Raw genomic sequence first — 127,541 nt, 5'->3', positions numbered from 1 at the left:
TGAAACATATTTGCTGCGTTGTTGTAACCGACTTCAAAAAAAAGGAGCGGGTTCTCAAGTCACTAGTTATTTTCTTTGTTACTCGCTACCTCGAAGACGCTTGGACCGAAATGATTTTTTTTTCTTTCTACTCGCAGTTTTGTCCCATAGCTAACAGGTTATTCGTGATATGACTATGAAGGTTTGGATCTTACTTGATGATGGAGGCGACAGAAAATCAAGGGAACTCCGTATCGGTATATAGCAACTGCCAAGTGTTTGGGATCATTGGCTTCGTATTAACGAGATCTTTACACCGAAATATGTTATGAGTACCATATCAGACCTGACAATGAAGACAAAGTGCGTTAAGGGAACTCCTTAACGGTTGATAGCAGCTACCTTGTGTTAGGCCATATTTTATTTATTTTGGTAAAGAGTTTCCACAACTGCCACTAAGGGTACTTAAAATACACTTTTTTGCAAAAAAAGCGGGCACCTATGTTAAATCTTGGTTTTAAGAACTTTATGTTTCAAAAGGTTTTAATGACTAGAATATATTAAATAATGTCGGGACATAAATAATGTCGGGACACCTTTTTCACACACGGTCGGTTAGCCCCATGGTAAGTTATTTATTAACTTGTGTTATGGGTGCTAACACAACTGATAAACTACATATAGCTACATATATACATATTTATAAATACATATCATAACACCCAGACCACGGCCAACAAGCATGCTTATCACACAAATGTCGACCGAACCGGGAATCGAACCCGGGACCTCAGGTTCGGCGGTCCAGCATGATGACCATTGCGCCATCGAGGTCGTCAAAATATTACTAGCATCAAAAGGTTTTGCCAAGCATGTGTATCTATTCTTAATTTTAATTTTGGAGAATTGCTAAGTAAGTTGTTAAAACCTTGTTCTTAATTTCTAGTAGAAATTTTTTCGGTGTTTTGAATAGCAAGTTTTCCAAGTGATGTTCAGGAAATTGATACTGCAGTTTTAATAACTGATTGATGAACATTTTTGTTACATCAAAACATTTTAGAAAAATCATGCACATTTAGTAAAATTGACAGCTGTACTAAATGAGAATAAGATCATACAGCACGACGATTGACGACAAATTATTAGAGATAAAAAATAATAAAGAATATAAAAAAAATTGGCGGCAAAGCTTCTTCTTCTTTTGTGTCGATGACATGTCATATATTGAGACTACACTATGTCAGCCCCTCGTTTTTGGGGACTTCAATGCAAAGTCTACCGCATGGGGCTCCCCGACTACTAATGTGCGGGGCGAGTTAGTGGAGGAGTGGGCGGTCGAACAAGGCCTACTACTCCTGAACCGGGGCTGCGTGCAGACGTGCGTGCGACAGTTAGGTGGGTCAATAGTGGACCTTACTTTCGCAAGTCCTGTGCTCGCATGCCGTGTCCAGGGCTGGCACGTATTGGAGGGGGTGGAGACGCTGTCGGACCATAGGTACATTCGTTTCAGTATGTCCACTCATACCTCGAACGGGCTGGTTCAAGCGGACCCGGTAGGCGTTGGAGAGGGCCCGCGCTGGGCGCTTAAACGTATGGACCGAGACGCTCTCGTGGAAGCCGCTATCGTACAGGCCTGGCGGGATCACCCGGACAGGCCTGCTAACATCGAAGAGGAAGCGGAGTGGCTTAAGGAGAGTATGTCGCAAATTTGCGATAGTGCCATGCCCCGAGTTCAGCCGATACCACCCAGACGCCAGGTGTACTGGTGGTCACAGGAGATCGCACAGCTGCGCATCACGTGCGTGGAAGTGAGACGCCAGTATGCCAGGTACCGAAGAAGACGCCGTCGCCCCTTTACAGCGACGGCCGAAGAGGCGGAACTCTACGAGGCCTACAGGGAGGCAAAGAGCGCTCTCCAGCTGGCCATCGGGAAGGCCAAAACAGAGGCCCAAAGGGAACTGCTGGCGACACTAGACCGCGACCCGTGGGGTCGCCCCTACCGTATGGTAAGGGGTAAGTTGCGCCAGTGGGCTCCCCCTCTGTCCCAGACTCTGCAGCCACAACTTTTGGAGGAGGTGGTTGGCGCTCTTTTCCCCCTAAGGCCAGAGCACAACCCACCGGCTATGGTTCCGCCTTGGATAATGCGCAACGCAGAGATCGACGACGACAACGTCCCTGAGGTTACCCGGGTAGAGATGAGAGTGGCGGTCGCTCGCATCAAAAACACCGCCCCAGGGCCCGACGGCATTCCAGGCCGAGTATGGGCTCTGGCCATAAAGGCTCTTGGGCCCCGACTTGCAGGACTCTTGAGCGCATGTCTGGAGCAGGGTCAGTTTCCCCGCCTGTGGAAGATCGGAAAGCTGATCCTGCTCAAGAAGGAGGGACGCCCCGCAGACTCACCATCTGCCTACAGGCCCATTGTGTTGCTGAATGAGGTGGGCAAAATCTTTGAGCGAATCATCGCCGACCGCCTTATTCAGCACTTGACCGGAGAGGGGCCGGATCTGGCGGAGAACCAGTATGGTTTCCGAAAGGGGCGTTCAACGGTTGACGCTATCATGCGCGTGAGGGTCCTGGCGGAGGAAGCAGTCGCCCGGGGCGAGGTGGTCTTGGCCGTGTCGCTCGACATCGCCAACGCGTTTAACACCCTGCCCTGGAATACCATCATAGAGGCGCTCCGGTATCATGGAGTGCCAGGGTACCTCCTTCGCATCATCGGGGCCTATTTATCGGATAGAGCTGTCATATACCCAGGTCGAGAAGGTTGGGGGCGGCGAGAGATGACGTGCGGTGTTCCTCAGGGGTCGGTTCTTGGCCCTCTCCTGTGGAACATTGGTTACGATTGGGTCCTGCGCGGTGCGCTTCTCCACGGCGTCAGCGTGACATGCTACGCTGACGACACGCTAGTTACAGCACGTGGGAAGACGTACCGACAGGCGGCCATTCGGGCCACAGCCAGTGTCGCGCAGGTCGTGGGTAGGATCCGGCGTCTTGGCCTCGAGGTGGCCTTGCACAAGTCTGAGGCCCTCTGCTTCCATGGGCCGAGGAAGAAGCCACCTCCGGGGTCCAACATCGTGGTAGGAGGGTTCACCATCACTGTAGAGTCGACGATGAAATACCTCGGACTCGTTCTCGACAGTCGATGGGACTTCGGGGCGCACTTCCAGCGGCTAGCTCCTCGGTTGTTGGCCGCGGCTTCGGCGCTCTCACGCTTGCTGCCCAACCTAAGGGGGCCCAACTCCTCCTGCCGGAGGCTCTATATGGGGGTCGTGCGGGCGATGGCGCTGTACGCCGCGCCAGTGTGGGCGAACACCCTGACGGCCCGCAACCTTGCAGTGCTAAGAAGACCTCAGCGAGCGATGGCCATCAGAGCCATAAGGGGATACCGCACGATCTCCTTCGAAGCGGCTTGCCTCCTAGCCGGATCCCCACCATGGGACCTGGACGGGAAAGCCCTCGCGTCACTCTATACATGGCGCGAGGAAGCGGTGGGGCGGGGTGAGCGCCTCGCGCCTCGGCAAGTTGAGGCGCGCAGGGCAGAGCTCCGGCAAGAGGTAATTGCGGAATGGGAGCAGCGACTTGCGCAACCCACGGCAGGGCACGCCACTATCGCAGCGGTAAGGCCCATCCTAAAGGAGTGGCTGGAGAGACGCCACGGCGCCCTCAGCTTCCGGCTGACGCAGGTTCTTACCGGACACGGGTGTTTCGGAAAGTTCCTGTGTCGCATAGGCCGGGAGCCTACGCCCGAATGCCACCACTGTGGCATCTGCAGCGAGGACTCCTCGCTGCACACGTTGGTGGAGTGCCCAGCATGGGCAACGCAGCGCCGTGACCTGGCAGCAGCAGTAGATGCTGCGGGTAGTCTTTCGCTGCCGGCTGTCGTGTCCTGCATGGTCGGCAGCGAAGAAGGGTGGAACGCCGTCGCCTCCTTTTGCGAGGATGTGATGGTCGCAAAGGAGACGGCGGAAAGGGAGAGGGAAACTAGTACCACTCTCCCCGCCCGCAGTAGACGTAGTGGGCGTCGCAGGGTGGCCGATCTCCGGCCACCATAGGGCGCGGCCTGCGGGCGACAGACTAGGGGCGTCTGTCGTCCGAACAGAAACAGGCCTCGAGACGGTGGCGTAGTGTTGCGCGCGCCTCTCCTAGTTGAGTTCACTGTGGCCGCTGGCTGATGGCCACTTACGGTGACGGGGCCCGCCTTCAAACATCTGGCGGGCCAATACCTGTCGGGGGTGCGGAAGAATGCTTAGGCGATACCCGTGCCCTCGACACAAGGTAATTGGTGGCAACACTGGGTGGGTTTTTAGCCGGTAAGAGTCCGGCACACCCCCTCCACCGACCCCAGGTGGAGGGTAGTCCATGAGGATTTTCCCCCTGTTAAAAAAAAAAAAAAAAAAAAAAAAAAAAAAAAAAAAAAAAAAAAAAAAAAAAAACTATGTCAGCCCAATATGCCGCCACAGCGAGAGCACGGCGGCAAAGCTGAGAACTACCTATTTATCCTGATTTTTATTCATGTTACATGGTCACCCTTAATGGCGACGTCCTAAGGAATATGGAAAAGATGATTTTTTATCAGATATTGAATACATACAATTTTCATTTGTGCATGTATATTTAGTAGAAATTTATACTAAATGTTAGTGTCTTTATTTTTTTTATTCCATTCCGATTTCAGGTAACTCAAGCATTTTCTCATTTCAGAAACGTCAGGATTGAGGAGCCACTTAAAATACGTTTTTTTACAAAATTCACTCAGTTTTGCTACTTTGTTTATGTACTACAAATTCAGGTACACTTACTACTAAATGTTTATGGGGTGTAATTTGAATTTGCCACTTACGATTCATGGGAATTCACACTTTCATTGTATGGGTTAAGGTGCCACATTAAAAGTATTGTATCTTCTTAAATATTAAAGGTAGTGGAATTAAATTTTTAGTACTCATTGCGCTCAATTACTACTAAATCATACAAAATTTTCAAGAATGTACATCGTATACTTTCTGTGTTCCAACGTGGCTCCTCAGTCCAAATATTTAGATTGAGGAGCCACCTTTGTGTTCATATAACTTTTGAACTATTATACTACAAATTCCAAGATTGAGCCTACAATACTTTTTAACTTACTACTAAATAAGTACAAAATTTCATTAAGATACAAAAAGTGGCTCCTCAATCCTGATGGACATTCGTCAACACTGTGAACGAACGAAACTTTTTTCCCGATCGTCAACAGTGTTGACTATTATAAAGGGTGTTATCGAGCGGGAATAACTCCTAAACAGTAAGTTTAATATATGTTTAAAGAGGGTGTACTATGCCAAATCGAATGACAAATAATCAAATATCAATTGATCGACCACTATAAATCGAAATTCTAAATACTCAAACATTCATAATATGGAATGGGTATTAAATCCAACATTCAATACATCGCGCAGTCAATACATCGAGTGTTCATTTGATCGAGCGTTAAATGCATCGCATATTTATCCTATCGAAAAAACAATATTTTTTATGAATACAAAAAAAACTCAACTTATAAATCACATTTTAATCTTTAATGCTTATCTTTTAAATGTACATTTTAAAATAATATCTCAATTGAAAAGGCAAACGCGGGATTGGGAAGATCTACTTTAACAAAAAAGAGGCAAAAGGGATGATAATGCGATTGAAAAAATGATAAATAATAAAAACTACATTAAAATTTATAAATTGATCATAAATTTTTAGTTTTTCCTGTATTCATAAAAAATATAGATTTTTCGACAGGATGAATATGTGATGCATTTAACGCTCGATTAAATGAACATTCAATATTTTGAACACTCGATGTATTGACTGCGCGATGTATTGAATGTTCGATTTAATAACCATTAGATATTTTGAATGTTCGAGTATTTAGAATTTCGATTTATAGTGTTTGTCATTCGATTTGGTGTAGTACACCCGTTTAAAGAAGTTTGCAATAGAATACATGTATGGGTTGGTGTATCTCATCACAGCTGTACAGTTATCCTGTTGGGTATCCAACTGGGTGTCAATGACCAACTTGTTTATTAGAAAAACATACCAAATAGAAACTTGCAGAACATTTGATTTAAGAATTTATTTGGAGATTTTCTTATTAAGTATATATAATGGAGTACAAATGAATTATCCTATGAAATTAATGACAACAATGTGCAACACAAGATGTGCAAATATGAAGTCTGCAAAGCCTCGCTCTGCACTCAGGCCCTGGAACTCACTCTTGTTCTCGGGGTTAACTTGCAGGCGTAGACATACTGCAATCAAAAAGATGCTATTACTATTCATAATTACATGGGGAAAAAATATCTAGTGAACACTGAAATTTTTATTGTTGAATTAGGTTAGTTCTTTTCATACACAATGAAAAGAACTAACCTAATTGTGATAGCTGCGAAGATTGGTCTCAAAACATTCTGTTTAATAAAAAAATTACCTCCAAGAACGAAGGAACTGACAGTTGAAATAAAACCACTCAAAAACGAATTAAAGGGAAAAGTGCCGACAAGGCAGCAATACACAAACTGAATCACCGCTGTCAGAAATATATACAATAAGTATGCATCGATGATCTTAAGCTTTTTGGGTGTTTTAGTTGAGTATTCCTGGTATAATTTGGGTATAACTGTCGTTAAAGAAGACATTTTGCAGTACAAATGCTTTAAGAAAATGTTTTATTCACACAAATGAGCGAACGAGAAGTGTCAAAGATTCCTATTAACTGACAATCCTTTATTGTCAAAAAGATTTTGACACGTAAAGTACACGTCATGTCTTAAACGCTCAGACAAGGATTTTTGAGTTTTAAAATCTGAAATCTTTCTTAGTCAGTTAGTTTCAGAAAGATCCAAATTAAGCTTCTAAAATAAAAATAAAACGTAGGTATACAAAGAACATCAATGAGAGATTTTCTTTTTCATCTTGTCCTAGCTGATGCCTAGATGGCGCTGATCTTGGTACGTTACTGGAAGGGATAGGGAGCGCATAGGGAGCATCATGCTCATATCTTATCAACGGCAACGTCTTAATAATATAATTTTGAGGTCGTAGGTATAACGAAACGTACTTGTCGTCAACAATTTAAAATATTGAATAAAAATGGAATAATAGAAGAAAATAAGTTAGTCAGATTATTATCCGAATGTCCCGAGAGATTCTGAAAAGAATTTGTCCAGGGATCTGACATTCTTGAATCAAGTTGCATAAGACGCACGATGACAACAGCTGAATTAGCATGCATCATCCTCTGAGCCTTTTTCCCAACCATGTTGGCGTCGGCTTCCAGTCTAACCGGATTCAGCTGAGTACCAGTGCTTTACACGAAGCAACTGCCCAGTTACCCGGGCACCCCAATACCCCTCAGTTAGACTGGTGTCTGACTTACTGGCTTCTGAGTACCCGTAACGACTGCCAAGGATGTTCAATGGCAGCCGGGACCTACAGTTTAACGTGCCATCTGAAACACAGTCAATGGTGTCTAAGACATGCTTAGAAAGTACATACAAACTTAGAAAAGTTGCATTGGTACTTGCCTGACCTGGGATCGAGCCTGCGCCCTCAAGCTTGAAAGCTTGGTCCATTACCCACTAGGCCACCACGACTTCCCCTGAATTAGCTTTTTTTTCCAAATACATATAGACAGTTTTTGACGGCGAAAAAAATATTTCAAAACACGATTCAATTCAATTTATTTGCCATTGAATTGAATTGTGTTTTGAAAAGTTCTTGAAAAGTTTTCTACATACAAAAAAAATATAAACTAACTTGTTAAAATGATGTTCAAACAAAAATATATGTATTGCTTATCAACGTACATTGAACAGATGTATAAAATTAACTTATCCGTGTGTAAATACAGAACTTAGTTGATTTTTATTTTTGTATACTCAACTTATTTAACAGTTATTAATTCACTAGCTTCTGCCAGCGGTTTCACCCGCATCCCGTGGGAACTACTTTCCGTACCGGGATAAAAAGTAGCCTATAGCCTTCCTCGATAAATGGGCTATCTAACACCAAAAGAATTGTTCAAATCGGACCAGTAGTTCCTGAGATTAGCGCGTTCAAACAAACAAACAAACTCTTCAGCTTTATAATATTATAACTTCGGCCGTTCAGAGAATGCGTTCCTGACACCTATCAGTTAGTCACGACTAGTGATGGGCACAACATAACACTGAGTTCGTTACCGTTCCTTCAAAATGAACCGCCGCATTATTTTAAGATTATTTTCGTTTTAAATTGGCGGAATCATTTGTTTTATATTTTAGTTATTTAAGTGGAAACCAAAAAAAGGTAATATTCATATAATAAAATTGTTTTATTTATTCTTTGTTACAAGTACATTGAATTGAATGTGCGAACAGAATATTAATCAGACTCCGATTTGCTTGAGGAGGTGGTGTCTTCATCATCATCTTCGCCTACATGTATAATTATATTATTATCAATAACAGAATCAATCCTGATATCTCGGTCTAACAAAAGCCGGGTAATCAAATAAAAACAGATCGAAAACACTTGAAAAACGTGGTCTATGCGCACGAAACGACAACGGACGACTGTTTTAGCGTCACAAAATGGCGGCCCATAACGCCATTTGGGGTTACCATTTTTAATCTAAGTATAAAAATGCGGTTTGGTCATAGTTTTATTTTTATATTTCATAAACGTTATAATTAAGTCTTATAGTCCATTATTTTCCAATTCTTAAAAAGAAAATCAAAACGTATTATTTTATATTATAACTGTATAAGAACAGATTACGATACTTGCCTGTTATTTTTAGCACAGCACTACAAAATATAAACCGCTGACATAACCTTGTAATAGCGCAGTATAGATTTAGAAAAATATTGTTTACCAAGTTATTTGACACTCAGTTTGGCACAAAATTATAACATTCATTGATTATTGATATAATAATGTTGTTTTAATGCTCCTCAATTGTTAAAACGGTAAACAACCAGCAAAAATATTTTTATCGTAACTGCAACGCCATTGCAAAGTTACGTCGTCAGTTCAATCGCGACGTGTCAGGAACGCATTCTCTGAATGGCCGAACTTTATAGTATAGATACCTATTATGGTTTGTAAAACGGTACGAACGTCACGGACGAGGCTTCTCTTTTTTACGTATTTTGTTTTGGCTGTTGTTCAATGGGAGTTTTAATTTAAAAAACGTTCCTAAGAAAAATTATATATAGGTAGCTCGATTTCTGGATTACAATCTGACTCTTTTCTCCTTATTCGACCTCAAAATTATATGACGTTCATAAGATATAACGCTCAGTTCCTTCCAGTAATATACCAAGATCAGGGCCAGCTAGGCATCAACTAGGAAAAGTTGAAAAAGAAAAACCCTCATTCGCAAAAAGAAAACCTCCTATTGGGCGTCGAAGTATTTCCCCACATCACTACCCAACTTAACTGTGCCTAGAAGTCTGGCTGTATTGCCATGTTGTATGGCAATGCAAATTTTTTGCCCCGTGAAGCGCCAACAAGTCTTTTTGCTATTTCCTTGGATCTCGAGCCCCATGATCCGAGCGTCTCGACCTCAAACGGCACAAAACTATTATTTCCTACAAGGTTATTCTATTCATCTACCATGGAAACAACGTCATACCATCTGGCCAACAGATTATCGTTAATGCTGGCATGCCGTGCAATGCGTCCAGCACGAGATACCATGGTGCCCGAGGCTGTGGACAGCTTCACCGCGAAGACAGATGCGCTATGCATAGCAACACAGGGAACGCTCAATCGAAGACATAATATTGCAATGCATGATGGCATGGAGCGATCCGACAGCATTTTCATTTTTTTAAGTGATAACACTAGTTTACAAAAAATGGCAATGTGTTTCAGTCTATCCCTATTGGTTATTAAGCATTTAAACATAAATCTTCTCTCTTTTTGCCAAGGGACCGAAAAGGACACCATACTGTCAACAGTGTCAGCTATCTGCTATACCTATTAAAAATGACAGCTTGATTGTGTTGCACAAATCTGATTCTGAATTTGTGCATGTCATTCGTCGGACGCTGACTGGCTGTTTATTGTAAATTATTTCATAAAGTTGTTTAAAATCATTATTGACAAATATCAAAATGCTGAGTGTTGGCGGAAATTTTCCTGAATATGCTGTTCCTGGCGCTAAACAAGTTCGCTTCGAGCCGTACGCTGACAACGGAGGAAGCATCGTTGCTATTGCCGGTGATGATTTTGCAGTAATTGGTGCTGATACACGTCTTAGTACGGGATTCTCGATCTACACAAGGGAACAAAAGAAATTGTTTAAGCTGTCCGACAAAACTGTATTGGGCGCGACCGGCTGCTGGTGCGACACGCTGACTCTCACCAGACTGCTCTCTGCCAGAATGCAGATGTATGAACACGAGCATAACAAGTCTATGTCGACTCCTGCCGTGGCTCAGATGCTTTCCACGATGCTCTACTATAAGCGGTTCTTCCCATATTATGTGTCTAATGTGTTGGCTGGTCTGGATGCTGACGGAAAAGGCTGCGTGTACAGCTACGACCCTATCGGCCATTGTGAACGCTCCAACTACCGCGCTGGTGGCTCAGCGGGTGCTCAGCTGCAGCCCCTGCTTGACAACCAGATAGGGCTTAAGAACATGCAGAACGTTACAGAAGCCCCCATACCTAAAGAGAAGGCTTTAGCCTTACTGAAGGATGTGTTCATCAGCGCTGCTGAGCGTGACATTTATACTGGAGACTGCATTTACATATTGATTATTACTGCAAGTGGCATCCAAGAGGAGAAATTTGAATTGCGTAAAGATTAATAGTGAAATAAATATAATTTCAAGATATTTGTGTTTCTGTACAGTAGGGAATCACTCCAATATTTTAATTCGAAATCACTCTGCCATCATCCAAAAATCGAATTTACCCAAAAATTGCCCCAAATGAAATATTCCAATTATCAAAAGATTCAACACATTTTAAAGATGCTAGCTTCTGATGATCAATGAAAACCTTTATTAAAGGTTATGGTTGCAGATAAATCTGGTGTATGCTTTGTTGGTTGTCCTTAAATAAATAAATAAATCTAGCTTTTTCTTTACGAAAATTAATAACAAAAGAAACAAGTAACTGAATTTATTATTTAAATATAATATTACAAGGTAACTACATAACTTAAACATTTTGTTCATTAATATTTACAATTTGAATTAAAACTGAGGGAATAACATTATATTCATTTATTGTACTTAGGCATAACAAATATATTTTGTGGAAAGATTTTATCAAACATTTCACTCACAACTTCCTGATTTGCTGCATCACCGATAATGGTAGCTTTTAACCTTGGAGGGGTGGTGTTGCCAGCTACTAAAGGATGGATATTATATGACAATTCTACTCGTCCCTTTGGTGGGATCGTAACTGATATTTTCTTATAACCTGAGAACATGTAAGCATCCGTCCCTTCTACAGTTACACTGAGTCTGATGGGAGTGGCGCACTTCCCAAACAAAGTGCATTTCAAAGGAACCGAAGTAAGCAACTCCACAACCTGTGGATAATTCACTTCAATTGCTATAGGGCATTCATCAATGGGAAGACATGATAAAGCGGTGCTGCTCATCACACAGTGACTAGTATTTGTTTTTCGTCGCCAAGTTATGTTATACAGACCAACCCTAGTGGGATTGTCTTTTGGTTTGTACTTTGCCTGAACACATACAGCATCACTGGCTACATTTTTTTCAGCAACTTCTAAGTTACTAATAGAAGACGCCGGCTTAACGGCGTCACTGTTCCTGAAGCACTCCACCACCTCCAGCTCTGTATCCACTATCAGCAAGTCCCACGGACTAAGTATCTTTATTTGTGGCATAACTATGAATGGGTCATCCACAAAACATTTTGCAATAGGTTTGAAGTTCATAGCCACAAAATTTGTAGAAACCTCAAATGGTTTAATAACTGTAATTTTTGTACTGAAATCTTTAGTACATTCCAATTTAGTTATTTCAGGAAGATCAATGATGTAAGTTACTTTTATTTGAACAGTAGTGGTTGCAGTTCTGTTTGTTTTTAAATAAAATGTATTTACATGGCTACCAGACACGTCAATAGTTCCAACTTGTATGTTCAGAGGTTGGCTTTGTGGCTCTCCTTCTTTGAGACTTAGTTCTGTTACTGAATCAGGGTTGGGATTGTCTGGAGAACTTAATAAGGATAGTATTATTCTAACATCATAGACTGCACTATCTTCATTGTTTGTTATTGTGAATGTAGATGGAAACCACTCTCCCTGGAGTGCTGGACTTGAATTAGTAACCAGTAATGACAACTTACATTCTCTTGATGTGATAGATGCTACTGTCAAAGGCACAATGCAATCAAATTCGTAGTCAGCCTTGGGGCTCCTAATGAAGTGCAATAATTCTGGATGAATAGTAGACTCTGTTACTTTATTACCTTCTATTTTGAAGTTTAAGACTATCTTGCGCCTCCTGTCTGTGTCAAGCACAAAAGACACATTTTTAATGTGAAGATCAGATCCACTATCATGAGGATTTGGTTTAAACTGACATAAAAATCTTTTTACTTTCCCTCCTTGCAAGGAAACAGTTGTGTTGCCTTCATCTGTGATTGGAATTTCGATAGTTTCAGTGTGACTAGATATGGCTACAAAGGCATTTCTTGCTTCAAGGACTGTGCTGTACAAGAGTCTGACATATATTTCTAAATCAATTATTTCATCCATTCTATACCTTGGCTGCTTAAACTTGGGTTTCACTTCTAAAAAGCTAGATATATTGGCCATGTCAACAGGAACTGTGAGGGGATCTTTCTCAATGGCAGCCTGCCACAGTTCCAGAGCCTTGTGTTGAGAAGCAGCAGGCAGATCAGGTTCTGCAGCAGGTATATTCAAATTAAGAACAGACATTATATTTCTAAATATTCTATCCTTATCATTGTTTGGCACCTGTATATGCTTAGATAGTGCCTCTATTGACAGCTGAAGATAGTCTTGTATTTTTCCAGACAGGTAAGCACATTGTAATGCTCGGTTCAGAACATGTGAAGCTAAGAACCACCACTTTTCTCTTCTATAGTCCCACAGCATGTGAGTTAACAGAGTGAGTGCCTTGCCATAGTCAGCAGAGTAGAAGTATTCATTAGCCATCTCCACCACTAGCTGCTTCCTCATGCGAGGGGAGTGGAATGTTTTGAACTGTGAGATAGCACAACCCAAGAAACTGATGATCATTGTTGAATGATTAAAGATTCTTTCATTAAATTGTAGGGCCAGGACAGCTGCTTGCTCCTTCTGTGGGTCATGAGGGTCTGCACTAAGACGACCTGGTCGCCATGGCCGTTGACCATAAAATTCAACAATGCCTTCCAGTGGATCAGGGGGTGGAGGGTAAGCAGTGGCCTCAGTACAAACAGACCTCATAGCTTGCCTCCTCTTCACAGTAAATTGAGCTGCATGTTGATAGTAGAAGCCTGGATGCTGAGACTGTATTGCTGGAAGTCCTGCACGGATTGCTTCATCAAACAACTCTCCAAAAGCACTATACTGTCTAGCTATCCAAGCATAATGCTCAAATAACAGTTCTGTTGACCCTACTCGGTTCTTGTATCTATCTATGTGTGATTTGAGCTGGGCTATAGCATCTCTTGGCAAATTGAGAGCAAACAATAACTTGCAAAGTTTATAATTGATGTAGCCAGCAACAGTTCTGACTTCATGAGTATTGGTATCTACAATCCTTGTCTCCAACAAATTGTTATAAGCATGCATGTAGTGCTTGTGTGCTGTGCTCAAGTCTTGCTTCAGCTCATTGAGGTAGCCCAGTTTAAACTGATGGCGCACAAACAGGTACTGATGAGTAGTTTTATTAAGATGATCTCTATGCTGCTTTATATTTTTTGTTTCATGATGGTAGTAGTTTTGAGCAATATCATAGAAGGCATTCTCCAGGCGAACAATGTATCCCATGAGGTGATCACTATGTGGGAGCACAAACAAGGACTTGGACTGTATGTCACAGGCGGCGCAGAGGGCCTGTGCTCGCTCAGCGCCCAGCATGTACTCAGAGGGAGGTGGCGACAGCCGGCTCTGAATCACGACGACGGCTACGCGAGTCGCGTGCCCTTCCACTGCAGCGCGGATGGATTGCACTTTAGACGCACATTCAATGATTTTTTCATTCCACTGTGGATCATTCCAGTCCATATCATAGAATATGACCACAACTGCGGGGATCAGGGATACTCGCTTGGGTATCCAGTTCTTCTTTAAGACACCTTTTGGAATATACCATTCATACGAATTCCGTTTTGGTTTTACAACCGGGAATTCGAACGTATTATTAAGTAATTTGAAGCGCACTGGAGTTCGGTCGGCGCGACGGTTATTGGAGAATGCATCCCATATCTCTTTATGCACGGCGTTGTTCACAGCATCGAGCCCAGATAACCCGATCAGTGCGAGGGGCTTCAGAATGATCTCGGGCGGAAACTCCGTGTAGTCACTAGGCTGCGTCGCCATGTCGACACTTCTCTGGCTTTGCTTCCAACAAAATTATAATTGGAGCTCACTGTTTCATTTCCCACTTTATATTTTGAGTATACGTCAAGTGACTATTTTCACAATCTCCAACACAACTCCCCCATATTCATTTACCAAAATTGCCACTTTAATCCAACCAATCCAATCCCCATTCGTTAGTTAAACGTCAAACTGTATAGACAAATTGACAGATTCAGCTTCAAATGACATCTGACATTATTATACTACTTCAATGAGCTTTCGTGTTTTAATATTTATAACTATATTAAGGAAATCCAACACAAATCCAGAGAAGACTGCCTGTACCTCTGGATAAGATTAGTAAAAATGAAATTTAGTACAAAACTTCATCGATGTCGATATAATACAACTCTAATACACCAGCTGTACTTTAGCTGCGCGTGCGTAATATATCTGAGGTAGGTATGCACAGCACCATTGATAGAGGTCAGCAAAGAGTATATAGGTCAGTGCACAGCACAGTTATCTCTGTTAGGAATTTATAGTCTATGACATTTAAAAAATGTAGGGTTGTTAGTCTATGAAAAAGAATGACTGTGGTGTGAATTGTCATGATGTAAAAACTAGTGAGAACAATGTTATAATTCCTAACAAAATGTGATTGTATTTCTTTAACTATTAATAAAGGCTTTCAAGAATACCAGAAGTTTGAATACCTACAATAGGTTATGGGCCCAGAACGCCCGAGAAGAAAAAATTAAAAACCGGGATTGGGTAATGAAAAACCCAACATAAAAAACAAGTGAAAAAAAAAAACTAAAAAACAGTAATAACAAGGAAGAAAATAAAAAACGGTGAAAAACTAAAAAATGGAAAAACCTGAGATAATACAGATAGAAAAATTAAAAGATGCGGAAACATTTTTATTGTGGAAATTTGAATTCAATATACACTTAAAAGCGGCAAATCTTGCAAAAACAATTGCACAAACAAAAGAAGATGACAAGAAAAGTGACTTCAGTATCAAAGATGCTCAGGTGCAAAGAATTATCATAAGCAGTATTGATAAGAAACTAAAAGGTCACATAATTAATTGTAACAGTGCACGTGAAATGTACGTAAAATTATGTGAAATATTCGAAGGTTCTGAGCAAAGAAACAAAGATGCATTATTACAAGAGTTTTTCACATATAAGAAACAAGAGAGTCAATCGCTTTCCCAATTAATAAGTGAAATAGAAAATTTACAATTTCGTATAAGTCAGCTAGGAACAAAAATAGATGATGAAATGGTCATATCCAAAATACTAAGCTGTTTACCAAATAATTTAAACTATTTTATAACTTCTTGGGAATGCATGGCAGACGATAAGAAAACCCTTCAAAATTTAACAAACAGACTTCTGGCTGAAGAAAATCGAATGTTGAAAGCAAAAGAAAGTGACAAGCAGCTAGCATTTCAAGCTACATCTTCATCTACATCAAAGAAAAAGTTTAATGCAATAAAATGTTTCAAATGTAACAAAACAGGGCACATGAAGAAAGACTGTAGAGCCTGTAGTATCTGCAAAAGGGACAACCATGAAGATAAAGACTGTAAGTTTAAAAATAAACAGTGCTCAATCTGTAAAAAAATTAATCACAGAGAAGAAAATTGTTTTTTCAAAAATAAGAATAAGAATGAGAATGAAGAAAAAAATAACAAAAGAATAGAAAAGGCATTTTTTACAAACGGTGAAATTCAAGAACCAAAACTGAAAGAATTTGTTGTAGACTCTGGGTGTACTGCACACATGACCAAAAATGTAGACATACTAAAATTTTTTGAATGCAAACCATCATCTGTTTTGACTGCAAATGAAGAAACAATAGAGGTGAAAGGGACTGGTAAAGTCATTGGAAAAAAATGTACTCTTAATAATACCCTGCTTGTTCCTGACTTATCACAAAATTTATTATCGGTTAATGCAGTTACAAACAATCAAGGAGTGGTTATATTTACCAAAGATAATGTAAAAATATATAAGGAGTCAGAATTAATATTAACAGGAAAAAAAGAAAACGGTTTATATAAAATTAATTTGGATGATAATAATATGCAAGAAAAAACACTGTTAATGAAAGAAAATGGCACTGCCTTAGAATGGCATCAAAGACTTGGACATCCAGGAAAGAAAATACTAGATATATTACCAGATGTGGCAGATGGAATAAAAATAAATGGATTAAGGCAAATAGACGAATGTGAAATCTGTACACAAGCTAAACAAACAAGACTTCCATTTAACACAGTAAGAAACAGAGCCAGTAGACCACTTCAATTATTACATACTGATGTATGTGGACCGTTCGAAAACAAAACGTATGATGGCTATAGTTATGTTTTAACCGTCATGGATGATTATACTCATTTTACAAAAATATACTTGCTTAAATATAAAAATGAAGTTAAAGAAAATTTAAAACATTATATAGAAGAAACAGAAAGAGAGAGAACAGAAAAGGTATCTACCATAAGATGCGATAATGGAGGTGAATACACAAGCAATGATTTTAAAAAATGGTGTACTGAAAAGGGAATAAAACTAGATTATACAGTACCATACTCACCACAACTAAATGGTAAAGCAGAAAGACTAAATCGAACATTATTAGATAAAACCAGAGCATTACTATTTGATTCAGGGTTAGATAAAGAAATGTGGGGTGAAGCTGTATACTGTTCTACTTATATTATAAATAGATTACCAAGTGAATCTTTGAAGAATAAGACACCTTATGAGATGTGGCATGGTAAAAGGCCTAATATATCTAATATATGCAAGTTTGGTTCAATAGTATATGCTAAACAATTACATTCGAATATTAAGAAACTAGATCCAAGAAGCAAAAAGTTAATCATGATTGGATATACTAATAATGGATATAGATTGTGGAATAAAGAAGAAAGAAGAATTGAAATAGCAAGGGATATTGTTATAATTAATAATAATAAGAAAATTGGAGAAAAATATGAAGAAACAGGAAGTTCGGTGATAACAGAAATAATACCAGGTAATAATGAAGAAGAAATAAATCAAGAAGAAGAAAGTGATGACAGTTATTATGAAATAGAAGAGTTAGAACAACAAAGTAATGTAATAGAAGATAACATCCCAGATATTATTGATGAAGTAGAAAATGATGAAAATAAAGAAAGTAATACTGCAGAGATAGAAACTATAGAAACTATAAATACAAAACGACAACGGAAAAAACCAGCTTACCTGCAAGATTATGTATTACTTACGTATGATGAAGTCATGAAGTCTGCTGAAAAGAATAATTGGGAGAAGGCCATAAATTCGGAGAAGGAATCATTGGAAAGTAACAATACATGGGAAATAGTTGATGTAGGAAGAGCAAAAGGACACAAGATATTGTCAAGTAAATGGGTATTTTGTATAAAAGAAAATGGTACTTACAAAGCAAGACTTGTAGCAAGAGGCTTCGAACAGCAAAGCATTGACTATCAAGAAATATATAGTCCAGTAGTAAGTCAATCAGCAATAAAATCATTAATAGCAATTGCTGCTTCAAAGGAATATGAAATGATAACTTTTGATGTGAAAACAGCATTTTTGTATGGCGAGTTAAAGGAAGACATATTTATGTATATTCCTGAAGGATATGAAAGACAGCCTAATAAAATTTGTCATTTAAAGAAAGGACTATATGGGCTAAAACAGGCACCAATGACATGGAATAAAAGATTTACAGAAACTTTAAGGAAACTTGGACTGAGAGCTTCAAAGTCGGATCAGTGTGTGTTTTTTAATGAAGACAAAACTATAATATTGGCTATATATGTTGATGACGGTTTGGCCATATCAAAAGACAAGGAAAAGTTATTACAGATCTTGCATCAATTGGAAAAAGAATTTATCTTAAAAACATATGAACAACCTCAAAACTATATAGGTTTTGAAATAAAAAGATCAGAACAAGGCATCTTGTTGCATCAGCAGAATTATACAGAAAAATTACTTAGAAAATATAATATGTATGATTCCAAAGCTGCAGATACTCCATGCATTGTGGGAAAGGAAAATGAATCTAAGATGGCTACGTCAAATTTTCCATACAGAGAACTAGTTGGTGGATTATTGTATTTGTCAACCAGGTCAAGACCAGATATCAGTCAAGCTGTGAATGAAGCAAGTAAAAAGGTAGAAAATCCATCAAGGCAAGACATATTAGCAGTAAAGAAGGTGTTGAAGTACTTGAATGGAACGAGAGATAAAGGGATTTTGTATAATGCTGGGAAAGATATTACAAGATTGCATGCATATTGTGACTCAGATTATGCAGGTTGTACAGAGACCAGACGAAGTACAACAGGGTTCATAATAATGTTGGCAGGTGGACCTATAGCTTGGTGCTCCAAAAGACAGCCGATAGTAAGTCTATCGTCAACTGAAGCGGAATATATAGCAGCAGCAGATTGCGTTAAAGAGTGTTTATACTTAAAGACTTTTATAAGTGAATTAATTGGTAGCAGTATTAAGATTAGTTTGAATATTGATAACCAGAGTGCTATCCAATTGATTAAAACAGGTTCATTCAGCAAGAGATCTAAACATATAGATGTGAGATTTTATTTTATACACGAAAATTATAAGAAAGGATATTTAGATGTTATATATTGTCCTACAAATTATCAGATAGCGGATATGTTGACGAAACCACTATATAAAGAAAAATTTAAATTTCATTGCGATAAAGTTGTTGTGTAAATTGAGAGTTATAATTAGAAGTGTTTAAGTTAATGTTTTGAAAACTTGTTTAAGTTAATGTTTTGAAAACTGATGTGTTTCTGAAGTAATTATAAGGTATTTTTAATTTATGTTCATATATTAAAAATAGGAGAAGGTGTTAGGAATTTATAGTCTATGACATTTAAAAAATGTAGGGTTGTTAGTCTATGAAAAAGAATGACTGTGGTGTGAATTGTCATGATGTAAAAACTAGTGAGAACAATGTTATAATTCCTAACAAAATGTGATTGTATTTCTTTAACTATTAATAAAGGCTTTCAAGAATACCAGAAGTTTGAATACCTACAATAATCTCCAGGGTATGCACGTTGTTCGTAGATATGGCAGTTTCATCATCATATTTCTTTTTCAGAGGCCTGCTGTGCAGATATTCCTTGTACCATAAGAATTAAAATATGTATAAGCTTTTAGTTACGTACCACTGCGTACCACTTTGTGATTCAAACTTAATGGCTGATTTACATTGAGTCAGTAACTGACGTCAGTCCACTGACAAGTCAGTGCTGACCCGGCACTGCCATCGTGTAAATTGATTTGAAGTCAGTACAGTACTACTGACGAGACGCTGACACTATACTGACTTCGTGTAAATAGCACGCGTCAGTTTTCGGCACCTACACTGACGTCAGTTACTGACTCAATGTAAATCAGCCTTAATGGGAGGTTTTCTTTTTGAGATATAAAAAAAATGTTCCCAACAATGGTCACAGATGGCGTTGTACCTACTTCGTAAGTGTGCCTTTGCCAAGTTAAAAAAAGCATTGCAGCGAGCCCTTTCAAATTAAGATTCGATTCCCCACTATTCTTATCCAGGGCAAATATAAAAGTTGTGTTTCCTTAAATCAGAACGCTGTCGTAAATTCAGTTGACTGTGAATTTTCAACTTTGACAATCAATTTGACATTAGGAAGTCGAAGCCCAGTGTATGTGTCTGTCACACAATATTTTGAGATTGTATGTGGTTCGGTGATTTGGTGTGGTATAATTAGAGTTTATTTGTATGTTATTTCGCATTAAGGGTTAACAATGGCTTCCCAAGCTTTAGCATCGTTAACTGCAACCTATACCGATTCAGAAGGTGAAGAAGATATGGAAGATCAGACACCTGAAAAGGAAGAACTAAAGGAAACTCATTCAGAGCCAACTAGCCCTAAAAAAATTGAAGATAATAACAAACCAGCATCTGCACCTGTTAGTCCAAAAAGAAGATTAGTTTCATACGTGGACGACACGGTGGTATCTGACGAGGAGCCGCTGTCGCCCGCGCCCGAGACGCAGGACGACATGCGGCGCCTGTCCATGGAGACGGACACGGACGAGGCCGTGCCGCGCTCCGAGCCCGAGGAGAGCGAGGACGGCGTCGCCATCCCGCCCGAGCCGCCCGGCAAGTGTCCCAAGGAGCTCCAAGATACCATCGCTAAGTATTACAGCCGCATGTTAAATGAAGGCTTGGACATGAATAAGATCATACAAGACAAAAAAAACTTTAGGAACCCAAGCATTTACGAAAAGCTAATACAGTTCTGTGATATCAATGAACTAGATACAAATTACCCACCGGAGATCTATGACCCATTAAAGTGGGGAAAAGAATCCTATTATGATGAATTATCCAGAGTACAGAAGTTAGAGATGGACAGAAGGGAGAAGGAGAAAAAAGAGAAACTAGCTAAAATAGATTTCATCACAGGAGTTGCTAAGAAATCGGAGAGTGATGATGAAAAAAAGAGAAAGTCTAAATGGGATCAAGCAGCCCCTAATGTATCAAACAAGCCCACGATCAAACAGCCCGGCCTGGTGCAGCAGCCACTCACCAGCAATGTCACAGGAACTAAGGGAACCATTATATCTGCCTTCGGCTCCTTGCCCAAGAAACCCAAAATATGACTGCAGACAAGTGCTTATCATTAAAATTATGATGACTCTTACCACAAGTGTATGACAGACAGAGCTGTGAAGCCTTATATTGTACTGACAAGTTGTAGTCTCTCTGAATTTAGCTATTTTGTTAACAGTGGCAATTGAGGCCAAATACTAACTGCAAAAGGAAATGACTGACTTCACTTGGGCCAAGACTTGTTGGCCAATCTGTATTTGACTATGTGCATAAACAAGGTTGTTAATAATGAAAAATATATTCTTAACAGATAATACAATGTTCTAACTTCTTTTGATTATAAAACCTAAGGCTCTAGACAGACAGACAGAGCATTTCAACTACAATCCAAATGAAATGCGGTCCGTCTGTCTAAAGTCTAAAGCCTAAACTGTAATTATATTCAGGATAGTTCTAGGTTTGGGATTGCAGTTGAAATAAACTCCTAACCCAGGTAGTGTAGCATGTTATTTTGGAACTAGAAGATAATTCTAGAAAATATGACTGTTGTCTACTACTCACTCAGATAAAGTTGCCCCTACTACCGCTACAAATCTACCAATAACCTCAATTTCTGGGTGTTTTTCAGAAAACTTGACCCTAGCAAAATGGGCCTGTCCCACACATTCAAACATTTTTATTTTGATTTTTTTATATGGCACGTGTGAAAGTGAGTTTTTGATTAATTTACGTATATATTTTAATGTACAATTAAATCGATATGTAGCATAAAAAGTGGATAGTTATTTTTATATTTAAAATAAACCTGAAGAGGACGTATAAATATCGTGTGTCCCATGGCGCTCTTGGAGATTTCAAATACATCTAACTTCTAAAATATTCGTTTTTAAGGTATGTTTAAGTTTTTGAACTTAGTCTCTGTATTTCTAAAAACGTATTTTTAATTTTTATGATATAAATTTATTGTTATTTTAAGAAATATCATTATTTTAATGTTGTCCTACGAAAATCATTGTTCCGGAAAATCCGGTTTCGTCACGGTGAATTTGATATCGTACTGAAGACAAAATCTACTAATTTGTGTTTTTTCTACCTTCTTGACAACTTTATGATCGTATTAGGATTCCGCCATTGCCGTTTTAAAGTCAGTTAAGGCGAAAACTGTGACGACAATGTTGGTGTCATCGGCGCGCAAAATTTTTGGTCCGGATAGTGGCAGTATTTAAAAGGTTAATAAATTGTTTTTTTAACTCTATAACACTGTATATAACATAAACAACTCATCATTATTAGATTAGTAAGGCTAAAAACAAGGTAGTTTAAATAAATATTAGTTATTTTCAATTTTAAAAGTCTCGTGAGATGAAAACGTCACCTCCTGTGCGTCACGTTACATACTACCGGAACAAAATCGTAACGATCTTGAATTGTAAAGCTTAGTGTACAATTAAATAATTTATGGGAGCGTCCTGTCCGTGCGTGTGGTAGGTATCAAACGAAAAGGCTTACATTTAATCGGTTTTGTTTATACATGTGTGTGTAAAGGTTTATATCTAAAATAATTGTGAGTTAATACTTTATTCTTTGTAATTGTGTTTTGAAAACGGCAGTGTGAACATTGCTCAAATTATTCTTATCCATCACGAAATTTTCATAATAGTCACTGTCCCATATTCTGGATGTTACAAAAATGGTTTTAAAATATATATTTTTAATTTTATAGCGTTTATTTTGGCATCATAGTATTTTGTTAGTATCTAAAATTTCTCACTAGGCTTGATTTTGGAAATTGTAGCGGGTATCATTAGTAATAACAACTTTTCTAGTGAGATGTGTCCAAGAAGTGACGAAAGTGAAATTATTTAGCTGATTATTTAATAATCTTATAGAATTATGCTATCGTTTTGTTTGTTTTTAAAAGATTTTAAGTATATCTTTATGCTAACATAAGTTGATTTCGTTTTAATACTTGTTTGTTTTATTTTTAATTAATTATATTTTGTGACGTTCAGGAATACTATGCATCATACGCTGACAGAAAAACTTTAATATTTCTTAAAATCATCTTATAATTTTAATTTAAAATGCAGATTTAGCTAGTTAACAATATATTCTTTAATATTAGAGTAAATGTAATAGAATTCACGAAATAAAAAAAAAATATTTCCTGTGCGTCACAGGGTATTCTTTTCTGAAAAACACCCTTCTATACTTGGCAACTCAACTATTATATTTGTCTAGTGTTGTACAAAGTAGGCTTAGTAGATTTAGGATTTTGTCGTTTTGTTCTGTATCTACATTAATATAATAAAGAGGATTTTTTTTGTTTCCCGAGCAGAACACGGCCTCCTAGGCTGAACGAGATGCCAAATACATATAAAAAAAGTTGTGTGCATCGATTTGAAAAATTCTTTCACTGTGTTGGAAAGCTGCACTCTTCCCGTATATCTATCTACATTTTATCTTGGTACGGGCAGAGGCTCCCAAGGGACGCGGAAAATATATTTTCAGTTACGTGCACATGTGTACCTATAGCTCATACACGCACTATCGATTCATTCTCGATGGTTTCGACATTTAAGAACAACACTAAAAAGGTTTCGGGTTGCGGGAGGGTGGGCATCTATATAAACAACAAACCTTTGTTTGTAGCGAAGTTCGTCGATACTCGTTTAGCGTCATTTGATTTAGCGTCCATCTGACGCAGTAGCGCGCAGTTTGTGTCGTAGTATTGTTGTTATTTACATTGTGTAATGGCCGAAGCGCCTGAGAGCGAGCCCATGCCGTCTTCTAGCGAAGGCGGGGTCGGGCCCGACGTGAAAGATGCCGATGAGCCATTGACTAAAAAACGTAAAATAACTGAGAAAGAGGGGAGCGACAAGCTCGAGCACAGGCTGGGGGGCATCCTGTGCTGCGCAGTTTGCTTGGACCTGCCGCAGGCGGCCGTGTATCAGGTATTCTAAAACAGCTGATGGTGTTGATGCTTGCATCAGCTGTTTTACAAAACTTTTCCTTTGTTACGTAAGCTGAGAGCCTTCAGCTCAATTTTTACCTTCGCGTCGTGGCGACGCCTACACGACGTCGCTCTATCACTTCTCACTTTGAGAGTATCAGATTAATGGCGTCAATGTAATGTATTTTATCATTTCGTTATGAATGTAGAGTTGGCACCAGCTAAGTATCTTCCTATGACAGCCCTCTGTTAAGGCTGTCCTTACCTTAGTGTTATGAATTGTGTTCAGTTATTTTATTCAATTATTAGTCAATGTATGTGTGATCCGTGACCTGTTTGTATGTATTGTGTACATATTTTGAACAAGTTACCTATGTTATGAGTGTCAGTTCAACTAGGAGTTAAGTATCTATGATGTTGTATGCAATAACTAGTATGTATGGTCATACTGTAGTTCGTAAACTTAGCCTGTATACACTCTTGTAACATTTCACTTTAATAAAGAAATGTTTAAGAGATTTACATCTTTCTTTATTGAGAAATCCCCTTTACAACCCTGATCCCAGATTTAAATATCCTTTCTGATTTTCCAAACTATAAGCAGAATAATCACTAACATTTTACTGCAAAAATATAATTTTTTAATTTGATTATTATAACATTATTGTTTAATACCAATATGGAATTCTTGCCAGTTTGCAAAAAAAGCTTTTAAGTTTTAGTAATTGCCCCTTTGCCATTATCACTATATTTTACTACAATTCATATATTAATATCAAAACGTTTTTTTATTGTTGTCCCTATTTAACATTTTTTTTTCTGTTACAGCAGTATTTATATTCTGTGTAGTTTGATTACAGGTGGCACACGCAATCACGACCAGAGGTAGACCATGTAGAACACACATACATTTATAGTTTCTTTAGAAGTCCCACATAAATTCAATACATCAGGCATAATAAAGGCCTAGCTTCTGTATAAATTTATTATAATAAAACCTTGGACTCTTTCCATATCCATAAGTTTTATACTTAAATACTGTTGCAGCAATACAAGTAAGACAGCAGCGAGTACTGGATACTGACAGTGGTGTTATATTGCAGTGTAGCAATGGACACCTGATGTGTGCTCCATGCTTCACGCATTTGCTCGCGGACGCGCGGCTGCGCGACGAGGCGGCCACGTGCCCCAACTGTCGCGTGGAGATCTCCAAGACGTCGGCGTCGCGCAACCTGGCCGTGGAGAAGACGGTGTCGGAGCTGCCGTCCGAGTGCAAGTACTGCACGTGCGTGTTCCCGCGCCACTCGCTGCAGCACCACGAGGAGAACACGTGCGAGGAGAGGTGACCTACACATCGCGCTTATCGCCGCTACAAAATATCACTACATTACGATGCATTATTACTTTTTAATTGGCAATGGATACAGCGCACGTGTAACGTACTAATGCAATTTTTAGTACCTTCTAAGATTCATTGAAATATAATTCCAAAATTCTATTTAAGAACAAGCATTTTTTATAGAATATAAAATGAATTGATGCTCTGTTAGTTTGCCTGAAAATATGTTTGCGACAAATATAATATAATGTAATGAATTGATAGCCTTAAGGTTAAGGTATTTACTCAATGCGAGTAAGGTGCTTACATACAATTCGTGATGGACCTAGTTCAGATAGGTATTATGGTAGATGTAATACTCAATGCACAGGTAGTTACTCTATGTACCTGTGCTCGAAAAGGGTGACGAAGTACTGAAAGATGCAGGTTGTCACGAGATTAAGTGACTAGAAAGAAAGTCGTAGATAGTTACAGTAGTTAGTAGCGTAACGCGTGCTATACAAGGGCACACATTTCTTCCGGCAGGCAGTACAAGTTCTCGCAAATGGTAGTCGATACGGCACAGAGCAGACGCTACCTCGATAGTTTGGTTCGCATAGTGTCCAGCTTGGTGGTGGTGGTGGCGCGCAGGCGGGCGGGCAGGTGCGTAGCGCCCGGCGCCGGCCGCGCCGGCCGCAGTCGTACAGGGGCCGTGTCCGCAGGCTGACGGGCTGCCGCTTCGCGTGCATCGGCTGCCCGTGGCTGGGCCCGGCGCACGAGGCGCGGGCGCACGAGGCGGCCTGCGCGCACCCCGGCAAGTCGGCGGCCGACGTGGTGGCCACGCTGGCGGAGCGCGAGCGCCGCGCCCGCGACGCGCACGCCGTCTACAGCCAGGTGCTCGACCTGCTCTCCTACGAGAAGATTACCTTCAATGGTGAGTTCTTTCTGCCCTCGGCCTCAGACTTAGTCTTCGTGCTCGTCCTTAGATATAGAGATTTGAAGTGTCGACGAACCGCAGCGACTGATACGATGAAAGAGGCGTCACGGGAGTTGTAATAAGACACAATATTTGTGAGCAGACCTGCAGCTGAAGCCGTACCGCACGGAGGAGTTCGTGCACAAGCTGTACTACGAGACGTCGCGGTTCTCCGCGTTCGGCCACCAGTGGGTGGTGAAGGCGTTCGTGAACAAGAACCAGCGCGACCCGACGCAGAGCTCGCAGCGGGAGATCACGTACCAGGTGAGGCTCGACGAGCGGCGCGGTGCGGCGCGGTGGGCGCGGGTGTGTAACGGGAGCTTGCGCAGCTGATCCTGAAGAGCAAGGCGGCGTGCGCGCTGGCGGTGCAGTGGGTGGCGCTGCGCGGCCCGTACGGCGAGGCGCGCGTGCGGCCCGAGCTGGCGGCGCACAGCTTCCACGACGACGCGCCCGACGCGCCGCCGCTGCCGCTGCCGCTGGCCGACGACAACGACACCAACCGCCTGCTCTCCAACAAGGCCATACACTTCAGGTACCCGCTGCACTGCTCATATCCACTCTACTCAATGTGGACAATAATCCACTTTTAAATACTTCTAAAAAAGGTGAAATACCTCAACGATTGCTTGAAAGGTTAGGGACTTTTTCCAATGATAAACACAGGGCTGTCTTTATATAACATAATCTTAATCTTCCTTTCAAAAGCGCTATTTGTCAACCTAGTTTGAACAAAAAATGTTTTGTACATATGGTGTTATCGGTAGGCTCATAATGTTCCTGTCGTCCAAGTGATGGGCTGCGGCGCGGGCGCCGGGCGGCGAGTGACGTCACGCCGTCACACTCCGCGTTACCAAAGAACAATGCAACCACATACACACACCCTCACACACACACGCGCGCGCGCGCGACATCCTCACACTCCCACCACACATCCTACACATCGACTTCATAACTCAAAATCATTTATTTCTCGAATAAAGCAATACCGAGATTTTTATGTATTTGTGATATAGCTAGCTACTATTTAATTATGAGATGTCTTGTTAGAATTGATCTGTACAAGCATTCATAGCATTCTGTCCGCTTTTTATAACATTACTTAATTCATATTTTTGCGTTACAAATCGTAGTGGAACGGAAATTCAAAAGCAGAGGTTCGAGATTATAATTGAGTACAAATTTCTATTTATTGGTGATTATTTGTTGAGTCGTTAGTGATGTAAGTATTGATAGATGTTATTAGGTGTAAGCTTTTCGCTTAAACACATTCAGTGCGGCTACTCTGGTAATGGCGTCATATCCGATACAATGCGTCAACCTAGTATGTTACAAGCCACGCACCACACACCATATCTAAATCGGCAGCTTTTACGATGTAGCTATGTAGGTACGATTATAACTCAAACAAGGACTTACCAGAGTGACTGTATTGAATAAAACGAACATTTTAACTTGGTATTCATTTATTTGGTAACAATAATGGCCATAAAATTTGTATACGTATTTAAAAAAATATTTTGAAGAGTTGTGTTTATATAAATCTTATGTATTTTGCATGCATGTGTTTTACTGAACGGCTCCGACCGCTAACTTTATGTATTGAGTAATCAAATTAATTATTATATTTTAAAGTAACACCTGGAGCCGTGTTACAATCATTATTTTATAGTGAATTACTTTAGATATAACTTTGGGTTTTGATTAAAGTGCTAAGTTATTGAAGTGTGTTGTTTTATATAACCCATAATCCCAGCTTTTAATACATTAGTAACGTTTGCTGTTATCTAAGTCACAATATACGACACACCTTGTCGTTCGAGTTCTAACACTGCATATTGATTAAGGGATGCCAATAAAACCTATTTGTGTTGTACGCAACATCAAATTCAGATCGCTATATATATGCTGTCAGCATTGTGGAAGCAGTGCCGGCGGGGGGAGGGCGGGCGCCGGTTGTGACAGCTCGGGGCCAGTCCGTGCTGCCCGCGCTGTCAGTCGGCTCGTACATTTCAATCCCCACAATAGCTAAAACAATTTGCCTTCATTCGTTCTTCGTCATTTTGAACAATTTTTTTCGGTGATTGGCAACTTTTACAATCTTCATGAGTTTTTTCAGTGTTACCTACCTACCAAAAAAGTTAGCGTATCTCATCAAAACGAATGAACTAATAAGTCAAAACATAACATTACCAACAGTTGACCTTTTTTGGTAGTCGGTTGGAAAAGGCGCGAAGAAAAGCAGTCGGCCGGGGCTGCCGGCAGTGTGTAGGTACTGATAGAGCAGGAACATGAAGTGAGTGGCATCGTACTTACAAAGCTAGTTAATGCATAGTAGCAGCAGAGATCAGTAGGGCTTGTGCCGGTGCGCGTGCAGGCGGTGCTGCTGCGCGAGGCGCCCGCCCCCCGCGCCCGCCGCCTCGCCCCCGCCCGCGCCCGCGCCGCGCCACACGACCACCGCGCCCGCCTCGCCGCCCGACACCAGCACGTCGCGCTGACACACACAACATTACCACTGCACTAACTACCCAGCGAATGCGTCTCAACTAACTTATCATATCATATCATTTATTGCATTCCATAATGTACAGTTGGTGGAAAATATAAAATGATAGAGGTAGTCACAATTATGGACCCTGATGGGCACAGCAAAATAGTTAGAAGAGAGGAAGGCGTTTAATGTAATATAGTAGTATCACAGATTATATAATAGTTAGTAGTATGAAGTATAATATTTAAGTATTTATTTATATTATAATATTACGTATATTTTTGTGTAGCATAACTTCGTTTTATAGTTATTTTTATTTATACGTTGCTTTTATTTAATTTTAGGTTATTTTTTTATCGGTGATATACTCGTTGATTGAATAGTATGCTTTTTTTATTAAAATTTGTTTTAGTATGTTCGTGAACTTTGTGTCACTTGTTTCGTCCTTAATTTTGTTGGGCAATTTATTATATATTTTGATGCACATCACGTAGGGGCTGTTGGAGTGTAGTGTCATGTTGGAGGTAGGTAGCATCAGCATATTTTTGTGTCTCAGTGATCTATTGGTGTGTTTGTCTCCGCGTTTGGTAAAGAACTTTGAGTATCTCCTAACGAATTTACATATTTCTAATATGTAGATGCATGGTAATGTGAGTATTTTGTGTTTTTGGAAATAGGGTTTGCAGCTGTCTGTTTGTTCTATGTTTGTTAGTATGCGGATTAGTTTTTTTTGTAGAATGAAGAGTGATGGTGCGTCGGTGCTGTTTCCCCACATGATGATACCGTAGCTGAACCAGGAGTGCGCATACGCGTAGTACGTACTTAGAGCAGTTGGTAGGTCCGTGGTTACCTTTACTTCGCGAAAAGCGTAAATAAATTTGGAGATCTTGGATTTAATATTTTGTATATGCGTCTTCCAGTTAATATGAGTGTCTATGGTAAGTCCGAGTAGTGTGAAGGTGTCGACAACATCTATTTTTGTATTGTTAGTTGAGAAGTTAATTGTTATTGGGAGTTTTTGATAGGGGTAAAAGGTCATTATTTTAGTTTTTTTATAATTTATTTGTAGGTTATGTTGGTCCATCCATTCTGTAGTTTTATTAAGTATGGTGTGAAGCTTTGCGTTTATTTCTGTTTCGTTATTGCATGAGGTAAGAAGGGAAACGTCGTCCGCGAATAGTACACTGGGCTCATTCATGATTTTCGGAAGGTCGTTTATGTAGATGAGAAATAGCAAACATCCAATTACGCTGCCTTGTGGAATTGAGGAGTTTAAAATTTGCTTTTCTGATCTTACATTTAATATTTCATTAGTATCCTGGTTAAAGTAGTCAATTTCTACATATTGTTCTCTGTCCTTAAGATAAGACTCGAACCATTGGTGGGTAACACCGCGAATTCCTATTTTGTATAGTTTGTCTAACAATATACTAAATTGAACTCTATCGTATGCCTTAGTCATATCAAGTAATATGCCTACTGCGTATTTTTTATTATTTAAAATGTTAATCACTTCTTGAATGTATTTATAAACTGCAAGTGTGGTTGACCTATGTTTGCGAAATCCGTTTTGTCCCTCATCAAAAATGTTGAATCTCTCGCAGAAGTTATATACCCGATTACACATAGCTTTTTCAAATAATTTTGAGGCCGTAGGCAAGAGTGCTATAGGGCGGTAGTTGTTGGGATCAATTTTCGAGTTTTTTTTGTGTATCGGTTTTATGATAGCCTTTTTTAGAAGATCAGGGAATGTACCTTCTTCGAACGATTGGTTTATTAATGCGCAAAGTGGTGGAGTGAGTTCGTCGGCGCAGTGTTTGAATAGGGAAGGAGGTAGTTCGTCTATTCCATGGCTATTTTTGTTTTTCAGGTTTTTTTTAAATTTATTGGTTTCGCGGTAATCTATTGGTCTAAGGAAGAATGTATTCTCTAACTGTTGAGTTACAGGCAGATTGCGTGGTTGATGACCAGCTGGGTTCGTTTGGTCGTTACCAATTGAGGCAAAGAAATTATTAAATATGTTTACTATTTGTTTAGGTTCGGTAATAGAGACATTATTTAATTTTAATTGTATATTTTGCTTTTCTGCGGTACGATTTTTATTTGTGCGTTCTTTTATTATAGACCACATAGTTTTTACTTTATTTTCAGACGTTTTTATTCTATTTATGTATTGTATTTTTTTAGCTGTAATTATTGATCGTTTTAATATTTTTTCGTATTTTTTATAGTATTTTTTAATAACTAGATTGCACGATTTTAAGCATAGTATTTTAACTTAATCAGTGTTAATAAACTGCTAACAAAAACATCAACTACTGGGTATCCTCTTTATTATACATATTGAACATGTACCTCTCTAAAAAGAAGAGGGAGAGTTCGCAGGATGCCGTCGGTATATTCTGTGATCTCTCCAAGGCGTTTGATTGTGTGGACCACGATACACTAATTTCTAAGCTGAGACACTACGGCATTCGTGGAAAATCTCTGGAACTTGTCCAGTCTTATTTATCCAACAGACAGCAAAAAGTGGATGTCCTCGGCTCAACATCTTCGGGGACAGTTGTAAAAATGGGCGTGCCTCAAGGCTCTATACTGGGTCCATTTCTGTTCCTATAGTTCGGCCATTCAGAGAATGCGTTCCTGACACGTCGCGATTGAACTGACGACGTAACTACATTCATTGATTATTGATATAATAATGTTGTTTTAATGCTCCTCAATTGTTAAAACGGTAAACAACCAGCAAAAATATTTTTATCGTAACTGCAACGCCATTGCAAAGTTACGTCGTCAGTTCAATCGCGACGTGTCAGGAACGCATTCTCTGAATGGCCGAACTATAGCTTATATAAATGACCTTCCATTTGTGTTGTCTGATATTTCGGATGTTATTTTGTTTGCGGATGACCCTTCCCTTGTTTTTAAAGTTAAGCGTAAGAACCCCAATGTAACGCGGTGTCCTGCGTGAGCGACGAACGCGACGCGACGCGACGCAACACGACGCGACGTAATGCGACGCGATGCTATACGCGACAGATGTCCTACGTGATTTTGGTCATTACTTCTCAAATCATGGAGAAGTTGTGTTACAATTTTGCTTGAAAGTTCATATTTAAAGTACAGACAGCAACAATCTTCCAACTTGTTTGTACTAATAAACGATTTCTTTAATATTTATGTTTTTTTTGTCCCACAACAATCAACGCTTCTGAATAGTTCGCGGTGTCGCGTCTGGTCGCCCTCAAAACAAGTACGCGTTACGTCGCGTCTCGCCGCAGACTGTCACATAGGCCGCATGTAGGGAATTCCTTTGAGTTGATCGCGTTCGTCGCGTTCGCAGCGTCGCGTCGCGTCGCGTTCGTCGCTCACGCAGGACACCGCGTTAGTCACATTAATGAAAGCCTAGAAATTCTCTCCAAATGGTTCGCAGCCAACAATCTATTATTAAACGCTTCCAAGACTAAATGTCTTAAGTTCTGTTTGCCTAACGTCACTGCGGTTGAAACAAATATAATGCTCGATAAGAGCAAATTAGAGTTAATTAACAGTACAGTATTTCTGGGCATTACCATTGACAGTAAATTGCAACGGGGTCCCCATATATCCTCCCTATCAGGGCGACTTGGATCTGCTGCTTTTGCAGTCAGAAAAATCAGACAACTGACCGATATAGCTACGGCCAGGCTTGTATACTTCGCCTATTTCCATTGCGTGATGTCATATGGCATTATGCTATGGGGGGCAGCGGCTGATGTCCAATCAATTTTTGTTTTGCAAAAAAGGGCGATCCGAGCGATCTATGGCATGGGCTCTCGCGAATCTCTTAGAGAATTCTTTAAGGAAATTAATATACTTACATTACCTTCCTTGTATATTTTTGAAAATATTATGTTTGTTCGCAAAAACATCCATAAATTCACAGTTAAAAGTGACATTCACCAGCTAAATACACGTAACAAACATAAATTAGTGGTTCCCAAGTTTAGGCTAACAAAAACAAATAAGTCGTTCTTAGGGAATTGTGTACGTTTTTATAACAAGCTACCTAAATGTATCCTTGATCTCACTGATAAAAAGTTTAAGAATGTAGTTAAAAACATTTTGATTAAAAAGGCGTATTATAAAATTCAGGATTACATTAATGACAGTGATGCCTGGCGTTAAATTAATATTGTTTTTTCTTTTTCTCTGCACATGTGGCTTCCCCGGCGACCACGGGCACGGGAGTGCCTCCGCCCAGACCAAGCCAGCAAGACCCCAAATTGCATTATATACGAACTTGGTTACCCAATATATTTTTTCTTTGAATTGTATAAATTATTTTTCCAGTAACGATTGCACTAAAATTATTTTGTATAATTTGTTAATACATTTTTAGCTCAATTTTGATTGTATAACATTCTCAGGACTAGATAGAAAACTGTATGTTTGTAATTATTTTTATTTTCTTTTAAAAAGAGTGTCCATGGAGTTTCTTGCCGGTTCTTCTCCATGAGACCAACTCTTTGGAACCGTGCACCTAACTTTGACGTTTCGAAAGAGCTTTCATAGGCCTATTTGAAATAAAAAATTTTGAGTTTGAGTTTGAGTTTGAGAAAGTGAAAAATTAACAGCTAGATTTCAATTACGTACTTGCTGTTTATTTAACGGCGATAGACAACTGTTGCTCTCTAAAAAAAATTACTTCTAAAAACTTTACAATAAAAAAACAAAACTTTTAGGTGCATCTGTCCAGAAGACGATATCCAGTGGATGCAGCTATGTTTATTTCGTAATCCAATATATATCTTGTTTAGAAGTCCATCAATTATTTGTCAAATAGGCGTAGTTTTTGAGTGAAAGAGGAAGTACTTACTTGTGCATCGTACCAGCAGCAGCGGACGGTCTGCTTGTTCTCCGCGAAGTTGGAGCTCGGCTGCAGCCGCTTGTCCGCCACCGTCACCGAGCGCAGCACGTGCCTACCACGTTCATTCATATACATTTACTTGTATTCATTGCAAAATTGTTCATTACATCGGCATTTTTGCGTTAAGCGTGATAACACACTAGCCTAAAACTAACATAATATAAAGTATTCTATCTTACCCATCACCTTCATAGGAGCCAGCCAGAACCACCGGCGTGTCGTCTATCGACGTGTATGTGTCCACCAAGTAACAGTCGTCAGCTTTACTTCTCTGCAAACATGAGTTTAGCAATTTTAAAGGCTGCCCACCGATACAGGCTTATTGCTTCACAGTTTTAGTTCAACACATAGTTTACCAAAAATGAAGCCTTACAGCAAATTTCTGGCTCCTAAGTCACAGGCATTCCTAGTTAAGAGGCCAGGGTCTCAACATTTGTGTGCCATTATTAAATTGTAAACCTGCTAGAATATTAAGTAAAATTGTAAGGATTTGCAAAAATAAAGCATTTATTTATATTTATTTAATCATGACACATTGCTTACCCTTATACTTCTAGAAAGTTTATCTCTGGTGAAACTCGTAAGCATGTCTCCAGTGCTGGTATCCCACAGCTGCAGGTCATTGGACTGTGTAATGCACGCCACCTGCTTCTCGTCCAGCCAGCTTAACTTCTCCACAGAGTTCTCTATGTTCAGGGAGTACATGAGAGCATCATCTTCACTCAGCTCCATCACGTTGAACACATTCAGAAGGCCATCCAGTGAGCCTGTTGCTAGTATCTCTGTCTTTGTTTTGTGGAATTTCACCTGGAATTAATGGTGATTAATTAGTGGATGAAATGACACAAGGAATTTGCAATGATAATATATAAAATATAATATTTTTCTTGCAGTAGCAGATATTTTATAATTGCATGAATGAATGAAAACTCATGAACCTGATAAAATATCACAAAAACATATATTACCTGTGTGATGTCATCAGTGTGTGAGTTCCAGTAGCCACCCAGTGGGTTGGGCTGCCGGTTGTCCCAGAACACCAAGTAAGCATCGTCCTCCACCAGCTGACTACCGGCACACAGCACTCTCCCATTGCAAGAGATGTCCATACACTCAAAAGGCTTGATTAGCTCTTCGTCCTTATCTATGAATTCAAATAAAACACAGTTGTAATACACTTATCCGAACCAAGTCTTGGTTCAAAACTAACTAGCAAGAGTTTAGACAGTTACAACGGGAATATTTTTTCTGAAATGGTTGATCTTTGTTTTGAATGAGAAATCCCATATGTTACCCTTATACTCCTGCACACAGGTGCCGCTGGTCCGCGTGTCCCACAGTTTGACGAGCCCGTCCTGCCCGGCCGAGTACACGAGGTGGTCCTCGTTGGGGTCGCACACCACCTCCGTCAGCGCCTTCTCGTGGCCGCTCAGGCGACACACCTTGCTCAGAGACGTGCTGTCTAGCTGGTATACCTCTATGCTGTTGTCTGATAAACTTACTGCTATTTTCAACGATCTGCAGTCATTAAATAATTGTTTATATTTTCAATGTTAAAAGATTTCTATAGCTCAAAAACTCGCCATTTGTAAGAGAGATTTAGTAAGTCCTGAGTTCTTTGCACACCGTACGATATGCCCTGAATACTTACTTGGTTGCATGTAATTTATTAATATAAGATCTCTTAAGTGATACAGTTGTTTCTGTGAGTAATTTGTATTTCTTTTGGAACTGTTGTTCTAACACATCAGGTTCTACAGTGTCTCTGTCAACTTCCTCAGTATCCACAATATCAGCCATATTGGTCTGTATTTTTATATTTCAGCAGATACACGAGTACAGTTTATAAATAAATGGTTTTAAAGTTTAGAGTAAGGTTATAATCACAGATCGTAGCATTCGTAGCAGGCACAGCGGTTATTGACATTTGAATGATTTGATTGATTTGACTTTGACAGTCGAATATCAATGCGTTGCCATGTGCTCTGTGGTCATCTGTAGCGTTGCCATTCTTCATTCATTCTTGGGGACTGGGCATCGAGCTTAGAATAATGGGACTGGGGCTCTAGGGCTAGGGCTGTATGAGTAAATAATCACCAAAAACCGAAATAAAAAAAAATACGATTACTTTTAATTTCATTTTTTTTTCTTATTGTGAACCTTTCTGCACTTGGAAATTAACACCTCCTGTAGATTAAGTTTGCCATGTAGTCAACAATTCTTTGATATCTTCAGATGAATCCAATAATGTATTACTTGTATATTCTGCGATGAGTACCTCTATATCGGGGCCCAACACGTTCTATGTCACCAGCGGCAAGCCTTGTAGTTAGGGTTTTTAGAGGTATTGGGGGAATTATATTAAGTTCTGTGGATGGATCGGAAAAGGCCCAACGAATGTAGCGCTCCATGCGAATATGATCTAGGGAAATAAGTAATTTAATAATTAGAATTATCTATAACTACCTACATACATGAACATTACACTCAAACAAACGACAACTTATGAAAACCACCTATAGCTGGATCGACGATGGCAAAGGCTCGCTTCACGTTCTCCACAGAGACAGTCTTGTTAGCGGCGTGCTTACCACCGAGCTCAGTCACCACCTCCCGGATGTACTTGTCTTGGGCAAGCTGCCGTTGTCGGAATAACTCACGAGCAAACTCCACGCGATCGAAGCCCTCTTCATTCTAAAGAGAAAACAAATGTTTCAAGGAGAACTTATTAGCTTAGCGTACAAAGAAAATCGTGGTGGCCTATTGGGCAGAGCAACCTCACAAGTACCTATGAGGGTGTGGGTTCGGTTCCAGATCAGGCAAGTAGGTACCAATGTAGGTAACTCTTCTAAGTTTGTATTTAAGCATATTTTCGACAAAATAGGTAGGTGTGTATTTAAGCATATTTTCGACAAAATAGGTAGCTGTAGGTACCTACTTCTGAAATTACTATTCCACATAAAGGCAGAAGACCCGAAGTAGGCAAGACGGCGCCAGTGCAGAGACCCGTTTTTTTTAGTTTGTAGTTAAGGTAGAAAAAAACATAAGCGAAGAACAAAAATGCGAATTTTGATAAATGTTGATTGATTGTGATAAATGTGTCCACAGCCTTTTTTGAGTGCTGGATGCGATGCACCCCTGACCTCTGTGGGCAAGCGTCGTGTCGTGATCAACGCTCAATCCATCTCTGTGTGAGAGCCTGTGTCCATCAATGGGATAATAAAAAGGCTCATGACGATTAACTCAGGGGCCCGATTCTCCTAATTTTACTTAAGCGACATACGATTCACGTTCGACTCGGTTCGAATGAGATCCAATCCCGACTCGATTACGATTGAAACGTATGTGGCTAATGTGGCATTCCGCTATTTTTTCTTTGAAATAAACGTTTTTAACCGACTTCCCAAAAAGGAGGAGGTTCTCAATTCGTCGGGATCTTTTTTTTTTTTTTTTCTTTTTTTTTTTTTTTTATGTATGTTCACCGATTACTCAGAGACGCCTCGACCGATTTGCAATTTTTTTTTTTGTTTGATAGGGTTTACCTCCCAGGTGGTCCCATAGTCACCAGGTCAGGATCTGATGATGGAAACCCTGAGAAATCGAGGGCAACTTTCGAAAATCGTAGGCATACGTAGGGTAAAAACTTGACACTAAGGCGCATGTCTGATAACACTATGCAATGGTGAAGGCTTGGAGCTGACCTGATGATGAAGACCAGAGAAGGTCAAGGGAACTTGAACAATGAATGTGTAAAAAACTACCTCGTGTTTGGGCTTATTTTGTTCGTATTGACGAGACCTTTGCAACAGTGAAGGTTTGAAGCTGACCTGATGATGGAGACCAGCGAAGGTCGAGGGAACTCGACAATTGAATATGTAAACTACCTCGTGCTTGGGCTTATATTGTTCGTATTGATGAGAACTTTCCACACGGATAGTGACAACTATGCTTGTCACTGAAAAGCTAAAAATAAAAAACTTTTTACAAAAAATTAAAACCGACTCCCAAAAACTCTCTCTCTAATGGATGTAACTAAGTTTATAACGCCACCGACTTCTAGGCCGATGCACCTAAGAATAGTTTTTTTTTGCTTTTCAGTGTTTTTGGGAGTCGGTTTTATTTTTTTGTAAAAAGTTTTTTATTATCCTTTTCTGTCATTCAATAATGAATCATTTTGACTGCAAGTGATTAACTATTGCAATATGATTGTAGAGCAAACTACCGTATAGACCAAAATCACCAAAATAGCAGACCAATCGCAAACCAATCGAATGTCGTTGGAATACGATTGGTCTTAAATTAGTAGCAGAATGCCCGATATTGTTAAAACTGCTATTGCGATCATATTGCAATTCGATTTCTTTTCGATTTTGACATTATTAACTTAGGAGAATCGAGCCCCAGGAATGCAATGCAATGCAGCGTTGACACAAATGCAAAAGTGCAATTACGTAACCAACCAACCGTTTGAAACAGTTTATCCAAGTTGACTTCGTTGCTATTGATCTTCAGTTTAAGCTGCTTACGTACGACGTCCATCAGGTTCTTGATGTCTACTTCACTCTTAAGCGGGAACGTTGCTTTCGAAATCTTCTCAAAGTCTTCTATTGATATCGTCTGTAAACGAACAAGAAGTAACAGCAGTACCTATGAGATTAGACTACTAGTGATCCCAAAGGGCAGTCGATCGGGCGCGGGCACACAAGCTAGCACCTCGTTGTCCCTGGCGTGCCGGTAGAGCGCGTCCCGCAGCGCCAGCCAGTCGGCGCGCAGCCCCCAGTAGATGCGCTCGCTGAGGTGGCCGTGCAGCACACCCCAGAACACCTTCACCTGCGGCTCGTCCAGCATCTGCTCCGCGCCCGCGCACAAGTTGTACGCCCACTCCGCGCGCACTGACGGCTGCTGGTACCTGACAGATACATACATTACGCATGCTAATATGTGCTCTACAACATTCTACAGAAGAGAGAATCTACAGAAATATGGTTGCATGACCAATGAGTTTTTGGTATAGGTACTTATAAAATACACAAAACCTACGTACAGTCTGTGATAAAGGGCCCGATTCTCCTAAGTAAATAATGTCAAAATTGAATAGAAATCGAATCGCAATATGATCGCAATAGCAATTTTAACCATATCGGGTATTCTGCTACTAATATAAGACCAATTATTGTATTCAAACGACATTCGATTGGTTTGCGATTGGTCTGCTATTTTGGTAATTTTGGTCTATACGGTAGTTTGCTCTACAATCATATTGCAATCGTAAATCATTTGCAGACAAAATGATTCATTATTGAATGACAGAAAAAGATAAAAACGTTTATTTCAAAGAAAAAATAGTGGAATGCCACATACGCTTTAATCGTAATCGTAAAAGTCGCTTAAGTAAAATTAGGAGAATCGGGCCCCAGTTGTATGGTCGAGATGAAATAAGGTAGGCACTATATTAAGGACATGGTTAGCGAAAAAAACTAACAGCTATAAACTAATAGTGTGAAGTAGTACCTATCTTCAAAATACTTGGTAACATAATCCTGCATGGACATGTCGGTGCTGTCCATCTTTCCGAGCCAGATGTCGTTGATAATAACGCTTATCTCCCGGCGCGACAGCCGCAGATTGCGCACCTTCCCCTCATAACGAAGATATGGTGGTATCACGGGATCCATACCCTAATAAATAAAAATAACAAGAAATTGTGATTGAAAAGAAAACCATAACTAGGCTGATCCAAACTTTTGTTGTTCTTTCTTACAAGTCCATCGAAATGTTCCAAATGATCACTTTCAGCAGCGGGCCCCAGTTCTTTTAGCAACACTCTGAGTGTATCTCGTGAAGATAGACCCCTGGCTAACTGCCACCACCTGGATGGATATAAATCAAATGGACATTTAACACAAATATCAAAAGAATACCATTCAATCATAATAATTTGAATGAACTGTACAGTGCGGAAGATAAGATTTAGTTAGATAGAGTAACATATTGACCTATCGCGGCCGCCGCCAATAAAGTCAGCGCACAGCTCCCACTGCGGGCGCGGAGTGCCAGCGCGCTCGAGTTCGCTGCATCGCTCCTTTGTCTCAAACAATTCTTCTTCGATCGATGACTTTAACGCTGCAATAGTAAGGCAACAATGAAGCAACCACTAAACGTATTACTAACTTTAAATAAAATTTGAATCTAACTGACTTAAAAGTCGTTTATTGTTATCACGTAAAGATTTGTATTCTTGTTCCAGCTTGTCCAAGGCCTTGGACAGATGGTAGTACTTGGCCTCCAAGGTGTCGTACTCCCGCCGGGGTACGGTGTCCGCGTACTCGTCCGTCATCTTCTTGAGGTCTGTCTGCGTTATAGATAATTGTTCCCTAGAGAAACACCAAAGGTTCTTTAATTAGGTACTCCGCTGATGGGCCAGAGATAGAATGCGTTTGACTTTGAAATAGGTGAGTAGAACGCAGGTACTTAACGTTTCTGAAGGATTTTATTAATGGAACAGCAGGTAGGTATTAAGCCCCCACATTACTCATTGGCCTGTGTTGGGCCAAGCTTTGCAATGCACAATTGTAGGCCACGATCAAATGGTGTTTACACATTGGCGCATGGCTCATTGCTGCCTGGCAAACCACTTGCGAAGGATGTCGAAGTAATTCTAGCTGCGGCTATTTATTTGTATATATATATTTGTCGGAGATGGTCATTAGTACGGACACTAAACGAGACGCAAGCGCGCCATCTGGTGGCGTTTCCGGTGAAACAACATTTTGGCGCGCTTGGCAGAGTCGTGGTGGTCAGCGTGGCGTCGACGGAGCTCAGTCTTCGTTGAGTCGTCGTGTTGCATACATCTCGAAACTGCCCTACGTCACGTCTAGTGTTGTAGTACCGTTGTAGATCCATATTGTAAAGTGTGTAAAGTGTCTTTTGTAAAATTAAAGTGTAAAGGTTCTTCTAACCTAACAGACAGACATGTGTTGCTGGGGAGTTTGTTCCGCCACTTCTTCTCCCCAGCCGAAACACATAGGTGGCGAAGGGCGGGCGTTTTGGGGGTTGTCTTTTGTTCTGACCGATTTGAATAAACGTTTGAGTTTTGAGTTTGTTTAAGTTTCTTTGAGTTATCTCTTTGTACGATTACCCTAACTGATGTCGGACGATAGTGCCATCCTGATGTTTCGGCGCCCTCCGACATCAGAAGTGGGATGCAATCCGAATGCCCACATGTGTTAAGGATTGCCATGTCATTGTTCAAAAAGTGAAAAAGTGATGTGCTCGTTTGGAGTAATGTGTGGCGGCCGATGGTGGATTAGTTTCGAGAGAATTCGCCACGTGAAGACAAACTTTCTGGATTTCTGAGTGCACGATAGGCACATGCTGAATACCATGTTTTCCAGTAGGCAGAAAACAAAATACGAAAACATCAGAATTTTGATATTGACGTTATAGTAGAAAAATGATTAAAGAATTTCAGCGAAGGTACAAGTATGGTAACCACGGTTATGGTAACTGTATCGATTTCCATTGTGACATGTCAAACTAGTTATTGAAGGTACGCTAGAAAATTAACCGATTTACCTTCTCATTTTCATGTTTCAACAATGACGGTGATTATTGTGCAATATGGCGACAAAATGGAGCATCCCAGCTGAAATCGGAGCATGACGTGCGATCGTGAGGTCGGAGTGTTGGTGTTCCTGCATCTCCGTGGTGTCTTTGAACGTGAAGTCTTGCTGTACTGCGCGCCATAGCGGTGTGCGTATAGTCATGCGCGTTGAGTGGAAACCTGGTGAGACCGATCCATTTTTGCTTTATTTTGAGGTTATTTCTCTTACGACATTTATAAACTTGAGAGGCAGTTTCAGTCTCGTTGATTGCGCTCCCACTGCGCTTATTAATTAGTGGAAATCGTAGATAATCAGAATCAGAAACCGTGAACCTAGGTTTTATCCCAGAGTTGAAAATTATTAGTTACCTGATCTTATCAATATCCTAAAGTTAGAATAATTCAGTTTCTGCGTCATTGATTGATTTAATTGTGCGTCAGACTAAATTAGATCCTAAGTTTAAAGGTTCGTTTAAGATTATTGATGTGTTAGACGGGGATAGACGCTTACTAAAGGCACTTGACGCTAAACAAACATGAAAAATACCCCCATGATTGTGTAGGAAAGATAACCGATCACCAAGTACCCAAGAATTAGAGTCATAGTTGATGACGGTGGTAGTGAAACCAATTTCGATTAAGAATGGCATGTGTACTCATACTCGAACCTAGAGACCGCATCACATGTGGTGTAACATGGGACGATGGGTCAGAACTAGAGACCGCACCTCATGTGGTGTAACATGTGGCGATGGGTCTGAGAAATCGTTGGTGCGATTTGTAATCTGTGTTGGTGCACAGGTTGGACGAGTTGAGTATGCATTGCCCTTGAAAACCAGCTCAGATTTGTGATGATGATTTTGCTTTGTTTAACTTGTTGATCGGGCCTCTTTCTAATGTTGTAAAAAACCCTCACAACAGGGAATTGATTATTGATGATAACCGTAGTTATAATGGTCATGTTTACCAGTTGAAAGTCTGACTAGCAATTGGATTTTTCTTTGATTTCGCGCTTAGCAACTAACGTATCTAGTTTCTTCATTCAAATGGTGATTGCTATTCTTAAATCGAGATGGTTTATTACTGACACATACGTTGTCAATATTTAATCGGTTGCCTAAGCACTTTCTAGTCTGGTTAAAGGAAGCCTCTGGTAAAGAGAAGCCTCTGTTTAGAGAAGCCCCTGGTTTAAGGGAAGCCTATGTTTAAGGGAAGCCTCAGGTAAAGAGAAGTCCCTAGTGAAGGGAATCCTAGTTAAGGGAACCTGGTTGAGGGAACCCCCTATTTATGAAATGTCCTTGGTTAAGGGAGCATCCTAGTCTTAACAAATGTTTTAACAAAGTTTCAAAATAGCTGAGCTTGATGATATGGTCAGGAGTGGCCGAGGCAAAAGTACTGTGCTGTGGTTGTGTTGTTGCAGATTAAACCCACGAGGACGTGTTCTACGCAGGATGGCCGTGTCGGAGATGGTCATTAGTACGGACACTAAACGAGACGCAAGCGCGCCATCTGGTGGCGTTTCCGGTGAAACAACATTTTGGCGCGCTTGGCAGAGTCGTGGTGGTCAGCGTGGCGTCGACGGAGCTCAGTCTTCGTTGAGTCGTCGTGTTGCACACATCTCGAAACTGCCCTACGTCACGTCTAGTGTTGTAGTACCGTTGTAGATCCATATTGTAAAGTGTCTTTTGTAAAATTAAAGTGTAAAGGTTCTTCTAACCTAACAGACAGACATGTGTTGCTGGGGAGTTTGTTCCGCCACTTCTTCTCCCCAGCCAAAACACATAGGAAGTGGCGAAGGGCGGGCTTTTTGGGGGCTGTCTTATGTTCTGACTAATTTGAATAAACGTTTTTGAGTTTTGAGTTCTTTTTGAGTTATCTCTTTGTGCGATTACCCTAGCTGATGTCGGACAATAGTGCCATCCTGATGATTTGTCGCCCCAATCCGACATATTTATATTATATATTTATATTATGCTACACTACTATATTTACTACTATATTTATTTTTACACGCAACACAAAAATGTACTATCCTCAGCGGCAGGTGACGAACTAAACATTGGCCGAATGTGTAAACACCACTCGCCACGCTGGGCCACGATTCCTTTGATGTGTGCCCAAAAAACCGACAACTCGCCGAATGCACGCCAACATTGACAAATGTCCGCCAACATACACCAATACCCCGTGTACACATTGGTGATGGCGTGTATTGGCCACGCTCTTAGGCCAATGTATACTGGCTTTAAACTTGTATAGCACGTTCTAAAACGTTCTCAGGACCTTTATAGTACCAAATTTTGTTTCTTGGGTATAACTCTTCACTTCAATTTGTGTAGTGTGTATGGCCGGCATTTAGTCGGACTCAGTTACCTGCATCTGTCGAGAGCTATCCGCAGCACGACGGGGTCTCCGTAGGCGTCGTCCACCGGGTACGAGCTGCCGTCCAACTCTTTGAGCTTCATCTGCAGCGCCAGATTCTCAAAGTAAAGCGTGTAGCGAGCGTCTCGCTCCTTCATCAGCGTCAGGTAGTCGGAAAACTTGTCGTCGTTCAGCTGGCCAACCAATATATTACTTAGGCAACTTTGTGTGTTTTCACTACAAGGTTTTTGATATCTAGATGGTAGAAGGATACATAGGAACTTTTCTTTTTAACGACGTCAAAAGTCATCAAATGACCTCTTCCGCTGTGGGTTAGCAGCGGTGAGGGAATGTCAGAACTGTCAGGCTTTACTGACTAAAAACCGTCGTGGTCCGTCATAGGCCTTTTATGTAGGTACCAGGGCCGCGGTAACTCTTTCGAACAATCCCGCAGCCCCGGCAGGCCTTGGCCCTGCTGGCCCCCCTGGGGCTGCTGACATCTCTAGGATACATAGGATCTTATTCTTTGTTTGCAAAATATTTTTGCCCCTTAATATGCAGCCTTTTGTAGTCTTAACAGAAACCGAGTGCCCCGACGGCGACGGTCCAGTAGTGGCAGAGTGCGACTTCCGTCAGTGCTGTGCATGAGGCCTCCGGTTACAGTGCTTCGAGTCCCGAGCTGTGAGTCTAGGACCTTAGTGATGACATACACTCCTCGAAGGGCAAGTTTAGTCTGGCGAGAACTATGCCTATCATATAACGTAATGTGCTCGAGGTCTCGGGTTCGATTCCCGGGTCGGGCCGAAATCGCTTTGTGGGTTTTCTTAAACGTTTACAAAGCATGCCGTAGTCTGGAAGTTGGTGATTGATTCACCCGTGCTACGGAGAGCACGTAAATGTCGGTCCTGCGCCTGGGGAACATACGATTCACGTTCGACTGCGATCCAATCCCGACTCGATTACGATTGAAACGAATGTGGCATTCCGCTATTTTTTCTTTGAAATAAATGTTTTTATCCTTTTCTGTCATTCAATAATGAATCATTTTGTCTGCAAATGATTAACTATTGCAATATGATTGCAGAGCAAACTACCGTATAGACCAAAATAGCAGACCAATCGCAAGCCAATCGAATGTCGTTGGAATACGATTGTTCCTATATTAGTAGCAGAATGCCCGATATTGTTAAAACTGCTATTGCGATCATATTGCGATTCGATTTTGACATTATTAACTTAGGCGACATACGATTCACGTTCGACTCGATTCGACTGAGATCCAATCCCGACTCGATTACGATTCAAGCGTATGTGGCATTCCGCTATTTTTTCTTTGAAATAAACGTTTTTATCCTTTTCTGTCATGCAATAATGAATCATTTTGTCTGCAAATGATTTACGATTGCAAAATGATTGTACAGCAAACTACCGTATAGACAAAATCACCAAAATAGCAGACCAATCGCACACCAATCAAATGTCAATCGAATACGATTGGTCTTTTATTAGTAGCAGGATGCCCGACAGCCCCGGATCTAGAGGGGGGCAAGCCGGGGCCCATGCCCCGGGCGGCAAATTCAGGGGGCGGCAAAATCAGGCGGCTGCCTGATTTTAAATCCTACATCACAGATTACCATAATAGTTAAATACAGGGCCGTCTCAACCTATGGTGCAGGGTGTGCGAATAACCCGGGCGTCTCGGTCTCAGGGGCGCCGCGGGACGCCCCACCACCAGGAAATTTCGATGAAATTACACCCGTTTGATAAGGAAGTTCCATTGTATCATGATACTGACAAGCAAAGTTTCTAAAAAAGTTGCATTCGCTTTGTTTAATTGATCATTTAGATTATTTTTCACATTTAACATCCTCCAACTAAATGAAAAAATTCTCGCTCGCTACGCTCGCGGCTAAATGACAATATATGTCCTGTTTTTCTGATGGTTTATTATTTTTATTGACGCACCGAATCAACGACCACAAATGGCACTCGCTCTAATCAGGGTTTCTTTTTATTTGTACATAATTCCTAGTTTAATTTGTGAGTCTTCAAACAAATATCTTAAAAAAGTTCGCGCTCGCTACGCTCGCGCTACTTATTGCTTTACAATCTACTTAGCCAGGTACTTTTGTGTCGAAGGCTCAAAAAATTTCGCGCTCGCTTCGCTCGCGCAATCATATACCTACAAACATTTCCTTGTTATCTTAATAAGTCAAATCCACGCTGTCTTATCTTTTACAAGTCAAATGTAGCAAAAAAAAACATTTATGGAGTCCTCAAAAACAAAAACGTTTGCGCTTCCGACTGTTTGTTACTTTACAGCGCTTTTTAAAACTTATTAACTTTTTGTGTACCTATATTAATCTGTTTCGACTTTCATAACTTAAACCTGGCCAACAGTTTGAGCCTACAATGATTTGGACATATTTTTTTTAGTCCTTTACCTACCAAAAAAGTGTCTTTCGTTGGTGAAAATAATCATAAGTAGGTAGGTGGGGCGGCATTTTTCAGTTTTTGCCCCGCCTAAAAAAAATTGAAGATCCGGGGCTGATGCCCGATATGGTTATAACTGCTATTGCGATCATATTGCGATTCGATTTTGACATTATTAACTTAGGAGAATCGAATGTCAAAATGATTCATTATTGAATGACAGAAAAGGATAAAAACGTTTATTTCAAAGAAAAAATAGCGGAATGCCACATACGCTTCAATCGTAATCGAGTCGGGATTGGATCTCAGTCGAATCGAGTCGAACGTCAATCGAAGGGCGCTTAAGTAAAATTAGGAGAATCGGGCCCCTGATCTCTTTCCGGTCGCGTCGGATTGCCGATTGCGGGTTATGAGAGTGAAGGAATAGGGAGTGCACCTGTGTCTGCGCAAAATGCTCGAGCACTATAATATGTCCTGCTGCGCAGCTGGCTCTCCTTAAAATGAGAACAGCCGCCGTGGCCGAAATCGGCCGTGGACGCCATTCATTAGTATTTGTGTAGGATAAGTACAGAAATTAGGAAAAACAAACCCATTGTACCCCTAAGCAGCAAACCCAAAGTTATACAAAAAAGACAACGGGTGGACATAAAAACAGTATATTTAAAAATATATAACAAAATATATGAACACCCACAACTATGTGTAATTGGCATATGCGCCCACAACAAGCGGCTGGCGAGTGCGTGAGCTACGACATAATAAAGCAGAAAGATAACGTTAATATAAACACTGGGCAAGAGCGACGCACACATACTTACAGTTAATATTTACAATGAAGGAAACATCACTATCCTGAGAACATTTACAGAAACCATAGGGTACACACCTTCCCCATATCTTTCTTCAGTTTGCTGGTCTCAAAAGTCAGTTTTAAGTTTTGTTCTCTGAGATCTTCATTTTCCTTCAGTAACTTTTTAATTTTATCATCTCTCTGTTTCTTTGTCACAGATATACCAAAAACTCTCTGTGAATTGAGTTCAGTCTTTATTCTTCAAGTCTCAAGTTTCCTTATTGAATAACATTTTAAAATATCAGATGCAACAACAATTTAATTTATATTTCTTAAAAACAAATTCAATGTAAAGTATCTTCAATACGTAGATATATATATCACCGAAAAATAACTAGACTCGTAAGTTGATCAATTTTCTAGGTAGTTGATCAACTCTCGGAAAATAATGAACGGCAGTTAAAATGTACTATTTAACGCATTACATTTTATATAGCTAATTGGTCAACTTACGGTACCTAGCCGTAATTTAAGAATTAACTATATTGCTACAAGTAAAATCATCCACAAATGGGCCAATCGTTGCCCAGTGTACTATTTGACGGTACATTATTATCCGCCACTTAATATACTTTCTCTGATTGCATTAGTTATAAGCATATAAGCATGAGTCTTTTAACCAATCAACGTACACCTCGCCTTTGTCGGATGATTTCACGGCAAGGCGCCGTAAATTAATCAACTTACTAAAATACATACGTTAAATAGTCCATTTCAACTGCCGTTTGATATTTTCCGAGAGTTGATCAACTACCTATTAGAAAATTGATCAACTTACGAGTTTTGTTATTTTCCGGTGACATATATAATGAGATTGATGAGAATACCCTATAGAGTGCAGACAAAACTTGAACTATAATCATAGAGCATGACTGATGTGAACTTAAATAATTTATACTAAAACAGCAGTAAAATGTTTCTTAGGCCCAATGTAATAGCACTTATTTTCAGTAGATATATTGATTTGATACATTATATATTTAATATGTAAACAATTGATAAAATGTAGAGATAACATTAATCTTAAGTTTCTACTATTGCTGATGATTATGTTCTATAATTATTTCTAATTAATAAACACATAAATCATTTTGCAATATTTTAATGTTTGTTTGAAGCAGCTTTAGTGTGACTATCCATCCAGATCTGCACTTGGTTCTTAATGAGAGAGATATCTGCACCATATGTCCTGCAGCAGCCACCCACATACCTAACTCCAACATCCAGCCAATCGGGCACAAAGTGAGCGAGAGCCTCGCACTTGTCCCGGTCGATCCAGCCTATTTGTGGGTTGTACTTCTCTCCAGAGTTAGGATAAGTAATGAATGGAATGGGTGAGTGCTGCCTATCATCATTGATGCCCTTGAATAACTTTGCGACTATTTTAGGTGAGCAGCAGTTCACACCAACAGCTACCAGTTGATTTGGGTTCATATCCCAGCATTTTTTAGCAGCTGTCTTGAAATCTTCTCCATGAGCCAATGAGTTCTCATCTTTACAACTAAAACTGAGCCAGCCCCTCATTTGAGGGTACTCTTTTAGTATCCTTACCAGCATCTCAGCTTCCTTAAGGCATGGAATAGTCTCAAAAGCTAAAAAATCTACTCCAGCTTCAACAAGTGCCCTGATTCTAGGCATGTGCCACTCCCGCATGGTGTCCACTGGCGTCACGTCTGCGTAGTTGCCGCTGTACTCGGAGCCGTCATGCAGGTGTGCGCCATACGGTCCGATGGAGCCGGCGATCAGTGGAGCCTGAGGGACATGCCCGCTCTCGCGACATTCTTCTATGTACGTGTCTCGGGCACGCTTCGCGAGTCCCACTGCATGCTTGATAAGTGCATACCCGTCCTCAGGAGTAACGCCAAGGTGTTTGACAAAGCCGCCAACTGATGCCTGATAAGTATTGGTCATGATGACGTCGGAGCCTGCTCTCAGGAAATCCAGATGTGTGTTGACGACATCGTCGGGGTGTGTTTGTAGGAATCGAGCACTCCATAAAGGGTCTCCATCTGCAGTGGTGCCGACATGGCACGACAGCTGCGTTGAAAACCCTCCGTCAAGAACTAACACCTTCGGAGCTACATCGCCGGTCGCCGACATTGTGCTTTATATAGAATTTATCAAATAAATTTTTGTTGTGCTATGAAATTAGGTTTTGACTTTGAAATTTACCAAAATACGTATTCACGAGTTATCTATTCTAATCGGAATTGAAAATGTGAATAAATTGCCGCTGCCGTGATTTGTTTGTTGTGATTTTGTGACGTTTTGATACGTAATGAGCGAAAAATGTCAGTGTCAAAAATTTTCTTTAGGGATGTATACTATATAATCTGGGTCGCCGGTTTTAAGGGCTTATTACATTTGACTAAATTCAGTCGTCTAAACAGGTTTGTCTAATTAGATTTCTAAATGATTTAATGAAAAGTACCTTCCTAAATGCGATTACATTTGACTGAATTTAATGACTGAATCATTTAGACGACTGAATTTAGTCAAGTGTAATAAGCCCTTTAGCATTTAGCTTTTTTACGATTTTGTGTTGGAGACAGAATTTAAGCACGTGTAACATGTGATAAGAATATACAGCTTGGCAAAAAAGAGTCTGACGCGGTGACAGTTGGAACTAAAAATCAAAATCAAATAGAAATTGTTAACATCGTTAATACTGGACATTGAAGTGTCCAAGGGACATCGCCTACTTAGGATTGAATATCTTCAAAAATAACAATTATCAAAATCTGTGAGTCGTAGTACTCCGGGTTGCCACAGGTGCGATAGTGCTGACCTCATTTATTCCACACTCTTTTTTGCCAAGCTGTACACTTTTAGACAAATCTAAAATGTCGACTTCTTAAGGCTTTTTTTTGTTTCTTTTTCTGTCAAAGTTATATAGGTTTATGTGCAAATTATAGTACATACAGTGTTCTTTTTTAAGTGACGAGGCACTTGGATATAAGTTCAAATGTATAATTATATATGTAACAGTGTCTCATTGTTGACCCAAATAAAATAAAAAAACAAAAATTATTATTTTGTACTTACATATTGAGTAATAAATTGTGAAATGCGTTTATCACGTATTAGTATCGCGCAATCATATGCTTGTTTTATCTCACTAAGGATTCTGGAATATGTAATTGTTCCATTTATTAACTTTTCAAAAGCTTCTCTATAAATCTGCAAAAATAGCACACAATAATAAGAGACGCTACAACGTGGACAAACAGGTATTCAGGCAACAGAGGATTCTGCTAAGTTAGCATTGAAACTTACTGCCAAAATTTCATCACGATGTGCTTGTTCTACTTCAAATAATTCGCTATCTAACTTTTTAACGTTTTCTAATCTTCCTGCTATTTCAGTTTCTATAACTTTGACGTATTTCGGGATACTGCTCATAATAGATGTTAAACAAAATAATCGAATTTCCAACTTGTATACTATACCACCATCGATCACTATAATCTCTGAAGTGGTTTGTTGTGGTTGTGGTGGCGATTATCTTGTTATCTCCTTGTAGGTTTTATTTGAAAATCCAAAAGAATTGACTTGTTATCGCAGTGTTTATTGGCATTTGCAGAGGTCCTGACCCAATGAATTACATGTTTATACCCCATGTTTATGATTTTGATAGAGTTACGGTTTTTACTTTAATTGCATTTATAATATTAAATTGCATTATAACCATAAACTAAACCGTAAATAGCGATAACCGTACAAATCTTATTGCACACAGTCTATATTTGGGTCTTGTGCTGCCATCTTTCGAAAGCTTTGAAAAGACTATCGTTTCGTGACGTCACTGACATGACATGAAATTACGGAAATTAGAAATGGCTGCGATGGGTAGTGGACGGGGAATGATGGATTCCCAAAATCAAGTGCAAAGTGATACTGTAGATCGTTTAAAATTGCTATATCCAAATGTGAACGAAGAGGAAACCCCATTACCAAGATCATGGAGTACTAAAGACAAATTCAGCTACATCGGGTTGTCGCAAAATAATCTACGAGTCCATTACAAAGGTAAGAACTTTCAAGGTTTGTTTATGGATTTGTAGATCGCAAAACTACTCGTCAAAACATTTTAAAGCAATGCTCAACTTATTGACAAGAGTTTTGTTTAGTTAAATATTACATTTAAGGCGTCTGACGTGTCATAACAGCTTGTAGTGCGGTGACTATCGTTGCAGTAGTCAAACAAAGAAATCAGCTGATCGTGTATTTTGTAACAACATGCTAGGAATGAAAGATAGCTGAAGAAGTGGTTTTTGTAGAAATAGGTTAAAATGCATCGAGCAACACGTAAAAGTCGTTATTCTTTGTCTCAGGCGACAAATCCATGATAGAGTTTACAAGGTCTCCTCCTCTAAAATGGCAGACAAAAAATATGTATATACATGTTCATGACTACTTGTTTGTGGCATTCTTTTATTTAGTTAATATGTAATCTGTTACAAATACTGGAAAGCAATACAATACTTATATTTACTAGTTCTTCGTGGTTTATTTCAATTTCAATATGGTAAGAGACAAATAATGATTGAAGTTTTTCTTCCTAGTTTATTCTATACTGATCCCACTAATATTGATCTTGGTTATTCTACAACTAAGTATACATAGAGGCTACAACTTTCAATTGTGTTATAAATCACATTGTATAACAAAGGAATTTATGTTTTACTTTTTTCTACTACTGATAAATTAATTTTTTGTAACTTTCTAACAAAGCCTTATTTTTTACTAATATAACACTAAAGAAATAAGCTCTTGCAGTAAATACTAAGTTCTGTGGGTTCCCCATACTACTAAAGCTCAATAACTACTATAACTAGAATCTACAAATCAGGTCTTTATTCTGCTGACTCTAGTTATCAAAACTGTTGTGCAAATCTATCAAGTTCATACAGTTGCATAAATCTGTAATGTTATGTAAATGTATTCACCTGTCTGTTGGACCACGGCAGCTCAAGGTCTACACTAAAGAGGTTATCACTTCTATCATAGTCAAACATGCGTAAAAGCCATAACGTTCAATTACTTGTAATATCATACATCACTTTTCGGTTGAGGAACTTGTAGCTAAGTAACACCAGCATGGATCAATCAATCATAAGGTTAAGCACTGCTTTTGCTTGGTCAGTTCACGGATGGGTGACCATATTGTTCCATTGTTAAAGGTAGTCAAAAGTTTGGTTCTCAGCTACAGTTAGACTAGAAGCTGAACCTAACACAGTTGGGAAAGGCTATTCAGATAATTATCATACATCATTTCTTTAAACCTGTTCTTGTTTCTTGATTGATAAAAGAAATCGTTTGTGGCTGTGGTTAAGATATTAAGCATTCCAGTGGCGGTAAGGAGCCAACCTCTTAAGTATGAGTGTGTGGATTAAATTCCAGGTCAGGAAAATATCACTGCGACTTTTCTTAGTTTCTACCAATTACTGTGAATATTTGGAGGGCACATTTAACTGTAGGTCTCAGCTGCCATTTAACATCCTAATGTGTGAAATGACAGGAGATATATATCATTAGTAGGTTTGAGATTGGTCTACTTTAGAAAAAAAACAGCAGACATTATGATAAAAATGCTTCACATAAATAACAAAACACAAATTAAATTGTACTTTACTCACTTTAGCTGCACTTGCTATCAACGACTCAACAAGTTCTATTTGCTAGTATATTGTTTACATTTAAAACAGTGTTAAAGTTAGGAAAGCTAGGTGTACAATAATAATTAAAATATCCAGTGCCCATCTTATCTTACTGCAAGCAATGCTTAGATTTTATCAAATGATTTTGGTCTGTTCTAAAATAGGGCGAAAGCTTTCTGCCCCATGCTTGCCTACTCCCAATGTTTATTTATTTACTTATCAGATTCAGGACCTGATAAAATGCAGTTTACTGCTATTTTTAATGTGCATAGTTGGATTGTTTGTTTAGCTCTCTTGAACTTTGATTATTCCAAGGTTCAAGAGACGAGACATACAGAAATGATTGAGCCAAGTTACAATAATACACTAATAGTGGTATATTACTCGCAAAACTGCGTGTAATGTATGGATCGCGACGTAGCTTGCAGGTAAACCGTGATAAGTGTAAGTCGAACGCGCCCCTTATCTCACTACACTATTATTATTATACTGCCTTTACATTAAAAATTATGAGCAGTGATTATAAACAATGCTTACGTTTACCAAGCTTTCAGACTAAATATGGTCTATGAGAACCAGTCAGTTACCGAAGTTATCAAATAGACTTGTCATGATCAATATGCCTTTTTCATTATCGTTTCTCAACTTTTTCATCATTCATTCTTTAATGATTTTGATTTCTTGATGATGAGGAACGTGATAGTTGGTCCCGCTTCTAGAGTCGTATCGGTACAGCGAGCGTCCTCTTTTCCTTTTCCTCTCATACAGAGTATACATGTTGGCGTTATATCTTTGGCGTAGTGTTATTGAAGCAGTTGTGAGCGTTGTCGAGAGGTACAAACATAAGCTGATGTGACGGTAGACTGCCAATGTATGGTGATGATTTATGTACTCCTGAGAGGCCAGTGATGCGATGATGTATTAGATTGAAGTGTTCATAGCATTGCCTGGTCGTATGTAATGGTAACATGAAGATAATTTTTGCCCACTTATGTTAAAACAAAAAAAAATTCCCTACCATTTTACAAAATAGTAGAAGGTTTTTTGTGCTACCGGTCACAGTCCCTTCTTTAGGGAACTTTCAGCGTTTCCCCCTTCTCCTCGTCGTGAAATTGTTATGCGATAGGTGAAACATTCAACAAAATTATTATGGCTTTAATTAATAGACTATATTTTCCTACAAATCATTTGGAATTTAATATGGAAAGCAAACTTAAGTTTTATGAAACTACTTTTGGACAACGTTTAAGAATTTTAGTCTATGTGTGTTTTCGAAATCTTTTAAAAATAGTCTGAAGTAACAATAAATTTACATTATTGTTAAAAATTATATAGGTCTGCGTTTCTATTTTGTATGAACGATTGCTTCAAACAAAAAATTGCTTTAAGAATTGAAGCATGTCCCAAGTGGAAACAGTAGAGCTAATAAAGTTTTATGATTTACAGTATTGAGGAACACGTTTGTCGAAGTGCATGTCGAGTTGCAGAAATTCGTGGTGTAAGGGGATTGGCGCTCGGGTACGCTCGGGGCCCTTTATCGACCGGGGTCTGACGCGCCGGTTGTTGACCGACTACTGCGCTTGCAGTGTGCCCGGCCCCGGTTCACGCCGGTGCACTCCGCCTAATTCCGCGTCTAGACTTGGGGCAAGGACCCCGGGGGTGCTGACAATGCAATTTGTACCACCTTTTGTTGTCTGCTGGCATTAATAATCTCGCGTAGCTTCGCTAATGCTCCTCCTCCCACTTGAGTTCGTTTACGTGCTATTTGTACACAAGTGAGCGCTGGCAATTTGATTTTTGGCAGCACTTTTGGATGTTTGTAGTTCATGTTTTAATAATTTAATATTTGCAATCGGCAGCGCGTTATACCGTTACGCATTAAGAAGAGCCCACTCTGACGTTGCATGTACTTAAGGTAGACCTAACTTTAGTTAAGACACAAGCGAACTGGTCAACTGAAACAAATCAGATTTCATAGCCGTGAAGCAATAACGAGTTGATGATGTCGGGCTTGTTCTTCAATAAAACTGATTTGTAATTACTTCGAATCATGTGGGCGTGTGTACTTAGTAACTTTTTTATAATACTCACTACGCGTTTATATTGCTCTTCTGTGTGAACTTGTAGGTCACATGAAGGTGTTCTGTCTGACATTCGCTAATTCTGCGTATTTCAAGCTATTTTTCGGGGATGTCGGAAAAATTGGAGCGAAGGACCCGACGGTCAATAGGGCACCAGGTCACCGCTAGCTCAATAAACTTAAGCGCATCACACTTAATAAATTGTATTATTATTGTATTAAAATGTAACGAGCGATATGTGGTACGCCTGCGCGCTCCAAGATCAAGACTTAAGCACTAAGCTCGCATGTAACTATCTCGCGAATCATGGCTTTGACTGAGAAATATTTCAGTGTTTCACTGTCAAAAAATAAAGATAGTTTGGTATATCCAGTCCTGATGCGAGAAGCTGGCAGGTCCTCGTCCCCGGCACAATGCGCGAGGCTAACGACCCACCAAACCTGTTAACCAACTAGTTGCTCTAGGCTGATCGCTCATGTTGTCCACATTGCTTTTTGTTTGTTTCCGAACTCATTCTACTCTCGCATTGAAACTTTGGCCTGTCAACAAGCTTTATGCTTCTCCACAATGTTTTGGTCAAATTCTGCTAGACCTATTTATATTGTTTCATGGGACTGACTTCAATATGGATTAGGTAATTACAAGCTTAGATAATAAAGTAGTTCCACGCATAAGGGTCTTAGTACATAAAACAAATGAGGGTTTTCAATTAAGTTGTGAAAACAAAGTGACAAATTGTTATGAAACGAGCTGTGTGCTGTTTCTATGCGAAGCTTCGCAAACTTTATGAGGATTTAGTGTGCACAGTTAGTTCATATGGCCGAGTGTATTGGTAAGGTAATGTGTTTATTGAAGACATTTTAAACAACTTTGTATAAACCTGATTTGATAAGTTTGCTTTTACTGAATATAAAGTTAGGTAGCTGTCTCTTCACAGTTACAAAGTTGCTGAAACTTTGAACCAAATCTAACTCGTCTTTGAATCTTTTAGATCATATGAGATTCAATACACCATTGAATAGGAATGTATATAAAAGATATTTTCAAAAAGGTTGGTTTCAATTATGCTGCCTTATTGGTACTGAATCCTGAGCGAATAGTGTTTGCAACAGATCATTACAGTGCATAATAATATAGAATTTCTTAATTTATTTTCTTTTTCCGCAAACAAAGACTAACACAACTTTTAACTCATTAACAAGAGTAGTTTCAAAAACGGTTTAAAAAAATTCCCATTTGATATTAATTTCTGATACTGAGTTGACTCCTGTTTGGTAGCCCTTATTTTCAACAATGTTTGTGGTAGGAGGAGAATTCGCAGCCCAGGGACATATGGATAAAATAACAACAACAATAACAACACAATAACATTCGCAATAGAGCCGAGTATTATATTATGTGAGTGAATACCGTGATTGCACTTATTGAGGGGTTCCCACAGCATTCGCTTTGTGTCAGATGGAGCAGAGAATTCAAGATAAATTCGCTTCAGTTAATTCAAGATACGTTACTTATTCTTATAGCATCTGATGTTATAAGAATGACAGGAATATGAAATACAATATGTTATTGGTCCATGTTGTTTTTTTATTGCGACGGGAAACATGGTTGACAATCCCTACTATAGTACTGTGATTCGTAAAGCCTTGGTTGTGAGCAGAGCGTGCCGCGCCGGTCTTGTATAGAGATACCGTATTATGACGCGCTCACTGCCGACCAGTTTCCGACCTAACTGTACAATGCACATTACGCAAAAACTCCAGCCTTTACTCGTAAAGTACCAAGTAATCCATTAAAATAGTTCGAATCGAAACAATACAATTGATAAATTGTTAACGAATAATGAATGAATGAAACTGTTAACATGTGCAAGTCGACTAAAACCGATGGCATAAATAAATACATTTGAATAAGTTAATGAAACACGTTTTGACGAGGCAACTGGTCAGGTAGTTAACAATATTTACTCGTGCGACAAAAAACAAGCTACAACCAAGGTTCCTGATACGCGGCGAATATATAATTACATATATTATTGAAGTTTCGCATTCTGAATAATCATAATTAATTCTAAATTATAATTAATTTAATTCCACTTCCACATTTAAATATGCACTTTGCTCAACGAAGGTTTGCTTACTTTTGACAAAAAATAATAGCAGTACAATTTGCAAATGCATCCTCTTCACCCTCCCTCGTATGTGAGAGCGCTGCATACCCTGTGGAGGTTGCTTAGTTCTTGTGGGGAGTCCCTCTTGAGCCGAGGAGTCGGCTTGACGAGAGCTCGTGAGTGAAAGCAACATGTACCGATCTCCCCTGGTGCTTGTGTCGAGGATCCGACTTTGTGTTACAATACTGTGGGTACTTAAAGTAACGTTAAAAAATGTAAGGTAGCTAATGCTGTGCTATGCTGTAGTAGTGTATTTTGTATTTCTGAAGCTTTCTCTTAAAATAAAAAGGTCATAGTATAGTAAAGAGGAGCGTCCTGGTGCAGTGGCCAGCGCCCCCCACAGGCGGCTGCTGGGCTCGCTTTGTGTTCGTGCGGTGCACCGAGCGTTGGGGGCGAGTCGACGCCAATAGGGTATTACATGCATTTTTGAAATATATCTTAAATAAATTCTTTAGTCTTAATATATCTCTAAAAAATTAAAAATATTTTAGTTCTCACGTTATGTACGAATATAAATTAATTGTTTTATCATAATTTCAAATTTCGCGCGTATTTCGCGAAAACGCGGCACACAACGGACGCCATGATTGTTTTTTGGTCATGACGTCATTACGTTAGTAAACAAACTACAGCTGTCAGTAATACATATTTTGATATGTATTGAAAATTTTAATAATGAGTAATTATGCTCCGTATCGTTGGTGTGTTGTTTCTGAATGTGAGAACACTAGTGTAAAAACACCAGACAAATTATGGATTCAAGTACCAGTGGATATAAATATGAGAAACACTTGGTTAAAAGTTGCGAGACGAGATCCCGGACTGTTATCAGATAAATCTCGTTTATACTTTTGTGAAGATCACTTTGATGTAAGTAACTGTATTAACATTACCTATCTAATGAAATATACTCTTTAATGATAGGTTAACTACTTCAAGAATCAATACTTTGGGAAATGTGGATAATATTTAGAGGTTATACACTTTTGTTTACTACCGTAATGACGTCATTAGCATGGCGGCGACATTTCGTAGTGTTCAAAGACAGATAAAAAAACCTAAAAACTTTAAACTGCAATAAAAAATATATTTATGTACCTTACGAAGTGAAACTAACATTTCCCGATTGCTTTTCCTCAGAACAATCATTGTAATACACTTTTAATTTTTTTCTCATCTAGACTAAAATACCCTATTCAATTGTTGGCAATGCTCACTATTATCATGTTTCCTAGTTCGAGTGGGTAATCACAGGAGGATTACACGATAAATATGCGATGTAAATACCGTGATGCATTCTTCACATTCAGCTTTATCTGCCCAACACTAACTGAACTGGAGGTGTTCAGCTGACAAGTTTATAAGGTTCATTTTATTTTGGACTGCTAACTTTCCTACATTATGTTAGAAGAAACTCTTTGAGGTTTAATATTCAGAGATAAAAAAAAAAGTAAAATCATGCTTGCAGGAGTTAAATGATACCAAATAAAAAAATCGGTCTTGAAAACATGCAGGCATGGCTTTGAATAATACATAACCTTCCATATTGTAATATTTGTAATGAGTTTGAGAAGCCTCAATTTAAACTGAATGTGATCAAAAGCTCATGGTGACCCGGCCACTCTCTATCTCGAGGCTCTCCAGGGAAATCGCAAGTTGTCTCTCAAGCCACAACAAAGTTTAAAACTCAAGTGTGATAAAGCGGTTACATCAAACTTTTGTTTAAAAGCATTTTCATATTCTTCAGCACGAAAGTGATTTGCTGACATTTGTCTATTATTGTGTTTTACACGTGCAATCTCTTCAAATCCATTGTTACCAGTAACCAATTTACCTCATACTGATTCAAATACACTCACGTAATTTAGTTTTATACTGTTAATTGATGATGTTACAAATTATAATAATGTTTATAATAGTTGCGGATGACTGATGACGCCGGACCAAGTGCACAACATCTATACATATAATAAATCTGTAAAAAAACTGTGTCTGTACATTGAATATATTAAAAAAATAATAATTGAGTGGGGTTTAGAAACAGTGATGGAGCACAAATCCAAAAAAAAAAATTCTGTCTGTATGTCTGTATGTCTGTTTGTTTGTACACGCTAATCTTCGGAACTACTGGACGGATTTCAATGATTTTTTCTTTGTTGTATCAGTATTAAGCCTGGTCAACATATAGGCTATAATTTATCTTCGAAACTTGAAGACCTGATGCAGAACACCAACAGACCAACAAAACTATAAGAGATACAAAAATGGTGCCATGGCAAAAATTGTTTCATGTGATGAGCATTTTCAGTTGAGATAATAAATTTTAAGATCTGGAACACCTGATGTGGAACCCCAAGAGCCCAGCTTTTCTGTACCATATACAGGCATGACGTTTTAGCAAAAGTTGTTCAATTTGATAAGCACTTTCTATTGACTTATATAAATTGAAGATCTAAAACACCTGATGTGGAACTCCAGGGGCCCAGCTAGACTATAGCATATAGAGGTATGACGTTTTAGCAAAAGTTGTTCAATCTGATAAGCACTCTCTAAAACACCTGATGTGGAACTCCAGGAGCCCAGCTAGACTATAGCATATGAAGATATGACGTTTTAGCAAAAGTGGTTCAATCTGATAAGCACTCTCTATTGACGTACATATAAACATCGAAGATCTGGAACACCTGATGTGGAACTTCAAGAGCAATACTACACTTGAAATGTATAGAAATTAATGTTATGAAATAGGTATGGTGAATCAAAAAAAGTAATTAGTCCGTCTTTAAGATAACCCTAAAATAATGGACACGTATTTTTTTCTCTCTCTCACAAACAAAATAATAACGAAGATACAACAACATTATTATATCTCATTATTATTTTGTATGTCTCTTCCAGACCTCGGGACTACAAAGTTCCGAATTTTTGGGAGGCAAACGTGGGGCCGAAGCCAACACGCTGAAGCCCTAAACAAATGACAAAACCGACGATTATCCCTTTAAACACTATAAAAATGAACCCAAGGACAATCCCCGGTGGACGTCGTTAAAAAAAAAGACAATCCCCGGTACTGTGCTAAACTATTGCTAACTATGGAGGAAAACTACTTGGGCTATTGTGATGGGATATTAGTGGATGACAATGTATTAGGTACATGTAAAAATGGCAGGTGGAGACTCGCCACCTCACTTACTGGGCCCCCGGGAACCAGTCACTGAATAGCAACAAGAGGGCAACAGGGACATGAGCGGCTGAAGGGTGAGGACACCTCGGCGGACTTTAAACGCAGATTACGCGCTCCCTGTGCTTACCATGAGGCACCTACCCTCCGAGCAGGGCTACTAATCCTGCTCTAGCGACTCCACTCTGGACGGCCAAGCCAAGCCAGAGGCGTGAGACCTACCCCCGTCATAGTTCACTCCGACCGGCCGGAGATGGGGGACAGTATACTCTCCCTGGAGAACTCAGTATATATAGCCCCGCGGGGTCGCTACTCCCCGTCATCAGCCTCAGATGTCCTGCAGTGCCTATATCTCATTATTATTGTCGTTATTATCTCAAGAGCCTTTGTCCCAATTATGTTAGGGTCGACTTCCAGTCACGATGCAACTGAGTACCAGTATTTACAAGGAGCGACTGCCTATCTGACGTCCACAAACCGGTTACCCGCTCAACCCAACACCCCTTGGTAAGACTTACTGGCTTCTGACTACCCATAACGACTGCCAAGAATGTTCAATGACAGCCGGAACCTACAGTTTAACATCCCCTCCAAATAACGGTCATTGGTATCCAAAATATACGTAGAAAGTACATACGAACTTAGAAAAGTTACATTGGCAGGCACTTGCCAGACCTGGAATCAAAGACGCACGCTCATACTTGAGAGATTGGTTCTCTACCCACTAAACCACCACGACTTTGTCATCTATTTAATGTTTTTTTACGCGGACTAATTAGAATCACTACTTTTATCCCTATGGTCACGTCTATTGCGGTTCAGTTCTCAGCGTTTTGTTTAGTCTGCTGTGCTTTTGCCGTTAAAGTACAAAAATTAAATATATGGAACGTTTCTAATGGTTATGCGTATTCCGTTGTTTTCAAGTCAACGGGCCCTTAAAATTCAATATCAGACTATTCAGATCTTTGATTTTGCTGACCCCGTAGTCGCTGGCATAAGGGACAGGATCCGCGTACGAAGTCGCGGGCAGAAGCTAGTGCCAAATAAATATTAAATTTCAAACCTGGCACTGAAGTGGAGATGATTTCAGCTGTAGTATTCATGAGTTACTGTTTGATGCGGCAATCTGTGATCATAAGGCCAAAGATCGCTATGTGTTGGCAATTGTACACTAGTAACCTTTTTCGAGAGGGAAACTGCTGATCCCTACATACTTAACTTAAAATACGTTTATTAAATAATACAAAGATTCATTCCACAAATCCTACAAGGCCTAGATAGGCGTATTATTTACTTATCATAGTTTTAAGGATTTATGGACCCCCATTTATATTGAAAGTGACAAATCAACTATTTTGATTCACCCTCTAAATATTTAACTTTTGTCTTCCGAGCGTAGAGCGCATTTAGCGTCTTCAGTAGCTAAAGCCCATCTTGGTTTTCAATCTGCCTTTTACGATTTTCTTTTATGGTGGTCGAATAATTTATATTCCTTCGTTTTCCTAAGCTATGCCCAGCATATTTCAGTTTTCTTAAACTGAGTTACGAGTTACGATATTAACTTACCTACTATTGTTTTACCAGTTCTCGTTCATCTCTGGTTTAGCAATATGGTTTTACCTTCGTGAATAATAATTTTAATAGCAGTGAACATTGGCAGGAACACGGGTCGACTTTGCTCGGTATTGTCTTCACTTATCACACCGCATGTGGGCTACCAACTATTAAAATAGAATTTATTACAATAGAATTTTCTTTGTGTTCGAACGAAGAAACCACTTCGACTTTCTGTTCTTCTTCAATTTCAATTAATTCAAATTATTATCTATTACATATACATACAAGCTGTTGATTTGCATCCGTGCCATATTCAAGGAGGTAATTATGCTAATGATTCTCGATCCAAATCAATAAAAAAATTGGTACGTAATTTTTTTTCTTTAATTTTTTTTTCGGAATTCCGTAAATGTCATCTAGCCTTATTGAAACTTGGCGCGTATGTTACTGGCGTTAAAACCGTGCTGCACCCTCACACAAACGCAAACATAAAGCATACGCAACGATCACTCATAAATTTCATTCATAAAATTGGATTACTTCGGAAATACCACGACATTACAATGACAAAAAAAGCAGTGCATATTAGTTATTTCCCATCTACTGTAATTCCAATCGATTATTTACGTATTGTATGTCCTCCTCCTGAACTATGGCACAAATGCAAATCAACACCTTGTATAATAAATCTGTAAAAAAACTGTGTCTGTACATTGAATATATTAAAAAAATTGTAATTGGGTGGGGTTTAGAATCAGTAATGGAGCACAAATCCAAAAAAAAAATCTGTCTGTTTGTCTGTATGTCTGTATGTCTGTTTGTTTGTACACGCTAATCTTCGGAACTACTGGACGGATTTCAATGATTTTTTCTTTGTTGTATCAGTATTAAGCCTGGTCAACATATAGGCTATAATTTATCTTCGAAACTTGAAGACCTGGTGCAGAACTCGCAACAGACCAATAAAACTATAAGAGATACTAATATGGTGCCTTGGCAAAAATTGTTTCATTTGATGAGTATTTTCAGCTGAGATAATAAATTTTAAGTAGGAATACCTGATGTGGAACCCCAAGAGCCCAGCTTCTCTGTACCATATACAGGTATGACGTTTTAGCAAAAGTTGTTCAATTTGATAAGCACTTTCTATTGACTTATACAAATTGAAGATCTAAAACACCTGATGTGGAACTCCAGGGGCCCAGCTGGACTATAGCATATAGAGGTATGACGTTTTAGCAAAAGTTGTTCAATCTGATAAGCATTCTCTGTTGACTTATAAAAATTGAAGATGTTAATATACCTGAAGTGGAACTCCAGGAGCCCTGCTAGACTATATGAAGCATATGAAGATATGACGTTTTAGCAAACGTGGGGCCGAAGCCAACACGCTGAAGCCCTTTTGAGACAACTTTAATGAAATGGTGACACAAAACCGACGATTATCCCTTTATACACTATAGAAATGAACCCAAGGACAATCCCCGGTGGACGTCGTTAAAAAAAAGACAATCCCCGGTTCTGTGCTAAACTATTGCTAACTATGGACGAAAACTACTTGGGCTATTGTGATGGGATGTTAGTGGATGACAATGTATTAGGTACATGTAAAAACGGCAGGTGGAGACTCGCCACCTCACTTACTGGGCCCCCGGGAACCATGAGCGGCTGAAGGGTGAGGATACCTCGGCGGACTTTAAACGCAGATTACGCGCTCCCTGTGCTTACCATGAGGCACCTACCCTCCGAGCAGGGCTACTAATCCTGCTCTAGCGACTCCACTCTGGACGGCCAAGCCAAGCCAGAGGCGTGAGACCTACCCCCGTCATGGTCCACTCCGACCGGCCGGAGATGGGGGACAGTATGCACTCCCTGGAGAACTCAGTATATATTATAGCCCCGCGGGGTCGCTACTCCCCGTCATCAGCTTCAGATGTTCTGCGGTGCCTATATCTCATTATTATTGTCGTTATTATCTCAAGAGCCTTTGTCCCAATTATGTTAGGGTCGACATCCAGTCACGATGCAACTGAGTACCAGTGTTTTACAAGGAGCGACTGCTTATCTGACCTCCACAACCCGGTTACCCGCTCAACCCAACACCCCTTGGTAAGACTTACTGGCTTCTGACTACCCATAACGACTGCCAAGAATGTTCAATGACAGTCGGAACCTACAGTTTAACATCCCCTCTAAATAACGGTCATTGGTATCCAAAATACACGTAGAAAGTACATACGAACTTAGAAAAGTTGCATTGGCAGGCACTTGCCAGACCTGGAATCAAAGACGCACGCTCATACTTGAGAGATTGGTTCTCTACCCACTAAACCACAACGAATTCCACTAAGTCACCACGACTTTGTCATCTATTTCATGTTTTTTTACGTAATAATACGTGTAATATTTTTGCCTCACACAACTTAAATGCGGACTAATTAGAATCTCAACTTTTATCCCTATGGTCACGTCTATTGCGACTATTCAGATCTTTGATTTTGCTGACCCCGTAGTCGCTGGCATAAGGGACAGGATCCGCGTACGAAGTCGCGGGCAGAAGCTAGTTTAGAACAAAGATAATGAGTTTATTTAATTCACTTCTTGTTATTAACGCCTGTGCATCTTACAATAATACGTAATCAAAAGTTGAATGCACTTGATTCATACTGCAGTTAAATATGTACTCGAGCATTTTAATAAACAGACCTTATGCAAATGTATATTCAAATTACGCATCATAGATATATTTTACTGCTGATACCCTCTAGTATGACAAGTGATAGAGCTCAAGGGACGAGGGTGTATCGGTAATGAGGTCATGTTGGTTGGAGGGCATCCTGTACAACGTGCATAGCTCAGAGGGGTGACGCGACTTACATAGCTATGAATCAATGTTTGCAGATACTTATTAATTCGCGACAGTCATAATGACCTGGTGATATCTGTGATAATGTCGCCATACTCAATGCTATTGACAAAGTTCTTTTTCTGTAAAGAAACATTCTCACGGTTTCTCCTCTAGTTAACTGCACTTCATCATTTATTATGACTTTTTGCCTTTTCGCTTGTAAGGTTGTGTTCCCTGTTCTTAAACTCATCTGTTTTCTTATCTTAGACTCGGGAGTGTTTATCTTTTTACTGCAGTAGTAACTATTTAGTCATCTGTGCTTTAGTGTACCGTCGATAATTCTGTTACTCGTGCTGAGGTGCTACAGTTTTTTTTGTATCGCAATGCCTTGTAATCATTGCATTGACTGTAGATTGAACGTTGAATATAATATTCATAGAGAGTAGAGTCGCTATGATCGCTTCTGGTTTAGGTCAGTTTCTAATAATATCATCTGGAGTGAGCTCGTGTTATTTCAGCATTTCCTGGTACCTATGTTTGTTTGATATTGAAATGCGCGCCAGATCAAAGTGTCGTGTGTCGCTATCACGGCGTGTCGCCTATTGTCTGCCACTCGATGAACCATGCCTTGAATATAATTTACGAGTGCCGCCAGCCTGCGCTGATCAGCGAGCAACGCTACAGCGCATTGTTCTCCACTCTTTGTTCCCGGACCGCGCGCAACTGAGCGCTGTTTTACTTTTATATACTTAAATCTTTCATATTTTATTTACCTACCTACTTATCTATCGGGGGATCTTCGGTAATTTTGCCTTGCATACTACTTGCGATAACTACGCAATAATCTAAAACCAGTAACCTAATGTTGTGTAAAATAAAAGATATCAGCTGTTTAAGATGGTAAATATAGTAATCATACGGATTAATATTTTATAAGAGCTGTAGACTATAGTGTGTTGGAGAAGCGACACCGAGTTCATGTCACGGCACCTTGCCAAATGTTACAAGTTTAGATCCATAGCTACCGTTAATCTAGTGCCGGTGTTACTGATGTTTATACTAGACGGGTATTTAACAATCTCTTAGCGATTTCCTTAAACAACTCACATCGGATGTCGACGCAATCACGTTGGCGTCAGAAGGCACGTCAAAATAAGACGCAGTAAGTCAGCGTTGAACGAACAAAGGAGTGTTGGGAAGAGGCACACAGGCTCCAGTCATAGCAACGTCGGCAAAGGGCCGCCCTTGCTTTCAAAACGGGACCGAAATGGTGCATCTAGTAACTGGGTCAAGCTCGCCTGCGTCGGGTCGCCCGCCACGTGCTCCCCCCACTGCCACTCCCCCTGCTGATGCTCTTCATTCACAAATACACCCAAACTTGACGTGTTACCGTCTATTTTTCCTTGTATCTATTTGTAGTACTGGCCTCGTCGAAGCCCCGACGTACGACTCTATTTAACTCAATTTCATTTGAAACTCAGGCCCTTTGTGATACAGATACATTTTGTTAACACGTAGTTCTGTTTTGTAATTATAACAATAACTTGTTCACAATGGCGGGTTATTTTTTCGAGGAGCGTATTTTAATACTAATTTAATACTCCTGCGGTCAGGAAGTAGCGTTCAAAGTCAGGTTTTCTGGCGCACAGCTAAATTACACTGCAAAATTACATCACAGTCAGATCTATCAAAAATAAGCTGATTATCAATTCAAAAGAAGAGAGCCCGGTGTATTCACGGTAGAATTGAGATTTTATCTGATTCTGCTCGTACCTAGTGAAATTAGTTCATACTGAGTTATGAAACGAAATGTATGCTATTCAACTATTTACTAAAGAAAACTATAGATTAACTGAATAATTAGCTGCGCTTATACATATACGTAGAAAATGTCAGCTTATACAAGTGCGTGAGGTCTGTCTAAAGGTGAATTATAATTGGATTGTAAGTCGGCTAAGCATAATTATGCAACCCCGGTAGCTGATGGTAGTGAAAGTTTGTCGGTTCGTGACATACTTTTGAATTGCTTACTGTTATTGAAAGTCCCCGTATTTCTTGTGCAGTCAGTTAATACGGAGGGTCACACGGAACGCCAACCTCCCATTTCAATAACTAAAGGGAGGACGTTTAAACTCCTCTCTTGCCTACGGTTTCCGCTTCCGCATCAAACTGCTGGTTGGCGTTTAGAGGCGCTGATCATGTGTCTTCACCTATTCTTTAAATATGTTTCAATGTACTCAAGATCTGCTTACATAGAATTCAGTACGATAAGTATAAAGAATTTGCAATTATTGTGTGTTCTGGTAGTTTGCTGATTTTGCACGTGTTATGCCAACAGGGTTTTCGATTCCGACGAAGTATTACATGATTTTGTATTTAAAGAGGCGCCTCTAATAAATCATTAATGAGCTATTGCTTCCTTTCTTAACAAAAACTGGTTTCGCCGTATAATTAATTGTTTATCAGAAATGTCTGAGTGAAAGAGGTCAAAGAGTGCTTATCGTGTTGTTTTATCGCTGCCAAATAAATGTATGGAGGCCAAACACAGCCAATGGCAGGTCAAGTTCACCTCGGTTGCTTTGTTTGATTTTTCATACAATCCTAATAATTACTTTATATTGTTGTTTTAATTTTTATCTTATTCCCTATACAATATGGATACAAAAGATGAAATAAAAATAAATCTCACCGGTAAAAACAAAGTAAAAACTTGAATAGTAACGTTGCCGTTGAATGTGCATATCATCCTACACGTAGAATAAAGAGGAAGGATTTGATTGTGTTTTTGCTTGACATAAATAGGCTCCGAAACAACTTGACTTTTTCACTCGCACGCCTAAGCAGTTTTCACTTCAAAAATACTTACTACGAATAGTAAGAAACTCTTTCCTTCATCTGTTTTTCTGTTCGTGAAATTTGGTGCATAACATGAACTGTCCAGTTCATGAACTGTCCAGCTCATGTTATCCAGTTGTCCAGTCCAGTCCAGTCCAGTAGTTGTCCAGTTCATGAACTGTCCAGTTCATGGTATCCCCAAGAGCCATGGTAATTTTCCAGATCAATTTGATTAGCCGAAACACAATCCCAGTCATAAATAAAGTTAAATAAGGTTTTGAAAACCGCTCGTCATTGACAAAGACATTTCTAGTAAATATCAGTTCTTCTTGTATTCAAGTCTTTTTATTATGTGTTATGTTTATCAATACATAATGTGACATGTTTTGATCAATAAAGTGTTGGTCGAGTTGTCGTCGGATAATAATTGTGTTGAGTGCGAGACCCTGTACGTGTTCATTCCAGGAAGCCTTAGTTATTTGCCATATTAGTGGTGTATCGCCTAATGGGAATCTATTTCAGTCGTATACATACAATGGAATAAAATCATTGGTATCTCTATCTAAGCTCTATTTAAGCTAAAAAGTCGTGGTGGCCTAGTGGGTAAAGGACCAACCTCTCAAGTATGAGATGAGTATGCGCGGGTTCGATCCCAGGTCAGGCAAGTACCAATGCAACTTTTCTTAATTTGTATGTACTTTCTAAGTATATCTTAGACACCATTGGCTGTGTTTCGGATGGCACGTTAAACTGTAGGTCCCGTCTGTCATTGAACATCCTTGGCAGTCGTTACGGGTAGTCAGAAGCCAGTAAGTCTGACACCAGTCTAACCAAGGGGTATCGGGTTGCCCGGGTAACTGGGTTGAGGAGGTCAGATAGGCAGTCTTCTTGTAAAGCACTGGTACTCAGCTGAATCCGTTTAGACTGGAAGCCGACCCCAACATAGTTGGGAAAAAGGCTCGGAGGATGATGATGATCTAAGCTTTTCTGAACACTGTGTAGTTGTTGAAACTGATTCTTACTAAAAACAGCTGTTTTTACAAACACATCTGACAGAGACTACTACAGAACGAATAGTATAAAAAAAACATTTACGTAATTACATCTTTTCAAATCAGCCTCAGAAACTCAGTGGCTTCTTTTTCCCCTATCGTAGCGAAAGCGCAGACGCTAACAAAAGACTGCACATTTCCAAGTCACATTGAAGTAGCGAATCATATTGCTTTAATAAGTGATAGTATGCAGCGTAATTATGACATACATCATTTAATACGATCGCACTGTAACCCGAGCGTTCTCCTTGAGTGAGGTTGCGTATTGCGACACCGACATTGATTCTAATATTATATCGTAACGTGTTACCACGCGAGATGCACATTGCACACACCCATACCTCGGCAAATTGTATTTGCTTTTGTAGTTAGTTGCTAGTTCGAATTAGCAACATTTCACTTGATTAGAAATGGTTCAATTAAATCCATCCAAAGGCTCTGTTAAAGCCTCTTCTTTATGACTAGCTGGTCCCCATACGGCGACAATGACAAGAAAATAAACTAATTGACCCCGTAACGTTACATATAATTCAGAAGTTGTTACATTGCTTTTTCCTTGGAAAAAATTATACAGTTTCTCAAGACGAAAATAAACCTTTGACATTTCGAAACATTTAGCATTTTCTTAAAAATATGTTTGTACGCTTTCTTTATCGTCTTCTAAAAATAGATATTTTTACTTCAGGCAGTTTTTTCGTTTCAACTGCTGAAGGCTGAGTTGTTCGTATTGCATATTAAATTGGTTTGAATGGTGCCTGTAGTAACAAACTTATGATTAGCGAGGCAGTAGTCGGAAAGCAATCAATGGGTGGCACGCGAGACGCCAGCCGCGGACTCCGCCATGTCTTGCTATAACTTGACGTCGACAAGTTTGTCTCTGAGGTTTGTGCACGCACCGCACTTCGTTTTACTAACTCGTTATTGTTTCCATTACACAGTATACACGATTATTGTCCGGTAGTTATCTACGTAGCTGTTAAATCAGTATTGTTTTAATTAACAGCGTTGCAATTATGTACGCTGTACACACGCATCGTAATGTGGTTTCTGTGATTAAATTAAGCGGTTGCCTTCATTCTCCTTTACCAAAAGTGACAAATGTTTTCACGAACAGAGAACAGTCGTTTTGAAATGATTGCCAAAATTCTTGCTAAGAAAGACAGAAGACAACCTTTTAAAATATTTACTGAGAATTCAGTAGTCAGTACAGTTCAAATAAGAGTTAATGCCAAGGAAACACAGAAGGTTACATTAAGAGAAACATGCAACAATAATGGAAAGCGACATTAACTGGCGTCTTTAACTTGAACGGTTATGACTCCAGTGAATGTCAACGAAAGTTTTGCATCAAAACTAAATGATTCCTAAGGAGCGAAAAGATTAAACTTAGCAACGTCTAATTACAATCGAATGCTTTGTGCAACTTGAACGGGAGATTCTGGTGCAACAGCTACGCTTGGCAGCCCAGCGGGTGATTGCAACGTTATTATAATGCTAAAGTGAATACTATCCACTACGTGCTTCGATAATATACAAATGTTATATAAGTATCTAGTTTTTTCAGTGTATTTTCTGTGGAGCTAAGAAACCTGGTTCTCAATTAGCCATGGCATTTTAACGCTAAATTATCTTAAAAAAGTACTTAATCTGTGAAAACGTTGCGCTTCAAGTTGTTAGAACTAGTCGACAGCAGTTTATACAAATCGCCAGCTCTAAAGTATTGGCAAACATCCATTTTTGGGGTCCTTAACAAGAAACATTAAATATGAACAATTGAACAAAAACCGCAATGCGATTGCTTGTTTAGTGAAATGTTGTGAACAGTTTGGTTGGCTCGTTGTATCTAATAGCAGTATGATAGGGGAGCTCGGAGGTATCTACTGCTTATCTGCAGCGACGCTGTGAGATCAATTGAGGGAATTGGGTTACTGGGTCGCTATGGTGCTAGTGCTAGGCTTGGTGCGGGCCTCGGAATAAATTTATATACATATTTTGTCACTAAATCTTTTTTATATTAATATATTGTAGTAGTGCCGTTTGTAACGCAGCATCATTGAAGCTTGATGGTACTTTGAGTGGTGTCCTTTAACAGTGTTTGCATGCGAGGCCTCAACCCTTACTTGTAGAGAAGTATCGCAGTATTACATCACAGATTCCTACGAGAACACTGTACTTCATTGTTAATTCAGCATCGGTCCGATACGATTGCTTTCATTGCGGTTTCGAAACATGCTGTGCGAATATTTGATTTTCTTTTCCAGTAATATCGTAATTTTGTTAGCAAAAACTTAGCAGTTCTGTAGATGTATTACTTGTACGTTTTATAAGCAGGTTTATTGCTATGAAATATTATTGATTGGCGCAATGAAACCAGTCTTTCTGGTCTCATTAAACTTGATAAGTTATTATTGCGATGTGCCATTATACATATGTATTACTAGCTTCCGCCCGCGGCTTCGCCCGCGTAGATTTCGGTTATATCGCGTTTCCAAAAGGTTCAAAAGTCCGGGATGAAAACTATCCTATGTTCTTTCTCAAGCAACTCTATCTCTGTACCAAATTTTATTCAAATCAGTTCAGTGGTTTAGACGTGAAAGCGTAATAGACAGACAGACAGAGTTACTTTCGCATTTATAATATTAATAGGGATTGATGACAGGTACCGATTCGGGTACAAAATTACGATATTGACATCGCATTTGAATGTTTGCTCTTACTTTCTCATCATAGTTTATTGCAAAATTTGATGTTTTTCATATTAACAAAAAAACATGTATCCTTATTGGATCGACTACTACATAGACGTATTCCCTCGAAGTAGGTCTTTACAGACATTAAATTTTAGGTGGGTTTCAACTCCACCCTTACCAAGTTATCGAAATTAATTCAGTCACGAAAATCCCTTTCCTAACCGTTCAAGGCCCAGGTGAGGCAACAACACATGATTCTTAGATTTGAATCGTGAGTTATAGTCGAGCACAGTTTGACGTTAGCGGCAGCATGCAAAGGTGATTTGTGTCGAAACATGTATCGGAGTTAATTTAATTGTAAGTAATCGCTGGGATGCGAGGCCGCGGCGCATGGCAACCGCGCTAATTGTTTCCACGCGCACGCCGCGCTTACCTTTGCCATGTTCTATGCACAATGTTGCAGTTTTTTTTCGTCTGCAGTTATTGACATTTATAGCTGTGCGCTTGGTCCTGGTTTCACCCTCGCCTTTCTCGGTGGCTCTCTCCATTTTCATGGTCTTTGTTTTATTTTCATTTCATTTGCATTTGACGTTTATGGCAACAAAGGGTGTTTTCCTTTTTTACAACCAGTTATTTTAACTTCGGCTGCTAGTTCATCGGGGTTTTCATCAGTTTCAATTGCAATGTTACTGTTACTGTTACAGCCTTTTTATAGTCCCACTGCTGGGCACAGGCCTCCTCTCACACGGAGAAGGATTGAGCATTAATCACCACGCTTGCTCAATGCGGGTTGGTGATTTCAGACTATAATAGTCCAGGTTTCCTCAAGATGTTTTCCTTCGCCTTTTTATCAGCCATTGGTGTCCCAAGATTGCTTAGAAAGTACATACAAACTTAGAAAACTTACTTGCCTGAACTGGAATCGAACCCACACCCTCATACTCGTGAGGTTGGTTCTTTACCCACTGGGCCACCACGACTTTTTTTTTCAATTGCAATGCATCAGTTTCAATTATTTAATTTTCCGTGCCTTCTCTCGTTGAACTTTTCATACTTTCCTTAAGGTTAAGCTTCTTTGTTTGCAGCAATTCTTGTTTCGATTTACGAGCCATGTAGGTAAATATATTTTTAAAAGAAATCAATTCTGCATAATTAATTGTTTTTCGTTACTTCTCATCTTTGTAAGTTTGTGAAGCACAATCATGTACATTACACCAGTTTTGTATATACCATGATATATAGTTTTCATCTACATATTTATGTAGCGTGATTGAGATAAAATTATAAATAAAAAACATCAATTTGAATAAGGTTATCTACTTATATTAGTCAACTAACATACGTGAGGAGGGGGGGACCTGCACCATAATGTCGAGCCATGTATTTCCCGCCAGCTTACATAATACGTAGGTAGGTACACAAGTTCTGAGATATAGGGAGTTCTGCCAAGCTCTCTACATAAGTATAGACTGTGAGGTTCGGATGTTCTGAAATGAGATTCGTTGTTAAGCTTAGAATAATCATAGTATTAACTCTAGAGTAATTAGTAGCTTAGATATTTTCGGCTCCATAGCACCACTATGCTCTAAACGCTCGTGTGCCGGTAGTCAGGACATTGCATGGCGTGTTGACGCAAGCGCATGCGACCATTGCTGCCGCGGCTTACCTGTCAAGGAAGCTTCTCTGGCGTTTGCGTGCAATGTATAGCTAAGCGGGATCATCGTAGCGGGCGCGTTGTTGCCTCGGCTCACATAGCGCCATGTCGTTGGTCGTCTCGCCGAGCAGCCAGAAGCGTAAGTGGTGTGTATGGGGTCCGACTGTGGATCGTTTTAATGGACATGGATGTTTTCTCTATTTGTTGTAAGGTGGGACGCAGGGCCCGGGCCGCCGACCCCACCTGCCCTACCTCCACTTACGCCTCTGGATGTATCGTACGTCAATATACATACAACTATATCTGTGGCCACGCATCTTGCTAATAAACAGTGCTAATTCATAGTACGTGCATAAATAAGATTAATGAATGTTGAATCCGCTATTGACATGGTGTGTTCGCCGCTGGGACGTGCGCGTTCTGCCGCCGCGCGCGCTCCCGACTGTTTGCTAGCAGCTGCGTGACGCGCCATTGTGTGTTCTGTAACATTCTCGGGAAACCACTCGAGTGCTCTAATCTCTGTATGCTTTTCTTCTACTCTCGTCGACATGTGCTTGCGCTTTCTCCAACCTGCCATATAAGGCAAGCAGCTCGCTTTCAGCTACCCCTGAAATTATTATTTACGTCAGTCTCCCTTTAGCAAGCACATTTCGACTTCATTTATTGTATTCACTCTGCTAAAATAAATCTAGTTCGAGAACATAACGCACCTTTATAATATACTAGCCGTTTTCCCGCGGTTTCACCCGCGTCCCGTGGGAGCTACTGCTCGCACCGGGATAAAATATAACCTATGTTACTGGCAGATAATATAGCTTTCTAATGGTGAAAGAATATTTAAAATCGGTCCAGTAGTTTTTGAGCTTATCCATTACAACCAAACAAACAAAGTTTTCCTCTTTATAATATTAGTATAGAAAATGTTGTATCTGTGTTCTTGACTTTCCCTACCCTGCGACTTATAACTTCTCGTTACACTTAACATTAGTTGATCTTTCAGATCTTTTTTCTGCTATTATGTACCTATTTAACTTTTGAGAATTATACTTAATTAACTAAACTTCTCGATGCATGAATGTGAATTAGCAAATTGTGTAAATTAGTGAATTATGATTCGTGGTCGAACTTGTTGCTTGTGTTTAAGGAGCAGTTGTTTAATCATATAACTATGTAAATATGTTGTTATTGTTTACTACATAATGTTGTTTCATATGTCAGCGATATTTACTGTTTCCTGCTTCTGGTATTTGCGTGTTGACTAACGTGTGTTTCATGCAGCTAATAATTTAAAAGTATTGCCATTGCAGCAAATAACTTAGAGACGATAACAACTATGTAGCTAAAGGTTAGCGAGTCACGTATGTACTTAATTTTCAAGATAGTAATACTACCCTGGCTGTAAGCTCAGTATGCACTCTGCTAATGTTTTGGCCCACAAACATTCAGATAAGGCAGACGACGTTGAACAGTCCCTGCGCTCTAGTGCGCAACGCTCCGGGAAGGGAATGTCTTCATCTAAATCAGTGGTTCTTAACCGGTGGTCCGCGGACCACTGGTGGTCCCTGGAGGCATTCCAAGTGGTTCGCGAAGTTTTGTTTGACGTTGTTATCCATCTTACTTGTCCAACAGAAAAAAATTAAGGTTTGAAATTTAGCCCTTTTATGTAATTTTGGTTCTGAGTCTTAAAAAGTAAGTCAAGTACCAATGGAGCTTTTCTAAGTTTGTATGTACTTTCTAAGTATATCTTAGACACTAATGACTGTGTTTCGGATGGCACGTTAAACTGTAGGTCCCGGCTGTCATTGAACATCCTTGACAGTCGTTACGGGTAGTCAGAAGCCAGTAAGTCTGACGCCAGTCTAACCAAGGGGTATTGGGTTGCCCGGGTAACTGGGTTGAGGAGGTCAGATAGGCAGTCGCTTCTTGTAAAGCACTGGTACTCAGCTGAATCCGGTTAGACTGGAAGCCGACCTCAACATAGTTGGGAATAAGGCTCGGAGGATGATGATGGTTCTGAGTCTTAAAAAATAGTTAAAATTTACCAAAAAAATATCAAATTTCCCGCTCGCTTCGCTCACGATTACAGCAACTATGTGCCCTCGTTTTGGCATTTGTCAACAAACAAAAAGTTAAGTACGTTTGGGCTACATTTTAGTCCGTACGAGTCCGAAAAAAATTTTGCGCTCGCTTCGTTCGCGCATTTGTAACTACTCTTTTTTTTTACCTAGTGGACCCCCCCCCCCCCTTGTCAAAGCTATAAATTCGTCCGTGGGTGTTCAACGCTTCTGATTGTTAAAAACAAGCATAGAAATCTGTTGGATGGCATGGCACTGCTGACATGCGTTTAGCTTTGAGTAGTACTGAACCAAGAATTCAGAAGTTAGTAAAGAGAATGCAGTCACATAAATCTCATGAAATTAAAATCGGTAGCTTTGAGTTTTTTGCTAAATAATAAGGAAATGAGTGCTAATAAATTATTATAAAGTGTGCTTGTATTCTTTATCAAAGAACCCTCAACTTTGGCAAACCAATGGGGTGGTCCCCGGCAAGACAAACTTTTGCTAAAGTGGTCCCTCATGACAAAAAGGTTAAGAACCACTGATTTAGGCAAACCAATGGGGTGGTCCCCGGCAAGACAAACTTTTGCTAAAGTGGTCCCTCATGACAAAAAGGTTAAGAACCACTGATCTAAATGTATGACTCACCGGCCGGGTAGTCCGACACCGTGCAGATACTACACACTACTCACGGCAGCCGCACAGCGCACGCACACAAACGCAATGATGAACATTGCGGGATTCCTCTTTTATCTGCGATAGCTTCCCCATAAAGGAATGGTGCGTAAGTCGGTGTGTGCTTGAATCAATTTAGTGAGCGGTGTTGCGGTGTCGGTACGGACATTATCTGCGAGTAGGGCATGCAATACCAGTTAACCGGTTTCGGTTTTTACCGGTAAACCGCCTATTTTCGTGATTTTTAAATTACCGGTAAAAATATAATAAGTAACCGGTAAATTACCGGTTTTTACGTTTTTCTGATAAAATATAGCAATTGTTCACTAAACGTCAAATCTTCTTTATGTAGCCTGAACATAATGTAATATTGCATACATTACATATTGTAAGAGTGTTAAAGTTGCTGTTTTTTAGGAAAGTAAACTTATTTGGCTCCCTAGCTATCTCTAGGTTAGATACAAATCTTCTTTCTCATCTTAATTTATAATATCTAAACAAATTTTATTCATTCGGTTATTCTGATTTTCCTGATAGCTGTCAGCTCATATAAGCTAAAATGTAGCTTATGCTTATTTTACCTACTCTATGACCTTACTGAGCAAGGGCTTTTACTTCACCACCATGCGGACAGCTCTGAGAACACGGTGGAGCACACAGTGCAGGTGTGCACTGCCTGGGAAGGGTACCGCCGTATCGTCGTCGAGGCAATAGGCAGCAGCGACCTCTCGCGTCCGGCCCTGGTTCAAGCCATGGTCGGGAGCGAGAAGGAATGGGAAGCCGTGCGAAGCAGTCATGCTCGAGAACGAGACGGCGGAGCGACTGCGAGTTCCCACCTCTGATCCCAGCCGCTGTAGTGGACCAGGAAGACACCACGTGCGCCGAGTGTCGAGAGACGACTCCTGGCCACCGTAGGCGTCGGTCTGTGGGTGGTGAGTTCGGGTGGCTCATCGTTCCTCAGTCCGCATAGACAATAGACCCGTGTCGGCGGCGCGCGTTGTTCTAAGCGTTCTTCAAGATGTCAGCAAACCCAGTGGGGCCCAAAAGGGCCAAGGCCTGCCTGGGCTGTGGGATTGTTCGAAAGAGTTACCGCGACCCTGGTCCATAAAATGCCCACGAAGGAACATGGGTTTTAGACAGAAAGAGTCTATTATTTGATGATTTACCATGAAAAAGGGCTTCAATTACTACTTTCACGGTAATGCTTAGTCTTGTGACGGGGTCCGCTTTCCGTATCTTCTTCTTCCACTTCGCTCTATCCAGGACATCTTCCTCTCCGAGTTCGCAGATTTTAATGTCATTCATTACGACACTCAACCACCACAGTTTCGGCCTGCTTTTGCGCCTTTGACCGGGTATATCGAGATTGAGAACATCACATTGCCGATGTACTCAGGTGGTGGCCTTTTTACATGACCGTACCATCGCAGCCGTTTCTCTTGCATTTTGTCGGCGACATCGCGTACGGGTGGTACTGATATGTTTTTTTGTTACGGCCCACGTCACAAAAAAATTTTAACACCTTATACCTTGTATATTTACTTATTTTTTTCTTCAAGACTACCCAATCTTATTGTTATAATATCACATTAAAAAAAAAAACAAAAATTACCGTTTTACCGGTTTACCGGTAAAAATATTTTCGTTACCGAATTTTTACCGGTAATTTTTATTTTACCGAAATTGCATGCCCTACTGGCGAGGCGTGAGTCAGTGCGTGGTGCAGCTAGCCACCTGCAGCCGGGGGCAACGGTCCGCTAACGATTGTAGCTAATTTTGTCCATACAGCGCTGCGCGGACTGCCGCTGTTTTCCCTAGTCTCTTCATTGTACTTGCCAAGTGACGGAGCAAAACGTTGCCTTGCTCGTTTCGTCTGATTTACAATTAGGTGTGCCCTACATTACTAAATAGAACGAGACAATTATGTGACAGAAATCTAAGATTGCAGCAATTGTTGCGTAAAGGTGCCCACATTGACTAGTTATAATTATGGAATTAAAACACTGGCCCCCTTACTTATAAAATCTCTAATCACCTTCTAAGCAACGTTTTAACTAATCACTACTTAAAGTCTTAAGTAGTGATTAAATGTTAGTTAAGACGTGCTTAAGCAACGTTTATATGTAAGAATTTTCTTAAACAGCCCTTAAGTATTACATATTATTAATTCACGTTTATAAGTAAGGCTGTGGATGACTACTTCTAATTTGGAAGCAGAATATTGTAAAGTTTTGAAAGAAAGAAAATAAGTTTTATTGCGCAAAATATATTTTCTATGTGGAAAGGAAAACAGAACCGACTGAGGTTGCAGTTCACCGTTTGTATGCACTCCAGCCTATCATTATCTCATATATTATTGATGCACAAGGCTGTACAACGACGGTGGACCGTGCATTCATATTACGCTATCATCATCATCATCATCTCAGCCATAGGACGTCCACTGCTGAACATAGGCCTCCCCCTTTGATCTCCACAGATACCTAGCTATATAGCTTCTCCAGAAATATCGCTAGCAAAATTACATATATTTACGACATTTAGCTTTACATGATCGCGTAAACACGCCTTCGATTAATATGTTGGCTGCGCGACTCATTGGTACGTTGTTTTAAATGCATGGCATTATAATGGGTCGGCCGTACTGAGCTCGGATTCATTGTTTGTAGGAACCGCAAGTGAGTCGACCTCGCGAACACGCGCCTTGACATTTGTAGATTTATGTACGGACCATAGTCGGGCCAACGCCAACGCACCAACGCTTGTTACCAACAGGGTTAAGTAGTCGTGAGGCCTTGTCGGCGCCCTTTCGTGGTGCCCTGTCATTCGTAACTAATTCGATAGCTATGTTGAAAATATGGCGCTCACTATACCCATTAGCGATAGTGCTTGAGTCAACTGTTCCTAAGTTATCGAAGGTCAAGATTGCGAGTGTTGGTAGCCGGCCGACGAACTGATCGTGTTCTCAGCACTTGTTCCTTGAGCTGCATATGTTTGCTTAGATGTTGACTTCATGCCACGATTATGCCTGCACATGAAATGTTGGAGATGTAATTGAGGAGCACAGTTACAAAAACATTCCACGACAAATCTACTTTTATCTTTCCTAGAGAACTTTCGTAACATCGTCTCATAATAAAAATAACTCTGACATATGTGTTGGATAAAGACAGAATGAACAGGATTATAGATTTCATGCGCTCGTTTTCTATGGTCTTTGTAAGTGGTTGCAGGTAATGAGTCAGTCATTATGCTGTTTGATTTCATTGAAGCTTTGAAGGTAATGCTCTATTGATTCCTCGAACGCTTTGTGCATTTGTTTGTACAGCTATGTATGTGAATATTTTGACTTGTTTAATTCTTTCTTTGTTCTAAATAAGTTGAGTGTTTTTGTAAATAAACAAGTAGTCGTTGTAGGAATGAACCGTTACTACAGCTGTTATATTTGCTTACCTGATGTTGGTATACAATACAGCCATTTAGCACATACATATTATTCGGCCAAACACCTCAACCAGTATCATCAAAATCCTGAGTCCGAAGCTTTGTCTCGTGAGTTTTGATAAAATGCGTGTTTTCCCTAAACTGCGTAGTAGAACGGCCATGTATCGTGAGCGAGTGTATCGGCCCACACAATCCAGTGGTTTAATCTACGCGTTGTTGTGTAAACACGTGGCGAGGCGGTTCGTTAACCTGTGTTGTTGTTCTCATGCGTACGCGCAACTTGTGTGTGTGCGTGCGCGTGCTGTAATCCGCAAGCCCATTGGCCGAGCGCGATCTAGCAGAGAAGCGAGGCATCATGAAGGGATTCTTGGAGCACGATAATAAAACTTCAAATTGCTCGTGTTAGGCTATTATTTAGCTAATGACGAGCACGGGCAGCCCATTCTACCACTTAATGTTTCCGTATTGTAATTGGGTTTTCTATTTCGAGACAAATTTGGCCCATTTGTTGTTTATTATAGGTTCGTAATGTATTGCGACCTTTTACGATAAGATACAACCTAGATTACTAAACTATCTCTAGGGTCCGCAATAATTGCGGCTGTGCGTTCGCTATCGTGTTCGTTTCGCTGATAATAGGCAGTACAGATATTGCGTTCAGGTCTGTTTACCGCTTTAACATTTGTCTTATAATTCCATTGGACGTGGTCATTAGCATGAATCGCAGGCGTGATACGAAACGGCTCAGTCATCAACACTAGCGAGCGCCCGTTGGCCATTGTTCCACGTGTTGGTTTGCAAACGTTGGCGTGTTTGTAGCCAACTTTATGATACAGCGTAGTATCGTTTCAAGTGTTTGGCCTTGTGATAGACTAATCGTTTTTCACAATGTTAATCGTTTATTCAAATATGAGTCGTAGTTTTTTCGTAGTTAGCGTTGTATTTGTTTGTTGGGTATAAATAGTTTGCTCTGCATTGTTGTTGCTGTGACTGCGGCTCACAGTTTGTGCGTCCCATAATTTATGCTGTTGAATTCAAACCGAAAAAAATGTTTACTTTTTACTTGGAGGTCGTTAGCATTCCCTGGCCTCGTATTAAAATTCGTCTACATTTCGTATTTATCTAACGTTCACGATGTTTGTTCGTAGAATGAACAGCCAATCACGAGCGTCGGCTGTCGTAATTCACGCTTTGAATAACGTGGCATTTGAGAGTTTTGCCGAATAGGAACGACACAGATATTATGTTCAAATAAAGACTCTCACACCAATGTCTGTTTGCTCAATCAATTAGCAAATTACAATGCCCAGAGATGTATTTTCTGTTATAGTTATCGGCACGAATATTGAGCCCTGACCCTTACCTGCGCAGAAGCGATTTATTGTTTTATTGCCTTATGTGTACAGTGCGCAAAGCGATCCCCGCTCTTCCGCCGAGAGCTCAATATATCTTCCATACTTTTCCAAAGCTTGTGAATTTATTCCAAACTGTCCCAGCAAAGTTAATTAAATATGTATCCGTTACGTTAGTTTAGAAGCGCGTGTCACTTTAGATTGTGGCTCATAAATAAACGGTCTTCGTTCGATGCTGTATAGGCTTTCCACTGGAAACTGGTCTACTAGAGTGGATTTTAATTAATGCGTGAAAATGCTCGTGCCAGTGGCACTCTCCAAGGACAGTCTATCTCCGACCTCTTGATGCGAAAATTATTGTTTTCACAGATTTACTTGTTCTTGTAGATAAAGGCAATACAAAATTCAGTCATGATTTTACCATGGCACGTTAGGTTTTCTCACTTTTGGAACCGGTTGTTTTACAAAGACTTTCACTCTTTGATTTAGGTAGTTCGTTCCGTTTTAAGACTTTTTTCATCAGGTTCACATAATGTTATTATTATGTATTCTTCACCTTCATTATATGTATATTCTTTTAGCATTTAGGTAAGTTAGTTAATCTCGCTTTCATCTGACTAACGCAACCCTCTAGCTAGAGTAATCTATTAAAATGAACTTGTAGACATACGCATAGTGTGATAAATGAACATCCCTGTAGTAAGGTGGAGGCAGGGAGTGGCAAGCGTGGGTATGACGGAGGTTGATGTGGTGTGCAGGTCACGGCAAGACGCACAAGGACGCGGCCAGCGTGCGCGCCACGCACCCCATCCCCGCGGCGTGCGGCCTCTACTACTTCGAGGTGCGCATCGTGTCCAAGGGCCGCGACGGGTACATGGGCATCGGACTCTCGGCACATGGCGTTAACATGAACAGATTACCTGGTAAGTTGCACCTCGCCTTCAACAATCACTGATCTTCGCCTCACTCAGATACAAACTGACAGATGTCACCTGCGGGATCGCACTCAAGCCATCGGATTCGCTACTATTAATATGATAATGCAAAATTGTCAATGACTTACCTGCATTGTCAATGCCGGCACGTAGGGGTACAAAACAATTCTCTTCTTTGCAAATTATTTAACAAGTTACCCATCAAATGAAGCCACGTTAAAACATCTTAATCTTTTTGAATCGTTTGTTTAGGTTGTTAAATAAATTTGAAGCTTTAACGTTTTGAATAAGTTTATTGAAAACGCTTTGTAAGTTCGTCTAGTTTTAAAAGTTTACAAACAGGATTACGCCTAAGATGAAACCACAAACAATTAATTTACTTCCGGACACAAAACTCTGGGATGTCTGCTCTTTATGAGTAATTTTTTTGCTTTTTTGAACTGTCTTATATTTTAAGTGCTTGTATTGGCATTCCATGGAGTGTTCAATATTGCAATTCATGGTACAAATGAATGTCCTAAGTGAACCCTAAGTAGGAATAGAAGTGAACAGGTAGTGTGGTGGCTATATTCCAGGCTGGGACAAGCACTCGTACGGGTACCACGGCGACGACGGGCACTCGTTCTGCTCGTCGGGCACGGGGCAGCCGTACGGGCCCACGTTCACCACGGGCGACGTCATCGGCTGCGGCGTCAACCTCGTCGACAACACATGCTTCTACACCAAGAACGGACACCATCTCGGCATCGCCTTCAGAGGACTGCCGGTATGTTCTCACTATACTACGCGCGGCGAATGATGATCCCTATGACAGTTCGTTAGCGCTTAACATTGTAGTGACGTCCTGTCACAACAAATCCTTTACAGGCCCATTAAAAATTCGAAAAAATCATAATTGTGTACATTTTTAAATTATAAAAATGAATATAAAGAAATTATTATGTAATGTTCGGAAATAATGGAAAAAAACTCAATGCAAATGTGCATGGTACGTGCTGCAAAAGTTACGTCGCCAAGCTGTTGTCGAAAAAAAGGGACACATCAATAAACAAAATATCGATAATTTGTAGGAAAAAATTTACAAATGCTTTGAGTAAAAAAAAACACAGTATATTTGTATTTTATTTAATCAATCTGAATCTGACATGACTGAATTAAAAAAAATACGGTAGGTCTGTGGCCTCCTTTTAAATATGTTTCCATTAAGCTGGAAATTATGAATTCTTTAAAATTAAATTCTAAAAGAATTCTAAACTCTTTAAATTATGAAATTTTAACAAAAATTAATGTATAGTAAAATAAAATATAATAAGGCCGTCGAATGACCTGGCTGACTGACATGATCTTTGCCTAACAGTATTTTATCGCAGTTTCGCATCACTATTACAATTGTCAGTTGAAACGTCATAGGGATCATGATTCGCCGCGCGTAGTATAATAATACTATGTGAAAGGTACACTTGCCAACTGAAATTATAATATATAATATGTCATATTATCGAAGTTATTAAATACTTACATAGGAGGGCTCTAAAAATAACTTATAAATACATGTTATTTTTCACTTGGAATCTGAAGCACAAGAGTGTTTAAAGCTTTTATAGTTAATCGAGGAGCAAGTGTGACGATCGGATATGAAACCCTGCCTAGCTGCACGTGTTGCGTCCGTCCCACGCGACATGCAGTATAATGCTTCGTAGGAGGCGAGCGTCGACACTCGCGCAACTATGTCGGAACTGCCCACAAGGACACTACACAATTGCACTACTCCACTATTTGTATAAATGCAGTTTGAACATGCATCACTAGTACACTGCATCTTTTGGATCATCATTTAATGACAGATCACAAACAACTACAGTGGACCATCGTTGAAAAGTTCTCAGCTTTATTATTGTTAGGGAGTTGTCCTTATTTATACTTTTGACTTTTGCGTTGGTGATTCCATGCCGTCTGTTGTTTGAAGAGTCCCAACTCGTGTCAGTAGCTCTTCGCAAGATCAGAAAAAGTGTTAATACAATGATGATTGACGTGAGTGGTGGGAACGTTGCAGCCGAACCTGTATCCGACAGTGGGGCTGCAGACGCCGGGCGAGGTGGTGGACGCGAACTTCGGGCAGCAGCCCTTCGTGTTCGACATCGAGGACATGCTGCGCGAGCTGCGAGCCCGCACGCGCCGCGCCATCGACGAGTTCCCGCTGCCCGAGGAGCAGGGCCAGTGGCAGCAGGCGCTGCACAGGTACGCCACGACCTTACCTTGCTCATCAGCGATACTGCTGCCAGGACCACGCACGAGGGTAGAATATTAAGCACTCTGTAAAATTCTCGCAAAAAAATTACCGTTACATACATAGCGTCGCTGGACTGCTTTTGAACACTTAGCTGAGTAGCAGTGTTATGTTGTAGTTGTAATTGGTTGACAGATGTAGTGCAATGTGTGCTGTGCACGTTACAGGATGGTGTCGACGTACCTGGTGCACCACGGGTACTGCAGCACGGCGCAGGCCTTCTCCCGCGCCACCGGACAGCCCATCGACGAGGACATCGCCTCCATTAAAAATAGACAAAGTCAGTAACACTATCACGTTATTCACTAGCTGTTTCGGGGAACTTCTTAAGTCAGTTAAAAAAAAAAAGTCGTGGTGGCCTAGTGGGCAAAGAACCAACCTCTCGAGTATGAGGGCGCGGGTTCGATTCCAGGTCAGGCAAGTACCAATTTTCTAAGTTTGTATGTACTTTCTAAGTATATCTTAGACACCAATGACTGTGTTTCGGATGGCACGTTAAACTGTAGGTCCCGGCTGTCATTCAACATCCTTGGCAGTCGTTATGGGTAGTCAGAAGCCAGTAAGTCTGACACCAGTCTAACCAAAGGGTATCGGGTTGCCCGGGTAACTGGGTTGAGGAGGTCAGATAGGCAGTCGCTTCTTGTAAAGCACTGGTACCCAGCTGAATCCGGTTAGACTGGAAGCCGACCCCAACATAGTTTGGGAAAAGGCTCGGAGGATGATGATGTTTCGGGGAACTTCTTAACGTATCCGGATAAAATATAGCCTATGTTCGCCTAGGATAATGTAACTTCCCAAAAGAGAGTAAAAAATTAATCATTCAAGTAATTTTAAACAAACCATTTTATTTATTTAATAGTTCATGTACACTGATACATACACAGAATACAGACAAGAAGAAAAAATATAGAACACATAGTCAAATCTTTTCTCTTTTTAATATTTGTGTACATACACAATGAAAACGTCTCGTTTTAATATCTACTATAATTAAAATAATTAAAAAAAAAAAGGAATATCATGGCATCGTTATTACTTTAAGATCTATAATATAATCTAATACATACTTCATTAGAGTTCTGTTACGTTTTTAGGTTAGGTTTTTAGCCACCAGGCTTGGAGTTGCTGTTACTCTACGAGACATAGTCAATCAAAATGTTTTTATTTCAAATAGGCCTTTGCAGGCTCTTATGAAACGTCACATTAATTGAACGGTTCCAAAAAGTTGGTCTGATGGAGAAGAGCCGGCAAGAAACTCCATAGACACTCTTTTAAAAAGTAATATTTTCACAAACATTCTATTACATAACAATAGTAAGCTGATAAAATTATACAATGCAACTGAAAGGTAAACAGTAAATCAATACAATCCAAAGAGAAAAGAAAAAGACGTTTAATTGCCAGGGAAGCCACACATGGAAAGATGAGTTATCGCTATATAATATCTTTATCGTCAACGAAGTCTTCAATTTTATAATAAGCTTTTTTAATTAGGGTGGATTTTACAGTGTTCTTAAATTTTATATCCGTGAGATCGGTTACACACTTAGGCAGCTTGTTGTAAAAACGGACACAGTTCCCTAAAAACGATTTATTAGATTTCGTTGATCTGAATCTCGGAACTACTAGTTTGTGCTTGTTTCCTGTATTAATGGAATGTACTTTAAACAATAAATTGATTTAAGTTTTTGCGTACGAAATTTATATTTTGTAGAATATAAAGAGGTATATAGTTGTCGGGAAGTGGGTCTGCTATGGGCTAGAGCTGAGCTGGTGTTCGTGCTGCAGGGGTGTCGAAGCTGGTGGTGTCGGGGCGCATCGGCGAGGCCATCGACACCACGCGGGCGCTGTACCCCGGCCTGCTGGAGCGGGACCACGACCTGCTGTTCCTGCTCAAGTACCGCCAGTTCGTCGAGATGGTCAACGGCTCCGACCAGGAGGTACACACCACTCGGTCACTATTCCGTACAGCTTTATTCATTTATTTATTGGCACACCAACAGCATTACAAACAATAAATACTTATATATAAAAAAAAAACCATAAGTTGTTAACATAGGCTTACTTTGATTAATGATACGTGGCCGTTTACGCCAACAAGAATGTAAATGCACAACTTATATTTGTGTTTGAAAATTATTAATACATATATTCTTTTATATGGATTTAGCGACACTGGTTCTCATACTGTACAGACACAAGGGCACTCTCACTCGTTCTATCTCCTCCGTGCACACAACGCTATAGTCTTAGCAGTTTTACAATATGTATTCATAAATATGTATATGTGTAGCTATATGTAGTTTATCAGTTGTGTTAGCACCCATAACACAAGTTAATCAATAACTTACCATGGGGCTAACCGACCGTGTGTGAAAAAGGTGTCCCGACATTATTAGTTTTACTTACACAATGGTCTCAATGTTGAGCTCGGGATACCCAATGCAGGAGCATCAGTGTTTAATGTGAAATTACTTCAAAACAATTAGGGTCGGTTCATATCTGACGGAAAATGCTTTCAGCGTATCGCATATAGCTAAGTTCGATTGACGTACTAACGCATTATCCCTTATACGTGAAAAATTGAATGTTTTATAGTGTATTTGTATGTTGCGTTGTTGCGCGACTGATAGTCAGATATGTACCGACCCCGTACCCGAGTGACGTGATACCCGTGGTACTTGGACTGGTGAAGATGTTCAAATGAAGGCTGGGACTCACAAATTCAACATTTCTTACAAAAGATTACATCGACTTGAAAGGATGTCGCTCACCGTTTTAATTAGTTTCCGCGCGCGGCTTCATCTGCTCGGTGTGTTGATTAAAAGTAGCTTTGTGTTAAACCTATCTACATACCAAATTTCAACCAAAATTGGTCCAGCCGTTTTTGCGTGAAAGATTATTATTATTATTTATTATTTATTTATTTATTTACACAACCTTACATCTACCCTTACAGGACTTGCCTAATGCGGCAGATGGGTTCTTATTAATTTATTCTAAACTAAACTAAAAAACACATACATCACAAATCAACATATACAAACTTAACTAGATTCGTAGCTTACCACCCTAGTGCGCGACTACAGTGAAGTCATTCAGCGAGCACGTAAATAAATCCAGCCGGTTGGCTGTGGCATCAAGCGTGCTCAGGCCGGCGCTCGCTGCAGCAGGTTGGCGGCACCTCCAGCAGCGGCGGCAGCAGCCGTCGCCCCACGTATTCATCCGGTACACAAAACCGAATTTCGCCCAAGATATCAGGATTACATATTTTACCACGTAACACCTTAAATAGATATGAGGGCAGTGCCACTTCTCGCCTCGTCTCCAGTTTAAAATATCCTACCATGCCTAACACGAAAAGTGATTAACAAACATACGTTCATACATTCTGTAATTTCATATTTATAATATAAGTAGGATGAATGTGTAACTGTGAGTGTGTTGTGGCGCAGGGCGGCGAGAAGGCGAACGGCGTGGCGACGTCCGTCATCTCGCACACCAGCCGCGCGCCCAGCGCCAACGGACACAGCGACAAGCACACCAACGGTAGGCTAGCTACTAGCGGGCAGGCTAGCTACTAGCGGGCAGGCTAGCTACTAGCGGGCAGGGAGCGCGGGCAGCACGGGCAGGGAGCGCGGGCAGGGAGCGCGGGCAGGGAGCGCGGGCAGGGAGCGCGGGCAGGGAGCGCGGGCAGGGAGCGCGGGCAGGGAGCGCGGGCAGCACGGGCAGGGAGCGCGGGCAGGGAGCGCGGGCAGGGAGCGCGGGCAGGGAGCGCGGGCAGGGAGCGCGGGCAGCACGGGCAGGGAGCGCGGGCAGGGAGCGCGGGCCGGGAGCGCGGGCAGGGAGCGCGGGCAGGGAGCGCGGGCAGGGAGCGCGGGCAGGGAGCGCGGGCAGCACGGGCAGGGAGCGCGGGCAGGGAGCGCGGGCAGGGAGCCCGGGCAGGGAGCGCGGGCAGGGAGCGCGGGCAGGGAGCGCGGGCAGGGAGCGCGGGCAGGGAGCGCGGGCAGGGAGCGCGGGCAGGGAGCGCGGGCAGCACGGGCAGGGAGCGCGGGCAGGGAGCGCGGGCAGGGAGCGCGGGCAGCACGGGCAGGGAGCGCGGGCAGGGAGCGCGGGCAGGGAGCGCGGGCAGGGAGCGCGGGCAGGGAGCGCGGGCAGGGAGCGCGGGCAGGGAGCGCGGGCAGCTCGGGCAGGGAGCGCGGGCAGGGAGCGCGGGCAGGGAGCGCGGGCAGGGAGCGCGGGCAGGGAGCGCGGGCAGGGAGCGCGGGCAGGGAGCGCGGGCAGCACGGGCAGGGAGCGCGGGCAGGGAGCGCGGGCAGGGAGCGCGGGCAGGGAGCGCGGGCAGGGAGCGCGGGCAGCACGGGCAGGGAGCGCGGGCAGGGAGCGCGGGCAGGGAGCGCGGGCAGGGAGCGCGGGCAGCGCGGGCAGGGAGCGCGGGCAGGGAGCGCGGGCAGGGAGCGCGGGCAGCACGGGCAGGGAGCGCGGGCAGGGAGCGCGGGCAGGGAGCGCGGGCAGGGAGCGCGGGCAGGGAGCGCGGGCAGGGAGCGCGGGCAGGGAGCGCGGGCAGGGAGCGCGGGCAGGGAGCGCGGGCAGGGAGCGCGGGCAGGGAGCGCGGGCAGGGAGCGCGGGCAGGGAGCGCGGGCAGCACGGGCAGGGAGCGCGGGCAGGGAGCGCGGGCAGGGAGCGCGGGCAGGGAGCGCGGGCAGCACGGGCAGGGAGCGCGGGCAGGGAGCGCGGGCAGGGAGCGCGGGCAGGGCGCGCGGGCAGCACGGGCAGGGAGCGCGGGCAGGGAGCGCGGGCAGGGAGCGCGGGCAGGGAGCGCGGGCAGGGAGCGCGGGCAGGGAGCGCGGGCAGGGAGCGCGGGCAGGGAGCGCGGGCAGGGAGCGCGGGCAGGGAGCGCGGGCAGGGAGCGCGGGCAGGGAGCGCGGGCAGGGAGCGCGGGCAGGGAGCGCGGGCAGGGAGCGCGGGCAGGGAGCGCGGGCAGGGAGCGCGGGCAGGGAGCGCGGGCAGGGAGCGCGGGCAGGGAGCGCGGGCAGGGAGCGCGGGCAGGGAGCGCGGGCAGGGAGCGCGGGCAGGGAGCGCGGGCAGGGAGCGCGGGCAGGGAGCGCGGGCAGGGAGCGCGGGCAGGGAGCGCGGGCAGGGAGCGCGGGCAGGGAGCGCGGGCAGGGAGCGCGGGCAGGGAGCGCGGGCAGGGAGCGCGGGCAGCACGGGCAGGGAGCGCGGGCAGGGAGCGCGGGCAGGGAGCGCGGGCAGGGAGCGCGGCGCCACAACACTTTATAATATACTAGCCGTTTTCCCGCGGTTTCACCCGCGTCCCGTGGGAGCTACTGCTGGGATAAAATATAACCTATGTTACTCGTACATAATATAGCTTTCTAATGGTAAAAGAATATTTAAAATCAATCCTATAATTTATGAGTTTATCCATTACAATCAAACAAACAAAATTTTCCTCTTTATAATATTAGTATAGACTAGTGACCGCCAAGGTATCGCGCGCAACCTTCCTCTACAGTACAATACAACTTTATTGCTTCCACTATTACACCAAACAGAGCAATAAAACTTAACATAGAGGCTATGATACCGAAAACAAAAGGTCAATCACTCTACCTGCTAAAAACACATCAAAATCCGTTACGTCATTTTAAACATACATAGGGATACAGGCACAAACAAAGCGAGTTTGTTTTATACTTTATAATGATTATCACAGGCGTGGCTGAGGCAGACTCGAGCCGGCCGCCCAGCGAAGACGACGTGGACATGTCGCCGCCGCCCGCCACCAACGGCGAACACGCAGGTACGTCTCACGTCACACTACTTACTCTCTTACTCCAAACCACCCCACTGACGCCCGCTCCCAATATTCTATCTATGGTTTTCATTCCTACAGATGTCTGTCATTTCTCTTACGAGAGATAAGAATTTAACATTGGAACTAATGTCAAAATTTCTATCTCTAGTAAGCATAGACATAATATAGTAAACAGGACTGCGCACTTTTACCCAAAAAACGAGCCGAGTGAAACAGTTAGTACGGAGGCCGTCAGTCCCTTTCTAATAGGGTGACTATGAGATTAAGCTATGTGAGACCAATCCGTGTTTGCTAAGATTATTAAACACAGATTGGTATTGAAATTTTAACTTACGCAGTTTGTGACCTTAAAATACTAATATAGGCTTTTAATAATTAGCGGGAATTAGCAGTAATAAAAACAGGAAGATTCGAAGTGCAGACTGATTTTTTTGTATTTTTGCTTCATATATAGACTGCTGAGCCATTTATATCGCCTTTCTACATTTTTTTGGGAAGCTATAACAATAGTACAACAGTTTTAATATCCATCACCCATATTTTGACTCATTACAAGAATTCATGGGCACCCTAGTTGTTCGATTTACGAAAATGTTATTATTAGCTTACCTGTGGAACGATATATTGCAACCACCATAGGATTCACTTTCACAAGTATAAAAGCAACACTTTTTCACCATTTTCATAGTTTAAATTGATTTAATACAAAAAAATATAAACAACATTTTAAATGCTGATTACGCGCCAAGAATGTTCAGGGCTACCGCTAGAAAATAAAAAAAAGCAAAATAAAAATTTATGTTGTTTATGTTTTAAGAATAAATACGAATAAATTAATGCGATTGTTATTAATTTGTTGACTTACAATTGTTAAAATAAGATAAAAATATAAGTGATTCAATTGTTTTTTTGGGAAAACAAAACTGTTGATCACAACATTTTTTTGTGCTGGCAAGGTGTTAGAAAGAGACAAACGGCCTCCGTTCTAACTACCCCTCTCGGCTCGGATTTGCCTCTGTGTATTATGCAACCAATTTAGTACCTTATTGCGTTGGAATAGAGTTCATTTTCGTAAATATATATTTTGAGCGTGCGCAATCTTGTTTAGTATATTACATCTATGCTAGTAAGCTAATCAACAGATAAATAATAGATAGAAATACTATAGATAGATTATTGGGAACGACCGCAACTGAAACGGAGACGAAACGTACTAATGTTAACGTTTGCCAATGGACAAGATTTTAATTGAAAATTGTATAACCTACTTAATATCTTTAAGCCATATATATATATTTTTTTAATATGATTATATAACTCAAAGATATGAAGAATTTTAACATACCATGGTTTTCTTTTATTATTGACTACATGCACGTTAAAATTAGTACGTTCTAGCAGAAATAACTATTATGTACGTTAGCAACTTGCGCACTCATACATACGTATGTAGATTTATGATAACTTCTAGCGTCTTTAAGATCTGTGAAAATATAGTAGTTGAATATGGTTCCGCGGGAGGCTACGCGACACCACGCAGTGCAACACGACACCGCCTATTCGTGTTAACAAATAGAAATTGTCCTGCTGATTATTGTTATTTTATATGTATTAGTTTATAAGTATTGCAATATTAAATTATGTATGTATTGTACTTTCTATGGGCCCTAGTTGCCTGAGGTAAACAAATAAATAAATAAAAAATATTATCAATATTACAATGAAGTTCCAAACAGTGCGTGAGATTGCTATCAGATATTTCTATTACAGGGAAATGTAATACAGAAATGCTGACTGTCTATACAGAAATGTTTTGTTTGATGCTGGATCAATATTTAGCCTAACGCTAAGCGATTTGGATCCGATATTGTAGAATCTTCAATCACTAAATATTGGGTTCGATCCCCGCACAGTGGCGAAATAAGGTTTATTTTAAAGTTCTGAATCTGGCCCCACAAAATATTATATTTATTCTACAATTGGCAACCCATATAAATTATAATTTATTATAAATAAAATTAAGTATAGCAATGAACAAATGTTTAATATGATAATTATTATTGATTATGTAACTTATTTTTTTACTACAGTTATATTTTAATTATTATTTTTTATATATTGTTTGCACACCATACTCATTCATTATTATTATTTTATTTAGTCACATATATCATTTTTATTATAATTCGCTCTTTATTTTAGTTTGCATGAATGTACACAAAGAGCTAGTTTAGCTACTAACATAGAATTATTTTATAAATATAATATTTATGGCATTGTCTATGATAATAAGGCTGGCTTCACACCTCCGAGCATAACGATGTGTTGGAGTACCGCGACGTCGCTTGCGGATGTTAGCCGCAGTTGTGTCCCATCCCTATACTTTTTAACATCATTATGATTTAACCCGTTATTGGAAAACCTTTTAGTTTCTGCACCTAGTTAATATCGTAGGTAATTAATATAAGCTACTAAATAAAAATAAGCGCTAGACTTAAGTTGTAGAATAGTAACCAAATATATTTAAATACGAAACTTGTATTATAAAGGTTTGGTTTATATTTATTTTGATATTGAATCGACTGGACTGAGTTATCTAAAATCTGTAAAAAAATAATTGTCTCAGCGATGGTCAGCTGTGATACCGGTGTGTGCGACAACAGAGTTGATGCCGACACCTAAATTAATATTGACGAAATTCGACAATACTGCCGGATTTTCATATCTCCAAATGCTAGGCATTTGATGAAAGGCACAAAATTGGATCCGATTTCTATCGGAATTCACTTGCACTAAAATTGTGTGGAGAAAGATAAAATCGTTCTGGTTAGAAGATTGGTTCTACGAAGTAGGTAGTTATTCACGAGTATCGTGGGTACAAGAGTAATCTTGAATGCATTTAGTTGATGAGTTTAGTAAGTTGGCATGTTTAGTGCAGTTTAACGGCTTGTTAACTAACCGCTCATGTAACATGGCATTAGTCTCGAGATCACTCATCGGCACTTAACGCGTATTTTGTTTTATTTTTTCCGTTCAGTTGGATTTAGTTCGCGTGAGTCGTCGCTTACGCATGTCCAGTAACACCGAGGTGCAAGTTATGCTGTAACTGAATATTTACCACATTGCAATTTCCACTTGATAGCAAAGGGAATCATTTCTACGTAGGATGGTCATTTGATATGGAACAGTTATCCATAGATATTTTTCTAGTTTTAATGTGGTCCATTATCGTGTTGAAATGAAACACTGCAATAATTTGAAACTTACTTGAAAGTTGTCGTACCGGAGACGCTCGCACACTCAAACGATCACCTTGTTGTGAGTAACTTGCACCTCGAGCACGCTGCAGCTAAGTTTAAGGAGCTGTGACAGCGACCGCGACCGACAAACATATCACCGGGTACCGGACTGGTTTATGCAGTGCTGGATTAAGCAAGCCCTTGTCAAGTAAAAACTAGAAGGAAACCTTGTAAAAAGATGGGCACCAGCTACACGGGGCTCGGTCCCGCGGCAAGCGTTGGTTAATCCGGCACTGGGTTGCGGGCGGAGTGGGAGTGACGCGGCTGCTTGTAGGTGAGGAGGCGCTGCCGCTCGTGAAGGGCATGCCGGGCGTGACGGCCAGCCTCGCCGCGCTGCTGCCCGACTTCCGCGCCGGTGGGTACTTCTTACTGCCACTCCCCACATCACGCTCTGGTTCCCCACTCGACCTAATATACCTTGATGCTCTTGTACTACTCTCAACAAATATTTGTCGCTTTACTAGCTTTACATTTTTTTGTTTATTCACTTCGTAGATTTCAAACAAATAGATTTAGGCAAATATATTTCCAAACGAGATTAGACGCGAAATTTGATATACACTCAGCGGCACGGAATTTAGCCCAAACAAATACAAGTAGATATCAGCCCAGATAGCTGTTGTAAATTCTAATTTCATATGACATATTGTCAGTCCTTTCGTAATTGTTAATTAAAATACAGAAAAATGTGTGTCTGTTTAACTTTTGTAACACTAGAAACAGATGAATCCGTTGTTGCAACACAAAGCAGAAAGTTAAGTTTAAATTCAGATAAAAATTGCCGAAGTACTAAGCATGTTCCAAAAAAAATGTATGATTATAATCGTTTTTTGTTTCTTTTTTTTTCACAATTTGATCTGAAAATTATCCTTACTGCAGCTGAAGTTGCTCAAGTAGTGTTGCTAAGACGTCAAGGGCGGAAGCAGCGGAAGATGGTTGAAACTTTGAGTGCACCGCGTACAAGTTAAAGATATGCATAGAAAATGTATGACCAGACTGGCCTTTACACAAGAATACCAGAAAGTGGGGGTGTAAGGTGTTCGTCGGCGCACGACGACCGATTTATCGTACGTACAATAATGAAAAATCGGTTTCTCACTGCGTTAGAGATACGCTAGCCTTTGCAAACAACAAGAGAAGTCAGCGTCCGTAAGCGCACAATAAGAAGAAGGATGGAGGAACGGGATCTGCGTGCTCGAAGACCAACTTGAGGCCCGAAACTTCTCCCACACTATCGCATAGCCAGACTTAGGTTTGCAAGAGAACATGCAAATTAGACGCATGACCAATGGAGTAAAATTGTATGGACCGATGAATGCAGAGTCGTCTTAAGAGCTCCAGACGGCCGTGAATGTGAATGGAGAAAGCGCGGAGAATGGTTTCTTCCCACCACTACCAAGCAAACAGTCGGTTTTCATGGTGGGTCCATCTTGGTTTGGCGAGGCATAAGTTCAGCAGCCCGTACTGAATTATTGGTTGTCGAAAGTCGTCTAACAACAGTGCGGTATATTGAAGAGATCCTTCAAAATCATGTTTTACCCTGTCAGGGATTCATAGGAAGTGAAGAATTTCGTATAATGCAGGACAATGCTCGACCTCACGCAGCTCTTTGCGTAACCGATTACTTGTTCGAGGTCGGTATTCAAAAATTGGACTGGCCTGCAAGAAACCCGGCCATGAATCCTGTAGAACATGTCTGGAACATGCTTAAAAGACAGGTCTAAGCAAGTCGTAACCCACCACGGACTCTTAGTGAACTGAAAACTGCACTGGTAGCTGCCTGAGAGAAGATCTCTCAGGTGGAGATAAAAAACGTCATCCAGAGCATGCCAGATCGTATGCAGGCAGTCATCAGATCAAGAGGAAGAAAAACTCATTATTAAAATTCGATAACTTTGTGTTTTGTTAAAAATGTTGAATTTAAAAAGTTTATATTGATTATTGCGGTAAAGAACTGTGTTTTCTAACTCAATGAAACTTAATGAAAATCCTCACAATTCTGTTGTTTGTTAGTCATTTTCTTTTGGAAAATGAGTAAATTAAACAATTTTAAAATAAAAATTCAGATTTTTCATTTAAATAATGGTTATAAAGCTAAAATGTGCTTGGGCCAGATTCCGTGCCGCTGAGTGTATCTTTGCCTAGGGGGTGTTAGTTAAAATTAGATTTGTTAGCTTGTAAAAGTTTTTCTTCAAAATATAATCGGAGTTAGACTTTACGTATAAAAGCCGTAGTATAAGGAACCAGAGCGATCCTTGGTCTCATCGCTTCGACTGTCGACACGTGCATTTGGCCGTTCACGTTTGCCGTCCATATCTGTGCAGTGTTGAGCATTCTGTCCCACTGGATGCAGTGTCCCTTGTTCCTCTCAGCTTGTTCTTGATACAGACGTGTTGCTGAACACATTCGCCATAGCTCTGCTTGTAGTGTACTACTAACATCACCGTCTGAGCATCTGTGCACCTCTGCGGGGCTAGTTGACGCAACACATTGTGGCAAATCACAGTCTTAAAGGATTTTCTACAATGTCAACGGGCGTTGCTATCACTTCTCTTCAAATTGTATTAGTATCGTCGTTATATTAGACGACTGTCGTGTTTCATATTTGAATTCATGTTGTGGTTGCGTCAACATGTCCCGCACTCATTAACAGTCACAGTACAATGTATGTCGTGGTAAGTGGCTAGTGTTCTCTCTGTGTTAGCGGTAAAACAGTAAGTACACACTATTTAGCAGTTTACTTTGTCTAATATTTTCAGCTTAATTTACAAATATAATCTTTCTATTCATATTGGGCAAAACATGTATACTAATGTGTTTGTAGTTCTTAAGATACTCAGTGGGCAGGGTATTGTTTATTAAAAGCTCGGTGGCGTACAAGTGCCAGGATTGACGATATGTTTGTAAATTAAGTTGTGGTAATGTTGTGGGCGCGGCACACGTTGCATGTTGCATGTGCCGGCTGGAGTGACGCTTGTTACTACACACCATATCCTAGTATATGTACTATATTATACGTATGATATACCGACACGGGGCCCACTCGATGCATGCGGCTCCCTCGTACCGCTCGGTGCTACACATTGTGTCACCACACGGTTTCATTTTGTCTCCTCAGCACTGAGTTTTGATTCATTTGTTTCGCTCCCCGAATTCGAACAGCGGACAACAAACTTATAATCATTTTATTTTCTAGCATTAGTCTAATACTAATCTGTACAAATGCGTCGCTGGAGGGACACAGACTGGCTTGTATCTTAATGAAAATTATTAATATTTGACTGAGGCCCTGTAGGGCAGTACGCATGAGAACATCCAGATGTTTCCACGGATTACAGAATTGTAATCCTGTGATAAACCCGCGCGGCACTAAATTCGATGTTACGAGTAGTTGTCATCTGGCGGAAGTGTGGATAGTGTATGTTTGTGGTCGGTCTGTGTCCCTGCGGCGGCGGGTACGTCAGTAACGTGTGCGGGTACAGAGGCGGAGGGCGGGTCGCGCGCGTCGGTGGAGCGCATGCTGGCGTTCGGCCGCGAGCTCTACGCCATGAGCCAGAAGCTGCAGCAGGACCAGTTCGTCAAGAGCATGCTCGAGGTCAGCACTACTCTAGTATAACATACCATTAGCTTCCTTCACCGACTAATTGTCTTGTTTTGGACTTTGATCATCATCTTCCGAGCCTTTTCCCAACTATGTTTTTGGTGTCGGCTTCCACTCCAACCGGATGTAGCTGTGTACCAGTGCTTTACAAGGAGCGACTGCCCTATCTGACCTAATCAACCCAGTTACCCGGGCAACTAAATACCCCATGGTTAGACTGGACTTGGTGGACTCACTGGCTTCTGACTACCTGTAACGACTGCCAAGGATTATTATGTGACTTTTGATGTCGGCCTTTTAGTTACATGGATTGTTTGCACAAATCATGGAGCAAATCTTGCTGTGTGACATGTTGGGTAAGGCTCGCTGGTGTTGCAGGACGCGTTCAGCCTGCTGGCGTACAGCAACCCGTGGGACAGCCCGGTGGGCTGGCAGCTGGAGCCCGTGCGGCGCGAGGCCGTCTGCGAGGCGCTCAACTCCGCCATACTCGGTATCTTTTTGTCTTTTTCTTTATATTTGTATATTCGATTAGATGAACTAATAGTTTTTAAAGTCATCATCTCCCGAGCCATTTCCATTTCCAGTCTATCTGGACTCAGCTGAGTACCAGTGTTTTACAAGGAGCGACTGCCTATCTGACTTCCTCACTTTAGTAAGCGGAAACATAATTGTATTCCCTTCAGATCTTCGATTTGGTTTTTCTTCGAGATCACTCGATGAATCAGTAGTAGTCAGTGTGAGTAGTGCAGTAGAGTAGTCTAGGCTGAGGCGGTCGAGGTGTCAGTGGGCACGGTCCGTACGGCAGGCGTGGTTGCAGAGGCGCAGGGCGCGCAGTGGGCGTCGCCGGTGGAGGCGTGCGTGGCGCACTCGCGCACGCTGCTGCGCCGCATGGCGCGCGCGGGGCTGGGCGCCTGCGCCTTCGCCGACCTGCCCGCGCTGCTGCGCTGACACGCCGACCCGCGCCGCCGCCACACGCGCGCGCCGCTGTCCGCCTACTTCCCGCACGTCGCGCGCCGCCTGCGCCGCCGCCGCCCGCGTCACATGCCTGAGTGACCATTCGTGAGTTATGAGTTTATTCACGAGGCGCGTGAGACGTTCGGACGCCAAATATATGTGTAATATAGACGTGTTTACGCTTAGCGAGTGGTTGCTTAAGCTTTATTAAGGGTGATATATCGAGCTCGAGGGCGCGACGCCTGCATCGCTCTCTGTGCTGTCCGTCTGCTCACTAGTTAGTAGCAATCGTTGCTATAGTTTCGGTATTAAAACAGTTGTAAAGAATTAAAATGCATTAAACTGCCAATGTAACGACAGTCGGCTTTACAATAAGTTATTAAGAAGTAGGTGAGCGCCGACGTGAGACGGCGACGGGTCCTCGAGTGATCTTCTTATATTTATGAAGTGAGAAATATAAACGTGTAATAAATAGTAAATATGTAACTGTGTGCTCCGCTATGACCTCAACGATAACGGACGTTGTGAAATACGAGTTTAAATTCGAATGTAGCTGTAATATGTGTCGGAAATGCGCTGTATATTGTCTCTAGCGTATATTATAGATTATATCGTTATAGAAGTTAAACAAGGTAATTGTAACGCTCGCGGTGAAGCACTGTTGTCCTTACTTACTTTTTTAATACTTTATTTTCATGAACATTTTATCGATACACTAATTATCGAGTTTTCTTCTCTCACTAGGGATTTCGATAAGTTGGCGTGTATACAAAAGTCGATTATTATCTATAAATATTTTTATATCGATTTTTGTTTATGAAACACCGGGTACCGGTAGGACATTGTACAGATAATTGTAGTAGCAGTTTAATTTTTAGTCAGTAATCGACTAACCGACTAATGTTTATACAGACTCGACTTTGCCGCAACAGTGTTTCCGCTAAACTTTAATATAGAGATATATAACGTGAAAAGAGTGTAGAGATACTAAGATTTACGAATTGATGTATTGCTATTGCATTTAGGTTATGTACCTGACTTCATTGTACTGTAAGTCAGGAGTTTGGAAACCCCGGAATATGGTACTCTCGGCTGGTCTGGCTCTATGTAGTTCTAAATGCAATACTGATAGTATCTGGCGAGGCGGCGCGGCGGAGTGCGTGCCCACACTGCGGTGCCCACTGGGCACTTCACTCACATGCACACATTAGCAGGTATCAGTGTTCAGTTAACATCATGTACAGCATGACATAAAACACGCTCTGTCAAGTTCCTGAATATCTTCTACAAAATATTCGCAAGTCTGATTTTAATAGCTTATAGTTCAGTTGGATGCGTGAAATTGAAGCCAAGTGGATGAGCCTGTACTGTTCTTTTAGTATAATTTAATTTGTATAAGTTTGTATGTGATGACACTATCATAGTAGCGAGGTTGACAATGTACTGTAATCTCGTGGTCTCGCTAGTATGCGAGTGTAGGACTCCGCCCGACGCCGACGCCCATATAATTTGTTCTGTAAAGATCAGTCTACAATATTGTTCTTATATTGTATTGTTTTCTTTTTTAATAATATATTATGTTTAAACTGCTCACGAGTGTTTAATTTAACCCCTCTCGTCATAAACTTACACTGGTCATAATATATATATGGTAAACTTATACTGCCTCGTTGGTCTAGTTGTAGCAAGTGCGTCTGCCGTACACGAGGTCCCGGGTTAGATACCTGGGTGGCTCTGAAATAGCTTTTTGGGATTGACCTAAAATAATTAACTACTTACAACTTAACTGCAACCATAAAAATCTAAAAACATGTATGTAGGTACGGCTCGTATTTTTTAAAGTAGGTATATTATTTTTTCATCGCGTCTCGGAAAGAGTATTATTGCTTTTCGATATCTGACCGTGAAAGAGCGGTTTTAGCTTCTGGCTAGAGTGATAACAGTTATTTGTTATACAAGAGTGCAAAGTTGCTTTCTAACAGAGCCCTCAATTTTTATAACCGAGCAAGCGAAGTATTGTAAAATAGAATCACGAGCGCAAAAAATGATTGAAAAAGAAGACGGATCACAATCCATACAAAATTGCCCCACGTCCTATAACAATGTGACGTATCTCAAAAAAAAGATAAACATGTTTAAAAAAATATGGCATACTCAAAATTTCTTTTTTTTACACCTTCATACGAAAAAAATGCTTTAAAAATTGTTCAGGCGCTGTTATGAAAACATCGTTCATAAGAGTATTTATGGACTATTTTCTTAAATATTTCTTTGTTTGATAGAGTATACCTCACAGGTGGTCCCATAATCATCAGGTCAGGATCTGATGATGGAAACCCTGAGAAATTCAGGGCAACTTTTGAAAGTTGAAGGCATGCGCAGGATAAAAACTTAACTATAAGGCTTACAACAGTGAAGATTTGGAGCTGACCTGATGATGGAGACGAAAGAAGGTCGAGGGAACTCCACAACTGAATAGGTATGTAAACTACCTCGTGTTTGGGCTTATATTATTTTTATTGAATAGACCTTTGCAACAGTGAAGGTTTGGAGCTGACCCGATGATGGAGACCAGACCTAATGGATGTACCTAAGTTTAAGAATAGTATTTTTTTTTTGCTTTTCAGTGTTTTTGGGAGTCGGTTTTATTTGATTGTAAAAAGTTTTATTTTTATTTTTGGCTTTTCAGTGACAAGCACAATTGTCACTATTCGCATTAGTGGAAAGTTCTCATCAATACGAATAATATAAGTCCAAACACGAAGTAGTTCACATATTCAGTTGTCGAGTTCCCTCGCCCTTCTCTGGTCTCCATCATCAGGTCAGCTTCAAACCTTCACTGTTGCAAAGGTCTATTCAATACAAATAATATAAGGCCAAACACGAGGTAGTTTACATATTCAGTTGTCGAGTTCCCTCGACCTTCTTTCGTCTCCATCATCAGGTCAGCTCCAAACCTTCACTGTTGCATATTGTTATAAGACATACACCTTATAGTCAAGTTTTTATCCGGCGCATGCCTACGACTTTCAAAAGTTGCCCTGAATTTCTCAGGGTTTCCATCATCAGAACCTGACCTGATGATTATGGGACCACCTGTGAGGTATACCCTATCAAAAAAAAAAATAATTTAATAAAATAGTCTACAAATAGTCCTACGAACGATGTTTTCATAACAGCGCCTGAACAATTTTTAAAGCATTTTTTTCGTATGAAGGTGTAAAAAAAAGAAATTTTGAGTATGCCATGTTTTTTTAAACATTTTTATCTTTTTTTTGAGATACGTCACATTGTTATAGGACGTGGGGCAATTATGATCCATCTTCTTTGATTCTTGACTCCTAAGCTAGCCAGGGATTCTAAAGAGCACGAGGTGAAAAATCTAAGCACTCAGCTAGGAAATGAAATAGTATAATGTACTCTATGGAAATAACTAAATAGAAAAAAAAGGAAATGGCGCTTGCGAAGAAAAATTAAAAGAAGTATTAATTAAGTCTAAGATTTCGCCACCATGGAGGTAGAATTCAGAAACAGGTAAGTAAGATATACAATCTGAAAGAAGAAAGAAAGAAATAAATACCAGATAATAAAAAAAAAAAAAAAAAAAAAAAATACCAGATAATACATGAGGTTAAAAATAAATACCAAAACAATAACGGCAATAACCGAATCAATCGAACACCGGTGGCACCGGTACCCGAAAATCTATGTGGGATCCGGCTGACATGGTATGGGCATCTGATGCGTAGAAAAAGGATTATCTTGTTGTGAGGAAGGTGATGAGCACGGATGTGGATGGATAGATATAGACGAAGGGGACGACCAAAGGAACGATGGATGAATTGTGTGAAAGTCGACATGGCTAGAAAGAATGTTACTTGTGAGATGAAGGCAGACAAAAGAGTATGGAAAAAGAAAATTTATCGATGTATCGCTACACCTCATCATCATCATCATCATCAGCCTATCGCAGTCCACTGCTGGACATAGGCCTCTCCATCGCTACACCTACCTAGTCTTAATGTTAACAGCGTACTTGACAACACCGACTAGGTACTAAACAGCCACTTATCTCAAAGAATCGGTGTCTTCTTGGAAAAGTTGAGACGAATCAAATAAAAGTCGCAATGCAAGCAATAGGATGGCGGTAGTCAATTCATTGAATATCACGTTATCTCCGTTCCAACAGCTCCGGGAGCCGAGGTCCAGCGCGCGCGGACCGCGGGGGAGGGGGCCCGGGCGGCGCGGGGGGCGGGGGGTCGCGAGAAATTGAATGAAAACATTGAATATTTATTCTGAGACGATGCCAGTGCACCGCTGCGGGCCCTGCCAAATGCTAAGCGGAGCGACAGACACGACCAACGATACATTCACTTAAATAAGTCAGGCTATAGACTACGGTTTTAAGGGGTAGTTGCATAGAAATAATGAGAATATAAATAACCGCGCGAGCTTACTTATGAGTTAACCTTTTCACCGCCACGCCATATCGGTATTCCTATGCCCTGTACGCCAAGCCCGAAAATCTTAATTAAATATCTACTAAAAAATACATAAAAGTAATGATTTAATAGGTTTATTTTGTATTTTTCTGCGACCTGTTTTTTGTCGAGTATAGCCGTCGTTGGCGCACAGGGCACGCTTGCTCATGTCGGCTATAGCCGACATTGGCGTTCAAAAGGTTAAGAAATGTATCGACATTTAGGTATAGATAGTTCAACTCAGATTTGCGCGCGGCCCTATGTGTGCGTCGGCTTGTAAATATAAAACTTTCATTCGTGTGACAGTGACGTCGTCCGAGGATGACGTGGTCTTATCGCTTTTTGTTATGGGTACAGTCGTTTACGAAAATGTCTAGTTCTTCACGGAGAAAATGTTTAAGGAGTCAGGTAGCGTTTCAAAAAATGAAACATTCAAAGCTTTTTATTATTACATTTTACAGTTTTTCATTATTTTCTCATACGTTTTTTCAAATTGACATTGACAGTATCTAAGAAATAAATGAGGTGAAATATCTAAGATGAATTAAATACTTCTTACATATTTTCTAGCTCGGGGTACGCGGACAATAAATAAAAGTGTGGACTAAGAATGTAAAAAGACGTATAATCTAGTATAAAAATGTAAACAAAATGTATGGGAATTTTTTTAAAATTATATTGCTTCGCATAATGTCGACCAAAATAAGACGGAAATAATGAAACTCATAAATGAACGTTTAATTCAAACTGATGAAGGGGTGTTGGGTAATACCTGTAGACATGTACAAAAGAAAAACCAAATACTATAGACATTTTGACATGGAGTCAAAATTTATAATTGACCTTGGTGAGAGTAGCGAATCTGAAAATTCATCATTTATTTTTCAAGTAGCGGTTCAGAATCATTATAAATAAATAAACATTAAATTACGTAATAACTGATTTTTTTTAAACAGCCTTATACAACCCCTAAATAACTGTATTTGTACCCGACTGTACCTCTTGTCACGCACACAAAGCCACTGTATATGTACAAGGGTTACCCACACATAAGGCCGCGCGCAAGACTGAGTTGAACTTACTATAACAGTTCTGTTCTACCAATGCCCTGCAGTAGAGTAGTAACAGATAAGACAACTGCCATCCGACTCACTCTACAATTCTGCAAAATTATAATCTTTAACCAATAAAGAATCGGAAAGAAGGCAGACATGTGATTATGAAGAAATAACACTTTAGCAATAAGAAAAGCTTGTTCATAGTTACCGAATATTTGAATGTCAGATAGTGATCGAAAGTGTTAAATCTCAGTATAATATCCAAACAGTAAACCGATATTTTGTAATCATGTCTTACATGAAATACAGTTACATAATATAATAGTTACTGGAGATATTAGCCACAATAGAATGTTCCAGTCACTGGTTACTTGAGGTATACGTTCTGTCTTGTCTGCGAGTGCAAATCTTTGACGTTCCGGGATGATCTTGTGGCTCTCCTTTTAATATTTGATCTGCATATTTATAAATCGTGCTCGGACTGTTTGCGTCGCCCCTCGAGCGTGTTTGCAGATTTATAGTTTATTTCATTTCGTGTGAGGACCCCTTCGACTGACATCAAGCTATTGTTTACCGTACATTTCCAAGGAAACGTATGGACTGGAATATTTTATATCAGTGCTAGTATTTGCCCGCAATCTTGAAAGAATTCTGGATTTATGTCGTAATAACGGCGTATGTGAGTGGACACCACTACACCGCGCTCCTAATGCTGTTCCGTGCAGTGCAGTAATGTTCTCAAGATGTCGTGCAACTTCCGCGAATAAATTATTATTTTATATGCTGAACTTTAAATATATAGGTACTTACGTGCTTGCGTTTTACTGCTCGTCAGATACATAGGACTCGAGGGAAAGTGAGGTTTTATGTAGATGCCTGTAAAGATAGTCAACAGCTGATATAATGATAAAAGCTGCCCTAAGTGACTTGCTGACAAGTACCTGAATTTATATTGTGATCGTGTGTAATTTGAACCAAAATGAAATAATTGAAGATTAATTGTAATGTCATTTTATTGCCAATTCCCTCGCACATCGATCTGCAGGTTGCAGTTCCTGTGACTCTCGCAGGGCACGAACCCTGGCTGGCCGTGTTCACACAGCAGTTCCAGCAGGAACCGGCCCTGGTGGCTGGCCGGCATGTCGCTCACTGACAGCTGCCGGTCGATGTGCAGGATCTGCGACCGGTTGGCGGTGGTGGCTGGCCAGCGGACCGGCAGCAGAGGCGTCGTGTGCGGCGTCGGCTCCCTGGGAAATATAACTGCTGGAAATATACTGCTGTAAGAATTATGACGATAACTGCTCTTGAGTAAATGGTTTCCGTGGCAAGCTTTACACTTCTAATCTTAGTATTACAAGGCAATACTAAGATTAGCAGTGCATAACATGTAAAGGAAATTGCATTCAATTGTTAAGCCATTTCCGATTATAAGAAGGTACCTATTGTTTCAAAATCGTCATAATTCTTACCACAACACCAAACGACATGAGTTCCACTGTCTGTATAGTCGCTCGCTTTATGAGGTGTTTTCACCGTGCAATATGAGTAAGAGCTTATTTTTTATACAGTTTTGTTTGTAATCCACATGTTTGCTTTTATTAAAAATATCAAAATTCGTTACTGACAACCTATTGAGCTGAAATAAGAAATCGCTACATTTTGTTGACAGCTTTATACCTATCTCTACTAGTACATTTGCATTTGCGTATTCTACAGTGTATGATGTAATTATTAAGTCTTATAGCTTTTTACATGTATTACGCCATGGGTATAATGTGTTCGGTGAAATTATGTATTACATAAAACATTATGATAGTCCAGTATATTTCTAGCAATAGTGATTAAAGTTCACGTTTGGTAACGTTGATGCGATGGTGTAATAACCCCATGTATCGGCTCGAGCTCATTTGTACGTCAACATTTGTGACAAAGCGCCAGCTAGCGTTATCTACGTAAGCACGTCAGAATACACAAAACCACAAAACTACTAACGTACTTATCCGAATTTATGTATATTAAGCAAGGCTAAAAATAAGGTAAGTATGGTCTTTTCGTGTAAGTTACATTACAGAAATACGTGGTGCAGATTTTGTTCAATCTGTACTAATATTATAAAAGCTGAAGAGTTTGTTTGATCACGCTAATCTCAAGAACTGCTGGTCCGATTTGAAAATTCTTTCAGTGTTAGATAGCCCATTTATCGAGAAAGGCGTCGTCCTAAGGCCTCTGCCTCGAATTTTGCGGGCAGCGGGGCGGCAGCGGCGGCGGCGCGGGAGCGGGGCGGGCAACGCATGACTGGAGCGCACCGCTCGTTGCCCGCCGCCGCGCCGCTCCCGCGCCGCTGTATTCGAGGGCCGTTCCATTTGATTATACGCGTAAGATCCTGCCGCTCCCGCTGCCCGCAAAATTCGAGGCAGAGGCCTAATTGGCATCGATCGCACGATGGCGCGATGCGTTTTTCATCTCACGATCTCACTATCTCACTTGCGAGGTTCAAATAGGACACTCTGATGAAATCTGTATGTTTGAACTCATCGAACGACGAGAACGCATCGTGTCATCGTACAATCGCTGTCAATTAGGACGACGTCTTAGATGAAAAACGCATCGCGCCATCGCGCGATCGCTGCCAATTAGGACGACGTCTTAGATGAAAAACGCATCGCGCCATCGCGCGACCGCTCCCAATTAGGACGACGCCAAAGGCTATAGATAGGCTATACATATAATAATATCATCACATCATGCTAAGACTAATAGGTAAAATAAAATCGGGGGATTTTTTGTTCTATTGAAAGCTGCTGCGAGCGCTGCGTAAACGGTTAAAGTTTCGCAAAAATGATGTATGACAGAATTGTTTACCTTTAAAAGTTCTAAAAATTCGCCGTGACAGTATACCTATGTCTATCTCTTAGGGTTAGCTCACTGTAATCTGTTTTATGCGACCGCTAGTCATAATATACTTAAAACTTTTGTAACTTACCCAACCTTCATAAAGTTGGTCAGCATTGTGGCATGCCGGTCGATGATCAGTCGGTCGCTGCTGCTTAACCCTAAGGTCAGTCCTCCTGGCTTGAACACGTAGAAGAGATCATCGGAGTGCGTGGCCCCGCTCACTTCGAGCTTTCCACTAAACATCAAACTTCCGAAATTACGACCTCCTTTGTAAGAAAACATGTAATTATACACGGGTGCGTCCGAATACTTCGCCATCAGCTTCGAGAACGCGTCAACCGCTCCGTACGATATCCAATCCGAATAATAGTCCACACCACCTCTGACGGCGGCTCTACTACTGATGCTGTCCTTGCTAAAGTAATATGAGCGTATTTTCTTGGCTATTTCTCTTTTATCATCGTTCGAACACCACGAAAATACCGAAGGGAGCCTGTCCACGAAATTATTGTCTAAATATTCTAACGTTCTTTGGTTATTGAGTCCGTAGAACAGCGCGCCCTCCATGTCTGTGAAGCCGACAATCATGGGCACTTTGTTAAAGTCTCCCGATGTGATGGTGTCGTATGGCGTGTTGTGGAAAAATGCATCGGAGAATTCAGTGTCGACACACGGCGAATACTTGAAGTACCGAGGATCTATTGATGTGCCTTTTGTTGCTGACAGTACATCTGTTAAGGGTGACGTCAGAAAAGTATTGTAAACGTCGCTTTCGTTTTGTACTTTGGCTATCTTAGCGGCGTCTTCGAATGCTGGAGTGAGCGGCTCCGGGTTGAAGGCCCAGGGAGTGAGAGGCACGCCGCTCATCAGGATGGCCTTGTGGAACAGTCCTGTGCTGCGCTTGGAGAGGAGGTGCATTGCTGCTGAGGTAGCGCCGGCGCTGTACCCGGATATAGTCACGTTGTCGGGGTCGCCGCCGAACGCCGCTATATTCTTTTGTATCCATCTTAAAGCTGCTACTTGATCTTTGAGACCAAGGTTGGCAACATTATTCAAACACAAGAAACCTAGGACACCTAATCTATAGTTGACTGTTACGACTATGACGTTCTTCTTGACTAGAAACTCGGGGTCATAATGCCACTTGCTGCCGTAGTAGTATGCTCCTCCGTGGAAGAACACCAGGACTGGCAGTTTGTGACCACTGGCTGGCGTGTACACGTCGAGCCGGTGGCAGTCCTCGACGCCAAATTGAAATATCGCGAAGCTTTGTGCACAAGAGTCGAACCGCGATACCGCGTGGTACACGCCGCTCCATTTCTTCGGTAGTTTTGGTGGCTGGAATTAAGTACATCAAACGGTTTTAATTTTAGATTTTGTTATATCTTATTTATTTATTTATTTAACAGTTTATGTACATACACAGAATACAGACAAGAAGAAAAATAGAACAGATAGTACAAAGGCACCGCTTATTTCAAAAGAAATCTCTTCCAGCTAGGCCGTTATGAGAGAGTTAGAATAGAAAGAGTTGCAGATAGAGTGCGTAGAAAGAAAAGAAGCTATAACTAAAATACAATAATCATTAACTTAACCTAAATATATATAGGTATATAAAATATATATCAGAATATATATATATGTAAAAAATTTATAAACATAACTAACATAACATAACTTACTACATAGACACACAGAAGTAATTACATTTAAGGCGTTCCAAAGAAAATAAGTTTATTTGTAACAATCACAGTGGACGTAATTGATGTTCTTAGTATGTTGGTCAATTTGTTAGAATTTAACGACTTCATAGAAAAGCTATTTGCGTTTTATCGATTCAATCTATGTGACATAGAATACCGTCCAGCATTCGCGGAATTTCCGAATCCCAGCGAAATAAGATCAACATTTTAATATTCTTCATATTAATATCGGCGCAGGACTCATGCACTATGCAGATTACTTTCGCAGTGATATTGCAAACTATATATATACTTACTTGGAATCTCTTGCTGACGGCGTAGGGGATCCCGTAATACCGGTTCTGCCCGGAGAAGCTCCGGAGCCCCCTTAATTTACCCTGGCTTACTTCCACCACGGGGGTGGATACGAACAAACTGCACACATAGTGAACACACGACAAACACACAATGTACACGAACTTTGGTCTGTATCTCATATTTGTCGCCGAAAGTCTCCACTCATAGTTTAAAGTTTTGTCCATTTATAGCATGTGGGCAATGTGACGCTTGCGTGTCGGCGCATTCCCGTTTTGTTATTTTTGCGTGAATCTGAGTTGCATCCTCAAGGGCAATGTCGGCATATCTTCGAAGTCAAGTTGTTATAATCTTGTTTAATTCGTCAGGGAGATGAGTTGTAACAATCCGAGAAATTGCGGTCTTTAAATTGTTCATTATAAAGCTCCCAAGTCGCAAAGTAGTTAGAACATTTTCAAAGTCTATTAATTTGTGCAATCAATGAGATATAGCACCAGCTTTACTGTAGCTGTAACTGCACATGTTTGTCGCACATAATTTCAAAGTTAAATCGTTCACTTTATAGAAAACACTAGCACACCAAGTTATTATGTTACGAGTATTCGAAAGAACTGTTCCGGTTGATTTGAAGTTCACAGATGAGGTTCACTGGCAACGGATGCTGGATGCTGTGTCCCGGACAGTCGGCTGTGCACTGCTAGCGAAAGTGCGCGAACTGTGGCGGGCATGCGCTTGCGCAAGTACCGACGCTGCAATGTTTGCAAACACTACAACACTTATAGAGAATATTTGCTGATAGACAAGTGTCACTGTTGTAGGTTTCGCTGCTATTGATTTTGTAACTGTGTTTAATGTGTTCTATGAAGAGTGTCGTCACAGTGTTTGTAGTTCTTTGATTACATTCATTCTGTGCCAACTGCAGGAAACTGTATTATCTAAGACAAGTGAATTGTTAAGTTTACTTCGTATATGATATCATACGTACACGGATGCACAACAGGTTTAATTTGTCTCCCTGACTTAGATCACAATCTGACGTTGAATAAAATTGTATATATATCTCAACAAGAACAAGATTTACCTATGCAGGTACGAGATATTAAATGGCACAGAAAACATAATGATGTCTGTAAAGATTTCGGGGTTATTTGAATGATACGATTGTTTACCGATATAAAATAGATTTAATCACCGGACCAAAGGTTGTCAAACAAAGGAGCGAGGGAGCACACGCGATGGCCGCTAATTGTGTACTGATCGTTCATGCAAATTAAATTTGTAAAGTAAATTGATGACTGCACAATATTCATTCAAAGTGTTCGGTTTCACCGTACATGCTCCCGGGCCAAAAAGATACAAAGATTCATTTCATTCATCTTCTAGTTGGAACCGACATTTTTTAACGATTGGCGACGTAGCTATATCCCGTTTACTATCACTGTTGACACTAGTTAATTCCACTTCACTCGGCTGACGGTCAGCCGTACTCTGCTTTCGCGATAACACAACACTATTATCTGCACTTTGAGTTAACTCCACTGAAGAGACTGCCCGTCGTCTTCTCCATAGGAAGTATGCAGCCAACAAGACTGCTGCACCCAGTAGGCCGTAGCTAACGGTATACTGATGTATGTCGTGGGTGGTCAGAGGGTCATCTGATAGATTGGAATTGGCGGATTTCAGTTGTTCTATCCGTTCTCCCAGATTAACTAATGTATCGTTCAACGGATCTACGTAATCAGGGTAGTGAGATATTGAGATGTTTACGATATGATTTAGCTCAGCTATCTGTGGGGTTGGAATTTCGGAGTTTGATTTAATAGAATTTCCTAATTGAGCATGAGAATATAGAGTAAAATCTTTGCTTTTTATGATGCATTTTTGATCTAGGTCAATAATCCCGGCTCCAGTCACCTGTTTGAATGCAACTTGATCTTGACATATAATTCGCACCGAGTAGGTATTGCAGCAAAAATAAAAATACTTGGATAGGTCATGTAATTCCATCCACGTGTCTTGACAAGGGGATTTAGTTACAAGGCATTGTTTTGATTTATAATCTAACTTGCAGAATTTTTCGTCGATAGGTAAACGATTAATTGGTTTATTTACTTGACATAAATATGAATGTTCATTGTGCATACATAATTGGAGCTCCACTAAAGACGTTGTAAAATAAGCGTCCTTCCTTAGGTTGATGGCTATAAATTCTGCAACCGGTTGTACCATGATCATATCATTTTGTACTTGTTGAGGAACAGCCAAAATTTTGTAGATTTTGTAACTATCTCGGCTGGTCAACGGAAAAGTTATCTCAAATATAAAGTATTCTTGCATCATTCTTGCCTTGATTCGAAGCAAACTGTAAATCTGCTTGAGATTCGCTTGTATACTGTCCACGGGTAAGGTAATATCTTTTGTTAATTGTCCAGAAATAAACTGTAATTCACGTTGCAATTGATCTGGAGTTAAAAGATGAGTATTAAATTTTCCGTGGAAAATATCCGTAATAGTTTCCAATAGGGTATCTTGAATTCTTTTCAGATTTTGTATCAAATTGATAGCTGTTACGGCAGATAAGGTAAAATCTTGAATCTTAGTTAAACTCTCAACTTCTTCTTGGACAGTAACCACAGCATTATTTAATTGATTCAAGTGTTTATTTATTGTTTTATGTTGTAATTGGATCGTTTGTTCAGTTCTTTTTAATACATTGTATTCCGCTTCTACGATGGAGGTCTGATTTCTTAATAGGTTAGCAAGATGCCGCTCGTTTTGTTTTACAAGTTGTATATCTTTCTTGTACCTTTCCGCGAATCGCTCGTCTAATACGCCGAACAGGCTGTTGGCCACGTATCCGATACCATTGATAAGCCCGCGACGCTGTCTAGTGCGATCAAAGTGTTGATTAAGCATTAGTTGATTATAGTGCTGCAATTCTTTAATGTCATGATTTAATTGTTTTGTTATCATACTGCAATGACCTTTCTCTTTTAGTGATGAACAGAGCTTTTCTAAATAGTCCAAGTATTTGGTAGCTGCGCTGTTTCCTTCCCAGTAGGGTCCCATATCATAATAAACTACTAGATTCCACTTGTCTCGGATAACTTGCATGTTATCTATCGACTCAAAGTAGAGTGAGTTATTGCTAGGTAACACAGATATATTAAACGCTGCGTGAGACGTCGTGATTAATGAAATAAATAATAATAATGACATTGTTATGGATAGAAGGCTAGGTCTAGGTTTAGTTTTAATCGCTTGTCTTTCACATTCTTTCAATTCAGTTGCATTTTCATGACATTCCAAATTTTTGTCTTCAGTATTATCAGAAGTAGGTGAAAGTGGTAATATTGAGAGCTTAACGACAGGTCTTTTAATTATGCCGTTTTTTGTTTTTAACGATACTACTCTCACTAATCCATCTTGTCCAGCATGAAGTTCTACTACCCTTCCCATCATCCACTTTCCAGGTGGCAGATTGTCATCCTGAATAGTTGTTAAATCTCCAATGGAGATGTTTTGTTGCATTTTTCGCCACTTACTTCTGACCGATAACTGCGTTAAATATTCTAAACTCCATTTCTTCCATATATCCTTTGCTATTTTCGCTGATAGATTCCACCTAGTTCGAGCATCTTCTGCAGTCTCAATTATGCTCGTTCCGCATCTTCCCGTCAAAAAATGAGCAGGAGTAAGTACCTCTAAATCTTCGATATCTTCAGATAATGCGCATAGTGGTCTGGAGTTCAGACATGCTTCTAACTGTGCTAAAATAGTGGTGTATTCTTCGAAAGTTAACTTTTGTTCTCCGATCACACGTTTTAAGTGGTGTTTCAAACTTCGTACAGCTCGCTCCCATAAACCTCCGGCACTTGGCCACGATGGTGCATTAAAGTGCCACTCTATATTTAAATCTGCTAACTCAGCGAAAAAGTTACTATCATATTTATTTTTGAAATCATAATAGCTTTCCTGTAACATTCTATTGGCTCCGACAAAATTCGTTCCATTATCGCTGTAAAGGTGTCGCGGAGCGCCCCTTCTCGCTGCCATACGACGTAATGCTGCTAAAAATCCAGAACTTGTTAAATCGGATACCAGCTCTAGGTGCACCGCCTTTGTAGCCATACAGACAAACAAAGCAATGTACCCCTTGGATGTTTTGATACCCCGTCCCTTATTGCTCTTTACCTCTACGTAACCTGTATAATCCACGCCGGTATGGTAAAATGCTGGGGCGGGGTTGCTCCTAACCTTGGGCAACTCACCCATTAATTGGTGTTGCATTTTAGGCTCCTGTTTTCTGCAGATCACACAATTTTTGAGTTCCCTCTTCACTGCTCTAGTTCCACCAACTACCCAATACTTTTGTCTTAAGGTAAATAAAGTTAAACGTGGCCCGCTATGGAAGGTTAGCTGGTGTGCTTGTCGAATCAATAATGTTGTAAGCTGACTACTGTTAGGTAAGATTGCAGGATGTTTCATTTCCATATTTAGGTTTGATTTGCTTAAACGACCTCCAACTCGTAAAATACCACTGCTATCAATAAACGGATTTAATTTTAATAAATGACTTGTGCTCTTCAATTTGTTATTTTTTCGCAATAACTTGATTTCTTCTATAAATTCAATTCTTTGTACGTATTTTATAATTAGTAATTTGGCCTTTCTCAATTCATGCAAAGTAAGAAAACTCGGGAAGCGACTATGATTCCTCGACATAACTGCATCTTTTCTAAAAGTAACAGTTTTAAATGCTCGTAAAAGCCATGCTACAACTCTAATAATTTTATTGATTGAGCTAAATTTCTGCAACAACTGTACTATAATGCTTTCAATGCTGTTGTTTTGCATACAATTCACTTTGCTTGCATTTTGTTTACTTCTGACTTCTTGATCAGTGGTGTAAATAACTCGATTTACATCACATTTTTCATTAAATGAGTGCAATGATTGTGGCCCTTGCCACCACAGAGTTAGATTTTTCATTTGTGAGGCGGAAATGCCTCTACTAGCGGCGTCAGCAGGGTTTTCCTCTGACTTAACATATCGCCAACATCCAGGTTTCATTATCTCTGTAATGCTTTTAGTTCTATTTGCTACAAAGGGTTTCCACTTGCTGGGTTCGCCTTGTAGCCACCCTAGGACAACCATCGAATCTGTCCACCCGTACATGCGAATATCCAGCTCACTTAAGCAAGTGGTAACCTTTTTCATTAATTTAGCTAATAAGTACGCCCCGCTTAGCTCTAATCTTGGCAAAGAGATACTTTTAGAGATAGGTACTAATCGAGCCTTCGCAACCACTAGTACCACTGATGGCTTGTTTTCTTTCTTGATTCGTGCATAAATTACCGCGGCGTAAGCTTTAATTGACGCGTCACAGTATCCGTGTAATTCTATGACGTCTTTAGGTTGATATCCTATCCAGCGCGGTATTTCACATTGATTTAGGTATTCCATATCTGCTTTGATAGACTCCCATTCTTTTTTTATGTTCTCAGGAACTTCTTCGTCCCATTGCATTTTATTTAACCACAACTTTTGAAATATCAGTTTTAGCTTAGTTGTAATTGGTGACAGCCATCCCAATGGGTCAAATACCTTAGATATTTCCGATAAAAGTAGTCGCTTCGTGATTTTGGCCTTGGTAGTTGCTAAGTTATACTTAAAAGTAAATTTATCATCACACGAATTCCATGCCAGACCTAATGTTTTTGACATTGTTTCTGACTTAAAGTTAAAAATGATGCCGCTATTACTGCAAGTCTGTTCCGTCTTATCAAGAAGTTCGGGATGATTTGCGGCCCATTTTCTGAGATTGAAACCTCCCGATTGAAGTAATTTGTTCAAATCTTTAATAAGCTGTTTTCCTTTACCAATGCTATGCGAGCCATGGACCAAATCATCCATGTAAAATGACTCTTCTAAGATTTTAGCAGCCTCCGGAAATTTATTTCTTTCATCAGATGCTAAACGCTTCAGAGTCATCATTGCTAGAAACGGCGCTGATTTGGTGCCATAGGTGACTGTCGTTAGATTATAAGTTTGCAAAGATTGATCTGGCGTATCCCTCCAGATAATTTGCTGATATTGCTGGTCTGCTTCACACAGCATAATCTGTCTATACATCTTTTCAATATCAGATGTGTAAGCATATCGATACTGACGCCACTTTATAATTAATCCTTGTAAATCTTGCTGTAAATTAGGTCCTTTAAACATCAGGTCATTCACACTATATCCGCTGGTTGTTTTGGCTGACGCGTTAAACACGACGCGTAGCTTCGTGGTTGCTGACTCCGCTCGTTGGACCGCGTGGTGCGGCAGGTAACATGATATATTACGTCGATTGTTATTGTTACAAACCGGTACCATATGACCTAACGCTATATACTCATTCATAAATGATTTATATTGATTTGCTAAGATAGGTTGTTTTAAAAATTTACGTTCCAAATGATGAAATTGTGCGATTGCCATTTCTTTAGATGAGCCTAGGTTTGCGAGCATGTCAGGTTTAAGTGGTAACTTGACCTCATAACGCCCATCCGCACGGCGCTTTGTTGTTGATAAATAAAAGTCGACACATTCCTGATCTTCGGACGATAAATTAGAAGTTTCGCTAATGTCTTCAATCTCCCAGAATTGCTGAATTTCTGAGATATTGTTCAAGACAACGTTGCACTGAAACGACGATTCTAGACCACCGCCAGATATGATCCACCCAAGTTGTGTTTCTTGTAAAACAGGCTGTGCTGCACTTTCACCCTTGATCAATCCTCCTAACATTATCAAGCCATTAACTTGAGCGCTTAATAACAAGTCCACTGGCCGGCTTACGTTAAAGTACGGATCTGCTAATTTTAAATTGTTTATGAATGACCATTTTGAAGTGTCAAAAGTGCTAAAAGGTATTTCTTTGAGTAAATTTTTCATTATTAGTACATCCGTGGTAAATGAAAAATCGTTATATGTTGAAAAACAGTTAAGTGTAGTCATGCCATTACAATTGTTCTCAATTTCGCCGACACCGAATATTACTCCGTTAAATTTCGATCGTGATAATCCTAACTTCTTCGCTGCACTCTCTCTAATAAGAGACGCCTGAGATCCCGGGTCAATGAGAGCTCTTAGAATGTGGTATGAACCATCGATTGCTGCTACTTTGATCAAGGCCGTAGCCAGTAATACTTCATTTGAGCCGGGATAATTTTGTGAGATATGCGCAGTAATTGCCACATGTTCCTCAGATGGATTTTCATTTGTCGTTGTCACGGCTGCCATATTACTTTGCGACATATTTTTTGTGCAAGCGTCATGTAAAATCGAGTGGTGATTTCCGCTGCAATTGCGACATCGCCTTTCCGAAAAACATTGCTGACCGTTATGATCGAATAAACAATTTTTGCATAGCTTCAATTTCGAAACTGTGTTTAATTTAACATCGTTAGGCAATTTTAAAAATTTAAAACAATTAAATAGAGCATGTTGTTTACCGCAAAATTGGCATTTGATCGTAGACACGTGTAAGGATTTGGAAAAAGATTGAGGCTTGTTGAATCTATTTCCGAAGTTAGGGTTGTAACGTTTTTCCTTTGGATGATCAGAAACATCGCTGGATCCTTGATTGTATTTCGGTGTCACTTGATCTGGCTTCCTGCGAGATGATTCTAGCTTAGTAAATTTACTTTCTAAATAGTCTAAAAAATCCTGCAACACTGGTAGCTCACGTGTGTTTTTGAGGGAATCGATGTAACTCCCGTGAGTTTCCTGGTCTAGCTTTTGTGCCAATAAGTGCACGAGAATTGGATCCCAAGTTTCGATATTGACCCCTAAGTTCCGTATAGCGTGTAGGCTTTCTACCGTTACGTCATGCAGTTTCTTGATATGACTTGACGTTTGGTGTTGGTTATTAGGCAAGCCTAATAAAGTATTCATTATCGAAGTAAATATTAACTTTTTGTTGTTATATCGTTGGTTTAAGATTTCCCAACAGGTGTTGTAGTTATGGGAACTTATGGGCAAATGCTGAATAAGGCGTTCTGCTTCACCTCTTACCTTTCCCTTCAAAAACTGCATTTTTTGTGCTGGTGACAAGGTAGGGTTGTTATGAATAGTTTCAGTAAAAAGGTCTTTAAAAGGTATCCAGTGTTGATAGCTTCCTGCAAACGTTGGTATTTCCATTTTTGGTGTAGAGTGTTCTCTATGTGACACACTCCAAAGCTTTTTGTTAATGCTTTTCTTCAAATTATAATACTTTTGCTCATGCTGAATATAAGCTGCTTCATATTCTTCGTCTTCCCCGGCTAACAGACTATCTATTTCCCAATGCAAGGAGTCAATTTGTGACCAGCGATCTTGTAACGTCTTTAATGCGTCCTCCATCTCCCATTTATCCATCATGGAGTCTAAGTCGATAAAACCGGCTGATCTTTTAAAAGCTTTAAAGTTGGCTGTTTGTTTAAGAATCATCTCGTCCAATTTGCTTGAAGAGCCTCTTGACTCCATTGAACGTAAAGTTCTCGATTTAGCTTTTTGCTCGTAACCTGATGGTCCTGCTTCTTCGACTGCGGCATCCTCTTGCTCCTCATGTAGCATTTGAGAGCTCCTAATTGGCTTTAAAGGAGTTTGTTTGCTGGAAAGTTGTTGGCGTTGCTCGTTAATTAGAGTCTTGGCCGCTGTATAGAGCTTGCTGACCTTCTCATGCTCAGAATTCGTAAAATATGTATGCTCACGAACCCCATATTCACAGATAGCTAAATGATTATTTTGAAACTCCGACCAATACTTCTCTAATATCTCCGCTCGTCTTTTAAAATAGTCATCGGTTTTTCTTTCCGCGCTATCCTTCTTTATGTTTATCGGTATTTTCTTAATTAAGTCACTCAGTTCGAGTTGCTGATAGTAAAGATCTTCCATTGTGCTGCTAGTTAGTTTACGAGAAAAAAAGGAAAGATCTTACTTGTAAGATAGGCTGAAGTCTGCTGCTGTTTGGTGTTGTCTTACTCAGACAACTGCTGCTCGGCTAAATTGGACACTAGTGCCCTGCTGCTGAATTCCGAGTACTGCTGCTGGTGCTAATACCGACGTGCTGATGCTCAGGATGCTGACTGCCTCGTGATTAAGGCGCTGATATTCCACTGTCTATGTCAATGTCCTGACGCTTTAGACGTGGAACTTGCTATGGAACTTAACCCTTAAGTTTCCAAACGCTTTGCTAAAGTTCTGATGACACTAAAATTAGTCCACAGTTCACCCTTAACACTGTAATCCGATATACTGATTCGCTGACGAGGTACTCACAAGTTTTTCATTAAACGTAGCTCCACAACGAAACACGAAGACAAAACTCGCGAGGTCCCGCCCGATGGCTCGAAGGACCATGTAAAGATTTCGGGGTTATTTGAATGATACGATTGTTTACCGATATAAAATAGATTTAATCACCGGACCAAAGGTTGTCAAACAAAGGAGCGAGGGAGCACACGCGATGGCCGCTAATTGTGTACTGATCGTTCATGCAAATTAAATTTGTAAAGTAAATTGATGACTGCACAATATTCATTCAAAGTGTTCGGTTTCACCGTACAATGTCCTTTGTTTATGCATTTTGATAACTTCGCAAAGGTCGTATGTAGTCATAATAATAGTATTACCCTTTTCCTTGAATGAGATAACATCTTGAGTAGCCGGTCAGTGTGTCATCTCAGGGGGAAAAATTTTGGATGTGATCTTTCCTTGAAGTTTGGCTCCTTGTGGCTTTAAAAATGTAATAGCCGGAATCATGTCGACGGATGCGTGTATAAGTAATAATGGTGATTAGTGCGTATGGTGCAACACTCTCAGTCGATGGCAGAGGTGCACCACAATAAGTGTGTCAGACAGACCGGTTGAGTGCAATCTCAGGAACGCAGTCACACACCAGTGTCGCCCTTTGATGCCCTTAGCTATAGGATGTGGCCAGTCTGGCCGTGATTTAGAGCAAATGGTACTTACCTACTTACATTTTTAACCCCCGACGCAAAAACGACGGGGTGTTATAAGTTTGACGTGTGTGTGTGTGTGTGTGTGTGTGTGTGTGTGTGTGTGTGTGTGTGTGTGTATGTGGCATCGTAGCTCCCAAACGGATGATCCGATTGTAATGCGGTTTTTTTTGTTTAAAAGGTATGTCAGTCGGGAGTGTTCTTAGCTATGTTTGGTGGAAATCGGTTCAGGTCTTCAAGGTCATCAGCTCGTTTGCTAGATGTGATAGGAATGTTACACGCTCAGTTTACTTGCAAGTGTATGTGGGATCTGAAATTTGAAACACTAATGTCTTTTGGAACCACTGAGCTGGTCTGCTGTTAGGGCACGAAGGTAGGAGACGTAACCCTGAACTGCCTTTTAGTAAACCCATCGAGTTTGGGCTCGTTGAATTTGTCTTGACGAGTTCTCTTCATGTTTCTGATTGACGAGAACCTGATGCTGGAAATGGGATGTGGCGGATGAAACCCTGAAATGCCGGAATGAAACGGATAAACCGATTTATATTTTTGCTGAAAATCTAGAATGTCCAAAGGTTAATCTTTATTGTTTCTCAATCTGTGCAATTCTCCCAGAGCCAGTTTGTCATGAGGATTGTTAAACAGCTTCCTTTGGCCGAGATCGCATATAGCGACCCCATCTTAAGATAAAATAAATTAAAGGAAAAATTAAGGAGCTCCTTTAAAAAGCATGAAATAAAATTAAATTATAAATTTAAAAAAAACCCCGACCCAAAAATAGTACGCAATAATTATGACAAAAGGTTAAAAACGCTAAACCCTATAAAAAGCAAAAAATAACTTTTAACACTACGTAAACTAAATTTTGACGTGTCGGGGGACCGCTTTTTACCTTCATAAATACTTACATAAATCAAATGATACCTACCTAATTACAACATTCGTTTAAAAAAAAACACGTATCTAAAGTAATGAATTAGAGCGGTCCCCCGACACGACAAAATTTAGTTTACGTAGTGTTAAAAGTTATTTTTTGCTTTTTATAGGGTTTAGCGTTTTTAACCTTTTGTCATAATTATTGCGTACTTTTTTTGGGTCGGGGGTTTTTGTACTGGTACTTTCATATTATATCTTTTAGATGTGACCTAGTGAATAGCACCAATAAGGCAAGAGAAGAAAGACCCAATGTTGTAAAGGGAAGGTCGCTTGCCAATGTTTAGTAAGATTTAGGTTATATTGCATTCTTCTTATGTTTGTACGGTCACTGCATCAGGTAGAACGAGATTGTGATTTCTATTTGCGTAAAAACCTCTGTTCCAGCCATATGTAGCAATGCTGACATATTGAAAACAAAGTTTTATTTTTTATCTTCAGATTTATAGTTTAACCTGTCTACAAGAGCCAGTCGTTTGTTCATTAAACATTTTATAACTCCAGCATCATTGTAAAGTAAAATATACGCAATATACTTTGCATAAAAACAATTTGGCAGAAAGTTTTGAGACAGATTTCAAAGAAACCGTTCTTAGTAAAGTTGATGCGATAATAGGTTTTTAACGAATGAGAAGTCGCTCGCAATAATAGTAAGTGCATTAAAAATAAATAGTCATATAAAGAGGGTTCGCCTCGTTCCCTCTGAATGCCGCAAGGCTGCTGCACACTGGAGCATTTCTGATATTATTTTGACAGCGAATCTTATTTAAAGTGCCTATGGATGGATGGGCAGTTCGATATGGTGTAGGTAAAACTATATAAAACTAATATTGCCCAAAATTCTAAGACAATGACTAACAGGGTAAGTATTCTCAAGGAAATAGCAACGTACAGAATATCTCAAATGCCGGCCAACTGAGCCTTTTCTTAACTAAATTGTTGTTCAATCAATCAAAAAAAAAATCACGAAGGGCTAAATTGATTCGTTGCTAAAAAAAAGCGCTTTTTCCCGGGAAAGTAGATATTCCGGCCGAGGCAGCGAGGCAGCGAGGCAGGCGAGAGGTGCGCCGGTGTGGAGGCCGTCCAACAAGATAACTTTTGAATTAAAACGCCGAGGAAGTCCTTTCCTCGTCCAATTTGCATGTTTGCCCAGTTTATAACAATTAGCCGGCGCTTCCCGGGTATTTTTCTTTATTACCCGGATTAGCGCGGCCGGTCGTCGCAAGGGTACCGACTTGCGCTTAATTATGCTTTATATATGAACGTCGTGCGATTGCTCCGTTTATTGCGCAGTTAAATAGCTCTTATTGTGCTTAGTCGGCTTTGCATAGTTTTGTATGAGGAAAGCTCTTATTACGGTTTTGTTTAGCTCGTTTTGGTGTTCAAGCGGATTACTAAACATGTGGCTTCATAAAGTTGTGTCGTCAGCACATTTTCAACTAGTAAGACTATATTCCATCCAGGCGCGGTCCCAGCGTAACCGCGTTTCATTGAAAAATATGCGATTAGGTAGTTAAGGTAGTGTATAGGGGTAGTACTTACATAAACGAATTTATAGGGAGAGTATCTATACGTATATTATAAACAGGAAAACTTTGTTTGTTTGGTTGTAATGGATAAACTCAAAAAATACTGGACCGATTTTAAATATTCTTTCACCTTTAGAAAGCTATATTATCTGCGAGTAACATAGGCTATACTTTATCCCGGTGCGGGCAGTAGCTACCACGGGAAGCGGGTGAAACCGCGGGAAAACGGCTAGTCTATAATATAAAGGAGTACATAAAAGGGCACACGGTGGTAGTACATAAGGGAGTAGGTACCTATAAGTAATAAGAATAGTCTTCAGTGTGTAGGTATGTACTTACATATTTTTAGTACGTAGGGGTGAGTACCCTGTGGACTTCATAGGGGTAGAACATAATATGCGCACTGCAGAGAGGACAGAAAGAACATGTATACATATAAGTACATACATATTATTCTTTTACCGAATGGTTCGAATGGTTTCATGACTTACGAAGCTGTGTGTCTACTTGTTATTATAATTTAAGTTAGAGTGAGTTGTGGTGGCGCAGCAATTCGTATTGCTGCATGGATGAAGCAGGCGACGGTCGCTAACAACATCAGCAAAACTTGCTCTGACAGTGCTGACTGTCGCATATGCTTTGTCATGTTGTGCGGGTCAGCGCTGAAAACCAGCGCTGTTGTCTCGTGCCTGCGTGCGCGAGGCACAGCATTTATGCTGAGCGCTGTCCCTTTTTCGCAAGGTGGCGCAAATGCAGCGTATTTACTAAATGTTTGTTTGTTCTGTAATTAGTTTTATTTGTTTTATTGCTTTTGCGTCGTTTGCGTTAATAAATGGTTTTTCTTTCTTTCTTTCTTTATATCAATTTTCTTGTAAAAAAAAAAGTACGTAAGTGTGGTGATTGGTGGTAAGTTGCATGAATCGACGAGGCACAGAGTTCATCACATACGTAAGATCTATGTATACATATGTGTTATGTGTATGTACTCGTGTATTCAGGACGGTTGACGCAATTCCTACTTTGTTGGCAGTAAGTTACTTTGGAAGTTTCTGGAACGGGAAGACGTCTCAGAGTTGAGATTGCGTGCCAATTAATTAACGTGCCAATTAATTGTGTAACTACCGAGTTTAGGTAAATGCTTCTTGTATTTAGTTGTAAGTACACGATTTTGAACGGTTTAACTTGGGAGACATTTCTCTAACATCTAAATTAGTCTGCTGTCTACTAAACTGAAGTTATTGCGATTGACGTACCTTCAATAACGTCTATTAATAGTTTAAATAGTTTATGTTTTCATTTTGAACTAAACACTGATAGTGTCATAAACATATTCAAAGCGCCTTTACATAGATATCGCGACGCAATTTATGTAGTTATTTACTATATGTCTGCGAAGGCAGACTATATAAAATACATAAATAATATCGTCTTATAATAATAAAGTATATTCTGAATATTCTGATTCGTCTAATATTACTTCAAGGCTAGTTCAACGGCCCTAAACACTCCTTACACGAAATTGTGATAGCTTTCTGTGAAATTTCTCGCTGTAAATATATAAAGTTGTCTCGATTCTCACGATTATTTGATTAGTTTTATACTAGCGAATACTTGTGGTTTCATTTGGGTTTTCGTTTTTCATTACATTTTCACTCCACAAGCATCAGTAGTTGAGTGTCAAAAACTTTAAAATTATGATGCGTATCTAATATTTTTCTTTCAAGAGGTAACTGTGTTGGAGAGGTCACATAGGCAGTCGTTCCTTGTAGGTACTGGACTGGAAGCCGATTTCACCATAGTTGGGAAAAGGCGAGACAGATGATGAGAATGGGCCACCCCATACCTATTCAAATTAGAATAAGGAAGATTACATTAAATCACCCTCCCCATACATTATCCCCAAAAGGTTGTCAGTAACTAATTCCACTGAAATAAGTATTCTTTAGGCTAGGTATTTGCATTTTTAGACTACGGAAGGCAGATTAAGTTCACATTGACGACACGGGTTTACCAACAGTTTCGCAACACATGGTGGAGCATGGCGCAACTGCCACCATGACATGGCGGCAGCAACCACTACAATGCAACAAACTTGTAAGTATTTACGTTTATTGCTCATTTTAAATTGCTGAAGCAAGCTCCGTTATCTTTATTAGTTCCCTCGGCGGCGATCCGGAGGATTCGGTCGGGCTAGCCCGTAGTCTGTCTCGCGGAGTTGCCGCGTTTTTATTGCACTTGAACACAATTGATAGTTATCCTATTGCTTACTTAGTAGCTGTTGCTCTTTGTTTTCTAGTACCGCTTCACAAAAAGGCACAGATAAAACTTCGTGTTGCGATGAAATCTTTTTAAAAGCAAGCAAGTAGGTGATTACTTATTATGTCCTCATTAATTTATTTAAATAAATTGATTGAAAGCCCACCTTAATCTCTTTTTACACCGCAAGAAAAATACAGCAATTGTTTCCTTACGTCCACCGTGCTATTCAGTCCGTCCGGCCACAGCCGAGGTGTATCAATACATTATAAGATCAAACAATCCCTGGACAGCAGCCGACAGGGCTCAATTAGAGCCCGCGGGCCCTCGCAAATATCTGAGGGTCAGCCCTATTACGCTGCAGCGGATACCACCTATTTGCTTTTCATTAAATCATGCTGTAGAACAAATCATGCCGTAGACTGGCCCGATTTAAGAATATTTTAAGAGGTTTTTAATGTTATCCATAGGCCTTCTGTTACTACGAAGTATAACGAAGTTATGTTTCACATATTTATTTATAAACTGATAAACCTTTAGAATAAAAAAAAAAACCGGCCAAGTGCGAGTCGGACTCGCGTTCGGACAAAAAAATCACGTTTGTTGTATGGGAGCCCCCCAAAATATTTAGTTAATTCTAGTTTTCAGTATTTGTTGTTATAGCGGCAACAATAAAATTAAATTATAAATTTAAAAAAACCCCCGACCCAAAAAAAGTACGCAATTAGTATGACAAAAGGTTAAAAACGCTAAACCCTATAAAAAGCAAAAAATAACTTTTAACACTACGTAAGTACCAACTAAAGCATGTCAGACTAAACTAAATTTTGTCGTGTCGGGGGACCGCTCTAATTTATTAGCCTAACGTTAGAAGTAATTAAGTATATACTACTTATAACTGTGTATATAATTTTGTTTTATACGAATGTTGTAATTAGGTAGGCATCATTTGATTTATGTAAGTATTTTTGAAGGTAAAAAGCGGTCCCCCGACACGTCAAAATTTAGTTTAGTCTGACATGCTTTAGTTGGTACTTACGTAGTGTTAAAAGTTATTTTTTGCTTTTTATAGGGTTTAGCGTTTTTAACCTTTTGTCATACTAATTGCGTACTTTTTTTGGGTCGGGGGTTTTTTTAAATTTATAATTTAATTTTATTTCATGCTTTTTGAAGGAGCTCCTTAATTTGTTCTTCTTTCAGTTAATTTCTTTTATTTTAAGATGGGGTCGCTCTATGCGATCTCGGACAAAGGATGCTGTTTAACAATCCTCATAACATACTGGCTCTGGGAGAATTGCACAGATTGAGGAAACATAAACCTTTGGTCATTCTAGATTTTCAGCGAAGATATAAATCGGTTTATCCGTTTCATTCCGGCATTCCAGGGTTTCATCCGCCACATCCCATTTCGAGTATCAGGTTCTCGTCAATTGAAGAGAACTAGTCAAGACAAATTCAACGTGCCCAAACTCGATGGGTTTACTAAAAGACAGTTCAGGGTTACGTCTCCTACCTTCGTGCCCTAACAGCAGACCAGCTCGGTGGTTCCAGAAGACATTAGTGTTTCAAATTTCAGATCCCACACATGCTTGCAAGTAAACTGAGCGTGTAACATTCTTCTCACACCTAACAAACGAGCTGATGACCTTGAAGACCTGAACCGGTTTCCACCAAACATAGCTAAGAACACTCCCGAATGACACTCCTTTTAAACAAAAAAAACCGCATTACAATCGGATCATCCGTTTGGGAGCTACGATGCCACATACACACACACACACACACACACACACACAGACACGTCAAACTTATAACACCCCGTCGTTTTTGCGTCGGGGGTTAAAAATACATCATCATTTCAGTTCTCTAACTATCACGCTTCATGAGATAATGCCTGGTGACAGACGGACGAATGGACGGACGGACGGACAGAGCAACGAAAACAATAGGGTCCCGTTTTACCCTTTGGGTACGGAATCCTAAAAATATGGTGGGTGCAGTAATTTAGAAGTTTTGTGGCGATGTGTCGATGTGGTCATTTCTATGGAAGTCTCATTTTCACGTTACCCAGCCACCTCTATCTCTTTCCAAGTATTATCGGCAGACATCAGCAGTAGGGTTGTTGCATTCAGATGAATCTGAACAAACAAGCGTGCAGCTACACGTCTGCACGCCTCGGTGGCAAATAGTGGACAGACTAGTGGCTAATACAGTCTTATTCTTTTTGACTAGCTGTTTGCTGGATTACCTTGTATGATGAAGGAAATATCAATTAATACCTATCTCTTTTATTCTAAGGGTCATGGCACAGTATAGCGGCACTGCAACAGCACGGCTCCACACCAGCATTTAAGTTGTCATTCAATTAAGAGCATTAAATCGTGTATATTATAATATATTTCGTAATGTCAATATGAAAAAGCCAACGGCGAGCAGTCAGCGCTACCACACAACTCGGCTCGCAGCCCGCGTGCTGCAAGCGAGCGGACCTCATGCGTACAGCGCGCCGACGGCATGCTCATTACGAAACAACGTCATTACGTCGTGTTCAATCATAACTGTCTTAAAATAATATTGAGTTTGCGGTGACAACAAGCTTACACCTCGCGGCCGGCGCGCGGACGGCGCGCGGTCGGCGAGCTTGCACCTTGCGGACAACGCGTAGTCAGCGCGCTGGCAGCTAGCCGTAGTCTAAATTCGAGGCGACGCCATGCTGCAGCCGTGCTGTTGCGGTGCTGCTATAATGTGCCATGACCTTAAACTCAAACTCAAACTCAAACTCAAAATTTTTTATTTCAAATAGGCCTATGAAAGCTCTTTCGAAACGTCAAAGTTAGGTGCACGGTTCCAAAGAGTTGGTCTCATGGAGAAGAACCGGCAAGAAACTCCATGGACACTCTTTTTAAAAGAAAATAAAAATAATTACAGACATACAGTTTTCTAACTAGCCCTGAGAATGTTATACAATCCAAATTGAGCTAAAAATGTATTAATAAATTATACAAAATAATTTTAGTGCAATCTTTACTGGAAAAATAATTTATACAATTCAAAGAAAAAATATATTGGGTAACCAAGTTATTATACAATGCAATTTGGGGTCTTGCTGGCTTGGGCTTGGCTGGTCTGGGCGGAGGCACTCCCGTGCCCGTGGTCGCCGGGGAAGCCACATGTGCAGAGAAAAAGAAAAAACAATATTAATTTAGCGCCAGGCATCACTGTCATTAATGTAATCCTGAATTTTATAATACGCCTTTTTAATCAAAATGTTTTTAACTACATTCTTAAACTTTTTATCCGTGAGATCAAGGATACATTTAGGTAGCTTGTTATAAAAACGTACACAATTCCCTAAGAACGACTTATTTGTTTTTGTTAGCCTAAACTTGGGAACCACTAATTTATGTTTGTTACGTGTATTTATCTGGTGAATGTCACTTTTAACTGTGAATTTATGGATGTTTTTGCGAACAAACATAATATTTTCAAAAATATACAAGGAAGGTAATGTAAGTATATTAATTTCCTTAAAGAATTCTCTAAGAGATTCGCGAGAGCCCATGCCATAGATCGCTCGGATCGCCCTTTTTTGCAAAACGAAAATTGATTGGACATCAGCCGCTGCCCCCCATAGCAGAATGCCATATGACATCACGCAATGGAAATAGGCGAAGTATACAAGCCTGGCCGTAGCTATATCGGTCAGTTGTCTGATTTTTCTGACTGCAAAAGCAGCAGAACCAAGTCGCCCTGATAGGGAGGATATATGGGGACCCCATTGCAATTTACTGTCAATGGTAATGCCCAGAAATACTGTGCTGTTAATTAACTCTAATTTGCTGTTATCGAGCATTATATTTGTTTCAACCGCAGTGACGTTAGGCAAACAGAACTTAAGGCATTTAGTCTTGGAAGCGTTTAATAATAAATTGTTGGCTGCGAACCATTTGGAGAGAATTTCTAGGCTTTCATTAATGTGACTAACATTGGGGTTCTTACGCTTAACTTTAAAAACAAGGGAAGTGTCATCCGCAAACAAAATAACATCCGAAATATCAGACAACACAAATAGAAGGTCATTTATATAAGCTAGGAACAGAAATGGACCCAGTATAGAGCCTTGAGGCACGCCCATTTTTACAACTGTCCCCGAAGATGTTGAGCCGCAGACATCCACTTTTTGCTGTCTGTTGGATAGATAAGACCGGACAAGTTCAAGAGATTTTCCACGAATGCCGTAGTGTCTCAGCTTAGAAATGAGTGTATCGTGGTCCACACAATCAAACGCCTTGGAGAGATCACAGAATATACCGACGGCATCCTGCGAACTCTCCCAGGCTTCCAAAATCTGAGTGACTAACCGCGCACTTGCGTCCGTAGTGGACCTACCCTTTGTAAAGCCGAATTGACGGTCGTGCAGTATATCGTTTAAGTTAAAATGGTTTAACATCTGATCAAGCATGATCCTTTCGAATATTTTACTTAGAGCCGGGAGAATAGAAATGGGTCTGTAGTTTGACGGATTTTTCTTACAACCTGACTTAAATATTGGAATGACCTTACTGTGTTTCATCAAATCAGGAAAGGTGCCTTCATCTATACACGAGTTAAATATTTGACTGAGTATTGGTGCAATATTGTCAATCACGGAGCTCAGGGCTTTAACAGAGATTCCCCATAAGTCTTCCGTTTTTTTTAAATTAAGGTTTTTGAAAGCTTTTTTTACTGTATTAAAAGTTATGTAATGGAATCCGAAATCCGGTACTTCTTTAGTAAAATTTTGTTTTAGTAATGCCTCTGCAAGTGTAGAGGACGAGTTAAGTGATTTAGTAACCTCTACTGGTACATTAGAGAAAAAATTATCAAACGCGTTAGCAACCTGCACATTATCCGACACAGTTGCATCATTAATCGTTAACGATAGTTCAGTATCCCGGACTTTAATTTGACCCGTTTCCGCATTTATTATTTTCCAAACGGTTTTTATTTTATTATCCGATTTAGTTATTCTGTCACTAATTGATTTAGACTTTGCAAGAATACATACACTTTTGAATACCTTAGAGTAGTTCCGTACATGATCATGAAAAGATTTATCAGATGTCATTGATTTTTCTCGATACAGGTTATACAATACATCTCTGCTTATCCTAATCCCTTTTGTACACCATTCGTTGA

At 40.5% G+C, this 127,541-nt stretch overlaps 9 protein-coding genes across 21 annotated transcripts; 4 read left to right on the top strand and 5 right to left on the bottom strand.

The window, feature by feature from the left end:
- Positions 1-6,076: 6,076 nt before the first annotated feature.
- On the bottom strand, positions 6,077-6,756 carry LOC124638536 (dolichyl-diphosphooligosaccharide--protein glycosyltransferase subunit DAD1). Its single transcript, XM_047175509.1, has 2 exons — positions 6,449-6,756; positions 6,077-6,269 (listed from the first exon to the last, which is right to left on the bottom strand). The coding sequence occupies exons 1-2, from the start codon at positions 6,654-6,656 to the stop codon at positions 6,139-6,141; spliced, it is 339 nt and encodes a 112-aa protein (XP_047031465.1). The 5' UTR covers positions 6,657-6,756; the 3' UTR covers positions 6,077-6,138.
- A 3,236-nt stretch (positions 6,757-9,992) lies between these two features.
- LOC124638073 (proteasome subunit beta type-1) lies at positions 9,993-10,845 on the top strand. Its single transcript, XM_047174897.1, has one exon. It carries the CDS (start codon positions 10,122-10,124, stop codon positions 10,818-10,820), a length of 699 nt encoding a protein of 232 aa, XP_047030853.1. The 5' UTR covers positions 9,993-10,121; the 3' UTR covers positions 10,821-10,845.
- Positions 10,846-11,225: 380 nt separating this feature from the next.
- LOC124638072 (trafficking protein particle complex subunit 11) lies at positions 11,226-14,813 on the bottom strand. The gene has a single exon (XM_047174896.1). It carries the CDS (start codon positions 14,546-14,548, stop codon positions 11,237-11,239), a length of 3,312 nt encoding a protein of 1,103 aa, XP_047030852.1. The 5' UTR covers positions 14,549-14,813; the 3' UTR covers positions 11,226-11,236.
- A 5,434-nt stretch (positions 14,814-20,247) lies between these two features.
- LOC124638384 (SAP30-binding protein) lies at positions 20,248-21,500 on the top strand. The gene has a single exon (XM_047175331.1). It carries the CDS (start codon positions 20,374-20,376, stop codon positions 21,232-21,234), a length of 861 nt encoding a protein of 286 aa, XP_047031287.1. The 5' UTR covers positions 20,248-20,373; the 3' UTR covers positions 21,235-21,500.
- A 1,904-nt stretch (positions 21,501-23,404) lies between these two features.
- On the top strand, positions 23,405-28,153 carry LOC124638033 (cysteine and histidine-rich protein 1 homolog). 3 transcript variants are annotated; one of them, XM_047174821.1, is made up of 7 exons: positions 23,405-24,138; positions 25,241-25,479; positions 26,002-26,086; positions 26,119-26,389; positions 26,535-26,695; positions 26,761-26,963; positions 27,196-28,153. In XM_047174821.1, the coding sequence occupies exons 1-7, from the start codon at positions 23,938-23,940 to the stop codon at positions 27,221-27,223; spliced, it is 1,188 nt and encodes a 395-aa protein (XP_047030777.1). In that variant the 5' UTR covers positions 23,405-23,937; the 3' UTR covers positions 27,224-28,153. The 3 variants fall into 3 exon arrangements, with proteins under 3 accessions (XP_047030777.1, XP_047030774.1, XP_047030773.1); XM_047174818.1 differs by lacking the exon at positions 26,002-26,086 and having other exon boundaries at positions 23,588-24,138; positions 26,178-26,389; XM_047174817.1 differs by lacking the exons at positions 26,002-26,086; positions 26,761-26,963 and having other exon boundaries at positions 23,590-24,138; positions 26,178-26,389.
- LOC124638032 (WD repeat-containing protein 89) lies at positions 27,877-35,771 on the bottom strand. 3 transcript variants are annotated; one of them, XM_047174816.1, is made up of 8 exons: positions 35,480-35,771; positions 35,123-35,346; positions 34,797-34,972; positions 34,372-34,635; positions 34,008-34,099; positions 33,778-33,880; positions 28,745-28,922; positions 27,877-28,557 (listed from the first exon to the last, which is right to left on the bottom strand). In XM_047174816.1, exons 1-7 carry the CDS (start codon positions 35,626-35,628, stop codon positions 28,776-28,778), a joined length of 1,155 nt encoding a protein of 384 aa, XP_047030772.1. In that variant the 5' UTR covers positions 35,629-35,771; the 3' UTR covers positions 27,877-28,557; positions 28,745-28,775. The 3 variants fall into 3 exon arrangements, with proteins under 3 accessions (XP_047030772.1, XP_047030771.1, XP_047030770.1); XM_047174815.1 differs by having other exon boundaries at positions 27,877-28,456; XM_047174814.1 differs by having other exon boundaries at positions 27,877-28,922.
- A 166-nt stretch (positions 35,772-35,937) lies between these two features.
- LOC124638031 (translin-associated factor X-interacting protein 1-like) lies at positions 35,938-49,374 on the bottom strand. Its single transcript, XM_047174813.1, has 11 exons — positions 48,228-49,374; positions 47,112-47,249; positions 43,805-43,986; positions 40,027-40,202; positions 39,825-39,951; positions 39,590-39,698; positions 39,340-39,506; positions 38,542-38,737; positions 38,293-38,445; positions 36,345-36,522; positions 35,938-36,250 (listed from the first exon to the last, which is right to left on the bottom strand). The coding sequence occupies exons 1-11, from the start codon at positions 49,173-49,175 to the stop codon at positions 36,081-36,083; spliced, it is 2,544 nt and encodes an 847-aa protein (XP_047030769.1). The 5' UTR covers positions 49,176-49,374; the 3' UTR covers positions 35,938-36,080.
- A 1,505-nt stretch (positions 49,375-50,879) lies between these two features.
- LOC124638030 (ran-binding protein 9) lies at positions 50,880-98,816 on the top strand. 9 transcript variants are annotated; one of them, XM_047174804.1, is made up of 13 exons: positions 50,880-51,104; positions 73,015-73,080; positions 81,090-81,254; positions 81,842-82,032; positions 83,320-83,504; positions 83,721-83,833; positions 85,342-85,493; positions 87,009-87,102; positions 89,270-89,356; positions 92,945-93,025; positions 96,153-96,265; positions 96,650-96,761; positions 97,089-98,816. In XM_047174804.1, the coding sequence occupies exons 1-13, from the start codon at positions 50,891-50,893 to the stop codon at positions 97,217-97,219; spliced, it is 1,704 nt and encodes a 567-aa protein (XP_047030760.1). In that variant the 5' UTR covers positions 50,880-50,890; the 3' UTR covers positions 97,220-98,816. The 9 variants fall into 9 exon arrangements, with proteins under 9 accessions (XP_047030760.1, XP_047030759.1, XP_047030766.1 ...); XM_047174803.1 differs by having other exon boundaries at positions 97,077-98,816; XM_047174810.1 differs by having other exon boundaries at positions 97,034-97,213.
- A 4,943-nt stretch (positions 98,817-103,759) lies between these two features.
- On the bottom strand, positions 103,760-108,420 carry LOC124638256 (esterase E4-like). The gene is made up of 3 exons (XM_047175185.1): positions 107,659-108,420; positions 105,748-106,997; positions 103,760-104,011 (listed from the first exon to the last, which is right to left on the bottom strand). The coding sequence occupies exons 1-3, from the start codon at positions 107,881-107,883 to the stop codon at positions 103,777-103,779; spliced, it is 1,710 nt and encodes a 569-aa protein (XP_047031141.1). The 5' UTR covers positions 107,884-108,420; the 3' UTR covers positions 103,760-103,776.
- Between the last annotated feature and the right edge of the window lie 19,121 nt (positions 108,421-127,541).

The sequence above is a fragment of the Helicoverpa zea genome, chromosome 17 (genome assembly GCF_022581195.2).
Source record: "Helicoverpa zea isolate HzStark_Cry1AcR chromosome 17, ilHelZeax1.1, whole genome shotgun sequence".
Taxonomy (NCBI): Eukaryota; Metazoa; Arthropoda; class Insecta; order Lepidoptera; family Noctuidae; genus Helicoverpa; species Helicoverpa zea.
Note: the sequence above shows the minus strand (reverse complement) of the source record. Positions and strands in the feature narration are given on the sequence as shown.

Bases quoted from the DNA above. Each gene is read 5' to 3' on its own strand.
- LOC124638032 (XM_047174814.1), bottom strand. From the start codon at position 35,628: ATGGCTGATATTGTGGATACTGAGGAAGTTGACAGAGACACTGTAGAA. The intron at 33,881-34,007 runs GTAAGATAGAAT...TGAACGTGGTAG, and splicing joins GGCTCCTATGAAGGTGATGG to GCACGTGCTGCGCTCGGTGA. The intron at 28,923-33,777 runs GTAAGTACTTCC...TGTGTGTGTCAG, and splicing joins GCTGCTGGTACGATGCACAA to CGCGACGTGCTGGTGTCGGG.
- LOC124638031 (XM_047174813.1), bottom strand. From the start codon at position 49,175: ATGTCGGCGACCGGCGATGTAGCTCCGAAGGTGTTAGTTCTTGACGGA. The intron at 43,987-47,111 runs GTGTGTACCCTA...TTGGTTGGCCAG, and splicing joins TGAAGAAAGATATGGGGAAG to CTGAACGACGACAAGTTTTC. The intron at 40,203-43,804 runs GTAACTGAGTCC...GTGTTTCTCTAG, and splicing joins ATAGCTCTCGACAGATGCAG to GGAACAATTATCTATAACGC.
- LOC124638536 (XM_047175509.1), bottom strand. From the start codon at position 6,656: ATGTCTTCTTTAACGACAGTTATACCCAAATTATACCAGGAATACTCA. The intron at 6,270-6,448 runs GTAATTTTTTTA...TTTTGATTGCAG, and splicing joins CAGTTCCTTCGTTCTTGGAG to TATGTCTACGCCTGCAAGTT.
- LOC124638033 (XM_047174821.1), top strand. From the start codon at position 23,938: ATGGCCGAAGCGCCTGAGAGCGAGCCCATGCCGTCTTCTAGCGAAGGC. The intron at 24,139-25,240 runs GTATTCTAAAAC...GTTATATTGCAG, and splicing joins CGCAGGCGGCCGTGTATCAG to TGTAGCAATGGACACCTGAT. The intron at 26,696-26,760 runs GTGAGGCTCGAC...GAGCTTGCGCAG, and splicing joins AGCGGGAGATCACGTACCAG to CTGATCCTGAAGAGCAAGGC.
- LOC124638384 (XM_047175331.1), top strand. From the start codon at position 20,374: ATGGCTTCCCAAGCTTTAGCATCGTTAACTGCAACCTATACCGATTCA.
- LOC124638072 (XM_047174896.1), bottom strand. From the start codon at position 14,548: ATGGCGACGCAGCCTAGTGACTACACGGAGTTTCCGCCCGAGATCATT.
- LOC124638073 (XM_047174897.1), top strand. From the start codon at position 10,122: ATGCTGAGTGTTGGCGGAAATTTTCCTGAATATGCTGTTCCTGGCGCT.
- LOC124638256 (XM_047175185.1), bottom strand. From the start codon at position 107,883: ATGGACAAAACTTTAAACTATGAGTGGAGACTTTCGGCGACAAATATG. The intron at 106,998-107,658 runs GTAAGTATATAT...ACTTAATTCCAG, and splicing joins CCGTCAGCAAGAGATTCCAA to CCACCAAAACTACCGAAGAA. The intron at 104,012-105,747 runs GTAAGTTACAAA...TATATTTCCCAG, and splicing joins ACCAACTTTATGAAGGTTGG to GGAGCCGACGCCGCACACGA.
- LOC124638030 (XM_047174803.1), top strand. From the start codon at position 50,891: ATGAAATTACGGAAATTAGAAATGGCTGCGATGGGTAGTGGACGGGGA. The intron at 87,103-89,269 runs GTAGGCTAGCTA...TGATTATCACAG, and splicing joins CAGCGACAAGCACACCAACG to GCGTGGCTGAGGCAGACTCG. The intron at 89,357-92,944 runs GTACGTCTCACG...GGCTGCTTGTAG, and splicing joins CACCAACGGCGAACACGCAG to GTGAGGAGGCGCTGCCGCTC.